Source organism: Lissotriton vulgaris, chromosome 9 (assembly GCF_964263255.1).
Source record: "Lissotriton vulgaris chromosome 9, aLisVul1.2, whole genome shotgun sequence".
NCBI classification, from domain to species: Eukaryota; Metazoa; Chordata; class Amphibia; order Caudata; family Salamandridae; genus Lissotriton; species Lissotriton vulgaris.
The window spans coordinates 873,719,087-873,863,265 of NC_141697.1; the positions used below are offsets into that span (position 1 = coordinate 873,719,087).

Sequence of the window (144,179 nt, forward strand, 5' to 3'; positions counted from 1 at the left end):
TTTCCTTTTCTTCCTAACCTCTATGTTTGTGGGCACATTTAAGGATCACGTGCATGGTCTGGTGTTCCCTAGCTCTGGGATATACATTGAGGGATGTCGCCCATTTTATTCATCTTTATTCCTTGCTCTTGGACATCCATCTTGTCCTTTGGGCAAAGAAACTATAGAGGGGTGCCCCCTCCTCCCTGGTCCCCATGCTCGGCTGTGCATAGAGAGTGAAATGGGCTGGATCCTCCCTCTGCATTTGGGGGCCATCTTGGAATGGACTAAATGACAGCATCCCACATATCTGGTTCAGGAATTCTCCTCTTACTATCATCCATGTGCCACTGATAAAACGTTACCTTCGGACAACAGATAAAGTACAGCTGTGCTGCAACAGCATGGGCAGCTCTAACATCTCTACCTATCTATTTGAAGGGCACATTGAGTGCCCTGACAGCCTTTGCCATATTTACAGCAGCACAGCAAGTAGTGCCAGCTGCACCGTTTAGGCCTTGTACAGCTGCGCATCAAGTAGTGCCAGCTGCACCGTTTAGGCCATTAGCAGATGAGTAGCAGGTAGTGCCAGCTGCATCGTTTAGGCCTTTTACAGCTGCGCAGCAAATAGTGCCAGCTGAACCGTTTAGGCCACTTTATCCGTGGGGACAGTTCTGATTGAGTTGGGACTCTTGCTGCATTGGCAGCAGCCTTGACATTATGGATTCAGGATATTTGAGTCCCCCTCTGAGATGGCCAGTTGGCCTGGGAGACTGCGAGGTTTGTAGGGCGCGAGGCCCTTTTACGTATATGTGGTACTAGGAAATGCTTTTCATGTTGGATGATTTACGCACCCTGTTCTGAGTACCTCTAAAGGTGCATATTTTGTTTTTGCTAGTCAGATTTTGCTCCATCCTATGCTCTTTACCCCTAATGTTAGTGATTCTCAGGAGATTAGGGTCCAATAGTAGTCTGTTGAGATTCTGGGCGTACAATGCGGTTGGTGCCGAATGTGGTTCTGTTACAGGCTGATGCTAAGTACAGTGATCACCAGTGGTCACTGGGTGTTCGTTTATAATCTGTTTTACTTTGACTAATTGTGCTTTGTGATGGTTCTGACAGTGGTCCAGTTGGTCCTATTACATGTAAACAATTCCCTTGTAAATATTATCTAGTACCAGGTGGCATCATGTACACCTAGATGAAGGACCCAACAAATACCCACCTCACTTCCCAAACGGCACATTAGTTCAGATATCCTCATCGGACGTCTTGAATATGTGCCCCCGTTTTGTCCTTATTCTTCTCTTCACCTCCGCTTTCCTAGTAACACCCTTCACATATCCCCCCGCACTCCTCCTCCTCATTTTCCCAACATGGCCGCAACTCGAGTTAAGGCTGGAATTAATTGCTACAAAATCATTTATCCTCCCGGCCAGACTAAAGCTTCAGTAACACGATTGAAGCATGACACTATTGAACGTTTCCCTGATTCCCTTTTTGTTGATCAATTTTACAATGGTAGTTTGGGGAGGCTCAAAAATAATTTCATTTTCTTCACTCACGACACCCCATCTTGGTCCACCAGCTTATATAATTCCCTTAACGTCACCTACTCCTCCTCTATCCCTCATGGGAAACAACTAAAAATTTTCCCCTCTGCGTGTTTCAATGGCTCCCTCCCTATCTCACTCTATAACAACGGTACTGTCATGATCCAAGGCAAAGACACCTGTCTCTCTCTCTTTGACCACCTCTTCCCCTCCCTACTCCCCTCCTCTGCGACCGGGTTTTCCCCTAACTCTCCATCTAGCTCCACCCATTACTCCATTTCTCCTCCCCTGACCCCTGTACACTCCAACAGGCTGCACCCTCGAGAAGCACAGGTCGGCCCTCTTCTCTCCCCCTCCTCTCCCTTTCCTCCCACTTCACAGTATGCCCCCCTTCATCACTTCAGCCTTACCACTAGCTAATACGCTCCTCGTCCAATCTGCAAGGTCCTGGTACTCCAATCTCATCTCCTCCCCCCTATTCCTTCCTGCCACTCCCCTTTTTAGTCCACCTCTCCTCCAACCTTCTCCCCCAATTAACTTTCCTCATGCTCCCCTCATTCCTCCCTCGCACCCTCTTCTTTACCACCTCCTCCCCTCGCTTCTTTCCCCGATTTCTCCACAAACCCATTGCGTCTCTCTTCTTCCCCCCACTCCTCCAGCAATGCTGTGCTACACCCTTTCCCCCCTTGGTAAACCTTTCCATTTCCCACCATCGGGACTACCAGATCCATTTCCTTTCTTCAACTTCCCCTACTCCCAACCCCTCTCACTCTGGTAGATGCCCTTTCTCTCACAGCCACCTCTCCCAGCCAACAGGACCTCTCCAACCACCTACCCTCTTTTCCTCCCAAACCTCCTACATTCCTATGACACCACACAGTCCTCCCCTCTCCTTCTACCCCACAGCCTTGATCCGCAACCATCTCCCCCTAAACATATCCTTAATTCCTTTGCTTCGTGCAACGTCAACAAAGACAACTCTCCCTTCACGTCTGATACACCAACTCCCGCTCTCAACCTCCACCTTTCTGTACCTATGAACCCTATACCCCAACTCTCCTCCTGTCCCATCACCTCCCCCTGCCTTCCAACACCAATTTCACCCCCTCCTGTTGCCGTCGAGACACCCAGCCTCCCGTGCTCTGCCCTACTCTTGAAAATAAGCTAGGCTCTCCTATCACCTCCATCTCCCAGCTTGTTGCTACCATTTCACTTTTAAGCTCCAAGATTTCCACTTTCCCATTCACCTCAACTCCTTTGGAAAACTCTCTCCTTCCAACGAGATGCACCTCGCCCCCTCATAGCCAAGCATAACCAGTCATCTGCAAACATTGTTAACTCACACAAGCCCTTGAACGCCACCCCTCTTCAACTTGCATCTCCGAGTAACCCAACTATCTACAATAGTCCGACCATCTCCTCTGTCAGAACCAAGCATCCACCTAAACCCTCCTGTGCACCCCCGTAAAAGTACAATATGCCTATCACCCTTCTAAGCCCAAGTGCCCCCGTCACCAAAACAGTCTTGACAGAGCTGCGCTGTCTGCTCCACAAAAGCAGATCTGCAATAAAACACAAACTTGAAATCTCCGATACCATCACCCTTCACAATATCGACATGCTATTCCTAACAGAGATCTGGTTCAAAGATACCTCTCACTCTATGTTTTATCTCCTATTACCCACAGGCTATTCTATTTTTAGGAATGACAGAACTGACAAAGTTGGGGGAGGTGTTGCAATCATCTTTAGAAACTCCCTTCAACTTAAGGCCTTTCCTCTCAGCGCCTTCCGCACTTTTGAATGCCTATCTCTTGAGCTTCAACTACACCACCGCTCACCCCTCAGATTCCATGCCATTTACCACCCGCCTGGCAGTGGCCCTTCGTTTATGGAGGAACTCACTGACTTCATCAGCGACCAATACTCGTAAAGTGACAATCAGACCTTCGTGGGTGGCTTCAATCTCCACTGGGGCTCACCGCAACTCTTCCACTAATTTGCTCGCCACCTTCCTCTCTGCAAATGATCTTATCCAACATTGCACAGAATCAACACACTCTAAGGGCTCAATCCTGGACCTTGTTATTTCTAAAGCAGGCATGTTTCTATCTCTACCCCCATTCATGTAGACTGGTCTGACCATCTCCTCATCCCATTCTCTCTTCACCTAGCACACACTATAACTCTTGGCCAACCTAAGAGAGCCACCTCCTGGTTCCGTGGCACTAAATATATTGACACTGTTTCCCTCTGTGAATCAGCTTTGCTGTCACTTCCAAGGCTAGACCCAAACCTAGATGTTGACAAACTCACCTCCCAATGCCTGTCAGTCCTTGCAGTCGAAATCAATAACGTTGCTCCTCTCCAAAGCAAAAAGAAAAGACCCATTCCCTCAGCACCTTGGTTCAACAAATCCCTCTATGAAGAAAGGAAGCACCTAAGACTCCTGGAGAAACAATGGAGGCAAACGCCCTCCACCGATAATTTGGCCATGCTTCATTCAGCAAGATCTAAGTACCACAAGCACATCTTCCTTGGGAAAGCACCACACTTCAGAACCCTCCTTGACTCAGCCAAAAATAGACCCAAAAAACGATTTGATCTCATCAAGAATACTAACTGCTCTCCCTCAACCTCAAAGTTGGAGGATTCTACAAAGAAAGCAGCGGATTTCGCTGTATTCTATGACGAAAAGTGAAATCACTTGTGGATTAGGTCGCTCAGCCTACCCCTCTGGAGGAGCGCAAATCACTAGCCTTTTGGCAGAACTTCGACCCCATCTCTGAAGATGCCCTCCTCAATTGCATCCTCGAAACAAAGCCCTCCAACCATTCTCTTGACCCCATCCCTAGTGCCATTGCCATTGACTTCTATACCCATTCTCTTCCCTATTGGGCCACTCTGGTCAACCACTCCCTCTGTCAAGGCTCCCTTCCTGTTCCCTTCAAAACTGGGCAGGTCACCTATCAGCTTAAAAAAATCCACTGCTGATGCGAATGACCTCAACAACTTCCGCCCCATCACTAACCTACCCTTTCTTGCGAAGATCACAGAAAGATGTGTAGAGAAACAACTCTCTCGTCGTATCAAGAACAATGATCTTCTTGACATTTTTCAGTCCGGCTTCATCCAAAACTGCAGCACTGAAACAGCCCTGCTGCAAGTGATTGATTATGCACTGTGGATACTCGATTCGGGGGGGTCTTGTCTACTAATTCTCCTTGACCTTTCTGCAGCCTTTGACTCTGTCAATCACAACATCCTCCTCAACAGACAATGGGGATGGAGGGCACTGTGCTTAAATGGTTTGCTTCCTTCCTCTCTAATAGATCCGAAATGATCAAAATAGCAAACAGTCTTTTTCATCTCCTTTGGTGGTAGGTCAGGGTGTTCCTCAAGGCTCTATACTTGCACCCACATTGTTCAATCTCTATTGAGAACCCCTGGGAAATCTCCTAAGTAAATCCGGGGTCCACTATCATCTCTACGCAGACGACACTCAAATCTACCTCAAGGTTGCCTCCACTCACGATCTCTCCGTCCTAATCTCTACTCTGGACTCCATTCAAAACTGGATGTCAACACATCAACTGATTCTGAATCCCTCCAAAACTGAATTCCTCCTTCTCTCCTCCTCACTTTCTCCTCCCCCGGTTCAATCATGGATGGACCAGATGAATCTACTGAACAATAAACCCATCATTGTCGACAGCGCAAAATCCTTTGGTGTCATACTCCACACAAAACTCAATCTACTCTCCCACATTAATTCAATTGCAAAGTCTGCTCGATACCAACTGAGCCTTCTTTGGGGGATTTGTCGCTTCTTCCCGGAGCATGACCTTAAAACCCTGGTCCAATTGCTGGTTCTCTCTAGACTGGACTACTGCAATTCTCTTCTTACTGGCCTCCCCAAATCCCACCTGTCCCGCCTTAAATATGTTCTCCATTCAGCAGCTCATTTAATTTATGGGGCCAAAAGAAGCGACCACATCACACCCATGTTATCCACCCTCCACTGGCTTCCCATCGAGGCAATATCTATCTACAAGACTGCCTGCATCACCCACAAAGCCTTGCACTCCTCCTCTCCTCGCTACCTGACGAATAAACTGAAACTCTCTGGAGGCTCTAGACCATCACGTAATGCGGAAAAATGACTGCTTGAACCTCCCACTTTCAAGAAGGAAAGATCGATAGCCCAATCCTTTTCAGGCAAAGCAGTGAGAATCTGGAACTCACTTCCGCCTCAGCTCCGGACCACCTCCTCCTCCCAGGCCTTCAAATCTGACCTCAAAGATCTCCTCCTTCAAAGACACTTCCAAACTTAATTCACGCCCTCTCTATTATCTGAAGGAAGACCTTTCATTATAGCAAATTCTATTCTCCATGACTATGGAAGCGCCTTCCCAGTGTGTTTTTGTGGTTTGAGAGTCTGCCATTTATTGCAGTATTACCCTTCTACCTGTGGTTGGTACTCTTTTGTAACATGCACTCGTCACATTTCTCTTGTAACACACTGTTTACATTTTGTTTGCATTCTTATAAAGCGCGGACTTTACCCGAAGGTGTCAGAGCACTGTACAATAGAACCAGTTACGTTACATGAGAGAACTGTTACAGGAATGGAACAAATTAAAATAGCATGCCATAGAATCAAAGCGACGCAGGCATAAGGCACACAATATCAATCACAGCAAGTACAGACTGTACAAGCAAAAATATGAATATAAATGACAAATTTTACAATGACTAAAGAACTTCCTGGCGAAAAATAGCAGGCCATAGAATCAAAACAATGCAGGCAAACGGAACACAAAATCAAACACAGCAAGCACAGGATGTACAAACAAAAATATAAATATATATGACAAATTTACAATACTAAAGAACTTCCTGGCGGGGTCTGAGAAGGAGGGAATTAGTTCTGAAAGTGTCTTTGGAATAAAAGAGATTTGAGGTCCGCTTTGAAGATCTGGATGGAGGTGATAGCATGGAGCGAAGGAGGAAGTGAGTTCCAGATTCTCACCGCATTACCTGAGAACGATTGTGGCATACATTTTTCCCTTTTGAAGGAGGGGGGCTCAAGAAGGAACTTTTCCGCATACCGAGATGGTCTTGAGCCTCCAGGCAATTTCACTTTATTTGCCAGATAGCGAGGGGAGGAAGAGTGCACAGCTTTGTGGGTGATGCATGCCGTTTTGTAGGTAGCTCTAGCCTCGATGGGAAGCCATCGGAGAGAAGACAGGATTGGAGTGATGTGGTCACTTCGTTTGGACCCTGAGATGAAGCGAGCTGTTGGATGGAGGACGGATTTGAGGGGAGAGAGGTGAGATTTGGGAAGGCCAGTCAGAAGAGAATTACAATAGTCCAGTCTAGAGAGAACTAGCGATTGGACCAAGGTTTTTAGGGAATTCTCTGGGAAGAAACGACAAATCCCCCATAAAAGGCGCAGCTGATAACGTGCGCTCTTGGCCATGGAATTGATGTGTGAGATTAAGTTGAGTCTTTTGTCAAGTATGACACCTAAGGATTTAGCGCAGTCCACAATGATGGGTTTACTGTTGAGTAGGATTGAGAATGAGTTGGTGCACTAACATCCAGTTGTGAATAGCGTTGAGAGTAGAGCCGAGTAGTGAGAGATCATGAGGGGAAGACACCTGAAGGTATATTTGGGTGTCATCCGCATAGAGATGGTAGAGGATTCCAGATTTGCTTAGGAGGTACCCTAAGGGTTCCAGATGAAGATTAAACAGAGAGGGAGCAAGGATAGAACTTTGAGAGACGCCTTGGCCAACCACCAGTGGAGACGAGAGACTGTTCGCAATCTTAATCATTTGGGATCTGTCCTAGAGGAAAGAGGCAAACCATTTGAGTACTGTGTCTTCCACGCCCATTCTCTGATGAAGAATGTTCAGGAGGGTGCTGTGATTAACAGTGTCAAAAGCTGCAGAGAGGTCAAGAAGAATAAGAAGGCACGATTCGCCTGAATCGAGAATATGCAGCGCAATATCGATCACTTGCAGCAGGGCTGTTTCAGTGCTGCAATTTTGAATAAAGCCCGACTGGAACATGTCGAGGAAATTATTGTCCATAATGTGTTGGGACAGTTGTTTTGCAACACATTTTTCTGTGATCTTTGAAAGAAAAGGGAGATTGGTGATGGGGCGGAAGTTATTGAGGTCATTTGCATCTGCAGTGGGTTTTTTTTTAGAAGGGGGTAACCTGCAGTGGCGGCTGGTGACATTTGAAAGTGGTGAGGCGTAACTTTAGTGGTGGAGACACCACGGCGAGCGAGCGTAGCGAGCGAGCTCAAACCACCTAAGGAGACATTTTGAAAAAATGCGTGGGCAAATGGTGCATTTTCAAGACTTTCAGAAGCCACTGTGCCAAACAGAAACAGGCCACTGCCTCCCCTCAAACTATCATCAGTTCCAAGGCCTCATGAATAAACCTTTCTAAATTTCAATAAAACACTAATTAAATGTGCTAGGTGAGTATTCACTGTGCCATAGGGTGCTTCGCTGTGCTTTGGTACTACAGAGGGTTCAATAGCTGTTGCAACTAACGCTCTGATAACTGCACTAGAGTGTTGATCTTGCATGCTCAGATGTCATAGAGCAGAGTTACAGTTTAGACCACAGATAAAGCATGATGACACTGTCCACAGTATTTCATTATGAGACACACATTGTCCCTTCAGATTACATATTTTCTTAGAGCATAACTGTTGACCTGCTTACTGTTTTAAGGCGGCATTCCTTGCTAATCTGATTTCAGTTTCTGAAGTACTATTTACCGATGCTCATGCTCATGTAAGCCTCATGTTCTTGATAGTGTAAACATTTCACCTAATAAGTAAATGACACAATAACACGCACATTTCAATATTTCCGTGTGTATAAAACACCATCCCAATGCTATGCTCTGCCTTTTCCCCTGTGTGATGTAAAGCACCATTGCTGCCATGCCAGTAAAATACATAACATTGATTTATTTAAATAAATATAGGACCATTTATTTTGGGAACATACAAAAATACATACCAAATAACAAAAATTTAAACTACTCCCCCTTGCTCTCAAGCAGATCTAGGATGGGTTTGATCGTTATTTACAGTGAAGTTTCAATCTTCCTTGAGAAACATGCGTAATCTTTTCTCGTCAGTGGGTGCGATGATCCAAGCTCTATTTTACTGTCACTGCACTATTCTATTTCGAGACGGCTGCAGTCGGAAGATAATTGAAAGTGCTGGCAGTGCGCTGTGAGCCAAGTGGTTTTAGGACAAAATTCTACTAAATTATTATAATTGTATCCATGCACCAAAGTTAAAATGCATGAGTGACAGCTGCACTGTAAACAGGTAGCTTTCTTCATGACATTCAAAATCCAAATCCAGAGACTACATATTTCTTCACCTTTGCTGAGACAGATTCTTAGAAAATCGGTTGTCTTCAGCCTGAGACTCCATCACCACATCAAAAGCCACAGATGTCTTTGACACTTGTTCCAGTACTAATACAGTATGCATCCTCCTTGCTGCAGTCTTTACCAAAGAATGCCGCTGCTCAGTCAATGCCACAGCTGCATGCTCCTCTACTGTTGGCATCCATATGTAAAGCATTTCATTTTCCCAACAAAACCATATCCAGCTGCATGCTTTAAACAATTCCTACCTGTGATTGTACCAGACATCAACTAATATGGAATGCCTCTTTTACAATGGGAGTTGTCCATTGCCCCCCCGATCAAGCGACTAACACCCTGTCGTAATTGGCCTGGCCGCGTTAGCGATTAGCTGAACCTACACGTTGTCCTCCTTAACTTGGCTATATACGAAAACGCCATTTTGAATACTGTGGCGGCCATCTTAGATCATAAGCGGCCTCGTGGCCGGCGTGCCCTTTAGTCCGTTGTCCGTTCCAATGACCACTTCAGTCTGCCCAGCAACAGGCTATTTTTAGTACTGGTCAAGCTTGCACATGCGCAGTCCCAACTGACCAGTAAGCCTTTAGGAATGTGCGCCAAACTGACCAGCGGAGTTGTGCCCCCTCCAATGAGCTGGCAGTGTCCCAAAACATGACCATATATGTACATAAATGTGTTCTAACTTGTGCCGCCTATCTTTTATTGCCCCTAACTGTATATAAATTGGGGTCACACCGGTGTTCGGTGTGATACCTCTTGCATTACCGAAGGGTGCTGTTTGAGTGTACCACTACCCCATGGGGTCTTAATAAATTTGTTCTTTGCCTTTTACAGTTTCCGTGCCAACAGTTCTTGAGTGTAAGGGGGTTATCTTCGGAGCATTTAGGCCTTGGGAACCCTGATTACTTCAAATTGGCGACCACGAAGGGACTCATCGGCGACTCGGATGCCCGAAGGAGAGGTCGTGACGAAGGCTTGGAAACTCGCCATGGACGCGCGCTGCCACGAGTGACCCGAGTCTTGGCTGCCACGGTGTTTTTTCCTTTCCTTCCGATCTGACCTTCCAGGTGGCGCCGGTCTCCGACTGAGTTTTCGAGTGTCTGCATCGCTGTGATAGTGCCGTTTGGCTGATTTGGCTTACAAGACCTTGGCAGTTGGAATCTGGACGTTTGAGAAGTTGGGTAATCTTTGTGTTCGGTAAGGTAGTCTTCGGACGCTTACTGAAGTTCTATGATTTGTGATCGGTAAGGTAGTCCTCGGACGCTTGCCGAAGTCCTACGATCTATGTTTTTGATTTGAGTTAGCTAACATTGTGATTTGAGATCTTTGAACTTATATGTGTAGTGCACTTCACATAGGCAGGCATGTAGAGATGTTTCTCTGAACTTTGTTCCTTTTTCCTCTGAGCGGCACAATCGTGTGAAGCACTGTAAGTGCCATTTTGTGCGGGGTCACGTTTTCGTGATACTTTTCGAACATGCCTGTTTTCAGCACACTCGAGGGATGTGCTGTCTTGGAGAGGGTACCTCAATTAGATTAGCAGAAGCACAGCCGGCTCCCCCAGAGGGAACACCAAATCGTGAGATGTATATAAAATTTGGCCTCCCCCCTATAATGTACAGCAAAATATGGCATAAGTATACAAAGTCGGATCCTGAATTGCAATGGCCTCTACATGGGTCGTTCGATTTACGTAAAGTACAGTTTGTGGAACAATGTTTGTTTCATCGCAGGTCTAGACAAAATATGTTTGATTGTGTGCGAATGTGGGAGAAAGCGGTGCGTGACCGAATGAAGCGTGAAGTTGCCTTGGCAGACAAAGAGCAGCGCAAGGCTGCTCGGGATAAGGCTTTACAGCTTGAGGAAAAGGAGGCTCAGGAGAAGAAAGAGAGGGAGGAACGGGAACGTAAATTGCAAACGACTGGTCAATTTCCTATCCGTCGACCGCTTTATCCTGTCCTTAATAATGAATCTGATGATTTTTCATTGCTAGATCGGTCACCGCCTCCGTACGTTTCGCCGACGGCACCAGCTGCAGATTCGGAGGACGATGGACAGGATAAGTCAGAACAGAAGGGGGTATCTGCTCTCAGGTTTACTGCGGAGAGGTCCGCACATTTGCGTAGTTGGGCTCGTAAAGTGAATAAGAAGTGTGTTTCTCAGGATCAGTTGCTTACGGAGAAAAAGGCGTGGTCGGATCTTGAATTGATGTATTTTTTATCTAGTTTGGCAGATGAAGTTGTTGCTGCGTATCGTGAACTTTCTGACACGTTAGAACCTAAATCGGTATCAGTGTATCGTGAGAATTTGCTTCAAGGTATCTTTGATCTTTCAGATGTCGATGACCTATTCACGCAACTGATCCAGCTGCGAGACGAAACGACGAAATTACGGGAGGAGCGGAAAAGGAGGCAAAAGGAGTCCGAATTGGAGAATAGCGGGCAGGCTAAGGAGTGTTCTCTCCGTGGTTCAGATAAGAGTTCTGCGTTGCAAGTTATGCCTATGCGTGAAGCCGCGCCTTTGTATGTTCCACCAAAAGGGGACGGTACAGATGATGATAAATTATCGAAAGATGCGAAAGGGTATTTTGTATATAACTGAGTATACACGCCTTGGAATAGAGCAGATGTTATGGCATTGAAAAATTCTTTACCTGACCTTCGAAAAAATCCGGCGGCATTTTATGAAGGGGTGGAAGGGGCTATTTCGTCTTGTGTGATGACTCTTGTGGATATAGATTTGTTCTTTGGGCTAATTCTGCCACCTGATATGTGGAGACAAATTCGTAAAAATAATGATGAAACGGTACTGGGGGGCACATGGAAAGAAATAAATGCTTCCGATTTAGATAGGGAACCAGCATGTAAGCCTTGTCAGTTGATTTTAGACCTTCCGGCGGCTATTTTGAATAAATTGAAGACGCTTGTTCCCTCTAAAAAGATTGATTGGACTATGCTAACGTCGTGCAAACAGAAACCTGATGAAACGGTCTCAGACTTCTTTACACGCTTCGAGGAGGCATTCCATGATTACAGTGGTCAATCTTTAACAGACGATACGGGCCGGCATTTGTTTGTAGATAAGTATGTGGCTAATCTCCTACCCGAGATTGCAAAACGATTGAAGTCGAGTGAAAGTTCCTGGGCTACGGCGACCCCTGCGTCCTTGTTAACTATGGCTCAGTATTATGAGCGGCAGGAATTGGAGGCTAAAGAAAGTGTTGAGAAAAAGACGAAGGAATTGAAAACGAAGGTGATGTTGGCGCAGGTTCGGGGAACACAGGGTAGAGGGAATGATAGAGGTAGACGGGGTGGAGGAAATACGTCGTATGGTCGTACAGACATTGCGGAGGATCAGTGCGCTTATTGTAAGGAGTTTGGGCATTGGGCTGAAGATTGTCCGGTACTTCGTGAGCAGCGTAGTCAGCGTGGTCGAGGAGGTGGAAGGTCGAGGGGAGGTTATACGGGAGCGAGAGGTAGCGGAAGTGATCGTGGAAGGGTTGAGGAGAGGGGCCGTGGCCAGGCTGAACGAAACACGTTTGATAGGCGGAATCAATATCAGATCTCGGAGGGAGAAAATGTGGAACACCAGGATTATGTGCATGCATAGGACTGCGTAGGATGGGGTAAGGAATCAGTTGAAGTGCCGGTAGATCAGCAGGGTCCATATGTAACAGCGGGTATTCTGGGTTCTACTGATCAATTTCTTGTCGACACTGGGGCTACACGTAGCGCTTTGTCGAAAAACTTGGTTCCGAGGGCTCCCCTGTCTGGCGAAATGATTACATGTGTAGGGTTTGATGGCACACCCTCCCCCAGCCCATTGTCCAAGCCCCTTGCACTATGTCTTGACAAATACTTTAGTTTTGGTCAGTTCTTGTTATCACCCCATACACCAGACAATATCCTGGGTATTGACTTGCTTAAATATTTTCGAGCAACGATACGTTGCGCCCCTGAGGGAGTGCGAGTTATCTTGAATGACAATTATCCTGACCCGATAGGTTTTACGCCATCTCAGATGTTCCAGCTTTGGCCTCTTTACCACATACATTATGGGCGACCTCAGATACGGATGTGGGAGAGATGCGTATTCCACCAATACACATTACTGTTAAAGAGGGGGCCCCTCTACCACGAGTACCACAATATAAGATTTCGAGAGAGGGTGAAATTGCATTGACACGTATTGTTCAGGATTTGATTTCTGCAGGGGTTGTAGAGGAGGTCCGTTATAATGTTTGCAATAGTCCTATTCTTCCGATTCTCAAGAGAGACACTGACGGCAAAATCTATCGCTTTATTATTGATTTGCGAGAGATCAACAAAATTGTCATTCCCCAATACCCGGTGGTGTCCGATATTACGAGCTTGCTTACCTTGGTTCCACCAACGGCCACCACGTTTAGTGTCATTGATTTAAAGAATGCGTTCTTTTCCATCCCTGTTCATCCAGATAGCAGATACCTGTTTGGCTTTACGCTCAATAATAAATCATATAGATTTTGCCGTGTTCCCCAAGGTTATACTGAAAGCCCTAGCATCTACAGCCAGGCTTTGAAAAGGCAGCTCGATTTGTTTAAATTGCAGTCGGGCGTTGCTCTCATCCAGTACGTGGATGACCTTCTGCTTGCTGCTGACACTTATGCACAATGTGAAGAAAGTACAATTGCGTTGCTTTCCTTTTTGGCACAGAACAATCATAAGGTTTCGAAAAAGAAGCTCCAATATTGTAGACCCCAGGTGACTTACCTTGGTCATCTGTTGTCTAAGGAGGGGCGTGCATTAACATCTGATCGAATTCAAGCAATTTTAGATACACCAGTCCCCTGCACGCAGAGAGATGTACGTGCCTTCATAGGGTTGACGTCCTTTTGTAGACAATGGATTATGGGTTTTTCACACATTATAAAGCCTTTGCTAGCGTTATTGTCTAAAGCTACACCAATGCCCTTAGCATGGACAGATGAATGTCAGAAGGCCTTTGAACAGCTGAGACAGGCCCTTTGTTCCGCACCCGTGTTAGGCACACCAGATTACACGAAACTTTTCACATTGTACGTGCACGAGAATGATGGGTGCGCGTTGTCAGTGTTAGTGCAACTACACGGGGATAAGCAGAGACCATGTGCATACTTCTCTGCCATTCTGGATCCTGTAGCGCGAGGGTTGCCTGGGTGTTTTCGAGCGGTGGCAGCAACAGCAGTGGCCATACGACAGAGTGAGGGAATAGTGTTATCACACAAACTGCTGGTGTTAGTTCCTCACGCAGTAGATGCTCTGCTAAACCAAACAAAGACCCAATACCTTACGAGTGCACGGCTAACAGGATATGAGCTGACACCTTTGGCGCCACATATTACACTGAAAAGATGCGCTACTTTGAACCCTGCCACTTTATTGCCCTATCCGGTCGAGGAGGGTCAGGAAGAAAAACATCATGATTGTGTTTTCCTGACCGAGGAACAGACAAAGGGTCGTGTCGATTTACAGGATGTCCCACTTCCAGATGTGGATGGGGAACTGTGGGTTGATGGATCATGTGTAAGGCTGCCAGATGGTACGACTTCCGCAGCCTATGCGATCACGACACTTAAGACAGTGGTAGAAACAGCTAGGATACCACAAAAATCGGCTCAGGCAGCAGAGCTGATAGCTTTAACAAGAGCCTGCGAACTGAGTACTGGTCTATGTGTGAATATATACACGGACAGCCGGTATGCCTTCGGAGTGGCACACGACTTCGGGCTACTCTGGAGAGAACGTGGGTTTTTGACATCACACGGAGGGCACATTATGCACGGAGAGCTAGTGCGTGATCTCCTAAATGCGCTGCTTGGCCCAAAGAAAGTAGCAATAGTGAAGTGCAGTGCCCATAAAAAGATCACGGATAAAGTGGGCCAAGGAAATGCCTTTGCAGACAGCATAGCAAGACAAACGGCTATGTCTCGAACTAGCTCCCCCATGTATGTGATACAGTCACAGGCTGAACGATGGAGTGATGCTAGGGCAGAAATACTGGATATTCAAAAATCAGCTACCGAATCTGAACTTGCGGCATGGGCAGTAGATGGGGTACTAGATGACGAGGGTTGTTGGAGAAGCAAAGACATGGAGAAGTGGAAATTGCCTGCGGCTTACTTGCAGGCGATGGTCCAGATGTCACATGGACTGGCGCATGTCGGAGCTCTTGCAATCACTCGGCTTTTAACACGAGTTTGGGAACATCCTGAGATTGCTAACACTGCGAAGAGAGTAGTGCAGACCTGCCTGGTTTGTTTACAGCACAATCCTGGAAAGGGGACCCATACTCCGAAAGGAGGCTTCGTTCCACCTTTTGCACCATTTGAGGTTCTCCAAATGGATTACATCCAACTCGAGCGCTGCAATAACCTGAAGTACGTCCTAGTGGTGGTATGTGCTTTTAGCAAATGGGTTGAGGCCTACCCCACGAAAGACAATACGGCTCTGACAACAGCCAAGGTGTTGCTTAAGGAATTCTTTCCTCGCTTTGGAGTCTGTAAATTTCTGTGGAGCGATAATGGGCCCCATTTTGTTGGAAAGATTGTGGAATATGTACTGAAGGGGTTAGGGATTCAGCAGAAGTTCCACGCTGTATTCCACCCTCAGTCAGCAGGTCTGGTCGAGCGGTATAATGCGACATTGAAGCTTAAACTGGCCAAAATTGTGGCGTCTACATCGTTGAAGTGGCCTGATGCTTTGCCGCTAGCACTACTCTCTCTTAGATCAGTACCCCATTCACGAACTGGCCTTACGCCCTATGAGGTGGTGTTTGGGCGCCCGATGAATATCTGGGGGGTGCCTAAGCCGCGATTAATACATGATGTGCCTTGTGTTATGATGAATGACTATCTGGCACGATTAACAAATGATTTGCTCTCTATTCATCAACAGGTTCGAGAAGCGCTCCCTGACAACTCTACTGGAGAGGGCCATGATCTCCGCCCTGGTGACCACGTGATGGTTCGCTCGTTTGAGAGAGCAAGCAGTCTGGAGCCCAGGTGGAAGGGCCCCGAACAGGTCCTTCTGGCAACCCGCACCGCTGTAAGAGTGACCAACAGGAAGCGGTGGGTGCATTCGACACATTGTCGCCGTGTCTCCCCGGATCTGGTGACTCCTGCTGTATTGACCGACTACAAAGAGATCTTGGAGAAAGAAAAGAGCCCAGCTGTGACGTCGGCCGAAGTTGAGGGAGCCTTCCCGGACCACGCTGCTGCCGGACGAGAGCGCTACAACTTGCGCCCCCGATAAGAAGATTTTTCTTTTTTAAGACTGGTTGGTTACCGCTCCAGGTTTGTGAAACGGAAACCGGGAATTCCAAGGGGGGGGGATCAGTTCTGCCAGTGTAGCGACACCCGTCTTGGCCCGGAGAAGAAAACAACGGCTACCTCGGAGTTCAGCACCGTATTTTTTCCTTTTTTAGGTATACACGCACGTGTATCTGAGACTTTGCGAACAATTTGTGCTATTTAAGACTTTGCACGAACATTTCTGAACTATGGCAACAATGGCTTCACGTGATAAAAAAGTATTGGGTGCCTTTCTTTTCGTTCTGACTATTGTGGTGATAGCTGTTATAGCCTGGGTAGTTGAACTTGTGGTGCCTGTACGTGAACATTTGCTGCCGACTACCCCGACTCCGTCTGAACATTTTCATTTTACATTACCTTTTCACGAAGAACGTCATAGGCAAACGTATTTAAATAACAGCTTTATTCAGATTCTTCACCACACACATAACATGACCAATACCTCAAATTGTTGGGTGTGTGGGATGTTGCCAGGGCACCAAAAGAGAGGGGGCACCCCACTTATTCCACTCCCGTTTTCGCATAATGGATCATGCAACGCTTGGTACACCCTCCTTTTTACTCTGAGATGGCCAACCAAAGGGGCAGTGCTTTTCCGTTTGAATAAAGTATGTTCCCATGACAAGGATGGGTTTCCACGGGCTGAGGGTACTCGATTTGAATGGGAAGAGTACAGGCCCGATAACGTGTCTGCCCCACGTGTGTACAGCAACCAGAGGAATATTAATGTATCACATGTTATTAATGTCATTTCCACAAAAGCCGATTTATGTATCAGAAATAAGGGTTCAATTGCAGTGGGGAAATGCGAATGTAATACCACTCTCACTTTTGATAGCCCGAATGGCATCTCATTTGTTGCATCACGGAATACGTATTTTATTTGTGGAACGAAGGGTTACCATCAGCTTCCATTGGGGTGGTTGGGCACATGCTATGTATCGTTTGTACTACCACCTGTATTTATTGCCCCACCAATGTATCACAATGATTACACGCTATATCATGACTTCGTCCTGAATAGGATTAAGCGAACTGTTGTTCTGGATGACATTGACCAGACTGATACTGCCTTGCAACAGTATGTGGACTTTAATTTGGGACTATTCTCCTTTGTGGGGGCCGCACTGAACAGCCGGAAAATCAGACGACTGACACGTGTTGTCGAGGCTGTAGCAAATGACACTGCCATTGCCCTGGGAAACATTACCGAGGAACTACAGATTTCCAGGATTGTTATGCTCCAAAACAGGATGGTATTGGATGTCGTTTTGGCTGATCGTGGGGGGGCATGTAGAATTATCGGAAGCAGCTGTTGTGTATATGTCCCGGACAATTCTCCATCTGTTTATGATGCCATCTCCAAGCTTCACAAGATTGCAGCTGAAATACACCCAGACAATGGAACTTGGACACTTTCGGGATGGTTCTGGTCCATGCTTGCTACTTGGGGCTGGAAACTGTTGACGATTCTATGTATACTTGCGGGAGCAATGTTTTTCATACGTCTGTGTATTCAATGTGGCCCAGCCCTATGTTCTATGTGCCTATCAGCTTGCATACCATCGAGACGAGCTCTTGCTCATGACAAAATGATGCTCCATAAAGAAGTAACACAAATTATGTTAATAGATATTGAGGACGAACATCCTGATTATGTTCATTATGAGGTAGATTCAGCTAAACGCTAAAAGGGTCGTCTGTCGTAATTGGCCTGGCCGCGTTAGCTGAACCTACACGTTGTCCTCCTTAACTTGGCTATATACGAAAACGCCATTTTGAATACTGTGGCGGCCATCTTAGATCATAAGCGGTCTCGTGGCCGGCGTGCCCTTTAGTCCGTTGTCCGTTCCAATGACCACTTCAGTCTGCCCAGCAACAGGCTATTTTTAGTACTGGTCAAGCTTGCACATGCGCAGTCCCAACTGACCAGTAAGCCTTTAGGAATGTGCGCCAAACTGACCAGCGGAGTTGTGCCCCCTCCAATGAGCTGGCAGTGTTCCAAAACATGACCATATATGTACATAAATGTGTTCTAACTTGTGCCGCCTATCTTTTATTGCCCCTAACTGTATATAAATTGGGGTCACACCGGTGTTCGGTGTGATACCTCTTGCATTACCGACGGGTGCTGTTTGAGTGTACCACCACCCCATGGGGTCTTAATAAATTTGTTCTTTGCCTTTTACAGTTTCCGTGCCAACAGTTCTTGAGTGTAAGTGGGTTATCTTCGGAGCATGTAGGCCTTGGGAACCCTGATTACTTCAACCCTGGCCGTTTAAAATCTAACAGCAGATGGGCCTGTCTCAGGAAATGGTCGGGTCAACACGGGGATGAAAAAAGAAGTTACCATACAAATCAAAAAAGGTTTGGTACAGAACCAACTCCACCATGATCGTCAGTTAATATTCTGAGTGACACAACTAGGGCACAGAATCCATATTAGCCAATATCACAGAATCTCACTCTTAGCCTTCATTTTAAATGATTCGGTCTCCCTTACCCTGCTCTGCTTGTTCTTTGTCCCAATGCACTGTCTTTCCAAGATTTCTCTTTCAACCCCCTTATGATTGCCTTGCACACATTCTCTTCTTTCTATTGCCTTCTATCTGTATCATCTCGTCACTTTCACTGGTTTTTGCACCCTCCCTCCAAGTCGCTCTTTTCACTGCCTTTTCCTCAACTTCCTCGTTTCTCACCCTCTCTCACAATCTTTCAATACCTCTCCTCGTTTTCCTTGCCCCGCTCCTCCATCGCTTTCCTATCTCAGATTCCTCTGTCCAAGCTCTCAAGATCTGCGGATTCACCATGGCATACCCAGGAGGAATGCGGCGATCCTATGCCTAAACTTCTGACACTACTATTTTCCTTGTATTTTTTTGGTTGCAGTTTTATATGGCGCGAACTCCAGCACAAGGTACTGGAGAGCTTTACATGCACTAGGTCACATGCGTCTTTTGGTCGGTAGTGCGAAATTAAGTGATTTGCCCAGAGTCACGGGATGGTGCACCGACGCCGAGACTCGAACCTGGTTCTCCAGTCAAAAGTCGGGAGGTCTGGCTTTTAGAGACACGCTCTCACATAATAGCGCTTCAAACTCAACTCTAATCCTGCTAAACTTCTATTCCATTTTCTTTAGGGGGAGGGGGGTCTGGTGCTGTATATGACACGTAGGACTCAGCTAGAGGAGTCGTCATGTGAGAGACGGCTGAGACCAGCAGAGGAACAGCTGATCTTAGCCTGGGTAAGACTGGATGGAGGTGTCAGTGTGACTAACCGTGTGTTTACCGTGCACGACCTTTGACCCCCTGCATGTGTACCTGAACTATGGAGTCACACGCTGGAGCACCGGGCAAATCATCTGTATGCACGGGGTGGTGTCAGATTACCTGGATAGACAGTGTGGGCCTGGGGCAGAGCAGCTTTCTAAGACCCGGGACAGCGCTGTTATCTGAAAAGGCGCTATTTCTCAGAGCACTGCTGGCGCCTGGGGCCCTGCTGGTAGTACCCAGGTCCATGTGGGTTTCTTTGCTGTGCTTTGTGGGGGGAGGCCGAGAGATTACCACGGATCACCCCCCATGCCCCCTTAAAATGTAGAGACCTCACGACAGACTTCCAGCGTCGTCAAGCTCGCCGGCAGAATGAAGGATAGATCTAGACAAAGCTGCTGCACAAACAAGGCTGCTGCTCCCCGATTCTAACTTTAGTGTACCGATTGTTGCCCTGTTCGCCTTCAGAAGGCACTGCTATTAATTGAAATCTAATGATTGATGGCGCGCATTTTCAAAACATGCCTGTGAGAAATAGTGCCTTCTTCACTTGAATTTCACTTGGCAGTTTGCATATGGCTCCCATTTAATGACCCAGGACGGCCTCAGTGGATCAACTACCTGTTACACTTTCAGTGGTCCGCTCCCCTTTCACCTTTTAAAGGTTGATAAACGGTGCACTACTGCATAGAATGATGTCAATATCAGCTACAGATAGGGCTACAAACCATCAAGCCTGTGAGTGCACTACATGAAAATTTTTTATGTTAAGATTGTAGCTAGAATGAATTTGGGTGGCTGGAGTAAATTATGAAGCTCGGGTCTATGGGGGGGTTACTGGGTGAATCATGGGTGCATGTGAGCCAGTCCTTTCAACCTGAGCACATACTGTAGGGGTCAGACTATACCACGTGACAGAGTTTATTATATTTGACGCAGTGCTTTAAATAACCAGACACTGAAATACCGAGCGCTATTCCTTCTTTTATTTGAACGGTAGAGTATCTGCACTTCTGAGCTCAGAAGGGGCGGGGGTGGGCTGAAGTAAAAGCTCCCCCGTTTGACTTCATTGTGTTATCCTGGGCAACTTGTGTTGTCTCCGTTAAATAAAGTCCATTATTTGTAAAAGAACCGCCAGCGTTTAGAAAGGCTCTATCACCAAGTTATGAATTGGCACAGAGCTGAAAAGACCGCATTAGTGTACATGTGACTGGAAGGAAACAGAGGAGAAGAGGAGAGAGCAGAATGGCCTCTGCGTATGGATGGAAATGAGAGTCAGAACAGCCCACACCTTAAACAAAAAAGCCTCCGACCGTTAGGATTAGTCAGCGATTGCAAGAAGAGCCACATGGTCCTGTGCCTGCCACTGCTTACACAGAATTCTGTTGACACTTCGCCCGCCCCGCATTTAAAGCTAAACATCGACCTCACCCGTGACCATACCCTACCCACCCACTTCGAATCTGAAAACAAAAATAACAGATGGTAATGGTGGGCCTTGTGAGTGCCAACAAATGAGAAGTGCCGAGCCAAGGATCTAGCTTAGAGTCGTGCAGGGGCCAAGCCAGGAGACGGTCATGTCAATCCCTAGCTGGGCCGCGCATGAAAAGAGATAAGAGATTAAAAGTCTGAGAAGTTACAGTACAAACCCAAAAACTGCCCGCATGGGCTTTACCTGGGCTGGGGCTTCTGATGAACTGCCGTGCCTGCCGTCACAGTCAGTCCAGTCAATCGGGTAACTACAGCAGTGCAGGCTTGGCAGTGCACTCCTCCTGTGATCCAGATCCTCCTTCCAGAATGTTCCAGTTCCACCACAGGACAGGCGCGGGAAGGATCGAGTCTGCGCAGACTCAAATCCTCGGCTTCTCGCCTGCCACACCCCTTTCCAAACTCATTACAGGGTGGGGTGGGTCTCACCACGCCCTGTAATGATTTGGGAAAGCTTTCCACTCTCTGATTGACGTGGAGGTTTAGCGATACCGGGCTTGGACATAAAACGCCCAGGGCTAACTTAACCTCCACGCTATCAGGGGGTGGAGACTGGGCCCTGAAGCTAGGTCTTTGCCGAGCTGATGACATCACAGCCTCCAGGGCTGTGAGGTTCTCAGCCGGCAAACACTTAGGCTTCTTTGGGACGCTCCGTGCAAGGGGGAGAGTCACGTGAGTGAGTGACATGCGTGCCTCCAGCCAGCTGACACAACGAACGGCCACTCATTATCACAGCGCGGCGGCAATACTTGTACTCTGTGAGTGTTATTATTTTGTAATTTAATTTACAAAAGAAAATGGATTTTAAAATTGAATGCAAGTAGTTTTTGGTAACGGGGGCGGAGCCCCGATGCCCACAGGAAGAAACCGCCACTGGTAACCTGTCCTGTTTTGAGGACAACTGGGAGGGATCCTTGACTGAGGAAGAGATTGATTAGTCTGGTCCAGTAGGAAAGAGTGTTAGTATGGAAATCAATGCCACTGGGTATGGGGTCAGAAGAATGGTTGGAGGGTTTGGTTTCGCGGATGCATTTGAGGAGATGAACCTCCGAGATGCGGCAAAGTTCTGCCAGGTGACTAAGGCTTTTCGCCCCTCAATGGGGGTGGGGTGGGTGACCTGTTCAACCAAGTTCAAGTTCAAGTTCAGAAATTTGTTTAGCGCACTACTCACCCATAGGGTCTCGAGGCGCATGTGTGAGGGGGTGTATTATTTATTGAATAGCCAGGTTTTAAGTTCCTTTCTGAAGGAAATGTGGTTCTGTGTGAGGCGGAGGTGAGTGAGGAGAGAGTTCCAGGTCTTGGTCGCCAGGTAGGAGAAGGATCTTCCTCCCATGGTGGATCTGTGGATGCGCGGAACTGCAGCAAGCGCTTGGTTGGAGGATCTTAGTTGTCGAGTGGGTGTGTAGAAGGACAGTCATGTGTTGAGGCATTTGGGTCCTACTTTGTAGAGGGCCTTGTGAGCGTGGGTGAGGAGGCGGAACGTTATTCTCTTGTTGAAGGGAAGCCAGTGGAGGTCTTTCAGGTGGCCGGTAATGTGAGCTTGGCGAAGATTGTCTAATATGAGCCTGGCAGATGCATTTTAGATGCGTTGGAGTTTTTTCTGTAATTTGGTTGTGGTTCCGGCGTAGAGGGTGTTTCCATAGTCTAGTCGGCTAGTGACCAGTGCGTGGGTGACTGTCTTTCTTGTTTCGGTGGGGATCCAACGGAAGATTTTTTTGAGCATGCGGAGTACGGTGAAGTAAGAGGATGAGAGGGAGGAGTCTAGGATGAAGCCCAGGTTGCGTGCGTGGTCTGTGGGTATGGGTGCTGTGCCCAGGGCCGATGGCCACCATGAGTCGTCCCAGGCAGAGGGTGAGGATCCTAGGATGAGAACTTCCGCTTTGTCTGAGTTAAGTTTTAGGCGGCTGTTTTTCATCCATTCTGCTACTTCTTTCATGCCTTCATGAAGATTGGTTTTGGCGGTGTTAGGGTCTTTGGTGAGGGAAAGGATCCGCTGGGTGTCGTCAGCGTAGGAGATGATGTTAAGGTTGTGTTGACGCGCGATGGATGCGAGTGGACTCATGTAAACATTGAAGAGGGTGGGACTGAGTGATGATCCTTGTGGTACACCACATATGACTTTGGTGGCTTCTGATTTGAATGGGGGAAGTCGGACTCTCTGAGTTCTCCCAATTAGGAACGAGATGATCCAGTCCAAGGCTTTTCCTTGTATTCCGACGTTGTTGAGGCGTTGTATGAGGGTGCTATGACAGACTGTGTCGAAGGCGGCGGAGAGGTCGAGTAGGATGAGGGCAACTGTTTCTCCGTTGTCTAGAAGCGTTCGGGTGTCATCTGTTGCTGCAATGAGGGTGGTTTCGGTGCTGTGTTTGGCTCTAAAGCCGGACTGTGAGGGGTCGAGGGAGTTGTTGGATTCAAGGAAGGCGGCGAGCTGGCTATTAACGGCTTTCTCAATGACTTTGGCAGGGAATGGGAGGAGGGAAATGGGGCGGTAGTTCTTAAGTTCAGAGGGGTCAGCTGTGGGTTTCTTCAGGAGGGCACTGAGTTCTGCGTGTTTCCAGCTTTCTGGGAAGGTGGCGGAGTTGAAGGAGCAGTTGATGACATCACAGAGCTGGGGTGCGATGGTGGAGTCTGCTTTGTTGAAGATGTGGTGGGGACAGGGGTCGGTTGGCGAACCTGAATGGATGGAGTTCATTAGGCGGATGGTGTCTTCAGTGGTGATTGGGTTCCAGGCGCTAAGGTTGTTAGAGAGCGGTTCGGGTTTGGGAGTGGGTGGGGAGGGCTGTTCTTTCGGAATGTTCATAAAGCTGTTATGTATGTCAGCGATTTTGTTGTAGAAGAAAGAGGATAATGAGTTGCAGAGGTCTTGGGAGGGAGTAATGTCTTTTGAGGCTGCGGTGGGGTTGGTAAATTCTTTGACGATGTTGAATAGTTCCTTGCTGTTGTGGGCGTTGTTGTCGATTCGATCCTTGAATGCTGATTTCTTGGTGGATCGGATCAATTGGTGGTGTTTGCGGGTGGCTGCCTTGAAGGTGGTCAGGTTGTCAGTGGTTGGGTTTTTTCTCCATGTTTTTTCGAGAGTGCGGCATAGTTTCTTAGAATTCTTAAGGTCATCATTGAACCAGGGGGCTTTTTTGCTACCTTGTTTGATCTGGTGGTTTTTTAGGGGGGCTAATTCGTCAGCGCTGCGAGTTGAGTGATGTGAGGAGTTGGTCGGTGGTGATTTTGTTCCAGTTTCTTCGAGGAGCAGGTTGTGGGGGGTTGTGAGTCGTGGTAGTTTTGTAGCTGAAGTGGACACAGCTGTGGTCCGTCCAATGGAGAGCTGTGGTATGATTGAAAGAGATGTGTTTGCTGGAGGTGAAGATAGGGTCGAGCGTGTGTCCGGCTAAGTGGGTGGGGGTGTCAACAAGTTGTTTGAGTCCGAGATTGGCCAGGTTGTCCAGAAGGGTGGTGGTGTTGCAGTCGTTTTTCTTTTCTAGGTGGAAGTTGAAGTCTCCCAGTAGAATGTAGTTCTCGGAGGGGAGGGCATGTGGGCTGATGAAATCAGTGATGTCTTTGCTGAATTGTTTACGGGTTCCTGGTGGTCTGTAGATGAGGGTGCCTCTAAGTGTGGTCTTGGGGTCGGTGCAGATCTGGAAGTGGAGGTGTTAGGCGGTTGTAAGGTAATCGTCGAAGCTGGTGGAGATTCTGATGGTGTTCTTATGGACGATGGCGATGCCGCCTCCTGTTTGGTTGGTACGGTCTTTTCGGATGATCTTGTAAGCGTTCGGGATGGCTATGGCGATGTCTGGTGCTGATGATGCGTTCATCCAGGTTTCTGTAAGGAAGGGGATGTCTGGTGACGCAGTATCGAGTAGGTCCCAGAGTTCTGTGGCGTGTTTGTGGATCGAGCAGGTGTTTAGCAGGATGCATTTCAGGTAGTTAGAGTCTGAGCTGTGTTTGGAAGTCGTGGATTTGGTGTGGGTCTTGCTGCAGGCGAACTTGCAGGAGTGGCAGGGGAAGGGACCGTGGGTATGTCCTGGGGCAGCTTCGTAGCATTGTGGTGTTCGTCCGGGGTTAAGGGCTAGGAGGGTGGCGGCGTCAAACGTAATGCGGGAGGAGTACGGTTTGCGGGGGACAGGGGGTCTGGCGCTGGGCGCGGTCCAGGCGCGGACGGGCGTAGACGAGCTTACCTTTGGCGCACCTTCGGCCGCATAGGGCGCGACCGCTGCGCGAGAATGCATCTGTCATATGCGGATAGTGGAAGGGGAGGGGCGAGGGAGGGTCAGCAGGGAGGTGGGTGGAGATCAGGGGAAGGAGGCAGGACAACAACAAACAAAATGGCAGCAAGCAGGCAATATCAAAACAACACTGGAGCACAATGTAGGCAAGCGCGATGTGAATGGCGGAGGCGCAAATACAATTTACAATTACAGGCACAAATACAATTTCAGGCAGCACAGCACAAGAACTGCTGTCGCACAAGCGCACCTTGGCAGTCAAGCGTGACGATCTAAATGGACTCAGTAGATTTAAACTGTAATGCGCGGCGGGTGGGGCAATCTAGTGCTACGAACCAGCTAGATGAATCTTTGACTAAGCAGGCTAAGGCAGAGTGCGAGGTAGGCTCTCAATAGGTAACGATACCGGTTGAGGAGGCTGGGAGCATCGTGTGGTGCGGCCGCTTCTGCTGAGAGCAGGACGGTCACAGCGCGATCACGGAGGAGCTGCGAGGTCAGTATCAGTGGGAGGGAGGGTCAGCAGGGAGGCGGGGTGGAGATCAGGGGAAGGAGGCAGGACAACAACAAACAAAATGACAGCAAGCAGGCAATATCAAAACAACACTGGGGCACAATGTAGGCGAGCGCGATGTGAATGGCGGAGGCGCGAATACAATTTACAATTACAGGCACAAATACAATTTCAGGCAGCACAGCACAAGAACTGCTGTCGCACAAGCGCACCTTGGCAGTCGAGCGTGATGATCTAAATGACCTCGGTAGATTTAAACTGTAATGCGCGGCGGGCGGGGCAATCTAGCGCTACGAACTAGCTAGATGAATCTTTGACTAAGCAGGCTAAGGCAGAGTGCGAGGTAGGCTCTCAATAGGTAACGATACTGGTTGAGGAGGCTGGGAGCAGCGTGTGGAGCGGCCGCTTCTGCTGAGAGCAGGATCAAAGAATATAGTGACCTCAGTTGCTTTCTTTGAAGCATCCTCAGGCTTGATGGTTTGGGGAGAACAATTTGGGTTTTTGATTAGGCCGAAAAGTTTTTTGGGTCTGTTTTTAGCTGAATCGAGGAGGGATCTGAAATGAGATGTTTTTTCCTAGAAGATGTGCTGGTAGTATTTAGATCTTGCTGAGCGTAAACAAGAGAAGTTGGGGGTGGATGGAGAATGTCTCCAGTGCTTCTCCAAGATTCAGAGGTTTTTCCTTTCGTCATAGAGAGCTTTGTTGAACCAAGGAGCTGATGGGGTGGGTCTTTTCCTTTTGCTTTGGAGTGGAGCAACCTTGTCGATTTCGACTGCAAGGATTGAGAGGCAAAGGGGAGTGAGATCGTTGACATCCATATTGGGGTCTAGACTAGGAAGTGAACGCATAGCAGAATCACATAGAATCTCAAGATCAATGTTTTTTGTGTTGCGGAACCACGTAGAGGCTCTTTTAGGTTGGCCGAGAGTCAAAATGTGAGAGAGGTGAAAAAAGAAGGGAATGAGGAAATGGTCAGACCAGTCAACACGGATGGGTGAAACAGTGGTAATCTGGTCTGATTTGGATATCACAAGGTCCAGAATTGAGCCCTTGGTGTGTGTAATTTCCAAGCAGTGCAGTGCCACCATTGCCTAAGTAACGTTTGTTCTTGTTTTTGAGTGTCTGTCATTTATTGCAGTTTTTTGCCTCTACTTGTACTTTGTACGCTTTTATAACCTGCACATTTGTCACTTTTTTGTCCTGTAATGCACCGTTTGCTACCTCTTGTATTTTGTATGCTCACAAATGTCACTTTTGCCTCATGTAACTCATGTTTGCTTTTGTAATTTGTTCACTTATAATGTTCTCCTCATGTATCGGTTCTGTTCCTATTGTGAAGCGCTCTGACACCTTCGGGTAAAGTCTGCGCTTTATATAAAAGCATAAAATAAATAAAAAAAATATACTCCAGGCCATCATAGGAACCATTACACTGTCGCTCAAGAGATCCCGTCCAAAGATGGCCCTCGCACCAAGTTCGTTTGGATAACGTCCTCTGTCTCTGTTTTAAAAAGTCCGTCGTCAATACAAGCTCACCTGAACTGTACTGGTAATGAGACGTGTTCAAGTCCCGCTGATACACGGTAAATAATGCTGCTACCTAAAAACGAGAAGCGATAGTTCATGAAAAAATTAGGAATCCAGCAGACTCGGAATATGTGTCGAAAGCTATTGTAAAAAAATGGTCCCAAATTTATAGAGCTGTTTTGTAACTTAAAAATAATGGTCCCAAATAACTTTCGGTATTATTTTTCTTTAGGCTGCAAAGAGCGCTCTGCCTTGTATTGTAAATTGTCGATCTAATATGGCGACCATGATGGCGTAGCTCTGGAGTATACCTGAGGATCATGTTCCGATTTTCTCTTTCCATTGTTAAGGCCTAACGTTGTCAAACGACAGCCACCATCTTGGCACAAAAAAAACACACACACAGGAAGGCCGATGTACCCTTAACCGGAACCTATACTTTTCATCCAATCCTAGCCCACCAACTCCACTTCTGCACCAATCAGCAGCGCCAGTGTACCCGGTGGGCGTGTTTAGTGCAGGAAAGACCTAGCAGGGCGGCCATTTTGTGCTCCTGTGAAGGGTTCGTGGAGCGACTTTTTTTCAAATCGGGAGGTGTGTTGTGCAGCCGCAGAGCCCGCGCACACGGCAGAGGACCTTTTAGGCCTTATCTTGCCTTGTCGTGTGTTCTCATGCATTCTCTCCTTGTAAGATCTTGTTGTTCCTTCAGAGCTGGAACATAAAGGCTTTCGCCCTCATACGCTCAGCTGCCTTCCCGCCTTGATGTACTTTTTCATATATTTTTTTCTTTTTACATTTTAATCCAATTTTAATTTGCCGCTTGAAGTCCACAGGGAGAGAGGAGGAGGGCGGCACGAGGTCTACCCACATACTGAGGAAGCTGCGGAGGTTGCCACTTCAGAGCGGCCTACACTCGTGGGGTTTAAGCCGGAGCTGGAATAAAGGTTGCACATAACCCCGGAGGGCTAGCCAGGAGCAACGCAAGCGGTCGCACGGCGCCTACGGGCCCGCCATGGAAGAGGGCCGAGGCTTCCGGGAATCGCGCAGCCGCTGTGAGTGAAAAAGCCTTTTATTGTGAGAATCGAGTGGGTGAAATCCCTGGGGAAGGGTTGAGGTCGGGTTGGACCATACTCTGAGATTTCTCGCAGCTTGATGGGAGATCGTGGCAGAGAAGATTAACCGTTAGGTTCCAAACGTGCAAATGCACACTGTGGGTGCTTTCACAATATTTTATTTTGAAATGCTTCCGGCTTTAAAAATTATTTTTCTGTGGTTTTGATCCGCTTAAATTGTGTTGGATCAGCTTTATGACTGAATTAGTGTGTTTTCTTCAGCAAGGATCAAGTAGACAACATGTTTGAGGCATAAACATGTCCAATCGCGAAGTAAGGGCCTGTATTTTCTGGAGATGGTCTTTGGTTCCAACCATTGTAATTAGGCGACAGTGTGTTCATCAAGGTTCCCTACTGTACTGTTTCGAATCAATGAATGGTGGTCACTTCCACCAGAGACTGGACACATCAGACCAAATATTACGATAGGTGTGATTGAGGTGTTTTTGACCATACGGTGATGTTTTATAATTCTGTAGATGAGATGGATTGTAGCGGATAGGGGGGGTACTCATGAAATTTTGTGGAGGTAGCGACAACCTTCGACCACCACCAGAATCCAACGCCTAAGACTGATGCTTGTCTGCTAATTATGATCTTATTGTAGTCTATTCGTTACACATTTCTGCTTAGCTCTTTTCTAGAACTGGCAACGCTTCATCATATGACTGAGATCCTCCAAATGGTATTATCCCAAATACCCAGATCCGCCTAACTTTTCTACTAGTAATAAAACAATAATGGCCTAGCAGTTAAATGAGGATCCCTTTAGCATTAGTAGTTGTGTATATATTTTAAGTGATCTGAATGTGTTTGGGCTTTGCGGCTGTTGAATGTGGTAGTAGCAACAACTTTCTGTATTATCCGCCTTAAACCGTAGCCCGTGTCTTCCGTGATGCACACCACAACTCTGTTTATTAGTCGGTTCCAAAATTTAGCAGATTCAATTGTGATTGTATTAATTTAGCTCAAATAGACCCTAATGAGGTGTTTTAAGATCCTATGGGGTGGGGGGCGTCTCTTACTCAAGCGCGTGATTAGTCCGTTTTATAAATGAGCTAGGGCAGACTAGGTATTGTCATGTTGCAGGTTTATCATATCCCAGTTGACCATCACCAGGTTGTTGGTAGATATTTTAATGCAAAAAAAGTAAGCTGGAAACCCTGGGTAGTTGTCAAGATTTAGCTGGAGGGCAGCTATTTTATGTGGCGCTCACTACAATTTCTTCAACACTCCTTAACTGCTTACTTTAAATATGTGTTTCTGAAGCTGTTATTTAGCCTAGTGCCACCCATGGTGTACTAGAGAAAGTGATCCGTGTGTTATTTTTCCAGTATGTCTGCTTTTCTCTTTTTCCACCTGCATAGATAACACTAGCTAATCTTACGCTTAAAGACGTTGCTGTATGAATGTAAAAGACTTTCCCATTTTTTCCCTCTTGGTCTGGATAGCACTAGGCTTTTAAACACAAAAAATTATGCTTAAAAACTCTGCTAAAAGAAGACCTCTGGAGTGTTGTTGTGCTCCATATAAAGCTGCGCCCCCTTTTCCAAACCTAAAACTTGGGAACTACTCTGGCTCTTGGCTTCCATTTTTGCAGGAGTTATGTGTAAGTTAACCGTAAAAAGCTTTGGTAGTTATATTAATGCTGTATTAAACACAGTGTTTCCATGAAGATTGCTAAAAAAATTAGAATTGTTTCACAAACCTACGTGGGCATTCATTTATTTCTAAGCTGATCTCTAGACCAAGGGTCTCCAACCTTTTCTGTAGCAATAAGTCCTTATGTTAAATGAAAATCTTCAGAGCTACTAATATTAGTGATGTAAAAGTTAACATCCCACCCAAAAGAGTAAGAAGTTATCATTTTTCTGCATTAGACAGGATTTCCAGCAATAATGTAAAACGGCTTGGAGAATTTCAACTGAAATATTAGTTACACATTCTAGCTGCAATCCACCTGACACCAAGGTATAATATACATGAGTACTAAATCTCTCCAACTCATGGCATTAAGTACATTTAAAAAAAAATTCTACAGACAGCATATGGAGTTGGGAAAATACATTGGCTTGAATAGATGCTTTTTTATTTTTGGTATACATGCAATAATTCAACCAAGTAAAAGCTTAATAGTCGTAGGCTGATTGCGCACCAGAGAGCTTCACTGGTAGCTAGTGAGCTACTGTGTAGCTTACCAGCTACATGCTGGAGACTCTAGGCACTGCCTTGGGGGATGCTCAACCGAACAGGGTATTATTCTGGGTGGAAGCACCCATCAAAAAAGTCCCGAGGGGGGGGGGGGGGGGTCTGCCGGGTGGCATTATTTTCTACCTCTTTGTCAAACTTTAATTGTAATTACTCATTTTTTCTAGTTGATCTTGATGATCATTGCGCTCCAGATAGAGGTGGTCCTGGATACACCTCTTTCCGTCAAACATCCATAAAGCAGGAGAATGAATTTGCTTTTGACAGAAGACCACTGCTGCAAAATCAGCCTCTACACCCAGGTAAGAACTAAGTCAGGATTGTAAAGTAAATCATTGACTATCAATATCTTTATAGAATTTAGCTTGCTAGCCTTCAACGCAAATCAAATTATCCCTTGAAAGCCCCAACTTTTCACAAGTCGTTGTCCAACTACTGAAGTCAACTTGTAAGTTATGCTTTTAGGCAAGAGTTTGTGGGCAATGATAGCAACTCATTCTTTAAGTATCCACAAGAATGCTATTCTGGCTCCGGATCCAGCATTCCTTTGATTTATTCCGTAAAATCCGGACTGAATCTTTTTAGCGTAGTTGGTTCTCTATTAAATCGGGGTTTGAGGTCTCCTGGCATTTTACTTGGAAACTGCTTGGGCATGGACTGCAAATTCGTTTGGTTAGAGACTATGTTTGGTGTACTCCGGATTCACTCTTAGCGAAGTGGCTGTTAAAGACGTTTTTACAACAGCCTTGGTTCTTTATACCCTGCTATTTCTGTGTGACACTTAGATTAAAGCGGTTTTAGACAGTTGATAGTAACTGTAAAATTACGTTATTATGGCTGTGTTTCTTCAGTTACTTCTTGTGTTCAGTGTTTGGTTAAAATATCATATCAGCATGGATAATAAGCCAAAAAGTGGAGGATTACCCAATGATATCTCTCTGCCCATATTAAAACTCCCCTTAACAGTTAAAACACTTAAGTTCATGTGGAGGAGCTTTGCAGTGGTCAGTCTTAATATTTCCTAGCAATTTATGAGCTGAAGCTTTTCTTGTTTGGCAGTCAAAACAGAAATTAAGCAAGAGCAACCTACTTCTGGCTTCAGTGGTCCTGGCCAACCAAGGCCCCCACAAGGTCGCAAAAGAGGTTTTGATGAGAGAGGGCCAGGATTCCCAGAACAGAGACCTGCAAAAAGGTGGGTATATCTGTTTTTTAATGTTGTTTTTTAATGTTTGCCATTATGTTAGATCTTTTCGATTTAGTTATGTGAGTGTTTCATTCACATGATTTAATGTGTGAGGATTTCATAGGAAAAGTTACCCAGCTGCACAATTTACTTTTATTCCTTCAAAATTATAGATGGTTTTAAAGTCCACTCCTTTTCCCTGGCTGTTTGTACTTCCCTCTTTATTTACAGCAGCCGACTGTATCTTAGCTGAGATAATTGCGGAGAAGGATTAGAAATGGCAGAACAATGCAAATGAATGCCTGGAGGGAAAGATGGTTGTAAAATTCATGGATCTAAATGCCATAGCCAGAACCATAATCGGAGGCCGATCTTGTAATGGGTTGCCTCAATGTCTAGGAAAGCATGGACGGTGTTACTTACTCAACCTTATATGCCCGTACACTCAATTGCTGCCGAATATCCTGTGCCTCACACACACACACACACACACTTTAATGATTCTCAAAATGCCGGACATGGCTCCACATACGAGAATACAAGTAACAGTCGCTGTACATGTCCTGCTTCCAGGGCTCCAGCATAACTCCGATTGGGAATATGTTTTTTTTTATTTAGACTGTAGTCTATAAACATTACCACATAAACATTCTAAAACAATACTTAAAATAAACGTTTTCAAAGACACCCAATGAATAATACCTAAATACAGTAAGTGAAAATAAACCATGGTTGGGAATCTCATAAAAACCCACCAACTCTTTACAATTTATCTAACAAACCTTTTAAAAATCCCCTGTATCACGATTAAAAATCTCCCAATTCCACAACTAACATCTAGGAATCTGAGAGCGAAGTGGTTTTAAAAGTACTTTCCGCTCATCTAAAACCCATAATCAGTCCAATAAAACGTGTGCGCCATTGTCTTCATCCCTTAGGTGCACATACCCTGATTATCACTACTTTTGTGTTCCTATCTGCATAACGTGTTTATCCCAACCCTACATTTTAATGCTGTGTCCTTGAGCGTAGCATTAAGTAGGGCACCGGTATATGGAAAACTATCATAATTGCTCCGACTATATAACCTCTTCAGTGCTGATGACAAAGCCAGCTCGTCATGAGTGTTACCTGCGCTACACGGATGACGAGCTGGCTCTGTCATGAACAATGGGAAAGTAAAATGTTCCGCGCAGGAGGGGGAAAAGCCTTAGCACCCAAGGTGTAAACAGAAATCGAATGGAGGATTTTGTCCTCATACCGCACACCCTCCTCTCTTGCACAGTTCGCTTCAAGAGAGCATAGCTCCTGTTTTACTGACCCAAGGTCCTTGCTTCCACTGATCCGGCTTTGTCAGCCTAGTACAGAGATCTTTTCACCTATATCTTACTTGAATAGCCCATTTCAATTCACTATTTTCTATCTCTGCTTTACAGAGTTGCAGTATTTTGCGGATGTCTTCCCTTGTTAATCAGTGCCAAACCGTTGAGTGGCTAACACCCAACATAGCTCCACGCCATGAGCAGGCACTCTACCCTTATGACTTGAACCATAGCAGAGGGAGGCCATGCAGGGAGTCTTTTCCCGCATTTACACTCTTCAGGATTCCAATCCAGCTTGCCCCTTAATGTTAGTATTTCCATACCATACGTGAATTGGAAGTGGAATGTTGGGCAACGGTCTTTTTGCAGATTACCTAAATAAAAGCGAGCTCGCCATTCCACATTGTTATTGCCAGGCGGTTTTCTGGTCCAGGGGTTAGTTAACTTAAGGGACATGAAAGTTTCCTTTTTCCTCTTGAGAGAATTGCATACCAATCCGATCACCAACTGTTAGTTTGACGTCCTAGCTCATCACCTCATTCCTGCCATAAATATTGCTCAAAGATTGGACACCTCATTGTCACTGTTCGCTCCCTTCACATACCAGCTGCCAAAACAACCGGATATTTGTACCAATCACCAATTTTTGCTTGTAAGTTATGTTTTCATTTCCCTCAGCATATTTTTTTATTCAATTTTTGCAGAATTGGGCCTGACACCGATTTACTGTATCTTGCTTTTTCCGGAATGGTCTCCGATTTTTATACCCTTAGTTTTAACCTTCTACAGTCATTGTTAAACGGCCACGGCTGTTGCCCTGAGTTGCATAGTCCATGTTCCTTTTTCCAGGCTCTCAGACTAAGTTTTACGCTCAAGCAATTAACAACCTGCTCTCCCACCTGGTCATACCATTTCAGATCATCACCCAGCTCCTCTAGTACCTCTAGCATCATATAATCTATCAGCAAGTCATTGTGTACTTTTAGACTTTCCTCTCTCCGTTTTATGAGTCTAGGGTACTCCGCTTGCAGAGTTACAATGTCCTCTCTCTGCTCACGCTGTCCTACCCTAAATATTATCTGTAAGGGCCAGTGATCACTACCCTCAGTATACTACTGAGGAAAGTGTTAGGCATTGGTAAAGACAGTCCATTGAGCATGCCTTGTTTCCTACGTGAAAAGTCTGTTCGGCCAGGCGAGAAGTATCCACCTGCCCATTTACACAAAACAGCCGTATAGACCATAACAACTTTACAATGGCTTCTTCGTGCACAGAACCACTGGGTATAGGAAAGACTACAGGAATTCAATAGGAATACAGATTTTTGGTACATATATTCAAGAATTCGTTTTTTAAAGTGTCCATTTCTCCCTTAAGCATAGACAATGTTTAAATCCAGATTTTCTAAGGGCCAGGTTACTTCTTTGGTTCCAAAGACACCATGGTCAAGAAAGGCATCTCCACATAAACACAAAATCATCAGTGTAACCAGATTACTCAACTTGGTAATAAGGTGACTTTCATTCGGGTTTTAAAGTCATGGAAAACTTTTGCAGCCTATTCAGTGAAACTATATTTTTATTCTGCTTACTGCACCGATGTACCAATTTCAGTATGTGGATGTCCATTAACAGTCAGGCCGCATGAGCTCCAAAGCACTACATGGGTGTGCTAACTAACATTGAAAGTATGTTTTTCCACATGTTAAAATTGCTTATTTTTGATATCTGCAGTTTCTGACTCCAGCCTTTAAGGGCACCAATGGTAGACTTAAAGTCCTGCTGTTAAATGTATTCGTGGGTGGTGTAAATCTAGTGTCCACATATGAACGTAATGCCATAAGTGCATTTCCTGCACCGCTTACTGTGGCCTTGTTAGAGAATTGGGTATGGAGTACAAAATTAACAATTCTTTTCTGGCTGTGACCTAGCACACTCCCTGAGAACTATTTACAGTCTCCTTTTGCCCACAGACAAAATCACTTGCATATCGCATTGAACAACTGGTAGTGAAGCACAGGGGCAAGTGAATTCCACACAAGTGGGTCAGGCTTCTTCATGCAATAGGTCTATATAAATCTTGGACTTGGCAACTGCTGCTGCTTACTAAAATGAGCTTGCAGATCAATTCAATCTTATCACAGATGATCACATAATGGTGAATGTCATCCTAGAACAGCAGTACACCGATGATAAACCCTTGTTTAAAAAGGGGGCACATTTATGTTCTTTGGTCAACTTTTGGGTAAGTAGATGCTTTTTTCCTTTTTTTTTGTGCAGAGGGAGAGATCAGCCTCCAGGTGATGACGACGACAGTTTTGACGATACCCTTGTGGTCCTAGATACATGTGAGTTTTCAAGCATTTCACACAAACACTGCAGCACATTCACTTACCATATCCTTTTAAAGATGCATTCTAACACTAGACTTATGCATGTTCTATTTTGACTCGGAACTATAAAGCATGGTTGCGGCATAGTGTGGCTTGTGAGGGAAGCATTTTGTTCTTGTACTACTATTTCATAGTTCTCTAATCACACTTTATGATCAGGGGAAAAAAACTTCGGACTGGTTTTTCACATTCATTTAGATAAAATAAACTTGCACTTAGTCTGTGTGGCTTGTTCATTAGAATGCTTTATTAAAATCTGACAATCATGATTTTTTTTTTTTTCTCTATAACACAAACTTAAAAAACTGTTCAGAAGTAATTGCTCTGCCTGCGAAAATAAAAAATAGACTGGCGTTTAAAGTTAGTTCTGTACCTTAATGTAATAATCCTTTATTGGCATCTAGCATGGTTTTTGCCCCCTTTGTAATGCTGCACAGTAATGTTTTGTGGAAGCTGACTTGCACAGATCAGACCTGACCTGCTTAACATGGTAATTTTGGAGGTTGGCTCCCCACACCCGAAATTTAATATTTGTACCGGACACCATTCTCAAAGTTGCTTTGGAAAAAACTGACAGTTGCTTTTTTAATTTTTTTCTTCTTCAGACAATTGCGATCTCCATTTTAAAATAGAAGGCGATCGTTGCACTGGGTATCCTTTGACCATGGAAGGATTTGCTTACCTGTGGTCCGGAGGAAGAGCAACCTATGGAGCCAACAAAGGACGAGTCTGTTTTGAAATGAAGGTTAGCATAACCATTCTACTTTGCTGACGGGCATATGTACTTTGACATATCCTTTTGTGACAGCTGGTGAGATTTTAAGATGACGTCCTCTGCTCTCTTGTAAAATGTTCACACCGTGCAACTCTGCTGGCAGAACTCAATGCTTGTGTTTATCTGTACACCATCAGTGCCATGTAATGTGATTAAAGCACCCATTATTTATTCCCATCCTGAGTTAAGTTGGCTACCATCAATTCACCGCAGTCTATTCGGTGAATAAATTTGGTAGCAGTGGATTTATGAACCAGAAACGCCAACTGTACCAGTTTAGGTAGGATCTCTTCTGGCCTTTCCTTAAAGCTCTAATCCCCATTGTCGATGCCAGACACCTTCATTGTGTGGCAATGCTTTTTTAATATATTTTTCTTGCCATTCTCCGTGCTTGCTTGCGTGAGCAGCAAAAAAAGGGGGAACATTACAATTTGGGATGACTGTGTCCGACTAGTTGTTTAATCTCCCTTCACTCACAAACGGATTCTGCTGTTGCAGGCTAGGGAGATGACCTTGCCATTCCTGCTTTGTTTTGTCTCCTGCTCAAATTGAATAATGCATTGCCCTTTCCCTGTGTACTTGCTATTCTAAAGGTAGGGTAAACGGATGCAAGGCTTGTTCTGGCTGAAAGCGCAAATCTACTTTTACCAGTACAAACTGGCCTCATCCTCTGAGTCCTTTGTTCAGACCCTGATAACTGGACCACAGGAATGTGCACTTACTCCACAATGCTGTAGTAGTTCAGTTGCGAAATAAAATATTCATACTTTATCTTGCTGACTTGCCGTGGCGGCTGAAGTATGAACATTGCTTTCTTGATTTTATCTTCAGTTCAGTTGCTTGTAGAACACAGCAGATACGTTGTGCACTGGCGTTGGAAAAAAGGGTCAATTGGAGTATAATCCCCTGGGTTGCAACTCCCCTTACCTTTAGCCTAACCTTTTTAGGCCAAAAAGGTTTTCACAAGATTTTGACATAGATTCTGACATGCATAATAGAAAAGAGGCTCTTTAGCTGTCCCAGGTCTACTATTTCTACTGGTGCCCTTGAAAATCATACCGGCAAGTATGGCTGCTAAGTGGTACCTGGAATCCAGTTACCTGGACACCAGGGAAACATACACTATTCCCTTGGGCATTAAGAGCTTTATACATTATTATTTTTTATAATGTAGTTTATTTTTTACTAGGGACTATTGAAGATTTCTCCATTTTATTCCTATATTTCGCCCAGTCACCATTGCAAGAGTTTACCTTCTGCTAAGCTGAATAAGATATTGGCCATTGAGCTAGTGTTGCAGATATATAGTGTCTGGTTGTAACGAGCAGCGCTGTTTGGGTCCATCAGTATTGTGGCCCTGGGAAAACCTGCACAAGTCAGTTCAGTAACCACTGAATGTTCCTTGATGCCAAGAAAAATGGTCAACATGTGCCTCTATTCTTTGATGTACATTACATGGTTGCAGCCACCACAGTGTAAAATATGTCCAGGGCCACTGGAATTGTGTGTTTCTGTGGCTGCAGCCTTTTTCACTTAGTTATTGAATTGCCACATAATCCAACATCCGATGCATAATCTGCAGGCGTTCAATAAAAATTGCTCAAACGGGTGAAGTTTCTCGAAATGCGCCGACGTGTTCCTTCGAGAAGGTTAACAGATTACCTTTTTATTTGCTTATTTCTATATTTTAGTTGTTTTGCCCAGACAGTATTACCCAATGTAAAATTGATGCAATGTACTGCATTATGCAGCCCAATTTTGTCTTTTCTTGCCTCATAATTTAGTCAACCCTGCTGCTTAATTTGATGCTCCCTGCCGCATAATTCCAGTGGCTCTGAATGTTTTAGCTTTGAGAGGCATTTATGAAAATTATTTTTGTTAGGCTGTTTTGGCTTGGTAAGTTTACTCCCATAAATTTCTTTACTTTCCCAAAAACAGATACTTGAAGAAATTGCTGTGAAACATCTCCCTGCTAGTGAACCTGATCCTCATGTTGTGCGAATTGGCTGGTCCATGGATTCCTGCAGTACTCAGCTGGGTGAGCATAAATATTGGTGTTAAACATGTGAGCATTTGAATGAGAAACTGGTGTGAGAATCAGATTGGTGGTTTGCCAGTTTCTTCCTCTTGGGTGTTAGTCCTTTCTGGTCCTTCTGGGAGAAGATCTGGAGTCCAATTTGTGTTCTGAGCTTGTGGTCATGTGTCATACCAATTTCCTGTCTTTCAATTTAGGAGAACAACTTTTTTTTTTAAAGCTCAAATGGATCAATTTCCAAAAAGGCAGCAACTATGTAGTGCATTGGAAAGCCCTGTACAGATAGACTGGTCAATTTTCAAGCTTGCCATTATTATTGTTATTAATCGATTCTTGGTATAGCGCATGGCTACCCTTAGGTATCCCAGCGCTGAGTTTTTGGGTGTATATGAAACTAACGAGGAGTAATCTAGTGCTAATGTGTAAAGATGACAAAATAAGTACATAATGCCTTTAGAGACAGGTTTTGAGTTTGCCTCCTTCTGACCAAGGCCCCTTCAGAAGTTGACTGAGTTGGTGGCAGACACCTTTTAGGTTCTGCTCACGACTTTCCAGGGTGGTTACAATGTTAAGTCCCGATTTTAGCATTTGAGTCTATTTAGCTTGCCATTTGTCAAAGTGTTGTACTGACAATGGAAGGACTTGAGTTACGATATGCATTTTGTGTTGTGTGCCATAACTGGTGAAATGAATCTTTCAGTTTTGATTTCTCTGAACCATGGCATAGCATTAAAAAAATATATATGTATATTTAATGATTACACATTCATCTGCAATTACCCATTCTGCACTGCACACAGCCTTCTGCCAGACCCTGCACGACACCTCCCTTAGTCGTACACGGCGGCGTTGATCACAGGGCTGGCCCGGTCTTGCTGTGGGCTTAATGTGTGTCTGCCACATTTCTTGCACTTTTTTAAAACCGCACCGTCATTATTGCCAATAATGTGTGTCATTTGGAGAATGCGGAAATTATTTGCAAAGTTCACAGGGGAATGCTTGCAATCATTCACCAGTTTTTCATTCGACCACTTTCATATACAGAATACCACATGCACTCACACACAGAGTGTCTTTCAGGTCAGGGCAAGACTTGTTGGCTTGGCCGGTGCGTATTTCCTATTAGAGGATCTAGATATGTGGACTTTGCCCCTTATTTTTACACTGGTAGCAATGAGTAGTTAATCTTTTACCCCCAAAAATCATTTTCTGCTGTCCTTATTTGTCAATCTTATTTTTTATGCTTGCATATATGCATTTGTCCATTTAAAAAAAAATGCAGCTTACATGTGTTTGTATGCAATTATACAATCCTGCTTTTATTTATTCAGGCGAAGAGCCATTTTCTTATGGATATGGTGGTACTGGAAAAAAATCTCAAAACTCCAAGTTCGAGAACTATGGAGAGCCCTTTGGAGAGCACGATGTCATTGGATGTTATCTTGTAAGTATGTGGTGTGCCCCCCTCTTAACAGCAAGTGTCCTCCGCACCAATGCTTTTCCCTCATGCCTCAATTGTATAGCAGGATAAGCAAATGCGTAAGTAAATAATGGCCTGAAGCGCAACCCTGATTAGCGCCCCCCATCCCTGACACTGCACCAGACCGCTGGAGTTGTGTACCCCAGTTTGAAGACGTCTGGTGTAGAAGGATATTTGATCTACAGTTTGTGATATCACAAGCCTCCTAACTGGTGGGACTTTCCTGAGGCAATCATCCCATCTGTATTCTAGCCTTCCTTTCACCAGTGCGAAGTACTTCCTTCTGCTAATGGCATCGATAAGTATCGTCACCCAGGCAGCTTGCATCCCCCTAAATATCAGGAAGGTCTGATATGTAGCCATTCTTCATTCTTTTAGCACACCTTTTCCACTGACACTTTTGTGAATATTAGGGAACGGTTATAGGGGTATACATGAATTCACTAGCGTGGCCTCTTGTACTTGTAGCCTTGTAAATCACCATCAAGACATTTACTAGCCCACTCCTGTTCAACTGGTGTGGTGCCATTAAAGAGGGCAGGACTTGTATGAGGTTTATGGGTCATTTATATGTTAATATTTTATCTATGTCCTGCAAGAGATGGTTTAGTCTGTTTAATGGCATAGAAGATATTCCTGCCAATGAGGGCTGCTATGGAACCCAATTTGTTCTCATTCCTAGACTTTTGAGAAATTAGATTATTAGTTGAGTAGTTGTGAGACCTCACCAAGTAACGTCGTCACTATTCTATATCCTCCCAGTTAATTCAGTCTTGGGTAGCTGTTGTACAGAGCATTCAGGCTTAACTCTAAGAATCAGGTTTTAGCCATTTATCAGTACTAAAGAAGTTGAGTCGAAAATGTGAAACAATGAAAATCTCACTCAAATGTATGTAGATAGTATAAATCTTACAGAGCAAATAGTAACCAAAGCGTCAAATTTCGGATCGTGGCAACAGAAAGTCCTTGCCTGTTGAAGGCTTCTTGCACCATTTGTGCCTTTTTTTTGTATTCTTGGAGCCTAACAGGAGGCTAGCAAAATAACCTGTGTAGTCCACTCTTATGCCATGGATTTAAGTGGGAGTAGGTTCTGCCCTTGAAGGTTCTCTCTATGTGTAAAATAGCAGACCCTAGTCATTTTGAGTAAAGTCCTTTTACTCAGCAGGTGCAGTCCTGTGTTTTTTTTAAATGTTTTTATTTTTTACAAGTCCAACAGTGTTCTGAGCAATGTAGCCAGGAATGCCACTTTCATGGTTGGTACTAGTTTGTGGGTGGAGGTAACGCTAACCAATGGGGAAAAGCTTCCCAGGGGCAACCCTACCCACTTTGACGTTATTTCCTGGGGGGTTCAGGGATTGCACTGAACATTCTCGGTGTACTTTTCTGCCCGAATCCAAGATGTCTGAATCTTTCTTTACCTGGTCAGAGCTATGGGCAGACAGCTGAGTGTGTCTAGGGAAACCAGCTCTGGCACAGGTTCCTTTGCCCCCCAAAGAATCCCCTCCCTCAGCACACCCGCTGGGCTTGGTTCCACTCTGACTACTTATGGCAGGGGCAGCCCTAAATGTGGGAGTATATCCGTTTGTGAATATTTGGTCGTTCATTTAATTGTAATGGTGCCTGAAGATCGTTTTATCATTTGGTTTGTTTCCCTTATAATTAGGACTGTGAGTCCAAGAATGGTGTGGAAATGTTGTTCACAAAAAATGGTAAATCTCTGGGACCTGCCTACAAAATCAAGAAGGAGACGTTGTCTGGCAAAGCACTCTTTCCACATGTTCTTGTAAAGAACTGCTCTGTTGAATTCAACTTTGGACAGAAAGATGAGCCCTTCTTCCCAATTCTGCCAGGTTACACGTTTCTGCAACACGTACCTCTCTATGATAGAGTTCGTGGTAGTGTTGGCCCAAAAACTAAATCCGAATGTGAGGTAAGTCTCATATGGAATTCTATTGCTCTTCGTTTTTTTTTTCCTCGCCATACATTTTTAGTATCTGTTGTAATTTGTTACCTCAACTATTAAATAAGTTAAGTTCCTGTTGCAGTAGTGTATGTATACTCATCCTCTTCTTTTTTTCATTATTTGTCACTGCTGTGTGCAGCCCAAAGCGCAGTTGCTTCATTTCGTCTATTAAACCTTTCTGAATTTAACCGTGTTCTTATATGTCCCCTTATTTTGTATTTGCAAATCTACTGAAAGAAACCTCTTTAGAAAGAAAATGAATACAATTTTACAGACGTAAACTTAATAGTTGCTTATATTGTATATAACGTGCCACAATTTAATCTAGACATCCCACTGCGCAATCTCCCACCTGTCTTTAAACATTTGTGTATTTCTTTAGCCCTAAATAGTATCCTCAGACCGTGTCATCGGTACGTGTTGAGGTACGGCCTCTGTTCATGTTGAACCTAGCCTGTATATTTGTAGAGCATATATGTTCTGCCCAATCTGTACCTTCGTGCTGATTTCACAGTTATAATTTTAAACGCTATTCATCCTGTCTGAACGTGTTCTGAGCAAGATGGAGGTGTGTTTAGAATTTATTCTAGTAACCCATTGCTTAGTCAGCTGAACGTGAACTCGTCACTGCACCTTTCTGAGTTTGCGACTTGGAATGTTTCTTTATGCACAGTCATAAAGCTTGTTTGCAGATTTTTTTTTAAAATGTAGATACTTATCCAGGCACGCTTTGTAGGCTTGCATCACACTAACGATAGAAATCACTGCACAAGAAAATGCTTTAACAGACCTCGTAGGCACTCCACAATCGAAAATATGTTCAAAGACAGTTGCAGGAGTCCAAACTTATTTAAATCCTCTTTAGCACTTGCAATTGGCCACATTCCTACTCCAGTATGTGTCCACAGTGTTGAAGTTGTACATTGCATTATGTATGAAGAACAAATGTAGGCACTCCAAATTATTACTCTGCATAGCTGTCTTACTTATTCGTTGTCTTTAATAATGGCCATCTCTGTCCTGATGGATGTAACTTTTTTTTTGTTCAATTGCAGTTGGTTTTCCCCCGATGTATGTGCCCTTGGCTTTGCAGAAGTGATGCATATTTGGCCGTTTCACTTGGTGTCCTTCCATATGCAAGAATTTAATCTAATTAGACATTTTTTATTTTTAAGATTCTCATGATGGTGGGTTTGCCTGGGGCAGGCAAAACAACATGGGCAATGAAACATGCCGCTGCCCATCCTGAAAAAAAATATAACATACTGGGAACAAACACCATAATGGAAAAGATGAAGGTAAGTCAACTGTTATAAATTAACTGCATTTTGGCGCATTATCCCAGGCAGGACTTGAAGCTAAACGTGAATTGAATCAAGTAGTTCGCTTTCTGATACTTGGGAACAAAATCCTAGAAGTAGCCTCCAGTAAATAGTTTCCATTTTTATCTGACATCCGTTTTAGCTTGGGATAATGTTTTGGGATGGGTAAGTGACAGCAAACGGTAAGATTTCCAGCATCCCCATCCTATACTTGTTCTTGTATATTGTACGGGTCTTAAATTATTCATGATCAGTATTAAATAGGCTCATGTTACACCTCTTATTGAGGTACGGTTAGAGTGCCACTATACATTTGTTGCTGTCCGTTCCACCAGCATTTTTAATACATTTAAAATGAACAGGTAGCCTGAATTTTGTGTCCACCAGGGTTTAACATTTTAGTGTGCGACTTTTATGATTCAGATTTGGGATTAGCCTCTTGAGGCTTTCTAATATTAGTCTATAGTAGTTTATGAATGCTGTCTGCATATAACTTTCCTTTGTGTAATGGAGCGACCACAATTCTTCTTACTGTGTTTAGGTCTTGTCTATTACGGTATATTCCGCAAGGAATAAATAGACGAGAGTATTGGGGGCAAACCAAGGTAGGTCTAAACCATCGCAGATTTCGTACAGTTCGTGTGGAACATTCGAGCGGAGAGCGCGTCCACATCAAAGCCATCCGCCCCCCTCCCACAGGCATCTGAAGCATCCCCCACCATGCGCTCGGCCTCGGGCATTTCTCCTTCCCCCTAATTGTTCACCCTGCTGTTGTTCTGACCCGACACAGCAATGCTGCGCTCCATCGCTGCCGGCCGTTAAACATTTTCTGCCTGCAGTCAAAGCAAGTTGAATCTGTGTTAAATGTGCACCGCTTCCCGCTTGTTTTTTTTATTTTAGCTGGGGCGCTTCGCCATGCGCTGGTAGATAGCCTTATTTGACATAAGAGCACCTCTCACCGCAAGCCAAGCTGCTAATTTCTTTACCTCTCCTGGATATGTTACTTTTAGCTCTCTCCCTCCTTCTCGAAATCTCCACCTTTCTTTTGTTTTTATTTTTTATTTTTTTTATTATTCACAGCAAAGATTTAGACAAAGCAATCACAATTCAAATACTTGTCCCAAAACATTGCAAAAGAGCATTTTTCAATCCTCATAGTAATCACGGAACGCACTCCAAATTTTAATGCCCAGTCTAATTTTCCTTGGTCCCTTAATATAAAAAAAAGGCCCCAGTCCAGATTGTACAGGTTTAACATTTTAACACGCCATTGGTGAAGTACGCATATAGCCAAGTTCTGAGCTGGGATGGTGCAATGAGCTAAAAAACGGTGATGGATCAAGCCCTGATCTTTGGACTGGGTAAGAGTGGTCTGCTTAATTCAAACACTCTGTTCATCACCACCCCCTTTTCTGAATCATTTTTGTCCACCATAAGCATGGAAGAGTATACTCAGATGTGAGTCCCTAGCTCATTGCACCATCAGGATTCGAGCAAGCCGGGCCGAAGACGGCTGAAATGCCAGAAACCGGTCCCCGGTAGCTTGTTTCCTTCCCAGTATAAGAATTGGCTTGGTAGTTTGGTCTGCCCTGTTCCCATGATGCACTGGGCCAGGGTCAGACTAATTTGCATATAGCCAAGTTCTGAGCTGGGATGGTGCAGTGAGCTAAAAAACGGTGATGGATCAAGCCCTGATCTTTGGACTGGGTGAGAGTGGTCTGCTTAATTCAGACACTCTGTTCATCACCACCCCCTTTTCTGAATCATTGGTGAAGTACGGGCGGTTTTTCCTGAAGCCACTCAGTAGCTATACATAGGCGGGCTACGGTCATTGCATAAAATATGAAGTGACGATATTTATATAATGGCTCGACGTTCCTATCCTTTGGAATTTTTCCCAACAACAGCATAGCAGGGGTAATGTGTATCGGCATTCTTATTACAAAAGATAAAACATTTTCAAGATCTTTTATAAAACCTTGAAGTTTAGCGCAGCTAACAAAGATATGTACTGCCCCTGCATCATCCCCGCATCTAAAACACTTGCCATTATTGCCTCCTCCCCATTTTGCCATTCGAATCGGGGTATAATACAACTCCTACATAGTCTTAAAAAACTGGGCCTTTAAATTCGTCGACATTAGTGCCTCCTTGGAGAGGAGTAAAAGATCTTCCACATCTATCTCTGGGTCGTCTAGTAAGCCCAGCCATTTTAACCTCACTTTTTCTAAATCGTCAGCAAGTAACAGTTGATAACTATGCCTATGTTAACTGACCTCCTGACTGCTACTACGATTTTATTCTGCTGTAATGTAAGTTTCCGTCGATGTAAAAAATCCAGAATTTGCAGAAATTTAAAGTAAAAAAATTCTGGGGAAAGAAAACTGATTTTTTAGCTCATCAAAAGATTTTAATCCTTAAACATATCTCCCAGACATCTAACCCCTTTCTGCTGCCAGATTATAGCCATATCATCGTAGAATGTCTGGAAGAAGCCTGTGTGCATTAAAAGGCATGTAATAAGATAATTTCCCTATCGCCATTCTATTAAAGAGCCATTTCCAAACCTTAAATGCGCCCATCACTACCTTAAAACATGTCCGTTTGTAGTAGGACTCGTCAATCTCCTTAAAAAATGATTGCTTCACAAATGGCCCAAGTTGCATTTCAAAAATAGAAGGGATATTAGCCACATTGCCTTCTATCTCTCCAGTAATAAGCGTCCTCATCTTTAATAGAAAACAAGTTACATAATATAAAAAAAATCTGGGACTCCCATGCCACCCCTTATATACGGTAAAGTCATAAACTTCATTGCCCGCCTCGGTTTCCCTGGACTCCAAATAAATTTACCACACCTCGCCTTTAATTTCTTTTGGCATTGACCTAAATAAATATAGCGCTTTTGGTAACACGTTCGTTTTTATCACATTAGTGCGCCCAATAATAGTTAAATGCAGGCGATCCCACCTATACAGCGAGTGCCTTATTTTGTTCATCAGTGTATTCCAACTAACCTCAACTAACTCAGTCATATTTGCCCTAAATTGAATACCTAAGTATGTTGCCCCTTCACAACTCTCCCATCCGTCCATCCTACAGTTTTAGAGCAAAGAATCTGCATTTTTGACTCATTCAGTTTGTATCCTCACACTCGCCCAAACTCCTTGGCCAGCCGCTCAATTTCTTTAATTGCGATACCGGGATTTACCGTTGTCACCGCAATATCGTCGGCATAAGCAACTCCACCTTTCTTTTGAAGAATGTTTCTCCCCGCCTTTATTGTTTTGAGTATTATCCCTCAGGAGTGGGTATCCTCTAACTAGACATCCTTTAGGCAAAAACAAGCATCCTTTATTTGTTCAGTAGATCAGCATGTGGTCCAGTCTTGACGTAGAGATACTCTAGAATCCTGGTCATGCACAATCTGCAGTAGAAACCTGAGCTTTGTTGGCATCTAGGTGTAGTGCATTTCAGAGGACATTCATCTTGGGTAGACTTGCTTGCAATTACACACACTTTTTTCAGTGCTACATGTTTAAATGGTTTACTGATATTACCATTGGTGTCTAGTTATAGGTATGTCTCCTTTTTTCCTTTTCTTTCCGGTTGTCAATTAGATGCTGTAGTGGTATCTTGTCACAATTCTGTGACCTGCATGGATGCTCAAAATTTTATCCTGGTGAACTATTACCTAGTTAGTTATTCAAGATTTTATATTTATCATGTACATTTAAATGAGTTTGTTACAAAATGATTTAGTTTGGTCTTAAATATATTCCTGTTTGAATACCGAAAGATTTTGCTTTGTTAAAATTTTAGGTGATGGGCCTCAGGCGACAAAGGAACTATGCTGGCCGTTGGGATGTTCTAATACAGCAGGCAACTGGCTGTTTGAACAAACACTTTCAGATTGCATCACGGAAGAAACGCAATTACATTTTAGACCAGGTATGTAAAAACGTTTATTGTGGCACTTTATGGAGCCAATTATTGCCTGAACATTGCTGCTCTTACACAATGTCTTTTTTTGCCTGGAAAACGTTTCCTATATTTCGAATGTGGTCAATATGTAATTCTCTATAGTTTAACACCTAGCCTATGAAGTATTGTATACAGTGTTATTTTAAGCAGGCAACGGAGGCTGTCTTTAGCAGGGCTGCAACTAATTTGTCGTATCTATAGCAATGTCTAAAGGTTCTAAGTAACAGCACTGAATGTTTCTGGAGTACTGTCCTAATCATGCATACGTTCTGTGTAGCCCCTCTGGAGATTTTACACACAAGTTATAGGTTCGACCCCTGACTACCAGAAGCAGAATTGTGCCCATGGGATAAACTCCTGAAAGCGTTGCATCCCTGCCTGTAAGTTATCCCTCTGAGCTGAGTGCCTTTTCCTGGGATCTTTCGGACATGCATTATTACATTTCAGTTGGTTAAGTAGCCCAGTTAAGATGGCCGCCTGGTAGGAGCTCCTGTGAGGAGCTCCCAGCGCTGGGGATCCCATGTGGGCATTAGCCCTGTTAGCGCCTACCAGTTCGACGGAACGAAAGAAGAAAAGAAGACCGGAACGAAAGAGTAACAGGATGGAATAATTGGAATGACATCTGGATGGATATCTGACCCCTGAAACGCCCCGCGCCCGGATCATCGACTCAGACACCTCATCACCGACGCGGGAGCCTGCTGAGACGACACGGCGGAACACCCTGCCGACATCGCGGACCACCCTGCCACCAGCCCGGTACCGGATTCAAGGCGGCATAAGAACCTCACATCACAGGGGTAGCTGAAATTCCAGGAGCCTAGTCCCGACAGCTCGACGACTTCGGAGGGCTGGAAGAGGTCCCCCGCTACACAGCGGAGGAGGGCACTGGAGATCGACGGCTGCCTCATCCCTAAACTGCGGCGGAAAATTGCAGCTGAAACGCCAAGAGCCTGTTCCCGACAGCCTAACGACTTCGGAGGGCTGGAAGAGGTCCCCCGCTACACGGCGGAGGAAGGCATTGGAGAGCGGCTGCATAGGAAGCCAAAAGGACTACACGGCATGCATCGGAGGGCACCCCCGGCAACATAGGCGGGCACCCCCCGAGAGCCTGCTGTGCTGGAACAGCCCGCCCGCTCCACCGCATGGATTCGCAGTCTCTGCGAGCCACAGCGAGCGACGGTCTGAGAGCGCCCCCCCCCACCTTCCGTTCCGCGATGGAGGCTGCTAAAAAGAAGCAGACGTCCGTCCCCCCCCCCCCCCCCCCACGCACCGCAACACCAGAGACAAGTCACGGGCTCAGGATAGGGATGCGCCCGATGGACACGACACCGCCGAGCAGGGGAGAGGCTGAGGAGAGCCCTGAGAGCCAATTCACAAATATGAGCAGATCGTAAGGGAATGAGGCACATTATGGATTAATGTTGGGCCGCTGAAAGACACTACGGACACACAGAGACTTGAGGTACTTGTTTGTCTCCTTCCCGCCTATTCACTGTTAATCTACCTCCTTGGTTCAAAATGGCTGGAGCCATAAACCTGTAGCAGTAAATCCTCCCACCCTTCCCCGTACCTCTGTCCACGTGGCTCTTCGCTTTAGCTCCCCCACACAGCATTCCTCCCAGATAGCTCGAGCATGGCGGGCTCTGATGGAAAGCAAAACTCCTCCCCCCTTTGTTGAAAGCAATAACAACAGACAGAGGACTATATCCCCACCTCCCCTGCATTCATGAAGGAAAAGGGAAACTGCAACAAACAAAGGACTGATGTCTCTACCCCACCTACTTGGCGGACATGTTTGACTGGTCTCGCTCAGGGACGTACTTCCTGGATTAGTCACTCTCTGCCTTATCTGAACACTCGATAAGAATTTCACATTCTTGATTGATCACAACTGCTGAGCACTTGGCTCAGTTACTTATCTACACCATCTTGTGATAGAATGCCTGCCTATTTTGTATCATTTTTACTTTTAACTATATTCTGATCATGTTTGATGCACGGAATACTACCTCATATGTGAAAGAATGTCTGCCTACTATTGCAATCCACTCCTAGCTTTACTCTGAATACTCGTAATGCATTGTTATAATTCCCCTCCCCCACAACGTGGCCACTCCCAATCCCATCTCCCATCCTAAGCTATTTCATTGCATCTCATATACAGGTTGGCTTTGTAGCCACTTTTGTACCATTCATACTATGTGTTCTTACTGTATTACCTGTTCTGACTATGCTCCCCCTTGTACTTCCTATGTAAAGCGCTCTGATATCCGCAAGGATCTTGTTCGCGCTATATAAAACTTTCAAAATAAAATAAACAAATTCGATGCTTTGTGCACTTTATTTTTTAATAAGTCAGCAGTCCAATTTTACTGTAGGAGTTGGACTAGGTAGAGTGTGAGATGAGACTGCCTGAAAGACCTGCTTAAAGCTCAGATGAGGAAGGTCTGCTTATGGGCAGGCTTTTCAATCTGCCTTGGAGAAGTGAGATCACGTAAGCTTATCAACCAAAGAAGCAACTACGTTGAAGTGCTGATGTTGCTCCATTGCTTTCAGCATAGACAATGCTGATTTGCACCATACCAGCCCAGCCCATTCCATTCTGTCTAAAGACCTTAGGCGTGTTTTTTGGTTTGCTCTCTGCAGGCACACTAATTCTGAAACAATTTAAACCATTTTCATAGTACATGTTCCAGAGACACCAATTGAAACTAAAGCTGAACAGTTCCCAGTGTGATTGTTAGGTTTCAAGAAACTGAGCCCTAATTGAAAAGATACCCAAGGGACTCTGTAGTAGGAGCTGTTTGTTTGTCTATGGCAATTCAATGAGGACTCCCAAACTATTTACTGGTTCCTGCATTCCTGTTTACTGGACAGTGATCTTGACTTGGCCACTGGGTTAGCAGGACAGAAAATAAGACTCCACACTAGCGGAACATGCTACCTTTCAACCTCTCATACAACCTTTTAAAGTCCTGTGGACTATATTCTGGTAATGTCAGCCTCCAACATGCTCCGTTGGACTGGCTCCTCTCTGCTCGAGTATTTAAGACTTAAGTGGTCTCATCCTTGAGACTCCCCAAACCATGCAGTATTATATATCGTACATCTCAAAAGAAGCTAAATCGCATATACTTCTACAGTACATAAGTGTATAGATATAGAGGCCACTCTAGTGGCTGATGCATGCTATTGAAAAATTAATTTTGCTTCCAATTTGGCCTCCATAATTTACTCCTGTTTTTCCGAAAGTTTTGATTATCCTATTTTTTGCTTCTATATTTTTAGACTAATGTTTATCCAACTGCCCAAAAGCGCAAAATGCGGCCTTTTGAAGGTTTTCAACGTAAAGGTGTAGTGATCTGTCCCACGGATGAAGAATTACAAGATAGAATAATAAAACGTACTGACGAGGAGGGAAAGGATGTTCCTGATCATGCAGTACTAGAAATGAAGGGTAAACAGTCAATCTTTATAGATGGAAATGTATCCACTTTTGAGGTATGTATGTGGCAGATTGTTTGGCTACACAGCATGAAAGTGCTTGTGTCAATAAGACGTGAGGTATTTTTGAAGTTTGTCATCCTATAGCATGGGACTTTCTTTGACTGAAACAAAAATGGTCATCGAATTTCACTTTTGGTGAACCGGGCAAACATGGCTGAGTGAATGCATGATGACTTGTGGAGTTACGGTTTTTGAGTGGAAAAAGTTGCAAATCACTCCTGTGATGTTAGAATGAATAAATGCTGACCAGGCATCATTTTTAATTTGGAAAGTGCGTGTCCATATCCAGTTGGGTAGGGCTTATTGCCCATAAAATGCTCATGTCTGTGTTATGGACCAATCGTCGATGCTGCCTTTTTTATTCTTGTTTAAAATTTCGTTTTTATGTTTGACAGTTGTCTGTTTGGTCAGGCGCTTGCTTGTTTGCATTTACCCTGTCAGGAGGCCAAACAAATTCCGGGGTTTTGGTTTTCCATGCATTTAAGCATGGTTTTATGAAGAACCTCCAGTGAAAGCAGCCGTGTACCTGTAGATAGTCTATTAAATGAAGGAAATCAGATTTTTCTGACCTTAAAGTTTGTCTATTTACCTACTAGAGTTGATTATTTTAAACGTTGTTCATTGAGTCGTTAAGTTGGCGCTTGCTTCTAGGCAATTATGTTAATGTGATAATTAAAAAACTGCTGCTTTTTATGTGGTGTTGAAAATATTTCCCAGAGGTTTGCATCGCATACAATTTTTCTATAATTCTAGCTCATCAGTTTCTATAATAGTCTTTAAATGTTGTGTCTGCTGAGTCATTGAAGTCTGGGTTTTCAAGCTTCTTCAAGGACCGTTTCCCAATTTTTCTCGCTCTTCAATGCTGATTGCACTTGGGTGGTATCCATTTACTAAACATTCTTTTGATTCCATACAGCCAACTATGCTTTGCCAGTGGCTGGTGAGTTCCTGAACGATGTGATCTACATTGAGCTTCAGAAAGAGGAAGCAGAAATCCTTGTGAAGCAGTACAATGAAGAAGGAAAGAGGGCTGGACCAAATCCTGAGAAGCGCTTTGGTAATCGTGGTGGTGGCGGAGGCTTCCGTGGTCGAGGTGGTGGTGGATTTAATCGTGGTGCCCAAGAAGGAAGCCGTGGTGGCCTACCAGGTCGTGGTGGTGGAAGAGGTGGTGGTGAAGCAGGAAGTGGCGGTGAAGGTGGCAGAGGCGGCGGCTTTCGAGGAGGTAAAAACATATATCTGGTGTTGAATAGTAACATGCAGGGTATGTGTTTTTGTTTTTCGTTTATCTTCGATATAGCAACTTGTAGTTCACAGGAGCGTGCACACAGACTTGCTTTGGTATGAATCTAGGTTTATCTGTTAGTACGTCTGTCTTAAAATGTTTTGATTTCAAGTAATGCACTATTAATTTCTGGTTCTGGCTTCTGCTGACAGGCCAGTGTGCAGAGGCTCGTGTCCATATTATTACATTGCTGACTCATCAATTTAAGAGGCACATACGAGAACCATGGGAAACTAAATAGTCACCGTATTTGCCCACGAAGCAGATGAATATGGTTTACTCTGCTTGTAAAGCTGCATGTCTAGTGAACAGGGAGGCAGTCAAAATTTGCTCCTGGAGGGGAGAAGAATTTATTCCAAAGCACTCACTGGATTCCATTGCTGTGCTAGTTAATCTGGAAGCTTGACTTTATAGATTCAGTCCATCTGTGACTACTGTATTGTATGGCTAGAAAGATAATTCCGGTTTTGCCACATCCAGCATCATACTGTGATTTTTGGGGTGCCCGTTTGATACTAGGCTTTTCTATCTTGGCTTCAAAATATTATGGGCACTGAGCAATCTGAGATAATTGAAGCCTTTTTCGTGCAGTCAGGTGAGATCTTCTCCCAACAGCTACAAATAATGGCAGCAAAGCTTTATACAGGGGTCTAGACTCAACTTCGATCTTTACTTGATTTGGCCTTCACTGTGATAAGTTTTCTATTTTCTAATGGCTTAGGTTAAAGAGACAGTCAGTGGTTACTATGCAGCAAAGTGGAGCAGCTGAAAGCCTTCACATTTACCAATTACGTGGCTGCAATACTGATGCATTCCAAGTGCTTATCAAGGATACACACTCAAGACTTGCTTTATAGGAAATGAAGTAAGTTAGAACACTCTGGGTAATATCAATATCAACAAGTGACAAGTAAATAGTCCTGTTAAAAGGATGCACATTAAAACATGAATTGGCAAAAGCCATTAGGTATTGCCCATGAGCACTGTTGGCTTTGGCAATGATTTTTAGCCTTGTTCAGCAGCACTATGACTGCCATGAATAATGCTCCTTTATTCTTAAACACTAAAAACGGGGGGAGTTGGTAACGTAAGGTGAGGTAACAAGGCAAGAGAAGAACAGGGGTGGGGGAGAGGACAAGCAACAGACTGAGGAAGCCCAGAGACAACAAACAGCAATGGAATCGTCTGGGGGGAGTGGCTGGTGTGTAAGCGCTTTTTTAGGTCCTGAAGTAAGCCGAGACTGGGTCTGAACTGGGTTGGTGGAGTAAGCTAAAGAATGGTGATGGATGAAACCCAGATCAGTTGACTGGTTTTGTTTTGTTCGACCTAAGCTGGCAGAGTATGCCCAGACATGGGTCCCTTGCTCACTTTGCCATTGGATTCAAGCTAGCCTGACTGATGATGACTTGATTAGCCATAAACCGGTCCCAGGATGCTTGTTTTTGGCACATCATACTAACTCGCTCTCAAACACCATCAAAATGCCTTCTTAGCATGCTGGATGAGGAACATTATACAGAACCGCTACACAATTGCTATTCTAATACAGCTAATGCCAGCACTAAAAACACACTTGCTATAAACCCACACAATACTGATCACTTTTCTAGAAAACAGTCTCACGATCACCAAATACCATTCTCTAAACTGTACTAATAAACGCTCAATCCCTCTCTAAAAATAAACATCACATCTACGACCTTATCACAGATACAAAACCAGACATACTATTCATAACTGAATCATGGTTGGGAGATGATATGGCTCCAGTCTTGTATAAAGCCGTTCCTCTAGGCTATTAAATGATCCCCTATAATCATATATGCATAAAAGGAAGTGGTCTGGCTGTTGTATTCAGGCAAACATTACATATCACTAAAGTTGACAACCTCTCCATAAGTGAGGCTCTTCTAACATGATTCAGTCCTACAGTCTTCCTCCTTTCACTTCGTTCCTTTAGAGACCTCCACCTAGCAATGCCACATTCCCAGAAGCGCTTCTAGGGGGGATGGTGATGAAAGTAAAAACTTAAACCCTCAGAGTGCATCGTCTCCTTCGAGATCGTCCACTGTGAGTACAGCCCAGACTAAAACTGTTTCTCTGGTGTCTATTCACACTACTACTTTGACTTCTACCTCTTCAACTTCTTCTGCTACGGTCACCACTTCGGCTATTACTTCTCCTCTGGTGTCTGCTAAAATTTTGTCGCCGCCTGTGAAGCCTTACTCGACGAAGAGACAGTTGCAGTTGAAAGCATCGTCGTCTGTCCCGTCGACGATGGCTCCGTTGACTAAGATCCCTTCAGCCATGTCGACGAAGGCCCCGTCGACAAACAGGCCCGCCGACGCCGGTTCCGTCGACGAAGACATCGTCGATGTCCTCGTTGACGAAGACAACATTGATGTCGCCGAAGACACCATCGACGAAGGACTCGTCGACAAACGCCATCGACGAGGATACCATCAACTGCTTCATCGACTGCAACATCAATACCGTCTACAACAGCTCCGTCGACGGAAATGCCATCGACAGTCCCGTCGAAGACAATTCCAATGACAAGTTCGTCGTCATAGACTTCTACGAAAGCAATGGTATCAACTCATCTGCTGCACAGTACACCTCCGACGAGGGTGCAATATACCCGTTTCCAAATAAACTTATCAGACTACTCACATTTCTCCACTCTTACCATAACACTTTTTGGAGACATATGTGGAGGATGATTCGAATGACGGCGAAGACTATGAGGGACCTTTTGGGGTTGCCCGTCACCCTTCACAATTGAACATCAAGTATCAGGAGGAAGATGAGGACGATGACCAAGAGCATTATGCGAATGAAGCCTTGTCAATGCCATATCATTCGCCCCATACCAGACCTCCTCGTTCAGAGGACACAAGTCATCTGACATCTACTTTAATTCAAGACTTACAAGCTATGTTGGCAAACTATCGCCAGAGGTTTCCTCCAACTCCAGTTGCACCTTTTGTGCTGCCTGGCCCAGTTGACATGCCAAGGCCTCCTTCGCCGCGAGCTTCATTGTCACCAAGGCAGGATACTGGCCCTACACCCCAAGGTGACACGGATACCTCTTCTCATGATGAGTATGATGGCAGGGAAGAGGGCGAGTTGCCAGATCATACACCTACGGATCCGTGGGATGATTGTCATTCCCATGCCTTCACCGCCTGTGCCACGCCCGTCAGATTGTCCGCCTGAGGATATTGGCGGATTTCATAATATTATGCAACGTGCGGCTAATAGATTTGAATTGTCTGTCACAATTGAGCAATCTGACTGCTTCTTGCATGACTTTAAGGAGGGGCATCGCAGAATTACCAGAGCTATCCCTATTATTGATTACATATGGAAAGAGGGCCTCAACATCATGAAAACGCCTGCTTCCATTCCGGCAGTTCTTCCAAGAATTGAGAATAAGTATCGAGCGCCACCTGATACTCCATCTTGCTTATTAGGACACCCTCGACCGGACTCGGTCATATCTCGGGCAGCACAACAGAGGTCCAAGAACCCTTCAGCTCCTATTTCAACGCCACCTGACAAGGAAGGCAGGAGACTAGATGCAATAGGGAAGAAATTCTCTGCAAATGCAGCAGCCTCCATTAAGGGAGCTAATTCGTTAGCAATTTTGGCCTGTTATGATAGACAGATGTGGTCAGATCTGTCTGAGTTCCTTGATCTGATCCCTGAGGATCGTCAACAGGAGGTACGCAGGATCATGCTAGAGGGAGAAAGGGCGGCATCGGAAATCATTGATTGTGCCCTTGATATTTCGAACACCAACTTTAGACAATTGGCAGGCGCAGCAGTCCTCAGACGTCCACGTTGGCTCCGGGCTACCACCTTCAGACCTGAGGTCCAAACGAAGATCTTGGACATGGCGTACGATAGGGATTCACTTTTTGGGAAACACATCGATGACGCTTTGCTGGCAATAAAAACGGATACGGACACTGCTAAATCACTAGGTACCCTACAATACAAGAGCGGGTCCTTTAGAGGAGCAAGAGGCCGTGGTTACTCCTCCAGAGGAAATTATTCCAACCAGCAAAATCGACAGTACCAGTCTCAGTACAAACAACCGTACTATCAATCATCCTACAGACAACCTTCCTCTGGTAGTTTCTCTCGTCAGGGAGGGAAACGGCGCTCAAACAATCAAGGGCGCGATTCCAACAAGCGCCAATGAGCTTTGCCGGACGTCAGTCATTCATCCTCCCCTTCCCGTGGGCGCCAAAATTTCAGCCTTCTACCGACAGTGGTGGAAAATAACTTCGGATCAGTGGGACAGAGACCAGGGTTTCCCCACTGGATGACATTGCCACTTTCCAGGAGGTCCTCCTGAGGGGGGGCTGCGAAGTTAGTTATCGCTGTGACGGCTCCTACACCTTCAACTTCAGTGATATTTGAGACGCTCCACAAGAGGCATCGGTCTCGCCCTTTGCTTCCGATAGTACCTGGATTGAAGGAACCCGCAGATGAGCTGTTCCTCACACCGGCTGTGGTAAAGGCCGCTCCATCCCGACTTCTAAAGAAGTACAGGGCCCCGGATTCGGACCCTGGTTTTCTGAGAGTTGATCCGGTACCGGATTCAGTGATAGTGACGGCGGCCAGGAAGCTACACTCTACCTCCCCGTCCTCCACCGTGCCTCCAGATAAAGAGAGTAGAAGGATCGACTCAGCTGGACGGAAGGTGTGTGGGACCGCTTCCACAGCCATGAAGGTGTCCAGTGATACAGCTCTGCTGGGACGTTATGACCGGGCTCTGTGGGACTCCCTGCAACAGTTTGTGGAACTGCTACCGAGAGACAAGAGGGAGGACTTCCAGGAGATCCTCAAGGAAGGGATGCTGGTGTCCAATCAGGTCATCAGCGCAGCTGCGGATGTCTCCTTGTTGGCTGCCCATGGTTACTGCCATGGAATCAATCGGCGACGACATGCCTGGCTCCGGCTCACGTCACTCAAGCTGGAGGCCCAGCAGCGGGTGGCCAACCTGCCTTTTTCCGGGGATACTTTGTTCGGAAAACACGCAGATGACGAGATGGCCCGCATGAAGGAGGAGGCGGACACCCTTACGACTGTGGGCTTGGAGAAGCCCAAAGAGAAGAAATCCTTCAGGCCTTTCCAGAGGCGCTACGGCGCACAAGGAAGAGGACGGGGGCAGTCTTCGGGACAGCAGCAGCAACAACAGCAGCAGTTCCGGAGACTCTTCCAGAAACGTCAGAAGGGTAGAGGGGGACAGCAGTCCTCTACCGCGAGCAAGGGCACGGCCGGGTCCCGACCCTGAGCGGTTACTTCCCCTTCATCCGTTACCCGCTCCGGTGGGGGGAAGCGTTCAATTTTTTCTGGCAGAGTGGAGAAAAATTACTCGGGACAAGTGGGTGCTGAATATTGTTTGCAATGGATACAGTCTTCGGTTCATCAGCCCTCCTCCAGCGATCCCTCCGGTCAGCTCGCAGTATCAACTGCGCGAGCTCCAGACGGAGGCCGATATCCTGTTAAGGAAAAGGGCGATAGAAGACGTACCTCTGTCTCAAAGAGGAAGAGGTCTGTACTCTGGGTTCTTCCTGGTTCGCAAGAAGGACAAGAACGAGTTCAGGCCCATTCTGGACTTGTGGCAGGCAAACAAGTGGATTCGCAGAGAAAAGTTTTGCATGCTGTTGTTGCATCCGATTTTTCCTCAGTTGCAACAGGGGGACTGGCTTTGTGCCATAGACCTACAGGATGCGTACTTCCACGTACCCATCGCGTACAAACACAGGAAGTTTCTGCGATTTCAAGTCGGCACCAACCATTCTCAATACAGTGCTGCCATTCGCGCTGAAATCTGCGCCCAGGACGTTCTGTAAGTGCATGGCATTGGTAGCAGCACACCTCAGGAAGAACAAGGTGTTTGTCTACCTGGACGATTGGTTGATCAAGGCCTCCTTCTCGGAAGCTCAAGCAGACTTCCAGAAGAAGTGCGTTCTCTTGAACAAGTTGGGGTTGCACATCAACATGTCCAAGTCTGTCCCGATCCCATTCCAGTGCATTCAGTACTTGGGAGCCACCATCAATACGCTGTCAGCAAGCGTGTCTCCTTCGGAGGAGCGACGGCGATCAATCCTTCGGAAGGCTCAGGCTCTTATGACCGCTCCATCTACAACCGTGAGGACGGTGTCTTCTCTACTGGGGTCGATGGCCTCTTGTATCTTCCTCACTCCTCATGCACGACAACACATGAGACCTCTGCAGGAGTGCTTGGAGGACCAATGGGACCAGAGCAAAGGATCTTGGGACGACAAGATACGACTGTCTCTGCATGCTCTTCAGTCTCTGAAGTGGTGGTGTTTAGCGGAGAATCTCCTCAGAGGGGTTCCCTTCCACAAGGACATTCCTACTCAGACTATCGTGACGGATGCCTCTCTCCACGGCTGGGGAGCGCATTCGGGAGACTTAAAGGTTCAAGGAACGTGGTCTCCGATGGAGTCCGCGTATCACATCAATTTCCTGGAACTCAGCTGTTCACTTGGCACTGAAGGCCTTTCATCCGTCCTTCCAGACCAGCTCTCTGCTTGTACAGACGGACAATACGACCACAATGTATTACCTCAACAAGCAGGGGGGCTCGAGATCGCGCACCCTGTCTGGCACTGGCTTCTGGCCAGAGGATTGACGATAACGGCTACCCATCTACCAGGTGTGCAGAATGTTCAGGCAGACTCACTGAGCAGACTGATTCAGGAAAACCACGAATGGGTCATAAACGACGAAGTACTAGGAGAAGTCTTCGAAAGATGGGGGACTCCAGACGTAGATCTGTTCGCCACCGCCAAAAACAGCAAATGCCGAGACTTCTAGTCCAGGTACTACCAGCGAGGGACGCTGGGGAATGCACTCTGGATCAACTGATCGAACAGCTTTGTTTACGCTTTTCCGCCCATTCCCCTGATTCCAGCGGTGCTCATCAAGCTGTCCCGGTCCAGGGCACGGATGATCCTGATTGCCCCGGAATGGCCCAGGCAGTGGTGGTTCACGGACCTTCTCCACTGGTCTCTCCTTCCGCACATACGGCTGCCGTGCAGGCCTGACCTTATCACGAAGTTCGGAGGGGGGGGGGGGCAGATGTTGCACCCCAACCTCTCGTCCTTTAGTTTGGCGGCATGGCTCCTGAGAGAGTGCAATGTGGACATTTGAATCTGCCCGAAGATTGCGTGGACATACTGAAGGAGTCTAAGCGACATTCCACTCTGACTTCTTATGCTTACAAGCGGAAGAGGTTTTGTATCTGGTGTGTGTCCAAGAACTTTGACCCAACGACGTGCAAGGAAAATGTCATCCTTCCTTACCTTCTGCATTTTGCGCGGTCTGGCCTTAATGGTCATTCCATTAAGGTTCATCTCGCTGCATTGACTGCCTACAGGAAAAGCCCTTCACAGACTTCCTTCTTCCAGATCCCTGTGATCAGACTTTTTGGAAGGCTTGAAGAAAGTGTTCCCTCCTGTCAGGCTTCCTTCGCCTTCATGGGAATTTAATGTGGTGCTGTCCGGTTTGAAGAAGGAGCCTTTTGAACCCATTCATAAGGCTTCGTTGCAGCACCTGTCCTGGAAGGGGCGTTCCTCGTGGCCATTACATCGGCCCGCAGGGTGAGTGAAATTCAGGCGTTGTGTTCCAATGAACGTTATACTGTATTTCATGCTGCTAAGGTTGTTATGCGTACTCACCCTAAATTTCTTCCCAAGGTTATTTCTGATTTTCATGTCAACCAGACTATATAACTTTGCCTACGTTTTTTCAGAACCCTTCATCTCCAGCGGAAAGGTCTCTACATTCCCTGGATGTTAGGAGGGTATTTTATCTGGATAAGACCAAAGGTATTCGTAGGTCAGACCAATTGTTTATCAATTATGAATCGGTCAGGACGGGTCTTGCGACCTCTAAGCAGCCCATTTCTAGGTGGATTGTGTCCTGCATACAACTGTGTTACCAGAAAGCTAATAAGACCTTAGGGGGTAAGCCTAAGGGTCATTCCACCAGAGGCAAAGCTGCCACGACAGCCTTGCTCCGTAATGTGCAGATTGCAGAAATTTGCAAGGCCGCCACTTCGAAGTCTGTTCATACCTTTGCTAAGCATTACTGTCTGGACACTGATGCCAGGGCAGATGCTCAGGTTGGGCAGGCTTCGCTGCGGAATTTGTTCGCACAGTCGTGGTGTTGGTTTCTTTTCTCCACCGCCGCTTTGGTGTGGGGATGGGCTTGCCATTCTAGTCACTAGATCATGACTATACACAGAGATCCCCTACTACAGAAGTAGTTTCTTTTTCTGTAACTCCAGTTCTGTAGTAGGGGTATCTCTGTTATAGTCGTAAGCACCCGCCCTCCTCCCCGGTGGAGAGAGATTCATGTAAGGAATGCTACAGGTCTGGCGTGTGGCTCCTTCAAAAAGAACTGAAAGTAAAAGGGACGTGCAGTACATTCTGGGATACTGTGAAGTTCTGGAAAGTTCTCTTAAAGGCACAGTATCCTGTTTTGAGCCACATAATGGCAGCCTATGCGGCTTGTCTGTCCATGCCTTCCTCTCTATCATTCCAGAGGGTTTTTGCTGAAGGCAAGGGAAATCTGGACAGGCTTTGCTGTTTGTGGATTTTTGGTGGAATTTCTAGCTGAAGTACTGGACAGAGAAGCCTGGTTTTATAGGCTGCATTATCTGTCTTTAATTCACTCTTAAGTGTCTGTGCAGTTCTGCATTTTTCGACACCTTAAGAGATTATTTTTGATTGCTCCGGGGTCCACGCACATGGGCGGGACTATTCACTAGATTAGGACTATACACAGAGATACCCCTACTACAGAACTTGAGTTACAGAAAAGAAACTACTCCTTCTAAAACATGCCCCTGACATATTCAAGGATACAGCCAGGGCACGGGTAATCGATCCCAGAACAGAAAAGAAGTATAGAGCAGCTCCTACAGACCCTACAAAAATACTGGAGGCATCAGGCAAAAGGGTAGCAGCACAAGCCTCCAACTCATGGAGAATTGCTAATACACATGCCCCACTGGCTTGTTACGACAAGGCGCACTATGATCAGCTCGAAAGCCTAATGCAACACCTACCTGAGCCTTTTAAAGCACAAGCTGATAACCTCATACAGGAGGGAAAATTCATAACAAACGCCTCCATCAAATGTGCGCTTTACGCAGCATACACCACAGCTAGGTAAATGAACACTAGCGTCTTACTACGCAGTCATGCATGGCTGCGTATTTCTGGTTTTAAGAATGAGGTGCAGTCCACCATTCTTAACCAACCTGTCAATCAGGATTTTCTATTTGGCCCTGCTGTCGACACCATTTTGGATAAAAATGAAAAAAGACACAAACCGCAAAATCAATGGGGGCATTGCAATTTCAGCAACATAGAGGCTCCTTTTGACGCTCCTCATGCAGAGCAACTACACGAGGAAATACCTCGCAAACATCTACCTCATACAAAAGTAACACACATGATTCCTTCAAAAACAGAGGTTGTGTGTCCCAGTCGCCCTTCCTCTCCTCTTTCCATGCGGTGTCCTTCACATTCCCCTCCTCTTTCCCGCCTTCATTGCCTGTGTACTTCCCCAGCTTCTTCCCCCTCCCCTGAATCCCCCCTTGTTTGCTTTTCGCCTAATGTATTTGTGCTTATTGTTTATCTTGACCTTACAAGTAACTATATTGCCATGCTCTAATAACTGTGTAACCTTTGTAACGATGTAACCTGTAACTATGATCTGATCATGTAAAGCGCTCTAATACCTCCGGGTCTAGCCAGCGCTATATAAAACCTTTAAAATAAAATTGATAAAAATAAAATTACGCTACCTCCAGACCACCTACCACCGGTCGGAGGCAGACTCCAACAGTTCCTACCTGTCTGGAACGCAATAACCACGGACAGATGGGTGAGACCAATCATCCAGTTTGGTTATTGCCTAGAACGGACTTCTACACCACCAAACATACCACCCAGACATCGTCCTATGTCCACGGAACACATCACCCTGCTACAACAAGAGGTGAAATGCATGCTGGAAAAGTAGGCCATAGAGCAAGTCCCTTTCCACCAGCAAGAAACAGGAGTATACTCCCTATACTTCCTTATTCCCAAGAAGGACGGTTCCCTCAGACCAATATTGGACCTCAGACCCCTAAATCAATCTATACTGTCGGAGCACTTCCATAGGATCACACTACAACAAGTGCTCCTGTTGCTACAACAAGGAGATTTCCTAGCAACACTGGACCTCAAAGATGCGTATTTTCACATACCCATCCATCTAGCCCACAGAAAATACCTCGGGTTCAAAATAGGTCAACACTACCAATTCAAGGTTTTGCCCTTCGGGAATACCACGGCTCCAAAAGTGTTGCTCAGCGATCTCAGAAGGCAACACGTCCATGTGTACCCTTACCTGAACGATTGGCTAATAAAAGAAAAATCGTACCAACAGTGTGCAGCACACACGTCTTAAACAATTCAGTTGCTACACAGCCTAGGCTTTTCAATCAACTACTCATAATCGCATCTGCAACCATCCCAAGTACAGCAATACCTGGGAGCCACTATAAACACCTCAGTGGCAAAGGCATATCCAAACTCAGCATGGATAGCCAGTATGCAGATACTCATTTGCAAATTCTTGCCACAACACTCTACCAGCTCGAGTCTTTATAAAGCTCATCGGCATGATGGCCTCCTGCATATTAATTGTCCCCCATGCCAGACTTCAAATGCGCCCATTACAGGAATGCCTAGCACGGCAATGGAACAACTAAAGACCTAGTGTTGGTAGACAGTCACGCTCACAACTCTCTGCAGTGGTGGAACCCACAAAACCTTTCCAAGGGGCGACTGTTCCAAGAGCTGGTTCCACAACTAGTACTAAACGCGGACGCATCACTGACAGGCTGGGGACCCCATCTCCTTCAATACACAGTAAAAGGGCTCTGGACAACCAAACAAAAAAAGCTGCAGGTCAACCAACTAGAATTGCTAGCAATATTCCTAGCCCTAAAAGTATTTCAGAAATACTTGTACAACAAGACGGTGGTGTTCCGGACAGACAACATGACCGCTATATCCAGAAACCGGGAGGAACGCACTCTCCACAGCTGTCCCATCTGGCACAAAGCATATGGAAGTGGGCGATTCCAAAAAAACATTTTTCTCCTAGCAGAAGACCTTCCAGGGAAGGACAATCCGATTGCCGACCTGCTCAGCAGGCACAGCCAACAACTACACGAATGGGAGATTCACCCCCAAGTTCTCAAGCCATTCTTCAAAGAGTTGGGTCACTCAGAAATAGACCTGTTTGCCACAAAAGGAAACTTCAAATGCCAGTACTTTGCCGCCAGATTCCCACATCCGTTGTCACAGGGCAATGCGATATGGATGAACTGGTCAGGCAGATTTGCGTACGCTTTTCCCCCAGCCCCGCTGATCCTGCTGGTGGCACGCAAACTGCGGCAACACTCACGCTAATCCTAGTTGCTCCCACATGGGCGAGACAAACGTGGTACACAACGTTCCTGGAACTTTCAGTAGTTCCTCATCAAAGACTGTGCCTTGCACCCCATCTTCTAACTCGGAACCATGGAGAAATCAGACACCCAGATCCCAATCAGATGAACCTAGCGATCTGGCTCCTGAGGTCTTGGAGTTTGGATACCTTAACTTGCCCCCAGACTGGATAAACATTAGGAAGGCAAGACGACCAACCACACGAGCTTCTATGCAGCTAAATGGAAGAGATTTGTTATTTACTGCAACAATAACCAAATCAACCCTTTATTCGCTTCCATACAAAACATGCTACTTGCTGCATCTACAAAGATGTAACTTAGCATACTCTTCTATACGACTACACCTCACTGCTATAGCAGCATACCTTCAAAACAGGCAACACTTTTCACTGTTTAAAGTACCAGCAATCAAAGCCTTCATGGAGGGTTTAAAAAGGGTGATCCCTCCAAGGCACCCCCTTTCCCTAGTGTGGAATCTAAAATAGTACTTACCAGACTTTCGAACCTCTACACTCATGCGAACTACAATTCTTAATGTGGAAGGTTGCATTCTTGGTTGTCATTACCTCACTCAGAGTGAGCGAATTACAAGCACTAACAATTCAAGAACCTTTCATGCAGGTACATGCCAACAGGGTGGCTCTTAGAACCAACCCTAAGTTCATGCCTAAGGTTTTATCCAATTTCCATATCAATCAATCAATTGAACTGCCAGTTTTCATTCAAAATCCAGTCAGTAGCTGAGAGAGCCCTACACACATTAGATGTAAAAAGAGCTCTACTTAATTATGTGGACAGAACTAAATCATTCAGAAAAACAAAACCACTATTTGTTGCTTTTACACCACAACATAAAGGAAATCCTATTTCAAAATCGGGAATAGCCAGATGGATAGTTAAATGCATTCAAATATGTTATCAAAAGGCAAAACACACTTTAACCGTCCCCCAAGAGCGCACTCTACAAGGAAAATGGGGGCATCCATGGCTTTCCTAGGAAATATTCCTCTTGAAGATATCTGTAAGGCAGCCACTTTGACCACCATACACACTTTCACAAAACACTACTGTGTAGACGTACAAGCTAAACAGCAAGCTGCTGTAGGCCAGGCTGTCCTCAAAACTCTTTTTCAAACTGCTGCAGCTAGCACAGGTAACCACTGCTAGAGGAGATACTGCTATACAGTCTATGCACAGATATGAATTCAGCAGCCCACATGCCTCGAACGGAATATGCTACTTACCAGTATGCATCTGTTCTTGGCATGTAGGGCTGCTGACATTCATATCGCCCGCCCTCCTCCCCGGTGCCTGTCCCAGCTGCAGCATTATCTCTGGTATGGCCATCTTTCTTTACTAATCTCCATCTCTGCCACAATGGTGAAGAAGATGGAGAAGATGCCCATGCGCACTGTAGTCCAAGGGAGGGGTCACCTATCTTGTGATACTTCGAAGACTCATCCAAGACAACAAAGTGCAATCATCCGGACACAACACTAGGCGGCGATCTATGCACAGATATGAATGTCAGCAGCCCTACATGCCAAGAACAGATGCATACTGGTAAGTAGCATATTCCTTTCATATTCCCATTCGCCCCACTCACAGGTGGCAGACAGAAAACACTACCATATCAAAGTCCTCCCATTCGGGGGTTACTACAGCACCCAGACTCTTCACAAAGTGCTTTGCAATAGTGGCAGCTCACTTAAGACCGCATATTCATGTGTTCCCTTATCTGGATGACATGCTCATAAAAGCCAACTCGCACAGCAGCTGTGTTATACACACAAAACAATTCGGCTGCTTCACGATTTTGGATTCACGGTGAACCTCACCAAATCCCACCTCCAACTGTCCAGCGCACAATACCTAGGAGATTCAATAGACACTTCAAAAGCTCTAGCATACCCCAACCCAGTCAAGATAAGCAACATGCAAGCTCTGATAACACCTACCAGGAGTACACAATCAAATTGCAAATCTGCTCAGTCGACAAAGACCGCAGAACCACGAATGGCAACATCATCCTCAAATTCTTCTTCCGTTCTTTCACATGTGGGTACTCCCAGAAATAGATCTGTTCGCCACACACCTAAACTCAATGCTCAAGCTTCACGTCCAGGCATCCACACCCATTGTCCAAAGGCAATGCGCTGTGGATGAACTGGTCCGGCAAATTTGCCATGAACGTCATTAAAGAAGCTAGCCGTCCTACCACCAGAGCATGCGATGCAGCAAAGTGGAACTATTTGTGATTTATTGCACAAATAACAAAATTGATCCACTAGATGCTTCGATACTGAACATTATCTACTATCTCTTGCACCTACAACAATGTAACCTAGCATATACATCTATCAGACTATATCTCACTGCAATAGCAGCTTATCTCCAAAACAGACATTTATCTTTAATTAGAGTACCCACTATTAAAGCATTTATGGAAGGACTTGAAAGAATAATTCCACCCAAAGTTCCTTACCAGGCTCGTGGGTCCCCCATTTGAACCTCTGCATAAATGCGAATTACAGTTCCTCACTTGGAAAGTAGCCTTTCTGGTTGCTATCATCTCTTAGCAGAGTTAGTGAACTCCAGGCATTAACCATACAAGAACCATTTTTGCAGATGCATCCGACTGTGGCAGAAAGGGCTCTCCACACGTTCAACGTTAAGAGCAATACTCTACTACATTGACAGAACAAAATCATTTAGAAAGACTAAACTCCTCTTTGTGGCTTTTTCCCCACCTCATAAGGGCAATCCCATTTTAAAAGCAGGAGTAGCAAGATGGATTGTTAATTTCATCCAAATATGCTATATCAAAGCCAAACTGACATTAACCATTCCCTCTAGAGCTCATTCAGCACGCAAACTAGGGGCTTCTATGGAATTCTTGGAACATTCCCCTAGATGACATCTGCGAAGCAGCCACTTGGTCTACAACACACACTTTCACAAAACACTATTGTGTTGATGTGCAAGCAAAACATGCTAGTGTGGGCCAGGCTGTACTAGGAACACTTTTTCAGACCACTGCAACAGATGCAGGTAGCCACCGCTAAGGAGGTAACAGTTGTACAGTCTATGCACAAGTTTTTGATCTGCAGCTCACATGCCTCAAACGGAAAATGCTACATACCAGTATCCATCTCTTCTTGGCATGTAGAGCTACAGATTAATATATGCCCCCCAGATACCTCTATCAGTTCCATCTTACTTGGATTCATTACACATGGACAATCTGAAGATGGAGTCGATCCCTATGCGCACTATCACCCTAGGGAGGAGTCACCTATCTTGTGACTACAAAGAATTCTTTCCCAGACAAAAACAAAGTGCAAACATCCGAGCACAATACCAGATGGCGATCTATGCACAAGTATATGAATCTGCAGCTCTACATGCCAAGAAAAGATGCATACTGGTAAGTAGCATTTTCCTTACAATGCCTTAACCCAGAGGTCTTCAAACTGTGAAGCGCGACCCCCTAGGGGGTCCTGGAGCCCTAGGAAGGGGGTCGCAGATTCCCCAGCTTCACTTGTCTCTGTGAAAAGACAGCCATCGGCCCTCCTGGGACGGCTGATTGAGATCGTTATAAGCTGTTTGCCTGAATGAAAGGCAAATGCGCTGGTAATCTGCAAGTGTAAAGGATGCTTGGGAGCAGTTCTGTCTCTTTCTGAAGGCGAAAGATGTGTGTGGTTTTTTTTTTTGTTGAAGTGGAGTTAACTACTGGGGTGGGAAGTTCTCTCTTTTAATGATAACTTCATTTACACAGCCCTTTGTGCCCCTAAGGAGTTGTTGAAGGGGCAGTTATGTAAAAAAAAAAGAAAATTGCATTACATATGGTCTGGTATTATAAAAACCTACATTTTGATAGCACCATTGTATTGCAAAACTATTCACAAGTTTTACAGCATTGTATCTTACCCTGTGTGTAATGCAAGTATAAAAAATTGACTTGCATATTCAGTGCTTTCTGTCACAGACTGTGATTTTGTAGCACTAAAAATACACATCACTATTCTCCACTGCACCAATCAAGATTGAATTCAGTGGGTCTCTGGTTACACACAGACCTCTGCAGTGCATTAGCTAATAGATGTTTCACAATGTACTACAGTGCATTTCCCACTAAGCAATAACTTATTTTATTTATTTTTCATTTACACTTTGTCATTATTTTATATGTAGATACCTGAAGGTGAAATACCTAAAAAACGTAAGAATATTTTGGGCTTATTTATGAGGCTTGCATCGCCAGAGCATCACTTTTTTTAATGCTCCGGTGGCGCTAGCGATACCATCTCAACCATACCTATGAGGCAGTGCAAAGTCACCCTGCATGGCTTTGCATTGCCTCATATGGAGTAATCAGTAAGACATAGCAGCGCAAGTCACTGCGTTGCTTTACTTTGCGTCAAGGAGGTATTCCATGGGCTCTGCATGGGGTTCCCACGCAAAGTCCATGGATTTTGATGCTGCCCCATATTTACAAAATCATGTAAACTTGGGGCAGCTCCAAAAATAGACGCCTCTCCAGTGGAGGCGTAACGAGGAGAAATGTTCTAATTTCTCCTTATTTCCTCTTTCCATGTGTGCTGCATTCTTCAGCTCTCATAGAAATAGGAAAACGCCCCTCAGGATTGTTTTGGTGAAGGAAGGTGCCTCTTCCCACACAAAAACAATTCTGCCAACATTGGTGCTAGGCAGCAATTTGTGAAGGGAAAAGAACTGGAATGCACCGTATTTCATAATTACAGTTTATTCCTGCCCTTTCACATGGAGAACAGCCATGACAACGTGGAGATTACCCCGCAATGCAATTACAACGCAGGGATTACAACGAAAGTCGTTACGACTTTCGCTGGAGGGTGCTGTTGGATAGGGAATAGTTTAATTTTCTATCCAACACCTTCCCTACTGTCAACGTGGGCTGGAGTTGGAATAGAAAATTAAACTATTCCACTATCCAGCGCCCTCCAGCGAAAGTCGTTGTAACGACTTTCGCTGTAATCCCCCGCGTTGTAATGTTATGCGGGGTAAAAGCCTGTAATGCCATACAACCCTTTCACATTGGCATTGGGCAGCGCCGCAAGAAGACTTGCAGCGCTGTCCTTCGCCAATTCCTCATAAATAAGGCCCTTTGTTTTTAGCTACACCTTTGGCTACACCCCTACGCTCAATGACCTTTGGTTTGGATATCCCATTCTATCCTGTGGGACAGATAGCCTTTCCATAGTGAAAAATGAAACTCGCTGTAATTCACTACCAGAACATGTCACACACACACCAGTACATGTCTTACCTATAATATACACAGCACCCTGCCCACAGGGGTACCTTGGGCCTACCTTAGGAATGACTTACAGGTAAGAAAAGTGAAGATTAGAGCTTGGCAAGTGGGTGCACTTGCCAGGTCGACATGGCAGTTACAAACTTCACGCAGACACTGCAGTGGCAGGTCTGATGACCCTTTTATGGGCTGCTTGGGTGAGTGGCACAATCAGCACTGCAGGACCACCAGCACCATTTGAGTTACAGGTTCTGGCACCCTCAGAGTACTTTACTAGGGACTTACCAGTAAGTCAAACATGCCAATCATGGAAACATTAATCCATAATGCAATGTTCGAGGCATGTGGGCTGCTGAATTCATATCTGTGCATAGATCGCCGCCTAGTGTTGGGTCCGGATGATTGCACATTGTTGTCCTGGAAGAGTCTTCGAAGTATCACGAGATAGGTGGCTCCTCCCCTGGACTACAGTGCGCATGGGCATCGCCTCCATCCCCAGATTGTTTTTTTCCGCCATTGGGTTCGGATGTGTTTCGGTTCCCTCTGTCGGAACCAATAGTTGTTCAATTTCTACTCGAGACCAAAAGGTCTTTAGGCTGAGCGTCGGTATAGTTGCGTTCGGGTTTCTTGTCTGACTCTCAGCTCCGATCTCTGCTGCCCTTCCACGTGCTTTCGGCGCGGACGGGCCTACATTACACTTCGGCTATGGAGCGAACACTGTTTAAGAAGTGCCCGGTGTGTAACTCCAAATATTCACACCTCGACGTGCACCCTGTGTGCAATACATGCTTGTCACCGGACCACAATGAAGACAGCTGCATGGCGTGTTCGAAATTCCGGTGCAAGAAGACTCTGAAGATTCGTCGGGCCAATAGGCTCCAGGCTAAGCTATCGGCTACTGCGGCGCCCCCACCAGACGACATATTCCAGGAATCTGTTGAAGGCGATGACGACGTGCAAGGTTCGGACTCTAGTCCCGCGTCCGAGGGGGAGACCTACGACGCGGGGGAGGAGAACTTTGATGAAGTCGCCGACGAGGTAGGGGACGACGATCGGGCTTTTGCCACTGTGGGGGATAGCTCAGAGGAGGAGCATCCCCAACCAGACTTGGGGGTTATTCCCCTTCATACGGCCCAGGTCGAGGGATCGCCTGCGGGCCTTACCCAAGATCTACTTATGAGTCCTACGTCCCCGCCTCCGGGCCCGGTCACGGACATTTATGAGAAGCCACTAACGTTAAAGAAAACGAAAGTGAAGCCGTCTGGTCACGCACCCTCGGATGCGAAACCGAAAGTGAAAGTTGCGCTGGTGCAGAAGGTTCTGGAGGCGTCAACTTCCCAAAAATTCAAGATGGCCGACTTGAAGAGCCACGCCAAGATGGCCGACCCAAAACCCTCGGGGTCGGCGGCGAAGTCGTCCGACGCGGCTGCGTCGGCGCCGAAAGGGGTCGTGGACCCGAAGACGGCTCCGAAGAAGCGTCAGGGCGACGACGCGCCTAGGCATGGGGCGTCGGCCCCGAAGACAGTGCCTGCAGGCGATCAGGCTCTCGACGCAGAGAGGTCGCTCGAGCCGGTCAAGCCCTCTCCGGCCTTGAAGAAGAAGGTAGCGGAATCCCTGCAGCGGATTCGAAAGGACAGTGTGGTTCCCGCTCAGGACACTGACTCCTAAGCTCACGCCTAAGCCTGCGAAGGAGCAAACGCCTATCCGTTTTACCCTCCCGCCCAAGTCGGCGCCGAAGGCCTTCGCGCCGAAACAGGGGGGACCCTCGAAGGAGGTATTGACACCGAAAGCTGCCTTGGTGGTGTCGAAGCTTCGGCTCCAGCCGCTTGCTGAAGAGTAACGTCGTGAGGTAATCATCGACGCCAACACCGGGAAACTGTCTCTCCTCAAAAGGAAAATCACTACGGAGCCGGCGTTGGAGCATTTTAAGATCCCTCTCAAAAACAAAAGGGACTCTGCGGACTCTTCGGCTCTGGTGGAACCTGTGTCCCCACAAGCCCTAGGACACTCGCCAACGCATTCCGCCACTGGCGATGCGGACGAAGAAGACGCCGAGTACAACTATCCGGCGTACTCTGATCCGGAGGAGGCGCAAGAACCTTGGTCCGCCGGGGGTGACCCAGAGGGCCCGCAGTCGGGCCGGGACACGCAACTCTTTGCGGCCAAAACTTCCCCGACGGAAGACTCGGCGGCCTTTAACGCTCTTATCGAGAGAGCTGCGGCTAACCACGACGTCGAGCTGCACTCGGACCCCGTGGATGTGGACTTCTTATTTGACACTTTCTCAGTAGCCGAAAAGTCAGTCAAAACGCTGCCGATGCTTAAAGGAGTGCTTAAACATGCAACGGAGGTCTTCAAGGAGCCCACCCGGGCGCGTGTGGTCAACCCTCGCATCGACAGGAAATATAAGGCAGCGCCCTCGGATCCAACATATATCAAGGGACACTTGCCATTGGACTCATTGGTTGTTTCCAGCGCTCGGAAGAGGGCGAACTCACAAACTACCGGTGACGCTCCTCCCCCAGACAAGGAGTCCAAGATCTTTGAGGCCTCAGGCAAACGGATTGCTGCACAGGCAGCTAATATCTGGAGAATATCTAACACACAAGCCCTACTTGCACGCTATGATAGGGCTCATTATGACACCTTAGAGGCAATACTGCAACACTTACCTGACCAGTACAAGGAGGCAGGAGAAATGCTGATTCAGGAAGGAAAGCTCATTACAAATGCATCCATAAAATGTGCACTAGATGTGGCAGAAACAGCCTCCAGGGCGATCAATACCAGTGTGTTGCTTAGACGGCATGCCTGGCTTAGAATTTCAGGGTTCAAACCCGACATCCAAACTACAATACTGAATCAAACGGTTAATCCTGACCACCTGTTTGGCCCTGAGGTGGATGCGACACTGGAAAAGATGAAAAAAGATACGGAAACTGCCAAGTCTATGGGGGCCCTACAGAGTCAGCAGTTTCGGAGTGGTTCCTTTCGCCGCTCCACTTCCAGAGGCACCTCAAGGGGTCGGGCGTCGCAGTCCACTCAGTATTACAAAAGTAACACCCAGACATCGTACAACAACAAGGGTAGAGGGGGTTACAGAGGCAATAACATCAAGGGCAGGGGACGTGGAAACAACAGCTCCAGGTCCACCGCCGCCAACAAGCAGTGACGCCTTGTCACTGCCCCCCGACCATACAACACCGGTCGGGGGGAGACTCCAGCAGTTCCTGCCAGTGTGGAAATCCATCACCACGGACAGGTGGGTCAAGTCACTTATCCAGTACGGGTACTGTCTGGAACTTACTTCCATTCCACCAAACATACCCCCAAGGAGCCGTCCTATGTCCGGCGAGCACTTGACCTTGTTGCAGCAAGAAGTTCTAGTCATGCTGCAAAAAGGGGCGATAGAGCTCGTTCCATTGCAAGAGCGGGGAACAGGGGTTTACTCCCTGTATTTTCTGATCCCCAAAAAGGACGGATCCCTCAGACCCCTAAACTGGTACATCCTCTCGGAGCACTTCCATATGCTCACGTTACAGCAAGTGCTTCCCCTGCTTCAGCAAGGGGACTTCCTGGCTACGCTGAATCTGAAAGATGCCTATTTTCATATCCCCCTGCATCCTTCCCACAGGAAGTATCTCAGATTCACAATTCTAGACAAGCATTACCAGTTCAGGGTTCTGCCGTTCGGGGTCACCACGGCGCCGAGGGTATTTACAAAATGCCTAGCGACTGTGGCGGCGATCTCCGTCGCCAGAACGTCCACGTCTACCCCTACTTGGACGACTGGCTCATTCAAGCAAAGACAGAACAGCAGTGCGTCGACCACGTGTCACGCACCATTCATCTCCTGCACGATCTGGGATTCTCTCTGAACTACCCAAAGTCCCATCTCCAGCCCGCCCACGTGCGACAGTATCTGGGCGCGACAATCAACACTCTGGCAGCCACTGCGCAGCCAAATACAGTGAGAATCGCCAGTATCCAGACGCTGATCCAACGATTCAGACCTCAGCACTCTCTTCCAGCGAAGGTGTTCATGCAGTTGATAGGCATGATGGCCTCCTGCATCTCCATTGTCCCGCACGCAAGACTACATATGCGTCCGCTTCAGGAGTGCCTCGCACGTCAGTGGACTCAGGCTCATGGGCAACTGACAGACCTAGTGTTGGTGAGCGGTCGGGCATACAACTCTCTGCATTGGTGGAATCCACAAAACCTTTGCAAGGGCCGACCTTTCCAAGAGCCTGTGCCACAGATTATCCTGACGACGGACGCCTCTCTCCAGGGATGGGGAGCGCATGTACTCCAGTACACAGTGCAGGGACTATGGACACTACAGCAAAGGAAGATGCACATCAATGTGTTGGAACTGATGGCAATCTTCATGGCCTTGAAGGCGTTCAAAGTACATCTGTGCAACAAGGTCGTGTTGGTCCGGACGGACAACATGACAGCCATGTACTACATTCAGAAGCAGGGAGGCACACACTCTCCGCAGCTGTCTCATCTGGCTCAGAGCATGTGGAAGTGGGCCATTCAGAGGAACATCTTCCTCATGGCAGAGCATCTCCCGGGCAAGGACAACCAGATGGCGGACCTGCTCAGCAGGCGCAGCCATCAGATGCACGAGTGGGAGATACATCCATCAGTACTCCAACCGTACTTCCAAAGGTGGGGTCATCCAGAGATAGACCTGTTCGCCACAAAGGAGAACGCAAAATGCCAAAGATTCGCCGCCAGGTTCCCACACCCGCAGTCACAGGGCAATCCGATGTGGATGAACTGGTCAGGCAGATTTGCGTACGCTTTTCCCCCAGCACCTCTGATACCGCTGGTGGCACGCAAGCTCAGGCAGCACTCAATGACTCTCATCCTGGTTGCTCCAACGTGGGCTCGCCAACCATGGTACACCACGTTTCTAGAACTGTCCGTGGTACCGCATCAAAGGCTTCATCTCACTCCCAGCCTTCTGACGCAGAGCCATGGCGACATTCAGCACCCAGATCCGCAACAGCTCAACCTGGCGATCTGGCTCCTGAAGTCCTAGAGTTTGGCTACCTCAATCTTCCTCCCGATTGCATGGACATCATTCGGGAGGCAAGGAAGCCCACTACGAGAGCTTGTTATGCGGCTAAATGGAAGAGGTTTGTCATCTACTGTGTTAACCACGATATTGACCCGCTGGATGCTTCCATTCAAAACATCATTTGTTACCTGTTCCATCTGTATCAATGCAATCTGGCGTACTCTTCCATCCGCATTCACCTGTCTGCTATGGCAGCATACCTCCAGAATAGGCAACACCTATCACTCTTTAAGGTCCCTGCTATCAAGGCCTTCCTGGAAGGACTCAAAAGAGTCATTCCACCAAGGACCCCACCAGCTCCAGAATGGAACCTCAATGTGGTTCTTACAAGGCTGATGGGTCCTCCCTTCGAGCCACTGCACTCTTGTGAGCTTCAGTTTTTGACTTGGAAGGTCACGTTCTTAGTAGCAATTACATCGCTACGGAGGGTTAGCGAACTGCAGGCGCTTACCATCCAAGAACCTTTCTTCCAAGTACATGCTAACAGGGTGGTGCTCCGCACTAACCCTACATTCCTACCCAAGGTGGTGTCTCAATTCCACATAAACCAGACAATTGAGTTGCCGGTGTTTTTCCAAAACCCAGAGACGCTGGCGGAGCGGATGCTCCACACCCTTGATGTTAAGAGAGCCTTGATGTACTATGTAGACAGAACAAAAGATTTTCGCAAAACCAAGCAGCTTTTTGTTGCTTTTGCCACACACCACAAGGGAAACGCTATCTCCAAAGCTGGGATCGCTAGGTGGATAGTGAAATGCATTCAGATCTGTTACGCTAAAGCTAAGCGCACTCTCACTATCCCCCCAAGGGCCCACTCCACCAGGAAGTTGGGGGCCTCTATGGCTTTCCTAGGTAACATTCCCTTAGAAGATATCTGTAGAGCAGCCACATGGTCTACCACACATACTTTCACTAAACACTACTGTGTAGACGTGCATTCCAAACAGCAGGCAGCTGTTGGTCAGGCTGTTCTCAAAACACTTTTTCAGACTGCTGCAGCTGGCACGGGCGGCCGCCGCTAATGGAGGGACTGCTATGTATTCTATGCACAGATATGAATTCAGCAGCCCACATGCCTCGAACTGCAAATGCTACTTACCAGTATGCATCTGTTCTTGGCATGTAGGGCTTCTGACATTCATATCGCCCACCCTCCTCCCCGGCGCCTGTAGCAGCTGCAGTATTTCATTCATATGTATATATGTATATGCTCATAGCATGGTCATCACTCACATACTTCACTCCATCTCTGCCAATGGCTAAAAACAATCTGGGGATGGAGGCGATGCCCATGCGCACTGTAGTCCAGGGGAGGAGCCACCTATCTCGTGATACTTCGAAGACTCTTCCAGGACAACAATGTGCAATCATCCGGACCCAACACTAGGCGGCGATCTATGCACAGATATGAATGTCAGCAGCCCTACATGCCAAGAACAGATGCATACTGGTAAGTAGCATTTGCATTATAATAGGAGCACTTGCACTTTAGTACTGAACAGCAATGAGGAAATGTGCAGAGACACTGAACCACCAAAAACCGAGGCAAAACTAGGTCAGAAAGGAAAACAACCAGAGAAACATGCCAAAAGATGGCAGGTATAACACGAGCATTTATAGTTCTCGATAAATGTTGATGACGAGAAGAACCAGTTTCTAGAAAATGTTGTCAGTAGGGGGTCCTTATGCCTAAAAAGGTTTGACAAGGGGGTCGCGACATCAAAAAGTTTGAAGACCACTGCCTTAACCCCTTCCCTTCTGGGCACATTCCCCCGCTGTGCTGGGGGGAAGGGGGGCGCGCACAGCACTCCAGTGCTCATTACTAGCTCTGCTCGCCATGAGCCACGGTGGTCGTGTGCTCATGATGAGCTGAGCTCGTCATTACCACGCCTGTTTCTTTAGAACGTTAAGTAGTACGCTACTGTAGGCGGATCTCCTTCAGGAAATGCCCCAGATCATGTTGTGAAGATATCTTTTTGGTATGGAATGTGGCCCATTTGGCAGTGTCTGTAGCTTTGGAATGGGGCTCCAACCTTGCCCCCACCTGGGAAGCCTACCAAAACGAACAGTTTATGTAAACTATACACTATTGTGGTGCAGCTCTTTGTGGATCATATATGCAATTTTGACATTAATCCTGGCCCCATAGGGTAGCAATTTCAGTGAATACAGGTCAAGAGCGATATGGTTACGTTTTTTCGATCCAGTGATGAGCCTAACTGCTGCATTCAATGTAGCTTTCAGCTGTGGAGTTTTTGGGAGCCCCACCAAGCTGGTGTAACTGTAATCTGCGGTCTTGAGTTCTTCCAAGGGGAGGCAGAGAATATTCTTCACTGAGATGCCTTTGTTCCACCTGAATGGAAGCACGCAATGATTATCCCACCCTTAAAAAAGGCTAGATCTGACCCTTTGATATTGTCTAATTACAGGCCGATCTCTCTACTTCCTGTACTTTCCAAGATCTTGGAAAGGCATATTAACAATCAGTTAACTCATGTGGGATTTTTAGCATCTGTCCAACGACTCGCCACAATATGAAAAACAGAATTGAAATAGAGGATGGTTATTGGCAGGCTGATAAACCTTTTTATAACCAATACGGTTACAGTAAATTTATTATGTTCTCATTTTCCATACTCTACATTGATTACATTTATTTAAATCCAGTTCAACAGTCTTTCACAAATGTCTGTGCTTACAACTATACACGAAACATGCAAGACCTTCTGTTCTGCTACAACAAGAATGTTCGAAGCAAGTGTTAACCAATGTATTCTTATTCCAGTTTTGGGCTGACGGGCAGTGAGCAGTCTATTGAGGAAATATCAATGTGGCTTTGGTGAATTGGTGGTATAACCTTCAGAACAAGAATGCTTTCCTCTAGACTTCATAAATTGTCATTGACCATGGGGTTTATGAATTACAAATGCATGGAAGTAACCAAGTACTCGTATGTAGCTATCTACTTTTCTTAAACATAAACATACTTATTTACTACAGAGGTTCTACGACGAATAATGTCGATATAAAGGTTTTGAAGTCTTAGGCATTCAGCTGCTGCTCCATAATTCAATGCAATGGTAATGCTGACCCCCACCTCCAAATGCAGTCAGACCATTTGTGATGGACACATGCTGTTTGTTGGTGGCTGTAGGATTAAGCTAGAAGTCTGCACAGCAGTTTTCTCCAACTAATCCCCACCCCATATGAAATACGCTATGCACTACCTCTGGAGGCCTTCATGATTGAACAAATGGGGGAAAAACAGTATACAAGCTTGTAAAGCTGCTACCAATGCCTTCTCCGTTGTTTGTTGGAGGGTGCTTGAACTGCTGTTTGTGTGCAGCTGGATTAAACTATTTGCTGTTGTGCTACTTCTAATTAGCTAAAGCGCCAACCCTGTCAATCCTGGGACAATGACCCTCACTATGGTACGTGGATAAAGCACCTCTTGTGGAATGAGAAAACCCTACAATGTGGCAAATCCCCATAAGAAAGTCCACCAGAGTAGTTACAAAAAGCACTGAGACACTGATTCATACCTGTGATATGAAAGAAGCCACATATGGCATACTGGTGCAGACTATTGGTGAGTGCAGCTGCAGTCTATTAAGAAACGTCTCATTTAACTTTGGTAACAATATGCCGTTATAGATAAAACATTAAATGACTCTTTGCTATGATTAAGGAGGTGTTTTGCAAGAATGAGACTGGTTCGCATCACTCAATTTTTAGCAAATGGTTTGTATCTTCAAATGAGAAAAATAATTTGAAATAGTTTTGGGTTTGGATTAATAGGCCGGTGGAATAATTTGTTCTTAAATTGCACCAGAGACTCACTCCAGTCCTAAGAGAAAGTACAAACATTTCCGTGATCTAAAGTTTATCCTGTCCTGTTCTTTGCCAGTGTGATCAGTGTAATATTTCTGCTTCTTAACAATTGCTCTTAGGATTTTCTTTCTTAATAGAGCCTGTACCTTGAATGAGCCATTGGCTGTTCCTTGCTAAAAAAAACATGTTTTTCTCTGACCTGGGTTAATCCGGGTTTTTTTTCCTTTTCTTTTAGGCTTCAGCCGTGGTGGAGGGCCAGGCAACTACAATACCCAGCCAAGCCGATGGGGAAATGACAGTCGGGATGACTCTGGCGGCCGTGGTGGCTTTGAGTCTGGCGGCCGTGGTGGCTTTGAGTCTGGCGGCCGTGGTGGCTTTGAGTCTGGCGGCCGTAGTGGCTTTGATTCTGGCGCCCGGAGTGGCTTTGATTCAGCCGGCCGGGGTGGCTTTGACTCCGGTGGCCGGGGTGGCGGTTTCAGTTCTGCTGGCCGGGGAGGTGGCTATGATTCCGGGGGCAGAGCAGGAGGTTACGAATCAGGCAGCCGGGGTGGCGGCTACGACTCTGGGAGCCGGAGTGGCAGCTATGACTCTGGCGGACGGGGTGGTGGCTATGACTCTGGCAGCCGTGGTGGTGGCGGCTATGACTCTGGCAGCCGTGGTGGTGGTGGCGGCTATGACTCTGGCAGCCGTGGTGGTGGTGGTGGTGGTGGTGGTGGCGGCTATGACTCTGGCAGCCGTGGTGGTGGCGGCTATGACTCTGGCAGCCGTGGTGGTGGCGGCTATGACTCTGGCAGCCGTGGTGGTGCTGGTTATGACTCTGGCAGCCGGGGTGGTGGCGGCTATGATGCTGGCAGTCGGGGTGGGGGTTATGACGCTGGCAGCCGGGACGGTGGCTATGACTCTGGCGGCCGGGATGGCAGCTACGGTTCTAGCACCAGAGGTAGTGGTTATGAACCTGGCAGTAGAGGATTTGACTCTGTTGGCCGAGGTGGTGGCTATGACTCTGGCCGAAGTGGTGGCTATGACTCTGGGAACCGGGGTGGCGGCTATGACTCTGGGAGCCGGGGTGGCGGCTATGACTCTGGGAGCCGGGGTGGCGGCTATGACTCTGGGAGCCGGGGTGGCGGCTATGACTCTGGGAGCCGGGGTGGCGGCTATGACTCTGGGAGCCGGGGTGGCGGCTATGATTCTGGGAGCAGGGGTGGCGGTTATGACTCTGGGAGCCGAGGAGGTGGGTTTGACTCTGGCAACCGGGACGGGGGATATGACTCTGGGAGCCGTGGAGGCAGTTATGACCGGAATAGCCAGTCTCAACAGAGCTACAGTCCTGTGCGTGGACAACCTTCACAGAGTTACAGTCCAGTTCGTGGTGTGAGTGGATACAAAAGTAGTAGCACATCGAACACTTCCACTCCTGGTGCTGCATCCAGCTACAACCAAGGACAAGTAAGTAATATGCTTTTTATAGCTTTTTTATTTGGATTTAGAAGTTTAAACCATTCTGATGAATACCAGTGAATGCAAACCTGCTAGACTAGTAAACATTTTCCAGCAGAATTCTTCCCATTATAAAATGTCTTTGATTTTCAGACACTGGATCTTATGCTGTTGAAATACTTAGCAAAGGAGATGATGGACGGAGTGCTAAAACTTTTAAACCCCACCCCCGGTCATGGATCTGGGTTGAATCCATCATGTTTCTTTAGCTTACTTCGCCACCCCAGTTAAGACACAGCTATATTCAAATCAGTCTTGACTCTGTGCCTCATGGGAATAGACTAGCCCGAACTGCCAAGCCATGTCTTCCCTGGATCGGAAAGAATCTGGTTTCGGGGGGGGGGGGGCACACCTTATCAGCCAGGCTAGATTGAATTCAGTGGGAAAGTGAGCAAGGGACCCACGTCTGGGCATGCCCTGCCAACTTAGTGCGAACAAAGAAAACACAAGCTGATGGACAGTGCTGAAACTTTTCAAACACGCACCCCCCAGTCACAGATCTGGGTTGAATCCATCACCGTTCTTTAGCTCACTTCGCCACCTCCTTGTGTTTGAGTGAAATACATACATGACCAACATAGAAAGTTTTGTACATCACTCATCCTAAAGTTGTGTATTTTAGGTTCAAGCTTGTTTTTATTCTTGCAAAACAAGCATACATTAGCCTGCAAATGAGAGCATTATTGTGCTCAATATATTGTCGTGTTCAGAGATGCGACAGATTAACAACCCCAACATCCCCCGGTTGTTCTCACTTCTCAATCAACCGTAGGGAAACAAGCAAAGAAAGGGCAGCAGTACATGAGTGGGTTCTCCCTTGGGGTGCAGAAACCGTCTCTGCCAACCGGAGCAGTCTCAGATAATGGGGACAAGTCAATTCTGTGAATTGTTGAGAGAGAGAAGTGCTATAACTGGTTGCCAAAATTCTCGATAGGAGTCCTCTTGAATGGTCCTGGCCAGTTTCACCTTTCCAAGTACATGCCAGATGCGATGGATCGATTCCAGTGAGTCGGCAATCTCTCGGTACTCCTATGTGCTAAAAGTGCAGCCCCGAGAGCGAGGCCGATGTTCTGGACTCAGCGGATTTTGAGAGGATATGTGAGTGGATTTGGGAAGCCCCAGGGTAGTTTAGGCCACAAATCAAGGAATTTTAGCGTGTAGATCTCAACATCAGTCAGAATCACCTCCCAAAATTGAGCCGCCTTGTGAGAAGTCATTTTTCATATTTCGTCAAGTGCCTCCTTGCTGCTTCCTATACTGAGCATTGCATGAGCCAGTGCCTGATTTGTAGATAGTGGAGCCTCTTGATCTTTGGGAGTTCATAATCCTCTTATAGTCTCAACAGGTTAGGGGGTCCCTCCTAATCAAGTCTTTTGCCGGAAGGGCAATGATGAAAGACCCCTATGGTACCGCCTGTCCCCCACACCTTCAAAAACGACCTGGCTATCGGAAATATGTATTAGCTTGATGGACGATAAGCCTTGGGCAAGAATGTGATCGGACGTAGCGGAGTGCCCGTGACGGCCCAATCCATAAATAACCAATGCTTCTCCGACTCTGCTCTAGATCATTTGAACTGCGTAACATTATAGTAATGGAGTAGACGACCCCCAATCCCCCTTTCGTTGGAGGATGCCAGAATGTCGGGCCCAAGCGAAGTGTAAGACCCTCTGTAAAGGGGTTTTGGAGAGGGAAAAGTTGATATAGGAAAATAGTCCATGGGTGAATAGTCTTAATGGCCACCACGCGGCCTAGCAGGGACAGAGGATAAAAATTTCAATGGGTCAAATCCGCTCTTACTCTCTGTGCAAGGAGCTGATAGTTGAGATTTTTGGGGTCCTCCATCCTTGCCAACTGAATCCCCTGGTGAGGGACTGCGCCAGTTCTTCACCGAAGGGGGTATTCCTGAGCCAGATCAGCCAATGTCTCTGGCAAGACTGCAAGGTTAAGTGCTGTGATTTATTATGGTTCAATTTCATGCTAACTCCTAAAGCCTCCCCAAACCTCCCCTAGGTCCTTCATGAGGAACGGAAGAGCATCCCTAGTGTTGTCCAAAGCCACAATAACCTAATCAGTGTATAAGTTGTTGACCTGTCGACCCGGCCCCACTCCCCCCTCCGGCCGAAGAGCACTCCAGTGATATTAGGGTGATCTTTCACCCTTTGGGCAAATGACTCCACCTAGAGTGCAAAGAACAGGAGCAACAGTGGGCACCCCGTGCGTATTGGAAATAAAATAGAGCTCCTCCTGTTTACTCGGACAGACTCTCCTCCGGTCTCCCAAATTACTCAATATCCAAACATGTCCAGAGCATGTGACTGAACGCCTTCTCTGCGTTGCTAGAGAGCAGCACGATCTCTTTGGAGCGGTGACTTTGTCTAGTATGTGAAGGATCCTCTTGGTGTTATCGGCACATTGCCTCTGAGGGATAAAGCCCACCCGGTCCAGAGCCACCAGTCCAGGCATCATAGGTGTAAGGCAGGCCACTAGAATTTCAGTGTATTGCTTAGCATCGACATTTAGTAGCAATATGGATCCACACTGTCATCTTTTTGTCAGGCTTAGTATGGACTTTAATTGATGCTTTAATTGAGGGTGGTATTGTGGTAGGCTCCTGATAGAATTGGAAAGCCTAGTGAGGAACGTGGCCAATGCGACACAGAAGGTCTTGTAAAAAAAAAAAAATTGAAGGAAATCCACCCGGACCCAGGGATTTTAAAGGTTTTTTTTTACTCTAGATGGGCCTGAGAACTTAGACTATTCGAATTGGGCAAGTAAGTCCGGGCACAATTCTTCAGTCAGGTGGGCTGTGTTCTGTCGTTGGAGGTAGATGGTGGGGTTTTTCTGCAGGGAAAGCCTGTGCTGAATAAAGAACTTTGTAGAAATCCCTAAATCTAGAAGTAATAGGACCATCCCCTTAAACAACCGCACCCTCACTCAATCAGGACAAACTCAGAGCTCAATGTCAGCCCCTGGGAGTCTATTAGCTAGCAACCTCCCGTGTGTATTCCTTCCCACACAAAAAGCATTTTTTAGGCGAAGTAAGGAATACTCCGCTCTATCGCGATCTAGCCCAGCTAATTTTTTTGTGGCAGCCTTCAGTTGACACCAAATTCTAGGGGCCCCTGTAAATTCACATCTGATCACTTTTAAAGCATTTCGCACCAGTTATATAGGGACGTCTGGATTTTTGGCACCAAAATCATCAGTGATTGCCTTCTGTATCTGCTTATTACAGCAGGGCTCTGCACAAGGGTTTCCCTGAGGCGCCATGCCATGGGCAGGGGAGGGGGTTGTTGGGCTGTGATAGTGTAAGATCTAAGGATATGGCCAAGTGATCCTATAGCGCTCTTCATTCTATATCCTCCGCCGGCAGAAGGTCCCTGGATCCCAAGAAATAGGGTGGGAATAAAAAGAATAGTCCCTAGTTTGTGGACCACAAATTCCTCAAACCAATCTCTCGCATCCAAAGGGTGCAATCCTTAGACACTTCTCCCACCCTTCTCTTCCTGCAGACCGAGCGGTCTAGATCTTTGTGAAAAACCTAGATTAAGATCACCCCTTACAAAGAACAATCTATCCTGTGTGGTCATGGTTCTGGCTGCCGCCCTCCAAGAACCGACCCTGTCCTTCATTAGGTGCATTTAAGGACCAATATGTGGGGGCCCAACTGTACGCATTAGACAAGCAAGCGGCCCCTAATTTCTGCTAGTTTTAGGCCCAGCCTCTCCTGAAAAGATCTTGAGACCAGTATTGCACCCCAGCTGTTGTGTGTGCCATGAATGGAAGGTATTGGTGAGGGAAGACCTTAGTATTAAGCTGGTGCCAATCGCACACCGCCAGGTGGGTTTACTGGAATAGGCATATATTTTTGTGTGTCTGTTCCAGATCGTAGAAGATAGCCAGCCTCTTAACTAGGTTATTAAGGGCCTTCATGTTAAGGGTGACCACTCTCCCTGCATTAGGAGTCATGAATTTGGGAAATGAGTTATGGGTCCTGAACCCACTCGCCCGAGGTCTGTATTGTGAGAAGCACCTCCATTTGATGTAGACAATATTTGTTGGATGTGATCTGTATGTGTGCACCCTTAAAAAAAGGTCTAGAAATGCCTAGGATACTGGGCAGCGCCAGTGCCAATCCAGCGTTAATGTGAATGAGGGCCATACCTGGCGCACCTCCAGGGCTAGCTCCCGGACGTCCCTGGCAGACACCCACCCCCACCCCCCCCCCCCCCCAATCCAAAACACAATTTGAAAGGCCCTGGCAGATTTAAGAGATCTCCGGAGTCCTCCATTCTTGAGATAGCTTCTCTCCAGGACCATTATAGCAGTCGAGTCTGGATTTTCCAGAACGGGACAAATTTTGCTGCCACCGAGATCGCCCGTTTCTCCGATCCTTCGCAATCAGTCCAGAGTCAGACTCCTCATTACCGTCTATCTGTAGTAGCTTGCATGCTTCTGCGAGGGGTGCGATTTTACTGTAGTTTCCCTTCCCATCGGAAGATGTTGTGAAAGGGTTGCCCCAGGCGTATGGAATGTTTTATCCAGTGTAAAGGCCATTTCTGGGTAAAACCGCTGCGTCTTCTCTAATGCTAGGGGAGAGAGGCTTTGGAATAGTTGTATTGTGTGCCCCAGGGTTGCAAAGGTTGTAGATCTGTGACCTTACGTAGAATCTGCTCTTTTATAGGAAAGTTGTGAACACGCACTAAAATGTCAACTGTGATTAAACTGATGCATAAGTCATGCTAGAGGCAAGTATCACGATTTGTTACCATGAATTTCTCCTTCCGGGAGCAATATTACAAGTGCATGTTAAGAATTTATTCTAGTTGTATGCCGGGAAAGTAAATTGTTTCGTTGGAACCAACAGCGATGCTCATCATTTTTGTATGTGACAGTCTTTACACAGTGAGCTACCTAAAATTGTATCTAAACGCGACCAACAGCAACCGTTAAAATAGTGACTTTTCTAAATGAAGTGCTGCCTGGTCTAAATGCAATGTTTCTGTTGAATAGTCTGTATTACCTTTGGCTCATTAAGTCCAGGGGGATTCTAGCTTTCATGAGGACTGGCTAAAACTGCACTACTCATTGCAGAAAGTTAGTTAATGGTTACCTAAGTTAGTTCCTTCTAGACATACACTTCACACTAGAGCATAGTAAAAGCCGAATTCTGGAGAATACATTTTACAGTTGCTCACTATCTAGATTCGAAGCATACACCCATAACAGGTTTACTATGTTCAGTAGTTTTTGAAGGCAAACTTTTATTTGAAAGTGTATCACTTTTGAAATTTTGGATAGTGATGAGGTGCAAGAATGAATGTATTTTTATGTTTTCTTTTTCTTTTTTGCAGTCAAGTTACAGTCAAGGCTATAACCAGTCAGGATACAGTCAGAGTGGAAGTGGAAACAGCTACAGTGGGGGGGCTGGTGGTGGTGGTGGTGGTTATAGTCAAGGTTACTCCCAGCCACCCCCTTCAGGTCCTCCTCCTCCAATTTCTGCCAGTGCCCCACCTCAAGCACCTGCAGCAGTTCCTCCGCCAGCCTCTGCAACTGCAGCAGCACAGAGCTACAGCCCAGCAGGTTATAACCAGCAGTATCAACAGGTAGTTGAAATAATATACTCAAAAGTTTTGTTGTTTTTAACTGGACCTTTTGCCACTCAGTTGTAATTAAATTATGCTAATGGCTTTTAATTAAAATTCTGTATACACCTGTAGGTGTGTAAAATGTAATGTGTTACGAGCAGATGTGCCGCAGTCATTCTGCAGAGAACTTGTGGCTGTGTGTGAGGCATTGATAAGGCGTCAAATTTTTGACTGTTTGGTGATTTGTTTTAAAAGGAGATTTACATGAGTAGGTTGCTTTAATGTAACATGGTAGAAAAGAAAAGGTGAGTAGCAAGTTTCCTCCCAACAACAAAAATGTTATCGTGCACCACTTGAGGAGCTGGCTTTCTTTTAGGCATCAACCTTCCTTTGATATGGTGAGGGGTTTTGCCAGACCACCCAAGAGTAGTGTTTCTAGCAAATGATGTAGGATTGACTGGCAAGCAGCATACTGTACCATACCATTGTATACTACCTCAAGTATGGCAATATTATGTCCCTCCTGATGGAGATGGATTAGCAAAAGCAGGGTTAATGGAGCGTGAAGCAAAGTGTTGGGACGGAATGCCTTCAAGTGTAGCTCTGGAGAGCTTGCTTCTCTGCCATATGTTGATCTCCTGGAAAGTTGTCTAGCGTTTTTGATTTTTACCTAGGAGAACATGAAAATCGTGCCTGTCCATTGGGGGTCTCTGGTTAAATGGATTGTGACACTAGTGTGAAGGAGTGCGAGAAGTGCACCATTCTTTTACAGAGTAGTTACTTCCCTTTCTATCCAGGCTGTAGGATGTAGACTGTAAATGTTGCCTTAATCTGTTAACCAGTGGTACCTGTATCGCTTGGAAAGGCTTGCATGTACACTTCCTCTTCGTAAAGTCTGAAATATCACTTTCCCGGATTATTTGGCCTCTATCATATCTTGCATGTGTGTTAAATGGTGAGGCAGTGTGTTAAATATAAACTGGGCTAGTTTCTGTTCTGCTTATCTGAAAAACAGGTTAGTATTAGATTCCTTACCTTACAATACCCCCAGGCGTCAGACTGGATCTGGAAATTTTTGCATAGCAGTACCCCTGCGCGTCGGTAGGCATCTGCGGCTCAGTGTCTGTTGTCGGCGTCGTGGGCGCCGGGATGACCTCGCCGGAGTACTTAGACGCCGCCCTCCCGCGCTGACGTGATTTTCTTTTTTTCATGCCAGCAAGCACAGGTCCGGAGAAAGTGGTTCTGTAGTAGGGGAATCTCTGTTCTAGTCATAATCTAGTGAATAGTCCCGCCCATGTGCGTGTACCCCGGAGCAATCAAAAATAATCTCTTAAAGTGTCGAAAAAATGCAGAACTGCACAGACATTTAAGAGAGAATTTAAAGACATATAATGCAGCCTGTAAACAGGCTACACTGTCCAGTACTTCAACTAGAAATTCCACCAAAAATCCACAAACAGCAAAGCCTGTCCAGATTTGCTTTGTCTTAGCAGCAAAAACCCTCTGGAATGATAGAGAGGAAGACATGGACAGACCAGCCCCATAGGCTGCCATTATGTGGCTCAAAACAGGATACTGTGCCTTTAAGAGAACTTTCCAGAACTTCACAGTATCCCAGAATGCACTGCAGATCCCTTTTAATTTCAGTACTTTTTCCGGCTCCTGCAAGCAGGACCCTGGAGCATTGAGCTCTCCCTTCTTAAGGGTTTTTGGTGATTTTTCACTAGTTTTCTCATAGTTTAGTACTTTGTTGTACTTTAGTGCCTTTCTCCTTGGTTTTTACACTGTTTTTTTGTCGAATATGCCTGCATTATTCGATAAATGCCCGGAGTGCTCCAGGAAGAAAGCCAAATCGGAACCCCATGAGGTGTGTATCCTCTGCCTTCCTTCTTCACATGTCCCAGAGGAGTGTGTGATCTGTCGAGGCTTCTCTGGCAGGACCCTGAAGGACAGGAAGAAGATCAGACTTCAGGGCCTCGAGGAAAGAAGATTGAAGGCACAAGGTGGGCTGGAGGGGCGGCTTCTGCCCATGCTGAGGCCTCGGGGGGGGGGGGGGGCTCCCCAGGGACAGGAAGGCCAGCAAACGTCGCCATTCTCTGCCTGGGTCTATTGCGCCCACTACGGCGTCGAGAGGAATGACTACGGTCTGTTCCCCATCATCTAAAACGAAACGACGTCGACGCTCGGCGTCGAGGGATGTTACAAGACCGTCGAAGTCCCCGGTGACAGTTTCGTCGGCGCTCGCCGTCGGGGCGACTTCGCCGTCGCCGTCTAGGCACAGGTCACCGTCGGAACAGGTCAAGGCGCAGGTCGCCGTCTAGGCACAGAAGGCCGCCATCTAGGTGCCGAGGATCGCCGTCGAGGCACAGAAGGTCATCGTCAAGGCGCAGAAGGTCGCCGTCGAGGCGAAGGCGTTCGTCGCCGAAGAGACGTTCGACGTCAAGGGGCCGGCGTTCGCCGTCGAAGAGAGGTGAAAGGAGGCCTGACGCCGTGGAAAGTTTGCCAACGCCCCAGGCTGGTAGATAAGGAGGTTCGCCGGGCTCTGTATTCCGAGGTGTATACCCTGTCTGGGAAGGTGACTCCCCCTCCTCCATTACCGAGGGGTCCCCCTCTGAGGAAGCCTACTCCTCCGTTGCCTCCACCGCAACCTGGGCCAGGGTTGCCAGTGAAGCCACCCCCGGTTCCACCGAGGTCGACTTCGTTGCCTATTCTTGCGACGCCACTGAAGGCCCCGTCCAAGCCCAAGTCACCTGCTCCGGTGGATCCGGTTGGTCGTCCTCGGCCGAGGAGGTCACGTTCACGCTCCGGACGGAGAGGAAGATCAAGGAGTCGTCATAGATCCTCCACCAGATCATGGCGTCGCCATAGGAGGCGGGGGTTTAGGTCCCGCACGGACTCTTCCAGGACCCATTCCTACTCGCCGACCTTATCGGACTCCCCTGAGACCAGGGTTTCTCCAGTGGATGACATTGCCACTTTCCAGGAGGTCCTCCTGAGGGGGGCTGCGAAGTTGGGTATTGCTGTGACGGCACCTAAACCTTCGACGTAAGTGAAATTCGAGACGCTTCATAAGAAGCATTTGTCTCGCCCTCTTCTACCACTAGTACCTGGATTGAAGGAACCTGCAGAGGAGCTATTCCTCTCACCAGCGGTGGTGAAGGCCGCTCCCTCCCGACTTCTAAAGAAGTACAGGGCCCCGGATTCGGACCCTGCCTTTCTAATAGTAGATCCGGTACCGGATTCGGTGATAGTGACGGCGGCCAGGAAATTACACTCTACCTTGTCATCCACCGTGCCGCCAGATAAAGAAAGTCGATGGATTGACTCGGCTGGAAGGAAGGCGTGTGGGACTGCTTCCACAGCCATGAAGGCGTCCAGCGATACAGCTCTGCTGGGACGTTATGACCTGGCGCTGTGGGACTCCCTGCAACAGTTCGTGGAACTGCTACCAAGAGACCAGAGGGAGGACTTCCAAAAGATCCTCAAAGAAGGGATGCTGGTGTATAATCAGCGCGGCTGCGGATGCCTCCTTGTTGGCTGCCCATGGTTACTGCCATGGAATCCATCAACGGCGACATGCCTGGCTCCGGCTCACGTCACTCAAGCCGGAGGCCCAGCAGCGGGTGGCCAACCTGCCCTTTTTCGGGGATACCATATTCGGAAACCACACAGATGATGAGATGGCCCGCATGAAGGCGGTGGCGGAGACCCTTACGGCTGTGGGCTTGGAGAAGCCCAAATAGAAGAAGTCCTACCGGCCGTTCCAAAGACGCTACGGCGCGCAAGGAAGAGGATGGGGGCAGTCTTCGGGACAGCAGCAGCAGCAACAACAGCAGCAGTTCCGGAGACCCTTCCAGAAACGACAGAAGGGTAGAGGGGGACAGCAGTCCTCTACCGCGAACAAGGGCCCGGCCGGGTCTCGACCCTGAGCGGGTTCGAGGCATGTGGGCTTCTGAATTCATATCTGTACATAGAGTGCCGCCTAGTGTTGGGTCCCGATGATTGCACATTGTTGTCCTGGAAGAGTCTTCGAAGTATCACGAGATAGGTGGCTCCTCCCCTGGACTACAGTGCGCATGGGCATAGACTCCATCCTCAGATTGTTTTTTTCCGCCATTGGGTTCGGATGTATATTGGTTCACTCTAGTCGGAATCGATAAACAATTTTCTTCAGGCCAAAAGGTCTTTAGTTTTCTTCGTCGGTATAGTCTTGCGTTCGGTGCCTGATTCTTCCAGCTCGGTTCCGAGCCGGATTCCAGAGAACCGCGTGCTTTCGACGCGGAAGGCCCAGTCGACGCCACAGACCCTATCGACTGATCATCATAGATCGGAGTCCGTTCAAGAGATGTCCCGTGTGCAACTCCAAGTATCCCCACATCGACGTCCACCCGGTGTGCAACAAGTGTCTGTCGCCGGATCATGATGAAGCCAGTTGCATGGCTTGTTCCCGTTTCAGATCCAAGAAGACTCTTAAGCATCGACGCGCTGCGTGCCAAGAGGCCCAGCAGACTGCACCGGCGCCTGTGGACATCTTCGATGCCGGGGATGATGAGGGAGTTGACCGGGAAGTTGATAAAAACATGTCGAATCCCGCGTCGGAGGTTGACTATAATTACGACGCGGACGCTGAAATGTTCGAAGCCGAAGAAGTCGACTAGGTAGGAGACGACGACGGGGCCATGGAAGATAGCTCGAGCGAAGAGCTAACTCAAACTGACATTGGGGCCGTAACGCTTCAAAAGGCTCAAGTCGAGGGATCGCCACTAGGCCATACCCAAGATTTTACAATGGGTTCTATGGCCCCGCCTTCGGGCTCGGCTACAGATATTACTATTGAGCAGCACCCTGCAAAATCGAAAGTGAAACCAACGGTCTCAACGCAAGCGAAAGCACTGGTGCCCCCCTCGAAACCGAAAGTGCGCATTCCTTTGGTCGGATCAAAGGCCTCGGAGCCGTCGGCACCGACGAAGCAGAAGGGTGTTGTCGATCCGAAGACACAGGTCAAGGGCGTCGAGTCGAAGTCTGCCACGCCGAAGACAAAGGTCAAGGTGGTCGAGCCGAGTAAATCGGCGCCGAAGACGGTCGACACCAACCAAGGACTCGGTGATCCGAAGGTTCTCGAGACTCCACGACGACAAGGCCAAGAGCGGCGCAACACGAGTCCACATCTAGTGGTGCCTCGAAGGATCCCGTCGACTCGGCACGGCCGTCCGCCGCTTTCTCCAAGCAGGTGGCGGACTCCCTAAAGCGCATCAAGGAGAAGGCCTCGACTGTCGGCCCGAAAGATACTCCACCTTCTAAGCCGGTCGAGAAACCTCACAAGGCGTCGACGCTCATTCACTTCATGTTGCCGCCGAAAGTGGCGCCGAAGAATTTTACCCCTAGGATGGGTGCCGGCGTGCCCGAGAAGGTGCCATCAGTGCCGAAGTCGACGACAGTGGTCCCAACCGTAAAGCATCGACAATCTTCGTTGGAAGAACAACAAGAACACTTTATCGATGCCGAAACGGGCAGACTTTCCCTCCATAAACGGAAAATTGTCCCGGAACAGCCAATGGAGTCCTACAAAATTCCTTTGAAGAAAAAGGATTCCACTTAGACTCCTGTTCTTGTGGAACCACTTTCTCCACATGGCCATGATGTCTCGCCCACTTACTCTGACGTGGACGCTGGGGAAGGTGATGATGATGAGTACAGCTATCCTGTCTACACAGACCCTGACGATACCTATGAACCCTGGGCAGCTGGTGCTGACCCAGGTGATCCTCACTCTGCCCCAGACACTCAACTCTATGCTGTGAAAACGTCACCTACTGAGGATTCAGCGGCGTTTAATGCCCTCATTGAACGGGCGGCTAAAAATCATGACGTCCAGCTCCATGCTGACCCCATTAAAGTGGACTTTCTTTTTGACACCTTTTCCGTCTCTGAGAGAACTGTCAAGACTCTGCCTAAGTTGAAGGGTGTCTTAAAACATGCTGGGGAGATCTTTAAAGAGCCTACCAAAGCCAGGGTGATAAACCCTAGGATTGAGAAGTATAAACCAGCGCCTACTGACCCTACTTGCATCAAGGGACAGTTACCTTTAGACTCTCTTGTTTCAAATGCCCGGAAGAGGGCTAATTCTCAAACAACGGGTGATGCTCCTCCCCCAGATAAAGAATCAAAGGTGTTTGAGGCATATGGGAAAAGGGTGGCAGCTCAAGCGGCCAATATCTGGCGCATTTCAAATACACAAGCACTTCTAGCGAGGTATGACAGGGCACACTATGACACACTGGAGACCCTGTTGCAGCACCTGCCAGACGAATACAAAGAGGCAGCTGAGATGCTCATCCAAGAGGGGAAGCTAATATCCAATGCTTCTATTAAATGTGCACTGGACGCGGCTGACCCTGCGGCCACAGCTGTCAACACTAGCGTCATGCTGAGACTACATGCCTGGCTTAATCTCAGGATTTAAGCCAGAGATACAGACCACCATTCTTAATCAGACCGTAAACCCTGATCATCTGTTTGGCCCAGAGGTGGACACCACCTTGGAAAAGTTAAAGGACACTAACTGCTGATTCCATGGGGGCCTTGCAGTCCCAGCAATTCAGGGGTGGTTCTTTTTGTCGCTCAAGCACTAGAGGTGTTTCCAGAGGCCAGCTCTCCCAAAACACGCAGTACTATAAAGGCAACACGCAGTCCACATACACCAAACAAAGTCGAGGTGGATATCGTGGAAACAGCGCCAAAGGCAGGGGTCGTGGAAACAACAACTCCAGATCCTCTGCCACCAACAAACAGTGACGCCTTGTCACTGCCCCCCGACCACGCAACACCGGTCGGGGGGAGACTTCAACAGTTCCTGCCAGTCTGGAAGTCCATTACCACAGACAGGTGGGTCAGGAAACTTATTCAATACGGTTATTGTCTGGAGTTACCATCCACTCCACCCAACATGCCCCCAAGAAACCGTCCTATGTCGGCCGAGCATTTGCACTTATTGCAGCAGGAAGTCACTGTTATGCTGCAAAAAGGAGCAATAGAGCTCGTGCCTATGCAAGAAAGAGGCACAGGGGTCTACTCCCTGTACTTCTTAATACCAAAGAAGGACGGGTCCCTCCGGCCCATCCTGGACCTCAGGCCACTCAACCATTACATCCTGTCGGAGCACTTCCATATGCTGACCCTGCAGCAAGTGCTCCCGTTGCTCCCGTTGCTCAGTCAGGGGGATTTTCTCGCAACTTTAGACCTAAAGGATGCGTACTTTCACATTCCACTGCACCCTTCACACAGGAAATGCCTCTGGTTCACCATCCAAAACCAGCACTACCAGTTCAAGGTTTTGCCTTTCTGTGTCACCACGGCACCCAGGGAGTTCACGAAGTGCCTGGCGACAGTGGTGGCACATCTCAGGAGACGGAACATCCACATCTACCCTTATCTGGACGACTGGCTCATCCAGGCAAAGTCAGCCCAGCAGTGTGCCGCCCACATGTCCCACACCATTCACCTCCTGCACGATCTGGGATTCTCACTGAATTACCCAAAATCCCACCTCCAGCCCGCCCACATACGGCAGTATCTGGGTGCGGCTATAAACACTCTGGCGGCCACAGCACAGCCGAATTCAGTGAGTCTGCAGCATTCAATCGCTGATACACAAATTCAGTCCTCAGCACTCACTTCCAGCAAGAGTGTTCATGCAGTTGATGGGCATGATGGCCTCCTGCATTTCCATAGTCCCGCACGCGAGACTACATATGCGCCTGCTTCAGGAGTGCTTAGCACGTCAGTGGACTCAGGCTCATGGGCAGTTGAAAGACCTAGTGTTGGTGAGCAGTCGGGCATACAACTCTCTGCATTGGTGGAATCCATGAAACCTTTGCACGGGCTGACTGTTCCAAGAGCCTGTTCCACAGATCATCCTGACAACGGACGCCTCTCTCCAGGGATGGGGAGCTCATGTACTCCATTACACAGTGCAGGGACTATGGACGCAACAGCAACGGAAGATGCACATCAATGTTCTCGAACTGATGGCACTCTTCATGGCACTCAAAGCCATCAAAGTACATCTGTGCAACAAGGTCGTGTTGATCCGGAAGGACGTGACAGCCATGTACTACAGGGAGGAACACACTCTCCGCAGCCGTATCATCTGGCTCAGAGCATGTGGGAAGTGGGCCATTCAGAGGAACATCTTCCTCATGGCGGAACACCTCCCGGGCAAGGACAATCAAATGGCGGACCTGCTCAGCAGGCACAACCACCAGATGCACGAGTGGGAGATACATCCATCAGTACTCCAACCGTACTTCCAAAGGTGGGGTCATCCAGAGATAGACCTGTTCACCACAAGGGAGGACGCAAAATGCCAAAGCTTCACCGCCAGGTTCCCACAGTCGCAGGGCAATGCTCTATGGATGAACTGGTCAGGCAAATTTGCGTACGCTTTTCCCCCAGCACCGATGATACCGCTGGTGGCACGCAAACTCAGGCAGCACTCGATGACTCTCATCCTGGTTGCTCCAACGTGGGCTCGCCAACCATGGTACACCACGTTTCTAGAACTGTCCGTGGTACCGCATCAGAGGCTACGTCTCACACCCAGCCTTCTGACGCAGAGCCATGACGACATTCAGCATCCAGATCCGCAACAGCTCAACCTGGCGATCTGGCTCCTGAAGTCCTAGAGTTTGGCTACCTGCACTTGCCTTCTGACTGTATGGACATCATTCGGGAGGCAGGAAGCCCACCACCAGAGCATGCTATGCGGCAAAATGGAAGCGGTTTGTCATTTATTGTGCAGACCACAACATTAACCCGTTGGATGCGTCTATTCAGAATATCATTTGTTACCTTTTCCATCTGTACAAATGTAATCTGGCCTATGCTTCCATTCGCATACATCTATCTGCAATGGCCGCTTATCTCCAGAACAGGCAGCACCTCTCACTCTTCAGAGTGCCTGCCATTAAGGCCTTTCTAGAAGTACTCAAACGAGTCATTCCTCCGGACTCCACCAGCTCCGGAGGGGCACCTCAATGTGGTCTTCACCCGACTGATGGGTCCTCCCTTTGAACCACTGCATTCCTGTGAGATTCAATTCTTGACGTGGAAAGTGGCTTTCCTCATAGCGATTACATCGGTGCGGCGAGTTAGTGAACTGCAAGCACCAACTATCCAAGAGCCATTTATTCAAATTCATTCTAACAAGGTAGTGCTTCGCACTAACCCTAAATTCCTTCCTAAAGTTGTGTCTCAATTCCATATCAACCAGACTATTGAATTGCCTGTTTTCTTCCAAAATCCTAAGTCATTGGCGGAGAGTGCTCCAGACCCTCGACGTCAAGAGGGCCCTGATGTATTACATCGATAGGACCAAGGATTTTAGGAAAACTAAACAACTCTTTGTTGCCTTTGCACCACACCACAAAGGTAATCCCATTTCCAAGGCTGGTATTGCTAGGTGAATCGTTAAATGTATCCAGATCTGCTATCTGAAAGCCAAGCGTACTCTCACCATTCCACCGAGGGCCCACTCCACCAGAAAGTTGGGGGCCTCCATGGCATTCCTTGGAAATATTCCTTTGGAAGACCTATGTAGAGCAGCCACATGGTCTACCGCACTCCAAATAGCAGGCAGCTGTAGGGCAGGCTGTTCTAAAAACACTTTTCCAAACTGCTGCAGCTGGCACGGGTGACCGCCGTTAATGGAGGGAATACTATGTATTCTCTGCACAGATATGAATTCAGCAGCCCACATGCCTCGAACCGAATATGCTACTTACCAGTATACATCTGTTCTTGACATGTAGGGCTGCTGACATTCATATTGCCCGCCCTCCTCCCCGGCGCCTGTAGCAGCTGCAGATTTCACACATACTTCTTGCATGGTCATCATTCACTTAGTTTCACTCCATCTTGGCCACGATGGCTAAAAACAATCTGAGGATGGAGTCGATGCCCATGCGCACTGTAGTCCAGGGGAGGAGCCACCTATCTCGTGATACTTCGAAGACTCTTCCAGGACAACGAGGTGCAATCATCCGGACCCAACACTAGGCGGCGATCTATGCACCGATATGAATGCCAGCAGCCATACATGCCAAGAACAGATGCATACTGGTAAGTAGCATATTCCTTAGTCTCCCCTCCTACCGTGGCTACGGAGGAGGGGGCTACTAATAGTGTGGTGCTGATGAAGGCGGCCTTGGCTCTTGAGCTCCCCACATCCTCACAGAGGTCCTTAACGCAGGTAAGCTCCCCGGAGCCTCTACTGCCGTTTAATGAGGCTCTCACGGACGTCCTGTTGGGCACTTGGTCCAGGCCCACTACAGGTCCGCCTGTAGATAAAAACGTTGCTAGGTGCCACCCCTCTCTCCGGGCGACCCTAGTGTCTTGTCCACCGACCCCACCCCGAGAGCCTTGTTATCCAGGCCTCTACTTCCCAATCCGCATTCCCGACTGCACCTCTGGATCGGGAATCCAAGAGGTATGAGCAGTTCAGCAAGAAGATGTTCTAACCCCCCGCCCCCCTTAGTTTGGGGTTGGACAATTACACCCACTCCCTGTGGGAAACGGTTGCGGCCCTGCTGCCTGAGTGCGTGGGTGGAGCCCAGGTGAAGCGCGCTCAAGCCCTCGCGGAGGGACGAGACACAGCGCGGTATTCCATACGATGTGGACTGGATACTGCGGACTCGCTGGGAAGAGCGATTTCCACGTCTGTGGCGATTTGCCGCCACGCCTGGCTGAGGTCCGCCAACTTCTCAGCCGATGTCCAGAACACCCTTATGGACCTGCCGTTCAATTTGCAGCCACCTCTTTGGTGGCAAGGCAGATAGTGCGCTGGAACGCATCTTGGACCTGCAGAACGTCAACGGCTTCCTCCGGAAGGAGAAGTTCAAGATGGGGACTCTGGCTCAGGTCTTAGCTGCCCTGGACCCGGGAGACTTGATGGTAGCGTTGGACTTGCAGGACGCATATTTTCACATCCCCGTCCTGCCGGCCCACCGGCGTTACCTGCGGTTCACGGTAGGCCACGAGCACTTTCAGTTTACCATGCTCCCCTTCGGCCTTACCAGCGCACCACGGGTGTTCACGAAAGTGATGGTGGTGGTCGCAGCTCATCTGCGCAGGTTAGGCGTTTCAGTCTTCCCCTACCTCTACGACTGGTTGTTAAAGGCGGGCTCGCCCCAGACAGTCGTCCGCCACCTCCAGACTACAGCCGACCTCCTGCACCTGCTGGGGTTCTCCATCAATGTGCTGAAGTCGCACCTGTGTCCCTCTCAGAAGCTCATCTTCATCGGAGCGGTTCTAGACTCGGCGCAGTTTCGGGTTTATCCTCCCGAACAGCGGGTTCGGGATATTCAGGCTCTGATTCCGATCTTTCAGCCGTTAGCCTCGGTCAGGTTGACTCTGGGGCTTGATGGCCTCCTGCATCCTTCTGGTACATCACGCTAGGTGGCGGATGTGGGCTCTGCAGTGGGACCTGAAGTTTCAGTGGGCCCAGCATCAGGGCAAGTTGTCCGACCATGTCTTGATCTCAGAGGGCACTGCAAGACAGTTGCAGTGGTGGCTCACGGACCTCGATAGGGTCCGCGGCAGATCCCTCTCCCTACCGAGCACGTAACTGTGACGGACGCGTACATCCAGGGCTCGGGGGGCCACATGGGAGAGGCGGAGATCAGAGGACTCTGGGCTCTGGTGGAGTCTCGGCTCCACATCAACCATCTGAATCTGCGGGCGATCCGGCTTGCACTGAAGGCATTCCTCCCCTCTTTTCTGGGGTGTGTAGTGCAGGTGTTCAGACAACACCACCGCCATGTGGTACTCCAACAAACAGGGCAGGGTGGGGTCGTGGACACTATGCCAGGAGGCTCTGCGCCTCTGGCAGTGGCTGGAACATCAGGGCGTGACCCTGGTGGTTCAACACCTGGCAGGTTCTCTGAACGCCAGGGCGGACGAACTCAGCCGCTGGTGCATGATTGATCACGAATGGCGTCTGAACTTGGACGTGGCGCAAGGCCTCTTTCAGCAGTGGGGAGAGCCTTGGTTAGATCTATTCGCCACAGAAGAGAACGCGCAATGTCATCAGTTATGCGCGTTGGAGTTTCCAAGGCGGCACTCGCTCGGAGACGCCCTTCGTCGCGAGTGGTGTTGCGGTCTATTGTACGCCTTTCCGCCTATATCACTTCTGCCCTGAGTGCTGAAGATCAGGCGCGACCGCGCCCAAGTCATCCTTTTGGCTCCGGACTGGGCACGAAGATACTGGTATCCCGAGCTACTCAGCATGTCAGTCGATCCCCCGATTCGTCTGCCTCTTCAGGAGGACCTTCTGTCGCAGCAGCAGGGGACGGTCCTCCACCCCAACCTGTCCAGTCTCCATCTACGAGCTTGGAGATTGAGCGGCAACAGTTGAGGTCATTTGACTTGCCTCCCGAAGTCTGTAATGTCATTCTGGCAGCCAGGCCGCCCTCCACTAAGTCTGTATACGCCTCCAGGTGGAACAGATTTGTGGCATGGGGCACGGCAAAGGCTGTGGATCCACTCAATGCCCCTCTTTCTGAGGTTCTCTTCCTTCTTTCTCTTGCCCAGCAGGGCTCTGCTCTGGGCACTCTCATGGGCTACCTTTCTGCCTTCTTAAGGCTACCTGATCAGCCTTCCTTATTCAAGTCCCCGATTGTAAATCGGTTTCTGAAGGGCATCACGCACATGTTTCCTCCTGTCCCTTTCGTGATGCCCAGTGGGACTTGAATCTTGTGCTAACCTACCTAATGTGTGCTCCCTTTGAGCCGCTCCATAACTGTCCTCTCTGTCTTCTTACCTTGAAGACCTCTGCCAGGAGAGTGAGTGAGCTCCAGGCTCTTCTACACCTCCTCTCTGTTCATCCGGACAAGGTTGTGTTGCAAGACCTTCCTTCCTCCCCAAGGTTGTCACGGCCTTCCACATCGGGCAGTCCATTAGTTTGCCCACCTTCTTTCCGCCTCCGCATCCCTCGAAAGAGGAAGAGGGGCTCCACCGTCTGGACCCAAAACATGCGCTCTCCTAATATCTGGATCGCACACGCCAGTTCCGGGTGAATGACCAACTCTTTGTTGTTTACTTGGGCGCTAAGAAGGGTAAGGCGGTGCAAAAGCGGACCATCTTGCGGTGGGTCATCTTGTGTATCTAGGCGTGTTACTCCTTGGCTAAGACGCCCCTGTTGGACTGAGGGCTCATTCTACTCTGGCCACGGCGACTACAACTGCCCTGGGCCGAGGAGTGCCCTTGCAGGACATTTGCTGCACACGTTTGCACGACACTATTGCCTGGACAGCCAAGTCCGGAGGGATGGCTTCTTTGGCCGTTCCGTCCTCAAGGACTTTCTGGTGTGATTATTGGTTCGCAGACCCACCACCGGGGTTGGTATTGCTGGGGTATCTATTCTAAGGTAAGGAATCTATCACTAACGTGTCTCTTTCAGATGCACAAGTTACTACTTGTGTAACGATATCTCTGTGAGAGACAATAGTTAGTGATAGATTCCTTACCGACCCACCCATCCTCTCCGTTCTGCGAACCGATATCTAGGGTTACGGTCATCCCCTTTCTGGGCCCTAGTTTCATGGCACCGGTGTTGGTTCTATCATGGCTCTGCGTATCTGGCGAGGAAAAGCTGTGTATCAGAACTGACGTCAGCGCGCATGGGCGTCATCTAAGTACTCCGTCATTCCGGCGCTAACGACGCGGATGACTGACGCGGAGCCGCGGACCACGCCTACCGACGCGCAGGGATATTGCTACACAAATTTCTGGATCCAGTCTGACGCCTGGGGATATTCTAAGGTACGGAATCTATCACTAACTAATGTCTCCTACAGATGTATCGTTACACAAGAACTAACTTTTGCGTAGGGCAAGTAGATAGTCTAACTGCTCCAAACCACCGTGTGTTTGCCTGGGCAAATGTGGGCATATTTATACCTTGAAGGTGCCGAGTTTGAGGTAAGTAAGGTTGGACATAACGCCATCAAAGACTCAGTTCTTTGAAAACTCCATGAGTTCTTGGATAAATCAATATTCAAGCAAGGGAAAGTCCCTGACTGCCGAAGGTGGGTTTTTCCAAGAAATTGTTGTGGATTCTCGGAACTAGTGGAAGTAGCCATGCCATATTTGGGCTGCATAGGTTATGAATTCTATGCCTATATAAGGATAGGGTGATTTATACCTATAAATGGGCATGAATCAGGAAAATTACACTAGGGTCCTAAATTCATATACAACAATATCACTTAACAAAATATATCTCCTGGTACCTAATATTTGGCCCAGAATATCCTGTCCCCTGTGCCCAGAATGCATCGAAATGTACACTTAGCTAGTTGAAAAAAAAAGTCTAAGGCGAAGGCTGTTTCTGTGCTTCAAGTGAGGATACACACTGTTAAATTTTGGCCCAGGCATAGGAAGCAGCTTCATAATTTATAATTAAGCATTCTGCAAACTGATTGTTATAGATGAGTAACATTTTCTATATCCTCCCTCTAGTTGGCTTATATAAGTACCATTCTGATTCTGAAACTAATTGTGATCAATTCAAGAAGAGAACCCCTCTTTCCCAGTAAAGTCAGGAGAAAAGATTGTGGGATGGTTCCATCAGAAAAATGCCCAGCACAAGTTTAATACCTATAGGTTGTTACATAGGCTAGTTGAACCTTTGACGACCGGACTTAATATTTCTAATGTCATATATATCCTTGGTTTTTTTTCTTTGAATTGTAAATGTGATTGCTGTTGTAATTTGTTTTTCTTTCTATTCTTACAGTACAATCAGCAATGGAGTCAATACTACCCGAATCAGAATCAAAGCTCAGCAACACCTGCTGCGGCTGCTGCTGCACCACCTACTCCTCCTCAGAGTCAAGGCCAGGGCCAGTGGAACCCATATTATGGCAGCTATGATTATTCTGGAAGTTCTGGCGCTCAGTAAAATTGTGGAAGAGGACAGATGTTGCGCTCTTGTCTGTTCAGTTTGATTTCATTTGGCCTCCTGAGTCATTTTGGCATTGTTAAAAAAAAAATGTAGAATGTAAACCAGGGGTGGAGAAATCCTAGCTCCAGATGCCCAGTTTTTCTACCTTTGGTAGGTGGGCTTTGTCCTTTGATTTCACATTTCTGTCTGAGCACAAGTACACAGACCATCTGAATGCTGCTCATTATGCTTCCAGAATTAAGGATCAACGGAATCTAAGACTCGTGTTTTCCATTCATGCCAGGAATGAAATATTGCTGCAGCATTTTACGTTGAGTGCTTAACAGAAGCTTATGTACAAACCATATTGGCACATTCTCCAGTTTTTAAAATGTACAACTTTTCATGTCTCATTTTGCAGAGTAAGGTAGCAGCTTCTACATGCCTTTTTAATGGGGCAAATCCGGAATGAAGGGAGAGGAAAAAGGAGCACTACAGGATTTATCCACCCCTAATTAGACCCTGGTGTTATTTCTCTGTCCTGGGTGATTGTCGTCAAAGGATAATGCATTAGTTTCTCTGCATAAGGCATGCTCCCATACCCAAACTACCCCGTAAATGGATAGCATACATTCTATGTTACACTTCACCACTGTAAAGTTACTTGGATTACTAACCAATTTAAAGTGGCTACTGATCTAGACTTTTGCATTTCTTATCAAATACTTATCCAGCTGCGTCAATGGATTATCCTTTGTTTTTTCCAACATTGTGCTTTAAAAGATTGGAGCATTGCAGCACCAGGTCCAGTTGTGTAAATTCTTCCGTAATGCGTTCCAATGTTTATTTGTTCAAAAAAGAAAGTACATGTTTTATGGTTCTGCTATTTTTTATTTTTAGAATTTTATGTAACTACTGTGGGCCAGCTGTTAATATTGCATCAAGAAAGCGATTTCTTTGCTGGAATTGAGGTGATTGGGTCATCTTGGAACGTTGAACTTTTTATACAGTGTCTCAGTAAATTTGCACATGCTTTTGTGTTAAGTTCAATTGTACCCACTTTTTGAATGTGGAAAGAGTGAACATTGAACTTAAAATGTTAACTAAGCCGCTGTCTGTGATTTTTATTTTGTCTTTCCCAATAGAGCACTGTTCTGGCAAAGGATTGGTGAAACTGCAGTGCAAATAAATCCCTTTCCAGTTAAACTTTTTGTTGTAAAGTGTTGTTGCAAGAAAAGGTTCTTATATAGACTGCCCTCCTTGTTTCTGAAACCCTCTCCCAAAAAAACCAATGTTTCTAGGACAGTAGAAAAACATAAATCAACATACATACATACACACATATATATATATATATATATATATATACCCTAAACCACAAAAATAGGCTAAAGAATTGCCAATATTGCATTGTATTTTTTCATTTAAAGTGAACATATCTATGCAAAATTTCGATTTCCTAGAGGAATGTGCTCTCAAATTGCTTGAACATAGTCCTTTATTTTCAAGGAACAAAGGCAAGGAAATAGGCAGGTAGCCCAAAAGCTGTATATAGAAACACAGACCTCCAGGCTCCATCATGCCCCACAGATGACCGGTCAGTTCTTTTTTTCCCCTAGCTCCTTCTGTGAGGATCCTGGAGCATTGAGCTTGTCAGTTATTGACTTTGTCATCACTTGATAGTTACTAGATGGATTTTTTAATTCACTCGATGTTTTCTAGTACAAGTTGTACTACTCTACCTTTTTTCTGACTTACCTGATATTTCTTTAGTCAGATGCCAGCCCTTTTCATCAAGTGTCCTTGTGAGAAGAAAATGGCTAAATCCAACCCACACTCTTATATTGTGTGCTTACCATCCTCTCGCAGACCAGAGAAGTGTTATTACTGCCAGCAGTTCTCTAGAAGGTCCCTTCAGGACAGGGAAAAGACCAGACTGCATGCCATGCAGTTGAGAGGATAAGGATCCACATGTGCCCTGGAAGGTGACAAACATCCTTCCTCTTGTGTTCAAGCTGAAAAAGAGGTGAAAAAAAGTCAGGTTTGTCGTTCGAAGTCAATGGAAAGAAGATGAAGGGCGAAGATACCCTTATGCTCACCGTCTGCTTTCAAGTCATCGACATTAAGACCTTTGCTGCAGTTTACATCGAAGGAACAATCACAGACTATGTGCTAGACATCAAGCCGGTCAAAACCAAGCAACTCCAAGTCTAGAATTCAAGTGTAAACTTTTCACTTACCGACATGGACATACTGCACCTAGAGCCTCAAGTACACACTGAGGCTCGACGTTACCATCACAGATATCACAGCGACGATGGCTATCTAGGCCACTGTCTGTCCTCTTGCACGTCTCCACCGACAGATTGGCTTGATCACCAATACAGACACCGAGCGATCCTTCAACGTCTAGGGAAATTCAAATGGAGTCTCAAGAGCCGACGTTGATACGGTAGACGTCGGAGTACATCATCTTCTCTGGGCCTAAGAATTGTGCGGATCACGCCCGAGAGTTCCACGACTCAAGAACAGCACACACCACTGATTAATCTTTCTCGGAGGTGGCAGAGGAGTGTAAAAGAATGGAGCGTGTGATGGCGCAGTCCAGGGTCAGACTACTCTAAAATATATTACCTCCCTCCAACATCTGGTGGAGAGGTACATCGTCCTGCACCTGCCACAAAGTCTCCTCGGGAATCTTCAAGAAGGCAACAGTCTCCATCTCCTCAAGACATAGGTCCCGAGCTCCTCTCAGGTGTTCTCAGACTAGGTCCAGAACCTACCAATCCACAAGGCCTTGGGAGAGTAGACTTAGATCTCCATCATGGTCTACTGGCACATCCTCTTTGAGAGACTATTCCCCTACTTTGTCTACCACTCCTATCAAACTGTCACCAGTGGACAACATTTTTTATTCAATGGGGGCTACAAAGCTGAACATATAGATGCCGTCTACTACTATTTCTCTTAGCATATAAGGGTTTGTCCCTCTATCAGTAAGGCCGAGCCTTAAATGCTCAACAATAGAAATGCCAATACTGATCCTCATTCAATCATTCATTCTCAACAAGATCACACAAACCAATTGGTATGATTCACAAACTGATTTTTTTTGGTGTTCAATTTTTGTTCTTTGAAAATTTGATGCATATAATAGTTTTCTTGATTATTCAATATACAGAGGAATCAGAAAAGTAACATCGATGAGAATAACGTACTAATAACATAACAGTAGATGTACTACATAAAACCAACAAAAGATTAACGTTTTTGGTTCTGGTTCTGAACAGTTTCAAACCTCAATAGTGTCATGATACCCCTGACTGCTATCTCACTGGAAAGGGTGGCTAGGTATTAGCAAAGGTAGTGGCCAAATAGTGACTCTACTTGGCCAACGCCAACTCAAAAAATGTTTTAATTACTTTATGAGCCACAGTGGTAACACATAAAATTGAGCACTTGCTTGGCATGAAAAATGTCAACATGTCTTGAACCCTGATGCGTCTCTGAGGGTACTCCTCGGAGCACAGAACATTTCATGAGCTCCATCTCTCAAATTCACTCACTGTGATTCTCGTCCACAAATGTATCTCAATGCCCCTGGGCGGCCACCATTGGCACCAATTTTAAAAATGCCCAATCTCAAAACACCATCTCTTCCTGATTCATGAATGTCCTTTTATGGCGTCGGCCAAGTAGTGTCACTACCTCTGCTAATACCTAGCAACCCTTTCCAGTGAGATGGCAGTCAGGGGTATTTGAGAGATGTTAGTTATAGATTCCTTACCTTAGAATAGCCCCCAGGCGTCAGTCTGGATCCAGAAAGTTTTCTGCTTAGCAGTACCCCTGCATGCTAGGAGGTGGTGTGCCGCACCGCGTCCGTCACTGGTGTCGTAAGCGCTGGGATGACGTCACAGAGGCTACTTAGGCTCCACCCATGCACGCTGACTTCCGTTCTTTATCCGCGCTGATCTGGATTAAGCACGTACCTCAGTCATTTTTCGACCACTTTTTTGAAAGTTTGTCTCCTTTTCTTGTCTCCTGGTGCACGTAGGGATGCCCGGCTTTTAGTCTTGTGGGCCGTGCCGCCGTAATAAGTCGGTGGCGGATCCCCATGATGTCGGTCTCTACTGCCTGGAGACCGACCATGACTCCCGGGACTGTTGTGCCATAGCCCCGAAGGCCTTGCTGGAACGGGCTGGAAGTTGCTGGAGGTCCGGCACTCCTCTCCGGGTCTAGTAGCCGTTCAAGGGACCGGAGCTGTCGCTCTTCAGTTTCTAAGTCTTCACCTTAAGATTCCGGTAAGCAACGCCATAAAAAGGTTAAAGCATGTTAGCTCTTTGAGGTCCCCCTGTTGCTCCTTGGAGGGGGACAGAAGCGCCGCCCCTGCGGCTCCTCCAGAGCCTCGGAGTCCCGCGGCCTACCCGCTATACTCTGGTCCGTTGGCGACTCCTGAACAAATGCAAGAGTTTCTTGCTGCCATGGACCGCCTGTTTAGGCCTCTGGTTCCCATCAGCGTGCCGTGCGGTCCCGTGTCCAGATCCTGTTGGCCCGGCGGCACCGCCTCTGGCGCCGGCCCCATAGTCACTGGATCTAGAGCCTTCTGCTCCGGCGCCACAAGGTGCAGCACCGCTGGCTCCGACCCCGGTGCTGCCCTTGGCTCCGCTGCAGTGGGTGCCGTTTATCCTGCTTCGGTTCTTGGACCATTTTGTTCTGACCTGAGATCCGGTTCAGCCCTGTCCATCGCCATTCCTGGAGCCGCTTGCCCCCTCGGAATGAGGTAAACCACTCCTAGGCAATTTATGATTACTGAAAGTCATATACAAGAGAATGAACGTATAACATTTAAATTTGTATCTAAAACATTCATTTTAATAATTCATAAGAATTAGTTCCATTAAAAATTGTGTAGCAACAGTTTAAATTTGTATCAAACATTCATTTTAATAATTCATAAGAATTAGTTCCATTAAATTGTGTAGTAACAGTATAGTATATAACAATCAAAGCAATCATTACATTTCATATGTTCACAAATAAACAAAGATAAAATACATAAAAATTCAAAGTGGTAGTAATTATCGACGCTCTTTTCGCCGTATTGGACGCCTTATTCAGGAAATAACCACAATTTACATGTAGCTCTTTTGATGACGTGATCACTCGGTGATATTCTAATAGAAAATAGGGATCTATTATCGATGAACCTCCTTCATACTGAAAAATGATGAAGACGCCACGATGAGGCAATGATGCACAATTTTTGGCTTTCCAGTATAGAATAATGGCCACAAACTTCAATAGCCACTATTGGCGTATTGCTCCGGGGCAAATTAATGCCTCCCGTATCTGATAAGTCGTTTTATTCAATTGTTCCTAGCCTTCTGATTTCCAATTACATGCGCGAACTCTGCGATAGCTTGCATGCCCGTGTAATTTTCTGCATCTGAATTAACACTGCGACGACAGACTGCAATCGATACTGATAACTTATTGCTCCGGCGTCTGACGTTGCAGGAAGAGGAGGCTTGCCCCCTCTCCAGATCCAGCTCTGTCGCTGGGCTCTCATATTCTATGCCGGATGAGGACTGGGACGGCTGTGAGGACCCCCTTGTGCGGCAGTGTGACTCTGAGCAGGATTGGGTGGATGACCTTCAAGATGCGTGTGAACTTGATGTGTCTTCTGACCCGGGGTTTGCCTCTCCGCCTACTATGGAGGAGGGCGCTTCCTACACTATATGGTGCTGCGGATGCTCGCCATCTCGACCTCCCTACTGTGAACCTTAAGACCAACCTCCTTACGGGGGTGCCTATGGCGTCTACGTCGCCGGAAATGCTGCTCCCTTTCAATCAGGCCCTTACCGAAGTCCTCATGGGCACTTGGTTGCGGTCAGCCTCGTGGGCACCGGTGGATAAGAACGTCGCTAGGTGTCATCGCCCAGCGCCTTGTGTTCCTGCCTTCTTGACCACTCAACCCACGCCCGAGAGCCAGGTCATTCAGGCCTCGACGTTGCAGAGTGCATTTCCCACGGCTCCACCGGATAAGGACGCTAAGAAGCTGGTCCAGAAGGAGACCTCGGTCGCCGAGTGACCGTCTGTCTTCAACACGGTCCCGTCATCGTCACCGGAGGGAGAGGTCACGGTCCCGTCATACGGACTCTTCTAGTGGCCGGAGATGATCTCCCACCTTATCGGATTCCCACCAAACGAGGGTGTCACCGGTGGATGACATTGTTACATTTCAGGAGGTTCTATTGAGAAGGGCAGTGAAGTTGGGGATCACTTTAACGGTACCCACACCTTCTTCATCGGTGATTTTTGAGACCTTACACAAGCTGCATTTGTCTCGCCCCTTGGTGCCAGGACTGGAGAAACCGGCTATGGCGCTTTTTTTCTGACTCCGGCCTCAGTGAAGTCAGCTCGTCCCGGCTGCAGAAAAAGTGCAGGCCCCCGGATTCCGATCCGGCGTTCCTGAGATCAGATCCGGTACCGGATTCTGTTATTGTAACTGCGGCCAAGAAGCAACATGCTACTACCCCGACAGTGCCGCCGGATAAGGAAAGTCATCAGATGCACTCAGCTGGACGGAAAGTCTGGGGGACGGCGGCAACCTCCATGAAAGCGGCAAGTGCCTTGGCACTCTTGGGTCGCTATGACCACTCCTTGTTGGATTCCCTGCAGCAATTCCTGGTGCTACTCCCCAGGGACAGGAGGGGACTTCCAGGAGATTGTGAATGAGGGCATGATGGTCTCCAATCAGGTCATCAGCTCTGCGGCAAACGCCTCTCTCCTGGCGGCTCATGGTTACTGCCATGGTGTCAATTTACGACTGCATGCCTGGTTGTGCCTTACATCTCTCAAACCAGAAGCACAACAGAATCGCAAATTTACCATTTTCTGGATCGACTCTCTTTGGGTCACATGTGTACGAAGAGATGGACCGCATGAAGGCAGAGGTAGAGACACTTTAAGCCGTTGGTTAGGAGAAACCAAAAGAGCAGAAGTCCTTCCGCCTGTTCCAGAGGCGGTATGGTTCGCAAAGATGAGGACGGTCGTCAAGCTGGTCAACAGTAACAACAACAGCAGCAGTACCAGCGGCAACCCTTCCAGAAGCGTCGGAGGGGCAGAGGCGGACAGCAGTCCTCGACGAACAAGGGCCCGGCCGGGTCTAAGCCCTGAGGTGCTACTTCCCCCTCTTGTTACCCGCTCCGGTGGGGGGAAGCATAGTGAATTACTTTGCGGAGTGGAGAAATATTACTCTGGACAAGTGGGTGCTAAATATTGTTTGCAAGGGATACAGTCTTCGTGTCGTCAGCCCGCCTCAAGCGATTCCACTGGTTCGCTCGCAGTTCCAGCTGCTCGAGCTCCAAGGGGAGGCAGATACCCTGTTAAGACAAGCATTTACAATGCAATGGTCTCGGCATTATTAAAGGTAGAGCTATTGGCATTGCTCAGGACATTTTTCTTCATTTGTTTTTTAAGACCTAAATAAATGGTATTGTCATTTACAATGGTGAGCATTAGAGAGTGGTAGAGTATTCAGAGCCCCCCACACACACACTCACACTGAGCCACCCCCACTCACACAGAGCCACCCCCACTCACACAGAGCCACCCCCACTCACACAGAGAGCCACCCCCACTCACACAGAGAGCCACCCCCACTCACACAGAGAGCCACCCCCACTCACACAGAGAGCCACCCCCACTCACACAGAGAGCCACCCCCACTCACACAGAGAGCCACCCCCACTCACACAGAGAGCCACCCCCACTCACACAGAGAGCCACCCACACTCACACAGAGAGCCACCCCCACTCACACAGAGAGCCACCCCCACTCACACAGAGAGCCACCCCCACTCACACAGAGAGCCACCCCCACTCACACAGAGAGCCACCCCCACTCACACAGAGAGCCACCCCCACTCACACAGAGAGCCACCCCCACTCACACAGAGAGCCACCCCCACTCACACAGAGAGCCACCCCCACTCACACAGAGCCACCCACACTCACACAGAGAGCCACCCACACTCACACAGAGAGCCACTCACACAGAGAGCCACCCACACTCACACAGAGAGCCACCCACACTCACACAGAGAGCCACCCACACTCACACAGAGAGCCACCCACACTCACACAGAGAGCCACCCACACTCACACAGAGAGCCACCCACACACACACAGAGCCACCCACACACACAGAGACCCCCCCCCACAGAGACCCCTCCCCCCCCACACACACACTCTGAGCCACCCACCCACACACACTCTGAGCCACCCACCCACACACACTCTGAGCCACCCACCCACACACACTCTGAGCCACCCACCCACACACACTCTGAGCCACCCACCCACACACACTCCGAGCCACCCACCCACACACACAGACACTCAGAGCCACCCACCCACACACAGAGAGCCACCCACCCACACACAGAGCCACCCACACAGAGCCACCCACCCACACACACAGCCACCCACACAGAGCCACCCACACACACACAGCCACCCACACACAGAGCCACCCAGCCACACACAGAGCCACCCACACAGTCACACACACACACTTAAACACCTCTAGCTAACACAAAGCCTTTCCACTTGGCATACATTAGCACAGACAGTGCACAGCCACAAACTGTCTCATCCTGCAGTAGATCAATGATACATGCCGCATCTGGAGCACCTTTCCATTCAACATGCAGGCACGCAGTATGCAACTGGGGAATTTCAACTGTAGCAAAGCATTGTTCTGTACAGTAGTAATGTATCGTACATGTTGAGTACTAAAACATGCCCTCTGCCGAATAACTGGCAAATGTTAATGACTGAAAACAACTGATCCGATTTCAAACGGAACAAACGTTAATATAAAAACACCTGCAACGAAAGGGAGTAACAGACAATTTGTAAAAGTTGCCTGGTCATGTCTCAGCTGTTGATTAGTATATTAAACCGGGATTAATGAGGTGTTTTGTGTGAGAAGTTGGCCCGATATGCAACGTTCGCTATTCTAGCGACCGCTATGTATCGTTCCAACGACCCTTATGGTGTTTGGTTGTAAGTCAACCTATAGACCAGCTATCCTAGTAGCGTGGATACGAGCAGTCTAAGGCTAAAGACTCGAGAGGGCGCGTTAAGCCAGCTGTTTACCACACATGTACCCCTTGAACACCCAGTGAAAGGACACCACACAAGGGTTATGAAAATAAACAGTATATTTATTAAGAATCACAACAGCCCTGTACTCTTTATGAGGACAGGGTACTAAGCACAAACCAAATCTCTTTAGCAAATACTTCAAGTGCACAGTTTAAACCAAGTGTCCGGGGACACGGAAAGGTTAAGGCAAGTCGGAAGCGAGGGACTCGGGAGCCTAGAGTAAGGAGGCTATGCAGGCACCGAAGTGCCGAGTTACCTAGCCACGAGGGCTGCGGCTGCAAGTCTTACAGGCGTCGGGGTCTTCGCTGACGAGCCAGGAGCCGGAAGAAAAGGAGTTGCTGGCCGGCGACCAGTGATGAATAGTTCGTAGAGATTGATGAAACCTGAAAGCAGAGGGGACCAAGTTCGTACTACTAGCCAGTAGTCAGAGGGTACCAGGAAGGCACCGGTTGGCCGTCACCTCGACCAGGTGAGTGGGCGACGCTAGGCTCTGCAGTCTCACGGACCAGGAGGCGTTGTCGGCGACCACGGTGGAGGTGCGAGCTGTCCCACGACGGATGTCGCTGTCGGCGTCTTGAGTGGACCAGGAGGGTCCGGGGTGCTTCTCGAAAAGATGGAAGCAAGGGCCAGTCTGGAGCAACCAGATCGGCAGTGTTGATTTTCGGATGTCGTCACAGAAGGACACAAGCCAGCGGCTAGTGACCAGACAACGTGCTGAGCAGCGAGCAGAAGGGCCCCACGCAGATCGTGGAGATGCTGGGAGACTGCACTTCGGTGCTGGAGCGGCTCAGGGTCGGGGCTTCTCGGACCCCAGAGCACTCACCAGAGAGTTACCTCGATGGTCGTGCTGGTTTTTAAGAGCGTGCAGGTTCTGATGATGGCCGGTCCCTCGAGGTCTCGTCGCACCCACAGATCACAGCTGAGCTGATGACGTGGGTAGAGGTCAGAGGTGCCAGGGAAGCCGGTTCTCGTCGAGCTGGGCCGTCGGATTCCTTGAGGAAGGACTTACAGCAAACCGCAGAGTTCTTAGATGGTGCCCGCTGATGCAGGGTGACTACTCCTTAGCCACAAGGGAGAAATCTTGAGAAGAGTCTTGAAGTCCTTTCGTAGAAAGTATTCTTGATTCAAAGATGATGTAATTTGGAAGGGTCCCCGCTCCGGCCTTTATCCTAAAGAAAGGGGTGGGTACATGACTAGGTCCTGCCCTAAGGGTGGGACCAGGAAGGGGGGTAGTTACACCCCTCTCCCCTGCCGGACTTTCCCCAGGCCAGGGCTGTCGCCCCTGGAACTGGTTCTAACCGGCAGATGCGTAGTGAGCACCGGGGTGCCACTCCGCAGTCACCTTCTCGCAAAAGCCCTACCTACCCAGAATACACAAACCCTGTCTGGGACGGTGCGAACACCGCCCTTGACAGGAAACCCTTTGTCCAAGTGCTCCTCGCTGGAAGGACTCCCAGCAGCAGGAGGTCAGACTCGTGTCTGTGGTGGCAGCATCCATTTTGTGGAGCTGAGGCTTTAGTTAACTTTAACCGGGGTTCACAGTTACGTACATGTCGTGTCCCTCTAGAAGGGCGGAATGCTAACCTCGTCGCCAGAGTTGGTGAGAGGGCAGCATCCCGATTCGTATGACACCTTACTCGACGTGTCTTGATAACGCGACACCGAAGTTACCGATATGGTACGCGTTATCATGGAACAGCCATTGGGTCTTGATTCCGCAAGCTGCAACCGGGCTCGGCTCGGGCCAGAGCTTAGTTCACACGAGCCCATGCACTCTGCCTTCAGGATTGTCAAGGCCTGCCATAGGAGTGACTGATAGGAACTCGGGTGTCCATTGGAGGGTTAGATATAGGGCTACTATATCTAAAGCAAAGGGTGATTACACGACTTCGCCCCAGCTGTCATGCAGCCAGTTGTGTCAAATTTAGGAGGCCAGCCAGGGGTGGCATAATACATGCTGCAGCCCCTGGCGGCCCTGGGTACACCTATGCCCTGAGTTACAGGGTCTGATAAGGTGGCCCAGTACCAATTGGTAAATGCACCTAGGGTACATCTCGTAATTTAGAAAGAGAACAGCCAGGCTGCGGGTCTGATTGGCAGGCCCGCAGCCAGAGAAAGTCGTAAACCAGTGAAACAAAAGCAAAAAATCTGGGTGATCATAGGATTGCAGACCCTACTCTCCTACATTTTGTTTTTGTTAAGGCAGTTCTAATAGTTATTTCTTAGAGAATACTATTTTCAAAAGGATCTGGTGAACCTGTATAAGTTTCCATTTTAAGATACCTTTGTAGGCTGCATAACATAGGGATCACTTTTGTATCAATGTGTTCAGATGAAAAAACAGAACACTACCACTGAATTTACAACACACTAATGCATGACTTGACTTTATATACCACATAATTTCCTACCTCTGTCACAAAATGGGGTTTCCCACGCTCTCTTAAGTCCAGTTGCTCTAACTGCACCAGATTAGATGTGATATACTGCAGACCGGGCAAGGAGAGGGAAAATGCCGCAGTTGTATCAAACTGGATGAGGCGAGACTGTGCGGCTGCACCAGATCAAATGAAGCGTGTTTTGCAGCTGCTACCAGGGTGGATCAAGAGTATGATGGTATACACTCTGAGATGGAATAAGGTGAGGAAGTGATGTACCATTTGAAAGGGGGAGGGTGTTGATGGGCCATCATGACGGTTGTGTTGGCGCTATACCATAGAATGGACTGTCGAAGAAGTGAAAGGGAAGCTGCTCTCCCCCTGACCTGGTGTTGGGGGATGGTGCCCGTTTCTAGCACTACATTTTATTGGTGGTTTCTGATCTCTCGAACCCACTCTCCCAACTGCACCTGTCGGTTCCACTCAGCGCCCTCCCGGAAGAAGCACGCCCTCTCTTCCTTTGCCCCGGTCACTGCCACAAACTCCCGCACCGCCTCCTGCTGTAGCTGAGCCATCTTCAGTGTGCGCCGATCACAGTGCTCCGGCGAGGAACAACGGCATGCGCTGTATGGTTCCCAGCACCGACTCTGATTTCCGGCACAGATTGGCCACATCTCTATGGTTACTAACGTTAGAACGTGCCGGGCTCCAGATCTGACGGACAGCAGAGAATCACATCCGGGACAGGCGTTTTCTCTGATCATCGTGGCGAAATGTCCTGTTCCTCTCTAGCGCTTCAACTAATTTAGCATCTTTATGCGTTTGCATGCAGCTTCTCCGGCCAATTAATTCAATAGTTGTAATCCGGGGTAGGCTCCTGGTAAATTAAATAAATAAAATCGGCAAACCGAGTACGCTGGAGAAACGGCTGCCCCCGGTGAATTAAATAAATACACAAAAACGGCAGTGCGCGCAGGGCCAGGTTATCGAAGCGGAGAGAGGCGAAGGAGCCCCCAGCGAGGCCCTCTCGCGGAAAGCCCACTGCTGGAGGGACGGCCGGCTCCCGATGAATTAAATAAATAAAGGAAAGCTAGAACAACGGCACAAACTGGTGCAGGAGCACTAAAAACGGCACAAACTGGGGCAGAGGCTCGGGGTTCCTTCAATGTGGGGAAAAGAAAATCGCGGCTGCAGGCTTCTGAATTTTTGGGAATTGGGGACGTGTTTTTGCTGTTTTGAGTGACAGATGTCACTGTCTAAAGAACAGCAAAAATGACGCCCCCGAATCCGGAAAAGACGGGGCTAAATTGGAGTGACGCATCTCTCCAATGGCTGGCCTCCGTTTAGGCAGCCAGCCAATGGGGGAGAGACGGGCCAGGGAGGCGGGTTCTAAAGCCCTACTAAGAATCATTAAGTCTCCTCCCCAGACTGCGCAAGCGCAGCCTTTAGGTCCTCGACCTAAAAAAGGGTGATAGAAGAAGTTCCTTTGTCGGAAAGGGTCTTTACTCCTGATTCTTCCTGGTGCGCAAGAAGGACAAGAACGAATTCAGGCCCATTCTGCGTCAAGCAAACAAATGAATTCGCAGGGAGAAGTTTCGCATGCTGTCTCTGCACCAGATTTATCCTCAGCTGCAATGGGGAGACTGGCTTTGTGCAATAGATCTGCTAGATGCGTACTTACATGTGCCCATTGCACAAAAACATCGGAAGTTCCTGCGATTTCTGGTTGGAACAAATCACTATCAGTACACCGTACTACCGTTTGGACTGAAGTCTGCGCCCAGGACTTTTTAAAGTGCATGGCAGTGGTTGCGGCTCACCTGAGAAAGAACAAGGTGTTGGTCTACCTGTACCTGGACGACTGGTTGATCAAAGCCTCCACCTTCCAGGAAGCACAATTGCACTTCAATAGGACGGTTGTTCTGTTGAGCCAGCTGGGGTTGCACATAAACATGTCCAAGTCTGTTCCGACTCCTGTCCAGTGCCTACAGTACTTGGGAGCCTCCATCGATACTCTTTCAGCAAGCGTGTCTCATTCGGAGGAGCGACTCTTATCAATCCTTTGGAAGGCTCAGGCTCTCATGGCGGGTCCATCTACGACCGTGAGGATGGTGTCTTCTCTACTGAGGTCGATGGCCTCTTGCATCTTCCTCACACCACACGCACGCCTCCACATGAGGCCGCTGCAGGAATTTCTGGAGGATCAGTGGGATCAGAAGCGGGGGAGCTGGGACGACAGAATCTGGCTGTCCCTTCACGCTCAACAGTCCCTGAAGTGGTGGTGCTCAGCAGAGAATCTCCTCAAAGGGGTTCCATTCCACAAGTACATTCCCACTCAGACTATCGTCGGGGATGCTTCTCTCCAAGGCTGGGGAGCGCATTCAGACCATCTACAGATCCAGGGAACGTGGTCCCCGGTGAAGTCCATGTATCACATCCATTTCCTGGAACTCAGAGCTGTCCACTTGGCACTGAAGGCCTTTCATCCGTCCTTCCAGACCAACTTCTTGCTTGTGCAGACGGACAATACGACCACGATGTAGTACCTCAACAAGCAGGGAGGCTTGAGATCGCGCACACTGTCACAAGAAGCGCAGACTATCTGGCACTGGCTGCTAGCCAGAGGACAGATTAGAACCTCTACCCATCTGCCGGGTGTGCAGAATGCTCAGGTGGACGCACTCAGCAGGCTGGTGCAAGAAAACCACAAGTGGGTTCTGAACGACGGAGTGCTAGGAGACATCTTCGACAGGTGGGGCACTCCAGATGTAGAACTGTTCGCCATTCCCTGCAGCCTCAGCAGCAGCTTGCTGTCTTAGGGGTTCAAGTGAAGGGCAATCTAATTGGGCCTGCCCCAGGTCTGCCCTTGAGGGTCCCACTGTCCCCAGAAACTCAATTTGGTCAGGCTCAAGTTCCTCAGTCAGTCTCGTTTTGGACTGCAGAATCAGCTTCCTGTGAAGTCTGATCCTCAACCTGGGGCAAGTGGGAAGGCACAGCCTTAACCCTCTTGCTCCTTCTCTTGGGTTGTGGTTGGTCTAATGTTTCAAGATCCACCACAGGTTCAGGAAGGCACTTCTTAGCTTGAGACCTTGTCACTGCAAGGACATGAGCTGAAATCCCTAGCATTTCTGCATGAGTCCTGTACTCCACTTCTGACCAAACTGAGCTTTCCAGATCATTGCCTAACAGACAGTCTACTGGGAGGTCTGCACTCACAACAACTTTCTTTAGGCCAGTTACCCCTCCCCAGGAGAAGTTCACAACAGCCACACTATGTGTAGTAGTGGCATTGCTTGCATTGGTCACTAGGTAATTCTCACCTAGTACAATCTGTCTAGGGTCCACAAAGTCAGGTGTCACCATAGTGACACTGGCACTAGTGTCCCTATAGGCCTGAGCCAGCTTCTCATTTATCAAAGGTGTCTGCCTATACTTGCCCAGGTTACTGGGGCTTACAGTAGTGGACAAAGCTAAGTCCACATCATAAAGCAGAACAGCCTGAGTAGGGACTCTGACTAGGCTAGATTCCATCTCAGTGCCCAAGGTTAGCCCTACTATTCCCTTAGGTTGTGTACTACCACTGCTGACTGTACTAGGGGGTGCAGTTGCTTTAGGAGCTGCAGTGGTAGGAACTGGATTTTTCTTGGTGCTCTCACTGCCCCAGTGTGAAACTGATTTGCAGGTATTACACCAAGGTTTCTTTGGGCCATCATTCTTCTTCTTTTTGTTACCATTTTGGGAACCACCCTCCTTATTAGCATTTTGTGGGCCTGAAGAAGACTTCTGGTCTTTTTCTTTATCTTTCTTATCCCCACCCTTCTGGTCTGTTTTCTTCTGGTCACCACCATGGTTCTGGGGCTTCTGCTTAATCCTTGTTCTGACCCATTTGTCTGCCTTCTTTCCCAATTCTTGGGGAGAGGTCAGATCAGAGTCAATAAGGTATTGATGCAACAGCTGGTTCAGACAGTTATTAAGGATCTGCTCTCTCATTATAAGATTGTACAATCCTGTATAGTCTGAGACTTTACTTCCCTGCAGCCAACCCTCCAGAGCCTTAGTGGCACAATCAACAAAATCAGCCCAATCCTGATTCTGTGCTTTTTGGGTGTCTCTGAACAACAACATGTATTACTCAGTGGTTAGGCCAAACCCTTCAATAAGAGCACTCTTCAGGACAGAGTAGTTTTTGGCATCCTCAGGTCTAACTGTGAGGAGCCTATCCATCCCTTTCTCAGAAAAGGAGTACCATAAAATTGCAGCCCACTGATCCTGAGGAACCTGCTGTACCATGCAGGCTCTCTCAAGAGCAGTCATCCATTTGTGGATGCCCCCTTCCTTGCAGGGGGCACAATTTGTCAGGTTTCTATTGTCATAGCCCCTGTCTTTCTCTCTAGGAATATTGCTGCCACCAGTGGCATCTAAGCCACACAACTTCTGTTCTCTTGCTAAAGCAAGTTTAGCTTGAGCCAAGGCTATCTCTTCACTCTCTATCTGGAGTTGGACAGCCCTCATCCTGGCCCTATGCCCTTTCCTCTGGGGGGAAGTCATTCCCCTTTGAGATTCTTGTGAGACACTAGAAATATGAGAGTCCCCTGATGGAGATCTCACCCTTCTGTTGCCTGGGAGAATTCTGTTATGGGATCTGGGGAGGTGCTGGCCCTCTCCATTCCCATGTAGGTCTAAGTTGGCCTGGTTAAGCCTGGCAACTACAACCTGGTTACCCCTCTGATCCTGATCATCAGGCTCATCTACGTCTGAGACCTCCTCCTCCTCTTCTTCTTCCTCATTTGGAGTTTTCTCATTCTCAGGGGTGTTCACTCAATCTCCTAAATCTAAGGGAGCTGCACTCGCCTTATCTAAGTCATCCTTTTCCAGGATGGTTATCAGGGAAGGAATGGTGGGGTTTCTGCCCCTTTTTAGCCCCCTCGCAATGCACAAGGCACCCAAGTCTTTGTGGCTAAGTTTGTCATAGCTGGAAGTTGCCTTGGTAAGGTTAACTGTCACAGGGGCAGAGCCTGAAGCTCTTCCTGTGTCAGACATGACTGCTAGTGAGGTGCAAGTGGTGCACTTACCTACACTAAGTGTTTTCCTACTGTACCTTGCTAGTGAGTTGTAGTCAGGGTGTGCTAATCCCTTTAATCTACAACTACTAAGTTCAGTAGAACTTAAATATGCTAAGCTTTTGATTTATATGTACCTACGGTACATGATGTGATCTTTCAATTTGATCAAAGTATTGCAATGGTAAAACAGCAAGCTCAAATCCGCACCGCTGCACTCCAATGTGAGAAGTTGGCCTGTTATATGATGTTTCCAATTCTGGAACCACCTTGTATCAGTCCAAACAATACCTTATGGTGTCTGGTTGTAAGTCAACCTTATAGACAAGCTATCCTAGGGGTAGCATGGACTAAGCAGCCTGAAAGGCTAAACTCAAGAGGTCGTGTTAAGCAAGCTGTTTTACCAATCACAATCCTGTAATAGCAAATGAAAGGACACCACACAAGTATATATTATAAAAATATATGTGTTTATTTCTAAAATAATCCCCAGTACTCTTTATGAGCAAAGGGGCACAAGCGTTAAATCAAAAGCACAGCATAACATATGAAAGTTGCACAATTATGGATGAGGGCGGGTGGCCACTCAAACCATATATTAAGAAAGTGGTATAAGAGATACCAATCGAACAGTGGTTAGGCCTAGGGCCTAGGGAATTGCTGGGAGCAGTCGGGACTAGCAATGCTGAAGTCGGGAAAAGCCCGCAGGATTTGGGTGCAGCGCTTAAAGCACACGCATGCACCAATGTAAAGTCAATGGTGCGTAAAAGTTACACAAATAGAGTTTAAGGATAATTCCGCTGAACCTGTAAGGACAAAACTTTAGACACCAACCCTAGAGGTGTGTACCAGTGTGGGAACACCGGCGTTGCTGAGTTATCTCACCCACAGGAAGCGGGTGCATAGGGTCGAAGTGGCGTCTGGTTTCGTCACGCAGGTGCTTGAAGCTGAAGATGCTGCAGGTGATGTGAAGGAGAAGTGAACGGTGTGATCCAAGGTTGGATCAGAGTGGTAAAGTACCTGAAAGCAGAGGGGACAGAGTCTGGGTCACTCAGCAGTGACCAGGGTGGAACCAGGACGGAACCAGGCAATGTCGGGCGCAATCAGGTGGTTGTTGAGGAGTTTCTCTCCGCTGCCACGTGGGCTCTGGGGCATCTGCGACGTCCAGGAGCGGGTCACGGGCTGTCCCACGCAGGCTCTCACCGTCTGCTCTGTCGGCTTCAAGATCGGAGCAAACAACACTTGGCATGAGCAATCCACGCAGGACTGGAAGATTGCTTCTCACTCGGACCAGGAGGGTCAGAGCGGGTGCTCTGTTTCAGAGGAGCGAGTGAAAGTCTGGAGCAACCAGAATCACAAGTCGTATTTAGGTTTTCGCCAGCATAGGGGCCACAAGCCAGCTGGCAAGTGACCGGGCCAACGCGTCGAGCCAAAGAAAGCCGAAGGGCCCCACGCAACACTCGTCGAGTGTAGAGGGGTGAGCTTCGGTGCAAAAGTGGCTCAGGGTGGGGGCTTCTCAAACCCCGGTGTACAGCTTCGAGGGTCACTCGTGGGCTGCACAGTCAGCGTGTCGTGGTCTTTTCAAGATGGCGTGCCCCACGCTTCCGGTCGCCTCCATGGGTCTCAGCTCTGCAGGGACTGTGGATCGGGCTGTAAGAAGGTAGGCAAGCTTGATCTCGTTGATCTCTGTCGCTTGAGTTCCGGCGGGAACTGCAACCAAGGAGACGTCGAGGTGCTGGATGGTGCCTGTTTGCACAGGGTGGTCACTCCTTGACCACAAGGGAGATTCTTCAGTCTTCTACGTCGAGTAGGATGTCGAAGGGTCCAGAGTTTCGTTTCTTATGTTTCATCAGGCTAATCTGAGTGCGTTGGCACTGCTCCCATTCTTATACCAATCTAGGGGGCTGGATTACCTGCTAGGTCCCCTCCTATGGGTGGGACCCAGGAAGGGGGTGGATACACCCCTTTCCTTTGATCCAGGCCGCGCTGGGACTGGGGCTAGTCTGCCCCAGAACCGGTTTGGCCGGATTATGCAAGGGCAAGCATTGTGCTCCCCAGGCAGTGTCTGGTTTCTTTCAAACCTCCCTGCTACAATCCACTATCTCCTGTCTGGGGTGGTGTAACACCTCCCTGCGACAGGAAAGCCTTTGTCCAGGCCTCCTCTGCTGAGTTTCGGTCAGCAGCAGGAGGTCAGACTTGTGTCTGTGGCAGAAGCATCCATTTTGTGGATCTGAGGCTCTTTTAAAAATCAACCGCGTTTCAGTAAAGTAACATGTCTTCTCCCTCTAGAGGGGTGGAATGCTATCCCCGTCGACAGGACTGTCGAGGGGATAGTATTCCAAATCGTATGACACCTTACACTACATGTTTTGATAAAGCCAAACCAAAGTTGCTATATAACTGCGAGGATTATAAGGCACTTAATAGTATATGGTTTGGCATTATCCCGGAACAGCTTAGGGAGTTGTTCCCGACGGCTGCAGACAGGCTCCGCTCATGCCAGAGCTCCATCTCATATTAAACCACGCACTCTGCCTCCAGGATTGATGAGGCCTTCCTTAGGAGTGGCTCACAGGTTTATATGTGTCCAGATATAGGTTTAGATATAGGTATACTACATCTAAGCAAGGGGTGATTACACCAACTTGCCCCAGCTGAGTGATCAGCCAATTGTGCCAATTTAAGAACCAGCCAGGGGTGGCAAAAGCTATGCTGCAGCCCCTGGTAGGCCTTGGTGGCACCTATGCCCTGAGCACCTATAGTGCATGGTACAGGGGCTGACAAGGAGTCCGTTTCCAATTGGGTTATGTACCTATAGTACATGTATGTATGAATTTAGAGAGAGAACAGCAGGCTGGGGGTCTGATTAGCAGGCCCACAGCCTCAGTAAGTCGAAAACCAGTGAAGCAAAAATTTGGGGTGACCATAGGAAAGCAGACCCTACTCTCTTACACAGCCCCCCCCCCCCCCCCCAAACGCAGGGACATTAAACTTAACCTTGACCAGATAAGTCTTCATGTTCTAAGTGGAAGTACCTGGAGAGACCATCTGCATTACCATGGTCAGTCCCTGGGCGGTGCTCCACTGTAAAGTCAATCCCCTTTAGGGAAATGGACCACCTGAGCAGTTTGGGATTTTCACCCTTCATCTGATTTAGCCACGAGAGGGGCTTATGGTCTGTCTGAATTAGGAAGTGAGTTCCAAACCAGTATGGCCTCAACTTCTTCAGGGCCCAAACCACAGCAAAGGCCTCCCTCTCAATAGCTGACCAACGTTTCTCCCGGGGGGTCAGCCTTCTGCTAATAAAAGCAATGGCCTGGTCTTGACCATCTTGATTAAGTTGTGAAAGCACAGCTCCCACCCCAACTCAGAAGCATCTGTCTGTACAATGAACTGTTTGGAGTAGTCCGGACTCTTCAGGATAGGTGCAGAGCACATGGCCTTATTCAGGTCATCAAATGCCTTTTGACAGCTAACTGTCCACTGAACCTTTTTGGGCATCTTCTTGGATGTCAAGTCATTCAATGGTGTCACAATGGACCCATAGTTCTTTACAAATTTTCTGTAATACCCAGTCAGGCCCAAGAAAACGGACTTGTGTCTGGGTAGTTGGAGGAGCCCAGTCCTGTATGGTCTGGATCTTGCTCTCCAATGGTTGAACCTGACCTCCACCTACTAGGTGGCCCAGGTACACAACCTTGCTCTGCCCTATCTGGCACTTGGTAGCCTTGATAGTCAGGCCTGCCTTTTGCAGGGCCTCCAGAACCTTCTTCAGGTGGATCAGGTGATCCTCCCAGGTGGAGCTGAAGACCGCAATATCATCTAGATATGCTGCACAAAAGTCATCCAACTCAGCAAGGACTTAATTCACCAACCTTTGGAAGGTGGCAGGTGCATTCTTCAAACCAAAGGGCATTACCACAAACTGATAATGTCCACTAGGGGTAGAGAATGCTGTCTTGGCTTTTGACTCTTCAGCTAACCTGATCTGCCAGTAGCCAGCTGTCAAATCAAATGTGCTCAAACTGGGCAGAAGCCAATTTATCAATGAGCTCATCTGCTCTTGGAATGGGATGTGCTTCTGTCCTAATGACAGCATTGAGACCTCTGTAGTCCACACAAAACCTCATTTCTCTCTTTCCATCTTTGGTATGAGGCTTTGGCGCAAGGACCACTGGGCTAGCCCATGGGCTCTCTGATGGCTCAATCACTCCAAGATCCAACATCTTTTGCACCTCAGCCTTTATACAATCCCTGACATGGTCAGGTTGCCTGTAGATTTTATTCTTCACAGGCAGACTGTCACCAGTGTCTACCTCATGGGTGCACCAGTTAGTTTGACTGGGTGTGAGTGAAAACATGTGTCTGTGGGCCTGCAACACCTGACTGCAGTCCACCTGTTGCTGCTCAGTGAGGCTGCCTGCCAAGGCTACTCCATCAACTGAACCATCATCAGCGTTCTGGGAAAGCAGGTCTGGGAGAGGGTCATTCTCTTCCTCCTGATCCCCATTTGTGGCAATGAGCAAGCTCATTTCCTCCCTGTCCACAAATGCTTTCAAACGATTCACATGGAGCACCTTGTGGGGGCTCCTAGGGGTTCCAAAGTCAACCACATAGGTGACTTCTCCCCTTTTCTCAATAATAGGGTAGGGTCCAGTCCATTTGTCCTGGAGTGCTGCTGGGGCCACTGGCTCCAACACCCACACCTTCTGCCCTGGCTGGAACTCAACCAGAACAGCCTTTTGGTCATGCCAAGCTTTCTTTAATTCTTGACTGGCCTCCAGGTTTTTGGATGCTCTTTCCATATACTCAGCCATCCTGGAGCGGAGACCAAGTACATAGTCCACAACATCTAGCTTAGGCTTTTTGAGAGGTAACTCCCATCCTTCCTTCACCAAACCTAGTGGACCTCTCACAGGGTTGCCAAACAAAAGTTCAAAAGGGCTGTAGCCTACCCCCTTCTGTGGGACCTCTCTGTAAGCAAAGAGCAAGCAGAGTAAAAGGGTGTCCCATTTCCGCCAAAGCTTCTCTGGTAATCCATTTATCATTCCCTTTAGGGTCTTGTTGAATCTCTCCACAAGCCCATTGCACTGTGGGTGATAGGGTGTGGTAAACGTGTAGTTTACTCCACACTCCTTCCACATTGCCTTTAAGTATCCAGACATGAAGTTGGTACCTCTGTCTGAAAAAACCTCCCTTGGAAAGCCCACTCTTGAGAAAACTGTAATGAGGGCTTTTTCCACAACAGGTGCTGTTGTGGTCCTCAGGGGAATTGCCTCTGGGTACCTGGTGGCATGATCCACTACCACCAGTATAAATCTGTGCCCAGATGCTGTTTGAGGATCCATGGGACCCACAATGTCTATTCCAACTCTTTCAAAGGGTACCCCCACCACAGGTAGTGGTATCAGGGGGGCCTTTGTTGTGCCACCTGACTTACCACTGGCTTGGCAAGTGAACCAGGAGCGACAAAACTCCTTGACATTTTCTGACATATGAGGCCAGTGAAAGTGAGGGACAAGCCTGTCCCAAGTCTTGTTCTGGCCTAAGTGTCCTGCAAGGGGAAAATCATGGGCCAAGGTAAGAAGGAAGACCCTAAACTTCAAAGGTATGACCAACCTCCAGGTGGCACCAGGCTTGGGGCCTCTAGCCTCTGAGTAAAGGAGTCCATCATCCCAATATACTTTATGGGCACCTTGTGCATTCCCTGCAGCCTCAGCAGCAGCTTGCTGTCTTAGGGGTTCAAGTGAAGGGCAATCTAATTGGGCCTGCCCCAGGTCTGCCCTTGAGGGTCCCACTGTCCCCAGAAACTCAATTTGGTCAGGCTCAAGTTCCTCAGACAGTCTCGTTTTGGACTGCAGAATCAGCTTCCTGTGAAGTCTGATCCTCAACCTGGGGCAAGTGGGAAGGCACAGCCTTAACCCTCTTGCTCCTTCTCTTGGGTTGTGGTTGGTCTAATGTTTCAAGATCCACCACAGGTTCAGGAAGGCACTTCTTAGCTTGAGACCTTGTCACTGCAAGGACATGAGCTGAAATCCCTAGCATTTCTGCATGAGTCCTGTACTCCACTTATGACCAAACTGAGCTTTCCAGATCATTGCCTAACAGTCTGTCTACTGGGAGGTCTGCACTCACAACAACTTTCTTTAGGCCAGTTACCCCTCCCCAGGAGAAGTTCACAACAGCCACACTATGTGTAGTAGTGGCATTGCTTGCATTGGTCACTAGGTAATTCTCACCTAGTACAATCTGTCTAGGGTCCACAAAGTCAGGTGTCACCATAGTGACACTGGCACTAGTGTCCCTATAGGCCTGAGCCAGCTTCTCATTTATCAAAGGTGTCTGCCTATACTTGCCCAGGTTACTGGGGCTTACAGTAGTGGACAAAGCTAAGTCCACATCATAAAGCAGAACAGCCTGAGTAGGGACTCTGACTAGGCTAGATTCCATCTCAGTGCCCAAGGTTAGCCCTACTATTCCCTTAGGTTGTGTACTACCACTGCTGACTGTACTAGAGGGTGCCGTTGCTTTAGGAGCTGCAGTGGTAGGAACTGGATTTTTCTTGGTGCTCTCACTGCCCCAGTGTGAAACTGATTTGCAGGTATTACACCAAGGTTTCCTTGGGCCATCATTCTTCTTCTTTTTGTTACCATTTTGGGAACCACCCTCCTTATTAGCATTTTGTGGGCCTGAAGAAGACTTCTGGTCTTTTTCTTTATCTTTCTTATCCCCACCCTTCTGGTCTGTTTTCTTCTGGTCACCACCATGGTTCTGGGGCTTCTGCTTAATCCTTGTTCTGACCCATTTGTCTGCCTTCTTTCCCAATTCTTGGGGAGAGGTCAGATCAGAGTCAATAAGGTATTGATGCAACAGCTGGTTCAGACAGTTATTAAGGATCTGCTCTCTCATTATAAGATTGTACAATCCTGTATAGTCTGAGACTTTACTTCCCTGCAGCCAACCCTCCAGAGCCTTAGTGGCACAATCGACAAAATCAGCCCAATCCTGATTCTGTGCTTTTTGGGTGTCTCTGAACAACAACCTGTATTACTCAGTGGTTAGGCCAAACCCTTCAATAAGAGCACTCTTCAGGACAGAGTAGTTTTTGGCATCCTCAGGTCTAACTGTGAGGAGCCTATCCATCCCTTTCTCAGAAAAGGAGTACCATAAAATTGCAGTCCACTGATCCTGAGGAACCTGCTGTACCATGCAGGCTCTCTCAAGAGCAGTCATCCATTTGTGGATGTCACCCCCTTCCTTGTAGGGGGCACATTTTTTGTCAGGTTTCTATTGACATAGCCCCTGTCTTTCTCTCTAGGAATATTGCTGCCACCAGTGGCATCTAAGCCACACAACTTCTGTTCTCTTGCTAAAGCAAGTTTAGCTTGAGCCAAGGCTATCTCTTCCCTCTCTATCTGGAGTTGGACAGCCCTCATCCTGGCCCTATGCCCTTTCCTCTGGGGGGAAGTCATTCCCCTTTGAGATTCTTGTGAGGCACTAGAAATATGAGAGTCCCCTGATGGAGATCTCACCCTTCTGTTGCCTGGGAGAATTCTGTTATGGGATCCGGGGAGGTGCTGGCCCTCTCCATTCCCATGTAGGTCTAAGTTGGCCTGGTTAAGCCTGGCAACTACAACCTGGTTACCCCTCTGATCCTGATCATCAGGCTCATCTACGTCTGAGCCCTCCTCCTCCTCCTCTTCTTCTTCCTCATTTGGAGTTTTCTCATTCTCAGGGGTGTTCACTCAATCTCCTAAATCTAAGGGAGCTGCACTCGCCTTATCTAAGTCATCCTTTTTCCAGGATGGTTATCAGGGAAGGAATGGTGGGGTTTCTGCCCCTTTTTAGCCCCCTTGCAATGCACAAGGCACCCAAGTCTTTGTGGCTAAGTTTGTCATAGCTGGAAGTTGCCTTGGTAAGGTCAACTGTCACAGGGGCAGAGCCTGAAGCTCTTCCTGTGTCAGACATGACTGCTAGTGAGGTGCAAGTGGTGCACTTACCTACACTAACTGTTTTCCTACTGTACCTTGCTAGTGAGTTGTAGTCAGGGTGTGCTAATCCCTTTAATCTACAACTACTAAGTTCAGTAGAACTTAAATATGCTAAGCTTTTGATTTATATGTACCTACGGTACTTGATGTGATCTTTCAATTTGATCAAAGTATTGCAATGGTAAAACAACAGCAAGCTCAAATCCGCACCGCTGCACACCAATGTGAGAAGTTGGCCTGTTATATGATGTTTCCAATTCTGGAACCACCTTGTATCAGTCCAAACAATACCTTATGGTGTCTGGTTGTAAGTCAACCTTATAGACAAGCTATCCTAGGGGTAGCATGGACTAAGCAGCCTGAAACGCTAAACTCAAGAGGTCGTGTTAAGCGAGCTGTTTTACCAATCACAATCCTGTAATAGCAAATGAAAGGACACCACACAAGTATATATTATAAAAATATATGTGTATTTCTAAAATAATCCCCAGTACTCTTTATGAGCAAAGGGGCACAAGCGTTAAACCAAAAGCAAAGTATAACCTATGAAAGTTGCACAATTATGGATGAGGGCGGGTGGCCACTCAAACCATATATTAAGAAAGTGGTATAAGAGATACCAATCGAACAGTGGTTAGGCCTAGGGAATCGCTGGGAGCAGTCAGGACTAGCAATGCTGAAGTCGGGAAAAGCCCGCGGGATTCGGGTGCAGCGCTTAAAGTACACGCATGCACCAATGTAAAGTCAATGGTGTGTAAAAGTTAAACAAATAGAGTTTAAGGATACTTCCGCTGAACCTGGAAGAACAAAACTTTAGACACAGACCCTAGAGGTGTGTACCAGTGTGGGAACACCGGCGTTGCTGAGTTACCTCACCCACAGGAAGCGGGTGCATAGGGTTGAAGTGGCGTCGGGTTTTGTCACGCAGGTTGTTGATGCTTGAACCTGAAGATGCTGCAGTCGATGTGAAGGAGAAGTGTCCGGTGTGATCCAAGGGTGGATCAGAGTCCTAAGTACCTGAAAGCAGAGGGGACAGAGTCTGGGTCACTCGGCAGTGACCAGGGTGGAACCAGGACGGATCCAGGCAATGTCGGGCCCAATCAGGTGGTTGTTGAGGAGCTTCTCTCCGCTGCCACGTGGACTCTGGGGCATCTGCGACGTCCAGGAGCGGGTCACGGGCGGTTCCACGCAGGCTCTCACCGTCGGCGCTGTCGGCTTCAAGATCGGAGCAAACACTTGGCAAGAGCAATCCACGCAGGACTGGAAGATTGCTTCTCACTCGGACCAGGAGGGTCAGAGCGGGTGCTCCTTTTCAGAGGAGTGGGTGCAAGTCTGGAGCAATGAGAATCACGAGTCTTATTTAGGTTTTCGCCGGCACAGGGGCCACAAGCCAGCTGGCAAGTGACCGGGCCAACTCGTCAAGCCAAAGAAAGCAGAAGGGCCCCACGCAGCACTCGTCGAGTGTAGAGGGGTGAGCTTCGGTGCAAAAGTGGCTCAGGGTGAGAGCTTTTCAAACCCCGGTGTACAGCTTCGAGGGTCACTCGTGGGCTGCACAGTCAGCGTCTCGTGGTCTTTTCAAACTGGCCTGCCCCACGCTTTCGGTCGCCTCCACGGGTCTCAGCTCTGCAGGGACTGTGGATCGGGCTGTAAGAAGGTAGGCAAGCTTGATCTCGTCGATCTCCGTCGCTTGAGTTCCGGCGGGAACTGCAACAAAGCAGCGTCGAGGTGCTGGATGGTGCCTGTTTGCACAGGGTGGTCGCTCCTTGACCACAAGGGAGATTCTTCAGTCTTCTATGTCGAGTAGGATGTCGAAGGGTCCAGAGTTTCGTTTCTTATGTTTCATCAGGATAATCTGAGTGCGTTGGCACTGCTCCCATTCTTATACCAATCTAGGGGGCTGGATTACCTGCTAGGTCTCCTCCTATGGGTGGGACCCAGGAAGGGGGTGGATACACCCCTTTCCTTTGATCCAGGCCGCACTGGGACTGAGGCTGGTCTGCCCCAGAACCAGTTTGGCCGGATTATGCAAGGGGAAGCCTTGTGCTCCCCAGGCAGTGTCTGGTTTCTTTCAAACCTCCCTGCTACAATCCACTATCTCCTGTCTGGGGTGGTGGAACACCTCCCTGCGACAGGAAAGCCTTTGTCCAGGCCTCCTCTGCTGAGTTTCGGTCAGCAGCAGGAGGTCAGACTTGTGTCTGTGGCAGAAGCGTCCATTTTGTGGATCTGAGGCTCTTTTAAAAATCAACCGCGTTTCAGTAAAGTAACATGTCTTCTCCCTCTAGAGGGGTGGAATGCTATCCCCGTTGACCGGACTTTCGAGGGGATAGTATTCCAAATCGTATGACACCTTACACAACATGTTTTGATAAAGCCAAACCAAAGTTGCTATATAACCACGAGGATTATAAGGCACTTAATAGTATATGGTTTGGCATTATCCAGGAACAGCTTAGGGAGTTGTTCCCGACAGCTGCACACAGGCTCAGCTCATGCCAGAGCTCCATCTCACATTAAACCACGCACTCTGCCTCCAGGATTTATGAGGCCTTCCATAGGAGTGGCTCACAGGTTTATGTGTGTCCAGATATAGGTTTAGATATAGGTATACTATATCTAAGCAAGGGGTGATTATACCAACTTGCCCCAGCTGAGTGATCAGCCAGTTGTGTCAATTTAAGAACCAGCCAGGGGTGGCAAAAGCTATGCTGCAGCCTCTGGCCGGCCTTGGTGGCACCTATGCCCTGAGCATCTATAGTGCATGGTACAGGGGCTGACAAGGAGTCCATTTCCAATTGGGTTATGTACCTATAGTACATGTATGTATGAATTTAGATAGACAACAGCAGGCTGGGGGTCTGATTAGCAGGCCCACAGTCTCAGTAAGTTGAAAACCAGTGAAGCAAACATTTGGGGTGAGCATAGGATAGCAGACCCTACTCTCCTACACAACCCCCCCCCCCCCCCCCAACGCAGGGACATTAAGCTTAACCTTGCCCAGATAAGTCTTCATGTTCTAAGTGGAAGTACCTGGAAAGACCATCTGCATTACCATGGTCAGTCCCTGGGCGGTGCTCCACTGTAAAGTCCATCCCCTGTAGGGAAATGAACCACCTGAGCAGTTTGGGATTTTCACCCTTCATCTGATTTAGCCACGAGAGGGGCTTATGGTCTGTCTGAATTAGGAAGCGAGTTTCAAAAAAGTATGGCCTCAACTTCTTCAGGGCCCAAACCACAGCAAAGGCCTCCCTCTCAATAGCTGACCAACATTTCTCCCGGGGGGTCAGCCTTCTGCTAATAAAAGCAATGGGCTGGTCTTGACCATCTTGATTAAGTTGTGAAAGCACAGCTCCCACCCCCAACTCAGGAGCATCTGTCTGTACAATGAACTGTTTGGAGTAGTCAGGACTCTTCAGGATAGGTGCAGAGCACATGGCCTTCAGGTCATCAAATGCATTTTGACAGCTAACTGTCCACTGAACCTTTTTGGGCATCTTCTTGGATGTCAAGTCATTCAATGGTGTCACAATGGACCCATAGTTCTTTACAAATTTTCTGTAATACCCAGTCAGGCCCAAGAAGGCTCTGACTTGTGTCTGGGTAGTTGGAGGAGCCCAGTCCTGTATGGTCTGGACCTTGCTCCCCAATGGTTGAACCTGACCCCCACCTACTACGTGGCCCAGGTACACAACCTTGCTCTGCCCTATCTGGCACTTGGTAGCCTTGATAGTCAGGCCTGCCTTTTGCAGGGCCTCCAGAACCTTCTTCAGGTGGATCAGGTGATCCTCCCAGGTGGAGCCGAAGACCGCAATATCATCTAGATATGCTGCACAAAAGTCATCCAACCCAGCAAGGACTTGATTCACCAACCTTTGGAAGGTGGCAGGTGCATTTTTCAAACCAAAGGGCATTACCACAAACTGATAATGTCCACTAGGGGTAGAGAATGCTGTCTTGGCTTTTGACTCTTCAGCTAACCTGATCTGCCAGTAGCCAGCTGTCAAATCAAATGTGCTCAGAAACTGGGCAGAAGCCAATTTATCAATGAGCTCATCTGCTCTTGGAATGGGATGTCATCTGTCCTAGTGACAGCATTGAGACTACTGTAGTCCACACAAAACCTCATTTTTCTCTTTCCATCTTTGGTATGAGGTTTTGGCACGAGGACCACTGGGCTAGCCCATGGGCTCTCTGATGGCTCAATCACTCCAAGCTCCAACATCTTTTACACCTCAGCCTTTATACAATCCCTGACATGGTCAGGTTGCCTGTAGATTTTATTCTTCACAGGCAGACTGTCACCAGTGTCCACCTCATGGGTGCACCAGTTAGTTTGACTGGGTGTGAGTGAAAACATGTGTCTGTGGGCCTGCAACACCTGTCTGCAGTCCACCTGTTGCTGCTCAGTGAGGCTGCTTGCCAAGGCTACTCCATCAACTAAACCATCATCAGGGTTCTGGGAAAGCAGGTCTGTGAGAGGGTCACTCTCTTCCTCCTGATCCCCATCTGTGGCCATGAGCAAGCTCATTTTCTCCCTGTCCACAAATGCTTTCAAAGGATTCACATGGAGCACCTTGTGGGGGCTCCTAGGGGTTCCAAAGTCAACCACATAGGTGACTTCTCCCTTTTTCTCAATAATAGGGTAGGGTCCAGTCCATTTGTCCTGGAGTGCTGCCGGGGCCACTGGCTCCAACACCCACACCTTCTGCCCTGGCTGGAACTCAACCAGAACAGCCTTTTGGTCATGCCAAGCTTTCTGTAATTCTTGACTGGCCTCCAGGTTTTTGGATGCTCCTTCCATATACTCAGCCACCCTGGAGCGAAGACCAAGTACATAGTCCACAACATCTAGCTTAGGCTTTTTGAGAGGTAACTCCCATCCTTCCTTCACCAAACATAGTGGACCCCTCACAGGGTTGCCAAACAAAAGTTCAAAAGGGCTGTAGCCAACCACCTTCTGTGGGACCTCTCTGTAAGCAAAGAACAAGCAGGGTAAAAGGGTGTCCCATTTCCGCCTAAGCTTCTCTTGTAATCCTTTTATCATTCCCTTTAGGGTCTTGTTGAATCTCTCCACAAGCCCATTGCACTGTGGGTGATAGGGTGTGGTAAACCTGTAGTTTAATCCACACTCCTTCCACATTGCCTTTAAGTATCCAGACATGAAGTTGGTACCTCTGTCTGAAAGAACCTCCTTTGGAAAGCCCACTCTTGAGAAAACTGCAATGAGCAAGCCACAACAGGTGCTGTTGTGGTCCTCAGGGGAATTGCCTCTGGGTACCTGGTGGCATGATCCACTACCACCAGTATAAATCTGTGCCCAGATGCTGTTTGAGAATCCATGGGACCCACAATGTCTATTCCAACTCTTTCAAAGGGTCCCCCCACCACAGGTAGTGGTATCAGGGGGGCCTTTGTTGTCCCACCTGACTTACCACTGGCTTGGCAAGTGAACCAGGAGCAACAAAACTCCTTGACATTTTCTGACATATGAGGCCAGTGAAAGTGAGGGACAAGCCTGTCCCAAGTCTTGTTCTGGCCTAAGTGTCCTGCAAGGGGAAAATCATGGGCCAAGGTAAGAAGGAAGCCCCTAAACTTCAAAGGTATGACCAACCTCCTGGTGGCACCAGGCGTGGGGTCTCTAGCCTCTGAGTAAAGGAGTCCATCATCCCTATATACATTATGGGCACCTTGTGCTTTCCCTGCAGGCTCAGCTGCAGCTTGCTGTCTGAGGGGTTCAAGTGAAGGGCAATCTAATTGGGCCTGCCCCAGGTCTGCCCTTGAGGGTTCCCCTGTCCCCAGAAACTCAACCTGGGCAGGCTCAAGTTCCTCAGAGACAGTCTCCTCTTGGACTGCAGAATCAGCTTCCTGTGAAGTCTGATCCTCAACCTGGGGCAAGTGGGAAGGCACAGCCTTAACCCTCTTGCTCCTTCTCTTGGGTTGTGGTTGGTCTAATGTTTCAAGATCCACCACTGGTTCAGGAAGGCACTTCTTAGCTTGAGACCTTGTCACTGCAAGGGCATGAGCTGAAATCCCTAGCATTTCTGCATGAGTCCTGTACTCCACTTCTGACCAAACTGAGCTTTCCAGATCATTGCCTAACAGACAGTCTACTGGGAGGTCTGCACTCACAACAACTTTCTTTAGGCCAGTTACCCCTCCCCAGAAGAAGTTCACAACAGCCACACTATGTGTAGTAGTGGCATTGCTTGCATTGGTCACTAGGTAATTCTCACCTAGTACAATCTGTCTAGGGTCCACAAAGTCAGGTGTCACCATAGTGACACTGGCACTAGTGTCCCTATAGGCCTGAGCCAGCTTCTCATTTATCAAAGGTGTCTGCCTATACTTGCCCAGGTTACTGGGGCTTACAGTAGTGGACAAAGCTAAGTCCACATCATAAAGCAGAACAGCCTGAGTAGGGACTCTGACTAGGCCAGATTCCATCTCAGTACCCAAGGTTAACTCTACTATTCCCTTAGGTTGTGTACTACCACTGCTGACTGTACTAGAGGGTGCCGTTGCTTTAGGAGCTGCAGTGGTAGGAACTGGATTTTTCTTGGTGCTCTCACTGCCCCAGTGTGAAACTGATTTGCAGGTATTACACCAAGGTTTCTTTGGGCCATCATTCTTCTTCTTTTTGTTACCATTTTGGGAACCACCCTCCTTATTAGAATTTTGTGGGCCTGAAGAAGACTTCTGGTCTTTTTCTTTATCTTTCTTATCCCCACCCTTCTGGTCTGTTTTCTTCTGGTCACCACCATGGTTCTGGGGCTTCTGCTTAATCCTTGTTCTGACCCATTTGTCTGCCTTCTTTCTCAATTCTTGGGGAGAGGTCAGATCAGAGTCAATAAGGTATTGATGCAACAGCTGGTTCAGACAGTTATTAAGGATCTGCTCTCTCATTATAAGATTGTACAATCCTGTATAGTCTGAGACTTTACTTCCCTGTAGCCAACCCTCCAGAACCTTAGTGGCACAATCAACAAAATCAGCCCAGTCCGGATTCTGTGCTTTTTGGGTGTCTCTGAACAACAACCTGTATTACTCAGTGGTTAGGCCAAACCCTTCAATAAGAGCACTCTTCAGGACAGAGTAGTTTTTGGCATCCTCCGGTCTAACTGTGAGGAGCCTATCCATCCCTTTCTCAGAAAAGGAGTACCATAAAATTGCAGCCCACTGATCCTGAGGAACCTGCTGTACCATGCAGGCTCTCTCAAGAGCAGTCATCCATTTGTGGATGTCACCCCCTTCCTTGTAGGGGGCACAATTTTTGTCAGGTTTCTATTGTCATAGCCCCTGTCTTTCTCTCTAGGAATATTGCTGCCACCAGTGGCATCTAAGCCACACAACTTCTGTTCTCTTGCTAAAGCAAGTTTAGCTTGAGCCAAGGCTATCTCTCCCCTCTCTATCTGGAGTTGGACAGCCCTCATCCTGGCCCTATGCCCTTTCCTCTGGGGGGAAGTCATTCCCCTTTGAGATTCTCGTGAGACACTAGAAATATGAGAGTCCCCTGATGGAGATCTCACCCTTCTGTTGCCTGGGACAATTCTGTTATGGGATCTGGGGAGGTGCTGGCCCTCTCCATTCCCATGTAGGTCTAAGTTGGCCTGGTTAAGCCTGGCAACTACAACCTGGTTACCCCTCTGATCCTGATCATCAGGCTCATCTACGTCTGAGCCCTCCTCCTCCTCTTCTTCTTCCTCCTCATTTGTAGTTTTCTCATTCTCAGGGGTGTTCACTCAATCTCCTAAATCTAAGGGAGCTGCACTCGCCTTATCTAAGTCATCCTTTTCCAGGATGGTTATCAGGGAAGGAATGGTGGGGTTTCTGCCCCTTTTTAGCCCCCTTGCAATGCACAAGGCACCCAGGTCTTTGTGGCTAAGTTTGTCATAGCTGGAAGTTGCCTCGGTAAGGTCAACTGTCACAGGGGCAGAGCCTGAAGCTCTTCCTGTGTCAGACATGACTGCTAGTGAGGTGCAAGTGGTGCACTTACCTACACTAAGTGTTTTCCTACTGTACCTTGCTAGTGAGTTGTAGTCAGGGTGTGCTAATCCCTTTAATCTACTACTACTAAGTTCAGTAGAACTTAAATATGCTAAGCTTTTGATTTATATGTACCTAATGTGCTTGATGTGATCTTTCAATTTGATAAAAAGATTGCAATGGTAAAACAACAGCAAGCTCAAATCCGCACCGCTGCACACCGATGTGAGAAGTTGGCCTGTTATATGATGTTTCCAATTCTGGAACCACCTTGTATCAGTCCAAACAATACCTTATGGTGTCTGGTTGTAAGTCAACCTTATAGACAAGCTATCTTAGGGGTAGCATGGACTAAGCAGCCTGAAATGCTAAACTCAAGAGGTCGTGTTAAGCGCGCTGTTTTACCAATCACAATCCTGTAATATCAAATGAAAGGACACCACACAAGTATATATTATAAAAATATATGTGTTTATTTCTAAAATAATCCTCAGTACTCTTTATGAGCAAAGGGGCACAAGCGTTAAATCAAAAGCACAGTATAACATATGAAAGTTGCACAATTATGGATGAGGGCGGGTGGCCACTCAAACCATATATTAAGAAAGTGGTATAAGAGATACTAATTGAACATTGGTTAGGCCTAGGGAATCGCTGGGAGCAGTCGGGACTAGCAATGCTGAAGTCAGGAAAAGCCCGCGGGATTCGGGTGCAGCGCTTAAAGCACACGCATGCACCAATGTAAAGTCAATGGTGCGTAAAAGTTACACAAATAGAGTTTAAGGATACTTCTGCTGAACCTGGAAGGACAAAACTTTAGACACAGACCCTAGAGGTGTGTACCAGTGTGGGAACACCGGCGTTGTTGAGTTAACTCACCCACAGGAAGCGGGTGCATATGGTCGAGGTGGCGTCTGGTTTTGTCACGCAGGTTGTTGGTGCTTGAAGCTGAGGATGCTGCAGGCGATGTGAAGGAGAAGTATCCGGTGTGATCCAAGGGTGGATCAGAGTCGTAAAGTACCTGAAAGCAGAGGGGACAGTCTGGGTCACTCAGCAGTGACCAGGGTGGAACCAGGACGGAACCAGGCAATTTTGGGCGCAATCAGGTGGTTGTCGAGGAGCTTCTCTCCGCTGCCACGTGGGCTCTGGGGCATCTGCAACGTCCAGGAGTGGGTCACGGGCTGTCCCACGCAGGCTCTCACCGTCGGCGCTGTCGGCTTCAAGATCGGAGCAAACAACATTTGGCAAGAGCAATCCACGCAGGACTGGAAGATTGCTTCTCACTCGGACCAGGAGGGTCAGAGCGGGTGCTCCTTTTCAGAGGAGCGGGTGCAAATCTCGAGCAACCAGAATCACAAGTCGTATTTAGGTTTTCGCCAGCACAGGGGCCACAAGCCAGCTGGCAAATGACCAGGCCAATGCGTCGAGCCAAAGAAAGCAGAAGGGCCCCACGCAGCACTTGTCGAGTGTAGAGGGGTGAGCTTCGGTGCAAAAGTGGCTCAGGGTTGGGGCTTCGCAAACCCCAGTGTACAGCTTCGAGGGTCACTCGTGGGCTGCACAGTCAGCGTCTCGTGGTCATTTCAAGATGGCGTGCCCCACGCTTCCGGTCGCCTCCACGGGTCTCAGCTCTGCAGGGACTGTTGATCGGGCTGTAAGAAGGTAGGTGCAAGCTTGATCTCGTCGATCTCTGTCGCTTGAGTTCCGGCGGGAACTGCAACAAAGCAGACGTCGAGGTGCTGGATGGTACCCGTTTGCACAGGGTGGTCACTCCTTGACCACAAGGGAGATTCTTCAGTCTTCTACGTTGAGTAGGATGTCGAAGGGTCCAGAGTTTCGTTTCTTATGTTTCATCAGGCTAATCTGAGTGCGTTGGCACTGCTCCCATGCTTATACCAATCTAGGGGGCTGGATTACCTGTTAGGTCCCCTCCTATGGGTGGGACCCAGGAAGGGGGTGGATACACCCCTTTCCTTTGATCCAGGCCGCGCTGAGACTGGGGCTGGTCTGCCCCAGAACTGGTTTGGCCGGATTATGCAAGGGGAAGCCTTGTGCTCCCCAGGCAGTGTCTGGTTTCTTTCAAACCTCCCTGCTACAATCCACTATCTCCTGTCTGGGGTGGTGTAACACCTCCCTGCGACAGGAAAGCCTTTGTCCAGGCCTCCTCTGCTGAGTTTCGGTCAGCAGCAGGGGGTCAGACTTGTGTCTGTGGCAGAAGCATCCATTTTGTGGATCTGAGGCTCTTTTAAAAATCAACCGTGTTTCAGTAAAGTAACATGTCTTCTCCCTCTAGAGGGGTGGAATGCTATCCCCGTCGACAGGACTGACGAGGGGGATAGTATTCCAAATCGTATGACACCTTACACAACATGTTTTGATAAAGCCAAGTTGCTATATAACCGCGAGGATTATAAGGCACTTAATAGTATATGGTTTGGCATTATCCCGGAACAGCTTAGGGAGTTGTTCCCGCCCGCTGCAGACAGGCTCAGCTCATGCCAGAGCTCCATCTCACATTAAACCACGCACTCTGCCTCCAGGATTGATGAGGCCTTTCATAGGAGTGGCTCACAGGTTTATATGTGTCCAGATATAGGGTTAGATATAGGTATACTATATCTAAGCAAGGGGTGATTACACCAACTTGCCCCAGCTGAGTGATCAGCCAGTTGTGTCAATTTAAGAACCAGCCAGGGGTGGCAAAAGCTATGCTGCAGCCCTTGGTAAGCCTTGGTGGCACCTATGCCCTGAGCACCTATAGTGCATGGTACAGGGGCTGACAAGGAGTCCATTTCCAACTGGGTTATGTACCTATAGTACATGTATGTGAATTTAGAGAGAGAACAGCAGGCTGGGGGTCTGATTAGCAGGCCCACAGCCTCAGTAAGTCGAAAACCAGTGAAGCAAAAAGCAGAAATTTGGGGTGACCATAGGATAGCAGACCCTACTCTCCTACACTGCCCACTAGAACAAAGACTTGCATGGAGTCATCTTAGGAAATGGTTTATTCCTGCCTGATAAAGGGGTCAATAACGCTAAAAGAAATGTCTCAACTTGCTCAAGCAAATGGTTGTTCCTCTTTAATGAAATGTCTTAATCCTGTCTAATGCAATATTTATTGAAATGCCTACAGTTATCTAATATTTATTATTTATTAATTTTGGTATTTATTACTGAGTGATACAGCCCATGTGTTTTAAGAGAAGCTAATATGTTATACTCCTGTGAATTTTTAATCACTCTGATGCTAATCTTATATAAATAACTTATTGATTTCAATCCAGAATACTGGTGTGGTTTCAGTCATTGCGTGCGCATTTATTGCCTCAGTGGATGCGTGTGCTGTGTAGTCACTTAACACCTGAGCTTTCGGGTGCCTACCTGCTCATGCCAGGCTACCCCCGGGGAACTGGTGACCCCAGTTCTTACATTTGGTGCCGAGCGGTGGGATCCAGGACCTGTGACTATACAGCACCCTCCAGTGGGACAGAGTGTGCTGCAATTAGACTGGACACCTATCCTGCCTACAAGCTTGCTCAATTAACCCCCCACTGTCTAGCCTGTAGAGTGTGTAGAGACCTGTTTTGACCCAGCATTGTAACCACGTTCTAGCATCTTTCCTTGATTTTATCTGGGTCCCCACCTGGCAAAATGGAGTTCCAGCTAGCCGATCTGGAGGAGTACACAGTGGTGCAGCTTAGGGAGTTTTGTCAGGGGATGGGGGTGCCGGTTGGGCAGAGAGCCGCAAAGGAAGAACTCCGTACCGCCTTGAGGGCATGGGTAAGGGCCCACCCAGAGGAGAGAGGGGATGGGGAACAGGAGGGACAGGTCACACAAGGGGAGGCGGGCACTCCAGAAGACCCAGGCCTGCTCACCATTGATATGTCTCACAATTTGTTGCCAGGAAGACGTTCCGGGGCAGGGAGTAGTGTATCCAGGGGGTTGTGTCGCCGCAGGAGTATGAGGACAGGAGGGAGGAGAGGCGATTGAAGTGGGAGCTTGCCAAGCTACAGCACGAGAGGGAGAGAGAAAGAGAAGATAAGAAGCTTGCTTTGGAGAGAAAGATTAGCTATGGAGGAAAGGAAATTGGCGCACGAGCTCCAGCTTAATGAAATGGAGCTGCGAGCATTGCAGTTGGGTGCGCCAGGAAGTCCTAATGGTGGCAGCGTACAAGGCGGCCCAGGAGCCCAGATTTTGGTTACCCAAGGAGGTGATCGCGAGCTACACTCAGGGGGATGACATTGCTAGGTGGTTGGAGGCGTATGAAGTGGCCTTGACCGGCCATGGGGTTCCCGAGAAACATTGGGGAGGTGCCTGTACCGTTATATACCTCCCAACATCAGGGACACCCTCCTGTACTTAGATAAGGCAGACCAGTTCAGGTAGTCCCCCATGAAGGAGGCGCTTATTAAAAAGTTTGGCCTCAACCTCGAAAGGTACCGCCAGAAGTTCTTTGGCAGCCATAAGCTGTCCACGCAGAATTGGGCAGATTTTTTTGACTATGCCCGTAAGGCTCTGGATGGTTGGGTGCGTGGCAGTGAGGTGCATGATTATGAGGGTACTTCCAGGAACTATGATCAGACGACCTGCAAGGAAGATGTTGTCCTTCCATATCTCTTGCATTTGGCTCAGTCTGGCCTTAATTTTCAATCTATTAAGGTTCACCTCGCAGCATTAACTGCGTACAGGAAATGTCCCTCACAGACTTCCTTCTTCCAGATCCCTGTGATTAAGGATTTCTTGGAAGGACTGAAGAAAGTGTTCCTTCCTGTTGGGAATCCTTCGCCTTCCTGGGAATTTAATGTGGTGCTGTCCAGATTCATGAAGGAACCTTTTGAACCCATTCATAAGGCTTCACTGCAGCACTTGTCGTGGAAGGCGGCTTTCCTCGTGCCCATTACATTGGCCCGCAGGGTGAGTGAGATTCAGGCATTGTGTTGCCAAGAACCTTATACTGTATTTCATGCTGCTAAAGTTTTAATGCGTACTCACCCTAAATTCCTTCCTAAGGTGATTTCTGATTTCCATGTCAATCAGACTATAACTTTGCCTACGTTTTTTCAAAATTCTTCCTCTCCAGCGGAAAGGTCTTCACATTCCCTGAATGTCAGAAGGGTGTTGTAGTTCTATTTGGATAAGACCAAGGACATTCGTAGGTCAGACCAATTCTTTGTCAACTATGGGTCGGTCAGGACTTGTCTTCCCACCTCTAAACAGTCCATCTCGAGGTGGAGTGTGTCCTGTATCCACGTGTTATCAGAAGGCTAACAAGACCTTAGGGGGTAAGCCTAAGGCTCATTCTACCCGAGGCAAAGCAGCTACAACAGTTTTGCTTCGTAATGTTCCCATTGCAGAGATCTGCAGGGCTGCCACTTGGAAATCGGTCCATACCTTTGCTAAGCATTACTGACTGGATTCTGATGCCAGGGCAGATGCTCAGGTTGGGCAGGTTTCGTTGAGAAATCGGTTTGCACAATAGAGGTGTTGTCTGTTTTTTCTCTACCGCCAGGTTAGTTTGTTGGGATGGGCTTGCCATTCTATTCACTGGATTATGACTATACACAGATCCCCTACTACAGAAGGAGTAGTTTCTTACCTGTAACTCCAGTTCTGTAGTAGGGGTATCTCTGTTATAGTCATAAGCGCCCGCCCTCCTCCCCGGTGGAGAAAATGGTAGTGTAATGTATGCTGCAGGCCTTGCTTTATACACCTTCAAAAAGAACTGAAAGTAAAAGGACTTTGGCTGTGCATCCTGGGATACCAAGGGTCTCTGGAGAGTTTCTTAAAGGCACAGTATCCCTTTTCCAGACACATGATGGCAGCCTATGGGGGCTTGTCTGTCCAACTCTTCATCTCTATCATTTCAAGGATTTTGGTAAAGGGGAGTATTCTCTTTGAAGGAAACTTAGTAAAATGTGTAAAATCTGACTGTTGGCTATCCTTTTCACTGTTTAGATGAAGTGGTGGCCTTTGTAGCCTTGGAAGTGTTAGGCTTCATTATTTGTCTTGATTTTCTCTTAAGTTTCTATGCAGGACTGCAAAGAAGACATCTTAGATTATTTTTGATTGCTCCAGGGTCCACGCACATGAGCGGGACTATTCACTGGATTATGACTAACCGAGATACTACTACAGAACTGGAGTTACAGGTAAGAAACTACTCCTCGCTCGATGTCCAGGGCTCGCTCATGGACATGCCCTTTGATGGCTTCCACCTCTTTGGCAAGAAGGCTGACCATGCCCTGAAGTACTTTAAAGACTCAAGGGCCACAGTCAAGTCTTTGGGTCTTTCCACGAAGAGCCCTGCCACACCTGGGTTTCGTTACTTTTGTGGCTCTGGTAAAAGCACCCAGGCACGCTCCTCCAGGAAGCCTGTGCAGAACCAGCCTCAAAGTTGCTGCAGATGTGGCTTCCGCAGGGGCGGGTCTGGTAACCAGCGGGTGGGTCAGTCCACCTCCACCCCGCTGCTTCCATCTCTAAGCCATCCTAATCTGAGCTTCAGGAAGCACCCTATGCTGGTAGGAGGCAGGGTCTGGCACCACCTCCACCACTGGTGCAAAATCACATCGGACAAGTGGGTGCTACAGATAATCTGCCATGGTTACTCGCTCCCCTTTCCTTACCTCCAGCCATGCCACCGCATGTCGGGGGATCATTTGGCTCTTCACCGTCAGGAAGTCACAGCCCTCCTGACCAAGGGGGCCTTAGAGTACGTTCCCGATCAGGAAGTAGAGAGTGGTTATCATTCCTTCTACTTTCAATCAATCAATACATTTGTAAAGCACGCTACATACAGGGTCTCAAGGCTCAAGGTGCTGGGGGGGGAGGGGGAGGGGGGCTGCTACTGATCGAAGAGCCAGGTCTTGAGAAGTCTTCTGAAGGCCAGCAGGTCCTGGGTCTGTCGTAGGTCGGTAGGTAGAGTGTTCCAAGTCTTGGCGGCGAGGTAGGAGAAGGATCTGATGCCGGCGGTGGTTTTCCGGATGAGTGGAACTGTGGCGAGGGTGGCAGAGCGGAGGCTGCGGGTGTGTGTGTAGAAGTGGAGTCGGTTGTTGAGGTATGCTGGTCCGGAATTGTGTAGAGCTTTGTGTGTGTGGATGAGGAGTTTGAAGGTGATCCTCTTGTTGACGGGGAGCCAGTGCAGGCCTCTCAGGTGGGGTGGGATGTGGCTGCGTATGGGGCACGTCTAGAATCAGTCGTGCCGAGGCGTTCTGGATGCGTTGCAGCCGTCTCAGGCTCTTGGTGGTTGTTCCTGCGTAGATGGCGTTTCCGTAGTCCAGTCTGCTGGTGACGAGAGCCTGTGTGATGGTTATTCTTGTGTATAACTCATAACCTCCTGCTTGGATTATTGCAATATACTTTATTTAGGAAATACAAAACAACTTGTCCAGCGTCTCCAAATTGTGCAAAACGCAGCCGCAAGGTTCGTGGTTGAGGCTCCTAGGCGTTCATCAGGCTCAGCCATTAGGAAAAATCTGCACTGGCTCCCCATGCAAGTCAGGATTGATTTTAAGGCCTTGTGCCTCACCCACCGCGCCCTTTATGGGCTTGGGGCAGAAGACATCAGTTCCCTTGTGTCCCTCTATGTCCCCGGTAGGGACCTCCGCTCAGCGAACAAAAATCTTCTTGCTGTTCCCAGAATTCTGAAGGCAAGATGGGGCGGAAGGGCATTTTTCTCCCTTGTTCCAAGGATGCGGAACTCTGTTCCTGTGGAGCTCAGGGATCAACCCTCTCATTTTGAGTTCCAGAAGGCCTTGAAGACATGGCTCTTCAGGGAATCCTACCTCTAGCCGGCATTCCTCCTTTTCCTCACACTCCGCTTTTTTCTTTCCATCTCCAGCGCCTTGACGCTTTTGGGCGAAGTTGCGCTATACAAGGCTCCGAAAAAAAAAAAAAAAAGACTCCTTTCCTGGTTGCCATCACCTCTGCCAGAAGAGTGATTGAGCTCCAGGTCCTTTCTTCCAAACCTCCTTTCCGTTCATCCGGACAAGGTGGTTTTAAGAGCCCGTCCTTCTTCCGGCCAAAGGTGGTCACGCCCTTCCACATCACTTTGCCCACCTTCTTTCTGCCTCCACATCCTTCAAGGGAAGAGGAGAGGCTCCACCGTCTGGACTCAAAACGTGCGCTTGCATTCTATCTGCAAAAAACACAGTTGATGGACAGAATGCAGAACAATGTCTTACATTCACCCCAGTACAAAGATCTGGGCCTAAATCCATCGTTTTTTTTGCTCTCCACACCACCCTAGTTCAGACAATGGCTATATGCAAATCAGCCTTGACCCTGTGCCTCATGGGAACAGTTGTCTCAAGAATCTTACATCGAGTAAGAATAACCCGGGGCACTCTTGGGCACAACTAGTGCTATATATCAGTAAACACAAGTAGTCCGAAGTAGAATTAATTCTTTACTCAAATCAATTCTGTGAGTTCTTCAACAATTTTCAAGTATTCCATCATATTAATTTCATATGGTGAGATCATGAAAATATATCCATCATTAATTATCCATAGTAGGTATATGAATCAACATCCACAGTATATTAAATCCCCGATGCATTTCGCGCTGGAACGCGCTTCTTCAGGGGGTCTGAAAGTTAAACGGGGAATATATGTAACAATACTGATACTCAGGAGCGGGGCAATGCAAAAGATATTCGTGATGAAAGTGATGAACATGCATAAGGTGATAATGTGGCTAGCCAAAAAAATCAGGAGCTAAATACAAAGAAACCGTCATAAGCACAGTGTCTGTGATTATTCGTGTCGAATAGAAAGTGATCGAAAGTGCAAGGGATAGTATAAGTGTAAAAGTGATGAGGATTGTGAATTAGGAATAAAAACGGAGGTAGTAGTGACATGTGAAATCTCAATAATTGACTGAAGTGTGAGCACGAAGAAAACGTAAGTCGTAGCCGAGGCTGTGGTAACATGCAGACTGACCCGATCAGTAACCCGAAGTGTAAAAGTAAAATCAACTTGCAGATTAAATGAACTGAAATAATCCTCACCCATTAGATGTTGAAAAAAGTATACACCGGTAGAACAGTGGTGTGCCGAAAACCAGGCCCAGGATGAACCGCGAACCCGGAAGACACCACGTATGCGCAGTGCATGGAGATATTCCAAAATGAAAACAAACATAGAAGAAAGACGGAAGACCAGCTGAGTGTCCACAACCTAGAGTTTGAGAAAGAACCGCAAACTTCGTGAAAAAAAACCCATATTTGAAGCCCGAGGTCTAGAGTATAAAAACGTGGTAGCTTAAAAGAGATATGTGCACACTAAATGTGAAGAATGAGTAAAAGGAAAAATAAATGAAAAGCATAGTGGGGTACGGTGCCAGGGGAATAAAGTGAGCCTACCAAAGGTCCAAATATATTAAAGGAATTAATAATGAAAAGAAGCAGCCGAGAATACAAATGGTATGAAGACAGTGCATAATGGTCAAGAAAAAAACGTAAGTCATAGCCGAGGCTGTGGTAACATGCAGACTGACCCGATCAGTAACCCGAAGTGTAAAAGTAAAATCAACTTGCAGATTAAATGAATTGAAATAATCCTCACCCGTTAGATGTTGCATGTTACCACAGCCTCGGCTAAGACTTACGTTTTCTTCGTGCTCACACTTCAGTCAATTATTGAGATTTCACATGTCACTACTACCTCCGTTTTTATTCCTGATTCACAATCCTCATCACTTTTGCACTTATACTATCCCTTGCACTTTCGGTCACTTTCTATTCAACACGAATAATCACAGACACTGTGCTTATGACGGTTTCTTTGTATTTAGCTCCTGATTTTTTTGGCTAGCCACATTATCACCTTATGCATGTTCATCACTTTCATCACGAATATCTTTTGCATTGCCCCGCTCCTGAGTATCAGTATCGTTACATATATTCCCTGTTTAACTTTCAGACCCCCTGAAGAAGTGCGTTCCAGCGCGAAATGCATCGGGGATTTAATATACTGTGGATGTTGATTCATATACCTACTATGGATAATTAATGATGGATATACTTTCATGATCTCACCATATGAAATTAATATGATGGAATACTTGAAAATTGTTGAAGAACTCACAGAATTGATTTGAGTAAAGAATTAATTCTACTTCGGACTACTTGTGTTTACTGATATATAGCACTAGTTGTGCCCAAGAGTGCCCCGGGTTATTCTTACTCGATGTAAGATTCTTGAGACAATTGGTTAATAGCACCTCAGGATCCAGGAGGTGAACCCCCGGTGCACCTACAAGATTTATACTTTCGGTTTTACTATAGAGAACATCTAAACTACATTTGGAGTGCAGCGGTCAATTTCTCTTTGTTGATACTTTCCTCTGGCTCACACCGCTCGTGCACCCAGAACCATGTCATACGCTGACATCGCTAATTTAACTAACAAAAGGCAGATACCTTTGAATTCACCACCAATGATACTGACAGGATTTACTCACTGATCCAGGAGCCAGAATATATTGCATCAAGTACCGGTTCAGTGCAAGCTAATATTCGCCAACTACTATTCACAGCCAAACGAGAGATCAATCAGAGGCTCCATGCCTTGACACTCATTAGATATCATCGTGTCCAGCGCATTCCCAGAGGTTTGCGAATCCCTCTTAAATCAACTCTGTGCAAAAATAATCCACGTTTCACGGAGAAATGGTATGGAATACTAAATAAATGTTTGCTCGATCTCATCCTTCTAATGGTTGAAGAGCTATCTAAACTCTTAGAAGAACTTGAAAGTGAGGTTAAACAACTGAAGCTCGAACTTAGTCAACAAATCACATTAGAAGAATTAGCTACAACTCTAGAGGACATTAACACCCAACTAGACACATATATAAAGGAAATTAATGAAAGGAAACTGAGAAAATTCAAACGCGACACCGTCGATTACAAATTAGGTGAAGTGTACAATTGGGCCGAGATATACGCGGCCAGAAGACAAAATCGCAACCAATCAAACAGATCAACAGATGGAGAGACGTCATCCTCAGAGGATTCTACCCACAAAATGCCTCCACGAGGCAGACCACGGCAACAACCTCCAACTTCAGAGAGTAAAACATCTGAACAACCAACTACCTCTAAAAGTACCACCGAATCAAGAAACACCTCCCATACCTCCACCACCGCGGAGCCTTTTTTAGATGTTGGCCCCGAACCAACCGATGATCGAGGAGGTCTAAACAACAGAGACAACTTGCTTCCACCAGCCAAATCGACCAGAAGCCACAGAATTTAGTGGTAAATATCTCACAAAGTCCTCTAACCCAGGCACAAGAACAAGTCCTACAAAAAGGTATGAACTTCGTCCTCACGTACCAAACCATTGAATTAGACATTTCCATATCATTTTATAAATTCATGAGAACACTACGGTTGAGACACTTTTTTGGCAATATATGTGTACCCCAAAATACACAAGACAAAGACACACTTATGGGTTTACGTCCTCCCAGTAATTTCATGGCCCCCACAAGCCATAAGGTTCTTGATGTATTTGAAAGAGCAGTTCAACAAGACTTACACACACTCTTCAGCACTCGAAAAAACAACCAGTGTAATTTAACGATTCGAGAGAGACACGCTCTCCGACAACTTGCTAACAATCAGTCACTCATGATATGCAAAGCAGATAAAGGTGGAGCTATTGTAGTGCTGGACTTCACATACTACCACCAGTGCCTACAAGAACATCTACAAAATTCTGACTTATACATGTTGATGAACTCGGATCCCACTACTACTTTTAAAGAGACACTTACCATGATCATTAACAAAGCAGTATCTTCCAACACCATCACTGACAGAGACAGATGATTTCTAATCAAAGACTATCCACAGGTACCGTATATTTATCTGGTACCTAAAATCCACAAAAACTTGAGACAACCGCCAT

The 144,179-nt window shown here is 47.5% G+C and overlaps 1 protein-coding gene across 4 annotated transcripts; it reads left to right on the forward strand.

Moving 5' to 3' along the window:
• The first annotated feature begins 27,824 nt into the window (after positions 1-27,824).
• Positions 27,825-100,890, forward strand: HNRNPUL1 (heterogeneous nuclear ribonucleoprotein U like 1). 4 transcript variants are annotated; one of them, XM_086938623.1, is made up of 16 exons: positions 27,837-27,899; positions 28,132-28,357; positions 30,793-30,927; positions 31,685-31,817; positions 35,410-35,477; positions 36,128-36,267; positions 38,236-38,335; positions 39,664-39,776; positions 41,476-41,742; positions 42,951-43,073; positions 46,920-47,048; positions 50,373-50,541; positions 51,508-51,813; positions 77,891-79,101; positions 84,510-84,761; positions 99,538-100,890. In XM_086938623.1, exons 2-16 carry the CDS (start codon positions 28,318-28,320, stop codon positions 99,700-99,702), a joined length of 3,351 nt encoding a protein of 1,116 aa, XP_086794749.1. In that variant the 5' UTR covers positions 27,837-27,899; positions 28,132-28,317; the 3' UTR covers positions 99,703-100,890. The 4 variants fall into 4 exon arrangements, with proteins under 4 accessions (XP_086794747.1, XP_086794749.1, XP_086794750.1 ...); XM_086938624.1 differs by having other exon boundaries at positions 28,139-28,357; XM_086938622.1 differs by having other exon boundaries at positions 27,861-27,991.
• Positions 100,891-144,179: the final 43,289 nt, after the last annotated feature.

Bases quoted from the DNA above. Each gene is read 5' to 3' on its own strand.
- HNRNPUL1 (XM_086938621.1), top strand. From the start codon at position 28,318: ATGGAAGAGGGCCGAGGCTTCCGGGAATCGCGCAGCCGCT. The intron at 41,743-42,950 runs GTAAGTCTCATA...TTTATTTTTAAG, and splicing joins AAACTAAATCCGAATGTGAG to ATTCTCATGATGGTGGGTTT. The intron at 50,542-51,507 runs GTAAACAGTCAA...GATTCCATACAG, and splicing joins TGCAGTACTAGAAATGAAGG to CCAACTATGCTTTGCCAGTG.